Raw genomic sequence first — 101,023 nt, 5'->3', positions numbered from 1 at the left:
GAATTTTCCGAAATGTATCACACGATTAAAGGTGTAGATTATTCTAACTAATTCAATAAAATGAGATGTACCTTTCTGGGTAGCAAACAAGTCACGCAAAGGGCGCTGAACAGGTGTAAAATGTTTAGATATTTCATATTCATTTTTTCATCACCTATCATCGCCTCGTGAATGGTCCCCCAGATCTTGTTCTTGTTCTTTACATCGCTACTTACGAGCTCATGTCGGCCATTACTTATTTTTAGGTTATCCTTGCTATGGGCGATCGGTCTAGATGGGATTTTGTCTCGGTCCTGTTGAAAAAGATCGGCGCCCTCATCAAGTAAACTGTCAGGTCACCTCCCAATCATTCAATATAGTTCACTAGTTGACTATGTACTGTGAAAATATATCACTTCAATATATGGTTTGTACGTAATACATACTCCAATCGAGAACAAAAACCATTGTCGACCGTTGTACGATTGGGGAAATATTCCGACACTTATGGAGAATCCATTGAGTTCATAAAACTGAGCGTTTTTTATGTGCCTAAAGTTTTTAAAAACTTTAATAAAAAAGAGTACTTGCAAAATATTATATTTTGCATTTTAACATATTCAATATTGATCTAATTTGTAAGAAAATAGTAATATAAATTAATTAGAATGTAGCTTTGATCAAAGTATGGACAAATTGAGTTTTTGTTATTGAAATATTCCGAGTTCTGCAAATAGCCGAATGAAAATAATATTTATGCTCCCGTTTTGGGTCATTTCTAGAAGGATAACAAAGTTACAACGTATGTGGATTAAAATTTCGTACCGCTGGGAATTAATGGGTTAATGCTTGGGGAATTTTTATTTTACTTAAAATATTTATTACGTCAGGACCGGTACATATTTCCATTTTGACCAATTGCAATATTAGAACGATTATAATTCTAAACTTGTGCTATTAACAAGAAACAGTGCGTGGTGCAAGGATAATTTATTCAGCCATACGTTTAGCTGTTTTGTCGCTTGGGAATTCCATACCATTTCCCAGCTTAGCCAAGACACGAACCCGCTAACTAAACCGCTACGATATGGAATAACAGTTTTAGGCGTTTCAATAAGTTGGAAGACAGCTGCGAAAATTTGTTGTAATAAAAATTATTGTACTCTGATAAAATATTCCGGCTGTGGATTACGGCTCTCGTACGCAGCAAATGCTTATTAGAAGATCAAACTAGTGGCGGTCCATCCTTTACTTTACCTTTAACACTTTAACTTTTACAACTGACTGTGTTGCTATGCCGCGTTCTAGAAAAATGCGCTCTGTAGGTTTTTTTTTTGATAAATATATTGCGAGGTTCCGGTGGAATTGATATTTCATTAGAATCGCATGGGATCCGGCCGGTACAGTCCTCGTCCACATGGACAGATTTGGTAGGTCCAAAATGAGATGAAGTAGCGGCGTTGATGGGTTGGTCAAAAAGAACGGAATATTAAATAGATGGACGACGTAGCTCAACTGGGAGCGGCCAAGACCATTAGGTCATGCCTACCATAACAGACTTACTGTTTACTTAGTTTTCTCATGAAACAGTATAGTACCACATAATCTAAGTAATTGATCCCCAAATGGCCATTCACATATATTCAGTCATACTAAAAATACCGAATAGTTTGTTGAATAAGCACAACGCACAACTAAATCCTTTTGCACTTAAACACTTAGACATTATTGCAAATGAAATAAAGATAATGCTATCTTTCTCACATCCAATTTTATCGCCATTACTTGCGATATGCAGCTTTTAGATAGTTAGTTATCCGACGCTACAACCGCATCGCGGTCTTGGCTTGCTGCATTAGTCCTCTGTACCACTCACAGTCAAGCGCCGACGTCTGCCATATCCAATATCCCGGCCTTTCACGTGGACTCATCAATACCAACACTCCATCTCAATTAGGGACCTACTACACCTCCTCTGTTCATGAGGACGACCTTAAAGGGACTTTACGGGGTCCTGGATATGGTCCGGTTTCATTCTCATGACGTGACTAACGCGGAACCTTGTGTAATCCACTGTACGCAGTGAGTTCGTCGTATAGCTCGTACACTCGTCATTTTAGCGGTTCCTCCCTTGTCCTTCCACACATACGTGGTCAAAAATCCTTCTGAATATCTTCCTCTCGAACGCACCTACGAAAGTTTCGTCGGTTTTCGACAAAGTCCATGTCTCAGAGGCGTATGTGAGTACTGGTACTAAGTAAGTTCTATGAAGATTTGAGTGATTTTTTCTTGAAATGTTACGTTTTATATGTTTGTATTGCATTGTCAGTTAAATCTTCTTGTTGTTGTTTTGCAATGTCTATGATGAATGCAAGTATGTTTTGTCGTGGTTTACGGTTGCAACATTTCCAACCTTTTTGCTGGTTGCAACCAGCAAATAGTTCACCAACGCAAATCGAAAGATGTACAAACCCAACAACTGGCAACAGGCTATTAAAATACTCTTGTTCAAAAAAACAAATTAAAAAAAAAGACAGCAAAGCTTCGAGCGTTATCTTTCACTACGCCTACACCTGTACGGGTTCCATCCAGGCTGTAATTACCAACATTTTCGCAATGAACGCAATCTTTGCCGTATCTCCAGCACCATCAAAGCCAAACAAACCCATTGCACTGTCGGCACAGGGGGTGAGAGAAAAAAAGTACTGGATATTTTCTTTCATTTCCACCGGTCACTTTTTGCTGCCAGCTTCAGAAGTTCGTGACGATATGTTTTCATCAACCTTTTTGCCTTCGCAGTGAATCGGTTCCGTTGTCGTTCTGTCCTGCAGTGATGGTGGTTTACTTTTCTTTGCAGCACGTAAGACAGCAAGCAGCGAGTGGAATCGGTGAAGCATATGCATCGAGTGAAATCATTAATATTTTATTGAAAGCATATTTGTAGCACTGTTGGTGGGTGAGCTAGTAAGTGCGAAAGAGATGCGAGCCTGCGAACAGATAGCTGTTGGTAAAGTATGCAGCACTTTGGAGATTTATGCTCGTCCGGTGGTCCGTTTTTAGCGAAACCTGCGGCGCACGGCCAGCAAAAGGATAAATACAGCACAGCGCAGTAAGTATTTGCACACCGTCAGCCAAGTAAATACCGCCGATGATTATCTTGTCTGCAAATGGAGAATTAATCCTGCTCGGTGTTGGGATGTTCTGGTTTTCTGCATTTATGTCTGCCGGCAAACAGTCGAGGTGAAATGACTTTCCACCGATTGGACATGAGTATTGCTAAGAAGGGCAACTTTTATGCTTTTGTACGTACCACCAAGGAAATAGGCTGTTGGGACCATTGTCGTAGCGCAGTGGTCAACATAAATGATTCCCTTCCTGTGATGAACGTCAACGCATCACTTACGTGTAAAGTAAACATGTACATATTCCTTTTTAACTATGATTTTTACTCGAATTTTTTTTTTGAACTGTAGACAAATATCCTTTGATCTATGTTATGAGCAAAGTGCATATTTGAATAATGAGGAAAACTCAGGCAACGATTTACTTAAACAAAAGTTTATTTTGCAACGAAAGAATTTTGCTGTTGATTGTATTGTACAATTAACGTATAAATAGTTAGATAATAGATTTAAAAAAACATCAAAGTTGCAGGATTTAGTCCATATGCCTGAAAGTATACAATATAGGAATTTGGAAGCAGGAATGAAGTAGAAAGTTAGGTAACTAACTGAATTATGAATTAACTCCATCAGGCGTTATAAATGCATGGCATATCCAAGGGAAACACCTTAGTAGATCCTTAGAGACGTAATTCGTATAACATTTGGAATTAAGGAAAAGAACAAATTAAAAACAATAAATCTATTGTGTAAAAATAAGATATTTTCTTAATAAGATAATAGATAACACCCAAATTACAGGAACAGAAAAAAGAGAGCTGAAAGAATTGATGACTGTAAGGAGAACTTACATAAAACAATTGAAAACTAGCAAAACAAGCCACAACAATTAGCATAAACACATAAGAAAACCTCCATCATCTATTTTTTATATGCTAGCAGAACGGTCAGACCGCATTGCTTTTAGCTATTGATATCTTAATGTATGGTACAATTTGCATTAGTTTGGAGATAATTTCTTCCTTAAAACATCCCCATCATACATTTATTCTGGGGTAAAACATGCAAATGATTTATAACAAATGTTAATAAACAAATTTTAATAAATTTATTGGTTAAACTTATTGTGGGTTTCAAATAATAAAATTACAGCAAAGTTCCGAAAATTACCGAAGGTATATCATACAATTATTGTGGAAAATTATAAATGTTTTCAATGAATGGAAATAAAACTATTTGTTTTATACTATCATAAATTAAATAAAGTAATTTGTTTAGCAAACATGATGTTATTTACTTGGGTAAAAACCGAACAACAATCTAATTGCGACTTGCTTAACTTCCTTTTCATCAAATGAAAATTATTTTACAAAGGTATTATCGATTCCTAGTAATTACTAGGCCGTTAAACATTAACAAACCCCGTAATGCCAAACCATGTCAAAACATGCATACTATCTGATTCGAAAATGTAGGTTGCTACAGTTGCAGTGAACGGCACAAATAGAGAACAGGAAAAAAAGAAATAAAAACTCATTTCTAACCCGACGCGATTAGACCGTGAAAGTCGCTGTCTATCTTCGTCACCATCAAACGACTTCGAGCGACACTCGAACGGGAGGGACGAAAAAACAACGGACTGAGTGAGGGGAGTTTTTCTTTTCCATTCACAAAGCTCCTCCACCATAGGTATGATCGGTAACGGAGGAGTGTAAAAAGCCTAATTTTCCCATCTCCATCGGATCAAACGTCATTGCTCTTAGCTTGGGGAAAAACCCCCATGCTCATGGCTTGCTTGGGTAGTGGGACCGCGAGGTGGAAAATTCACCCGTCCCGGCATCGCTTTTCAAACAAGTGCCAGGAAAAGGAAAGGGTCAAAGTGAAGTGCAAAACAAAACTACTTCCTTCCCTTCCGGTTCTCTTCGCTTGTTATCGCAAAGCTTCAAACATGACACGGGCAAAGGGTCAGAAAGATGTGTTCCGTGGATATTCATTAGCTAAGCGTGAACAAGCTCACCTTCTCGCTTGTGCTTGATCCCCGCTGGTGCCGTTTGTGCTCCGCCGTATTTTCTATCCACTTTTTGCTGTGCAATCCTTTTGCAGATGTGCGACGATGTGTTTACTTTAGACCACAGTTGAAGCGCCGTAGCTTCAACTCTGTGTTTTATTTACACAAGATGGAGTGAATGATAATTTATTTCCAAGGTGTGCGTAGGGCTGTGAGGTATTTTCTCTTTTTTTCTCTTCCGCTGTTTGAAATCCCGCTCTTTGTCCCTTTTTTTTACCGTGCTCCAGTTCGAAGGAAAACACCAAGAACCGGAACGGTGCAAATGAGTATGTTTGCATACCGGCTTTCCCCGTACCATCCGCTTGGCCGGGGAATTGAGTTTTCCTGCCTGCCTTCTGTTATGCAGCCCTATCGCTGATGCACCGGGATACAACAGAACAGTCGTGTATATTTCTGCTCCTTTTCTCGGTACGTGTCTCGCTGTAGTTCCACTGTGCCTTGGGTTGAAACTGTCACAAACCATCGAGACTTCTTAATCACTCGAATGTGCTTAGATATATCTCGCAGTTGGAGGACTGCACCACGCATTGTTTCCGGCTAGGTGAATGAGCTTTCGTGCAGTTTTTTTTCCTTTCAAATCCTTTCAATAACAAACCGTGTGGATGCGGAACTGTCTCGCCAACGAGTATGGTGGAAATTCTAATCAAAAAGAACTTTTTAATCAAAGTCACCTCAATGGGATCGATTGGGGAATAAGCTGAGGCTGGAACTGGTGGATACAATTCATCAGTTTATGGTGGGATTTGTTGGTTTGAAATCAATTGCCTTGATGGATGCGTCGATTGTTTAGCAGAGAGACGTTAGTTCCTTCTGAAAGATTGCACCTTTATAGGCTGTATAATTCTGGACTAGAGGTACAATCTTCGCAATTGGCTCAATTGAGTGTGTCAATAGGAATAATTAATGATTACATCATTACCGCATGGCATGAATTGTTTATGTATTACAATATTTTATTACTATTATTTAACACCATTTTTTGTGCTTGATACAATTCGTCGTAGTTTTTACTAATTTTATCAGAAATCCTTTCTAGTACTATGCGACCTCTTTGAATATTATACGATAATCATTAATTAAACGCAATGGCACATTAATGGGAATGACGGAATAACATTAACTAAAAAAAAGGAATTTGTTTTGCGTCCAGCTTATACGCTGCATTAACATGAATTTTATAATGGTATCCCAAGAGCCACATTTTGTCCAAACACTTTTTAAGCCTCTCTTCTAGTTATTTTTACTTAATATTTTAATTATCGTTAATAACGTATGTGTTAGTCTTTGCAACAGTGCTCAGGAGTAGCAACTATTTTGCAGTGGAAACTATGTGAAAAGCATTCACCTTGTAAATATTATTGAACCAAATATATGTAGAATATATTGTGCAAAATTGTCTACAGTTTAATATATCATTGGTTTCGGAATAGGCATGCCATTAAAAACGTTACCTTTTTGACAAAAATTTCGACGGGTGTAGAGCAGTACAAGTGACGTTGCTGTGCTGCACGACTCACAACTGAAATAAACGCCTGAAAGTATGCAATTTTTTGTATTTTTCCAATCATGCCTCGAAGTTTGCTCTAGGGGGCATTTAATTCATGGTTGTCTGACGAAACCTTAAAATATTATATAAAAAATAGTCATTAATGGTACATGCACGTACAGGACTATATTAAATAAAAATACTCCATAGCAATACAAAACAGAAACAATTCAATTGATCGTTTTAACATGCCCTTGTTTTTAGTTTTTTACACTCAAAATTTTTCAATATGGTTTAATGAATCAATTATTCTCTTTGATCTAGAAAACATTACCCATAACCTAATATTAATTCACTTTAAATTGATAAAAAGATGAGGATAACTCCTCATTATTGCAATAAAAATCCTGTTTTTAGTAAGGTCAATGCTGTTAACTACTTTTACCCTAATTTAACAATCTCTTTCCATTCGAAAACGGCCTAATTGTACATCAACCAACTAAGATGACAATGCCGCTCCAAACGCTACACAAAAAAAGAACTATGGACGTTGAAACATTTCCGATTTTATAGCACATGAACAAATTCCCTGATGGAGAAAATATTTTCCCTCAAAATGGAGAGAGCATGCGCGATTTTCTTCGAGGAGAAAATGATGCAACATTTCCCCAGAAGAACGTCGTAGCTATAGAATGTTACATGAACAAATTTCTGTTTCACTACAGCAACAGTAATATGCGACAAGTTTGCAATTAACAGAATTGTTGCAGGGGTAGATGAATGGGTTTTGTAACAGTGACAATCCTTCAAAATGTCGCTGGGGAAATTAGTTTCAGCCATCGACGTTGCAGGATAAAGTCATGCAACTTTTTCCCCCAAACTGCTTGACGCGTGATCTATGAAACATGCGAGGGGAAATATGTTGCAGAGATGGAAAAACCATTCAAAAGGAAAAAAGCGACGTTAATGCAGCAATCAAAGGAAATTCATTTCATACAATTCATGAATCAAATTTTTCCACTTTCCCAATTGATTTACAGTTATGAGAAGGTGTTACATCTCATTCACAATTGTTTCAACAGGAAATTCAATGAAAGAGTGTCATAATGCATAGTAAAACACACAATACAAAGAATTAATGTTCTTTCCCTACATCGGTTCCTTAGGTAACATGGAAAATAATTGCACAGGGTGAATCTCAATGGGTAACCAACAAACAGCTGAAAACTAATAAACACTCTTACTTGTTTACTGCACAGCCTTTATCAGTTAAAATCCATTAACGAGTGAAGATATAAGGGCATGCTGATTAATTCAAAAGTGAAAATAGTTTAGCATGTCTATAAACGTTTTTCGATACTACAGTCCCTAACTTAGACAACGGTTTCATTTTTACGCACTGTAGCTGGCTGTGTGTGAAAAATTTCAGTAGTGTTCATTTCCAAGGGGAAATTACTATAATTTGCTATAATATTATGGGAAAAATTTTATATGAATAACATTCAAATACAGGTTTAAAATTATTAACAGCCATTTATACCCATACTTTGTGGAATATAGGCAGCAATTCTAAAGCAACGATAAGAAAATTTTATTAAACAATTAAAAATCACGCAAATCACAATATTACAACACGTACACAACTTCACAATTCGAAGTACGTTCAGGTAGCATCATAAGCCTGCAGCAGGCAGTTACATTAAAGATCCTGTTTCAGTTCCATAAATAACATGCGATACTTGGAAGAATTGATTAATGAGCTGCTCATCAATAGTCACGTGCGCTTCGATGAAGCAAGAAAATTACCCTTCTTTTTTAGGGCTGCTTTAACAACAACACATCAACGAATACTTTGCTAATCGACTGAAAGTAAACAAGTTTCAAAGTGCTTAATGATATTAATTTTTCCTATGGTTCTTAGAAAGTTTGCCACATTAGTGTGCACTGAAGTTGCCAACTTTAAGTCGTGATTGATTTCCCCAACGCAGACTCACGTGGAACATGTTTGGAAATTCAAATAGTTTTATTGCAAGCCGCTAACGCCAGCTGTATGCACTCACGACCGGAGGAATAACGAAGTTTGCAAGACAATATTACCATAAATAATCAAAACTCGATGAAAGGAGCCAGCAAACTGCATCCCTACCCACCTGCTCACCTCAGCGTGAGTCACTTTCAGTTTCATTTGTAGTCATTGTTGATCCGGTGCCAAACCGGTGTCTGTGGTGCTATACCGCAACGAGCGTCCAACCCGGAATATCCCAATGCAACTGGCAGTGATGATTCGTGAGTGAGATGTTTCTATTAGCATGATAATTGCAGTACAGGAACGATTGTTCTAACGCACCAGAAGCTTGTTTGGGTGTGCCTTGATCGCGTATAAAAACAGGAGAACACAGTTGCATCTGCTCAATTTGTGTTTCGGGATTGATACAGTCGGAGTTACACTCCTTCGATAGTTATAAACGGTGTTGAATAAATAAGAAGTATTACAATACTAAACGATCAAAATGAAGTGTTTTTTGGTGAGTTTAGCATCGCAAGAACCACGCAATAAGGCTATGAAAAACAGCAAACGAACATAATTTACAAAACAAAACCTCCTGAGTGCAGTAAGCAGTTAAGCAACGTACAAATTCAAATATTTGTGTCTTAAATTGAATTCTACATGACACCATGATTGGAGTGCATCATTATTGATAATTGAATTGTTTGAATTTGAAGCAAAGTGCAATCGATTTTATCGCTTTTTGACAGTGTCTTCTGCTCTGCGGTAAATATATTTTCCGCGTTCCAAAGAAACCCACATTGAATTGAAGCGTTGCTTGGAAACGCTTCACGTGAGTTTGCGCAGCACAGTGGTCAGTCAAAGAGTCATGAACACGTTGTTGATTTTTGCATTTTATTCAATTCTCTCGTTTGATTCGGTCAAAATGGTTCTCACGATGCTTTATTTTCTTCATTTCATTGCAGCTCGTTACACTTCTTACTTTGTCGCTTGCAAACGCACATTTATTTAAGAAGAAACTCATCCTCAGCTCCGAATCGGATGGTGGCCATAGTGGTGGTGGAGGAGGTAGTTTTTCCATAGGAGGTGGAAGTTTTGGGCTTTCGTTTGGAAGTGGACTGAATGGAGCAGGAGCGGGAGGTGTCAATGGTCATGGAGGCTCTACTGGAGGAGGTTACGGTGGACCAAGCCACTCAAGCGGAGGATATGCTGGAGATTATGGTGGCGGTGCACCAAGCCATTCGGGTGCTGGTGGAGGCGGTGGGCATCAAATAGCTGGAAGCAGTGCTTTTGCAAGTGCAAGTGCAAGTGCAGGAAGTGGATCCTCAGTTCACGCCGGACAAGGTGATCATTCCAGTTACAGTCCAGCCTATGGAGCCTCATCCGGATACGGACACAATGGTGGTAATGGTGGTGGAGCACATGGAGGAACGTCTGGATACGGACACAATGGTGGTAATGTTGGTGGACCTGTTCTACATGCTCCCTCCGATCATCTTACTCCACCGGTAAGCACCGGCGGTTACCACGGATCTGGTGGAGCCTCTCACAGCTATGCAAACAGTTACGCTAGCGCTGGAGCTAGTGCCGGAGGACACGCTACTGTACCTCAGGGACCAGCTGGAGGCTCTTATCATGGTGGATCACCCCAACAGTCGCATGGGGTGGCCGGTCCAGCTCCTTCAGGCGTACATGGTGGACATGGTGGACATGGTTTCACCAAGCAAATCACAATCACCAAACACGTCGATCACAGTCCTCCGCCACGTCCGATCGTCATCGAAAAACCGATACCAGTACCGGTCGATCGACCTTATCCGGTGTACATCGAGAAGGAGGTACCAGTCACGGTGGTGAAGGAGGTCCCAGTTCCCACAGGAGGAAACAGTGGAGGTAGCTACGGAAGTGGTGCGGGACATGCTGCAGCCAGTGCGAGTGCCAGTGCTAGCGCGCATGCTGGAGCCAGTGCCGGTGGATACGGTGGTAGCTACGGTGGTTCTAACGGAGGTGGACACGGAGGTGCTGGTGGCAATATTGGTGGAGGTTACGGAGGCGGACATAGTGGAAATGCTGGCGGGGGTGGATATGGAGGAGGTAGCCATGGTGGAGGTCATGGTGGCGCATCGTTCACCAAGACGATTACGTTCGAGAAAACCTTCAACAAGCATAAACACCATCTTCATCATCATGGATGGTAAAGTGTGGTAGAATTCCTCATGTTTGACTGTGAGTTTATGATGTCGTATTGGATATTATACCCTTTCACGATAACCAGAAAAGCTTTACTTATGTATTATTCTAAATAAACAGCAATCTGATACTCTTTATAAATGAAGATTGAGTGATTTTTATTTTAAAAATAAATCAATATCACACTTTCATAATTCTTATCCCATTATTTTAACCACAAAACGTTTAATAATAATACGTTTAATAAGTTGATCAAAGAAACATTTATTCTGTGAAATGTATTCCAACATAAACTAAACAGAATGCTGTTATAAAACTCGTCTAGAAAATTATCTCATGAAGCAATTGAACTCAAATTGAAAATTTCCGAATCAATACACACTACATGCACGGATCGTTGTGTGATTTTGATGGCTCCGATGATAGACTCGATGAAGCAAAGCACTTTCAGGTGACCCCGGATGCGAAAACCAGTCGCTGCGCCAAACTTATGAATGAATTCGTCGACGGCAACGAATGGCAAGGTGTTTCCGGTACGATTTCAATTCAGTAGCACACCATTTCCTTCGTCGGTTGCAAGCTTACCCACCGGTTACGGGTAAAAAACAAAAAAAACAGCACACGGCACACATTCACGATCAGGTTTGCCCCAGGCGTCCAGACACCGATTGATACCACTTTTTGCCCCGTGTTTTGGAAATAACCCATGGGAAATGGGTTAACGGGCAAAGGACGCGTACTAGCCGGACGCGATCTATACGAGTTGCTCATGGTTATGAAAGTGAAAACATACGACCCGCCGGGGAAAGCCGATGGAGAACAAGGGGGATTGGTAGGATTATTTTTTCTCCACTAGGTGCGATTTAACGATGACCATCGATGACGATGATAGCTGGGAGTGTACGTGATTGCGTTGGCGCGTGATTTGGATCGTGACATGGCGATCGTGCAAAACGTGGATGCGCGAACCGAACGGAGTTGTTTATGTATTACAAGATCGTCATTTTATTATGAGCTCATAAATAACAAAGCTTCAAAGAGATCGTCTTATGAAGGGTTAATTAACTAGTTACATGTCCATCAATATTAACAGTGTTAATTTGACGTATTGTTTCTTAAGCTTTTGCTTAAAATTGACCTTTTTAAATAAACAAAATCAAAAAATCAACAGAAAAACATTATTGAAAAAAGGTAAAATTTTCTAAATAAGTTGTGAAATGTTAAGGTAAAATTATTCCAATAAAAATTGTTACACATTCCTTTTAAGCTTATGTTTGCTCGCCTGTTTTCCGGTAGCTAACATTCTGTTTTATTGTTGATCGTGCGCCACCGAAACCGTTTCATTTATCATACGCTAACAATCGCGAATTAAGACATCAATCTACAACAACGATTAACCTTTTATGGAGTCACTGTAACTGCCAGTCACAACCACACGTCTGTTTATGGACGTCACTGGTCCAAAAATCGCTGCCACCGTACGTTCGAAGCTATTTGCGGCTGATAAAATATTCGTGATCGTACCACGTTTGGGGTTTGCTTGTTTTTTGTTTGTTTGCTTCGTAGTGACTGAGTTTTCGTTTCACCTTTTTGTGTGTAAAGCGAAAAGACGACGACACAAAACCAAATCTGCATGCCTGAGGGTGATGGTCATCCCTTCTTGCGTGAAATACATACTGCAACACCTCCCCTTTCGTTGCCCTCGCGTGAACTTGATCGATTGGCCAAAGTGGGCGATACATCATAATAATAGGTGTGTAAATTAGGTGAAGATCAACTCACCGATCCCCGGCGAATCCAATCGGACCGTCTCAAGCAACGCCGTAAACAAAAAGACTCTTCTTTTCAACTTGCAGCCTCAATGGAGGCCTTGACGAAAACAAAAAACGGAAAATGAAAATGGTTGATTTTTGATTCGGGGTTTGATTATGCTGTAAAGCAAACAAAAAACAAAACCTTTCCCGCATGAAGCGAAAAGGAAAGCCCAACGAAACGGGAAAGGGAAATGAATAAGAAAATGACTACCATGAAAAAACGGTAAGCCATGGGCACTAGGTGAAGGACGTGCTCCTTTTAAACCGACACAATTAATTAGGGGAATCGAACCAAAAGCAACAAGTGACGAACCCGACTAACAGTGACACCCGTCCGGTACAGCATAAAACTTTAGACCCGTTCGCTAGATTATGTAAGCTGCTGAAAGTGGCCCCAAAAGTGGACAGAGAGAAGGAAAAATAAATAAGAGAAAAATAACCTTAAGCCAGGTGATGATTTGATGTGCACGGCCCGGTAGCATGGTTTCGTACGGGAACGGAACAATGCCCATTGTTTGGTTATTGCTACAAAATTTATGAGTTATTTATTGAGGCGAACAGCAACGCTGCTAGATTAGGAGTATTAGACATAAAATAAATAACTTTATCATTTAGCTAAACACGAATTAGATATTGTCCGGAACACTCATGGCACTCTTGACCAACTTTTGCATCGCATTGGTAGCGATGGAAACCACCGGCATGTAAAGCCGAAGAGCAGCCCCATTTTGATGAAGCGCAAAGCAATACACTTTTGGGTCAACGAGCGCGACCGTTTGGTTCTGCCAGCAGTACACACAACCTCCCAAGCCCTTCACCATACACGTGCATAGGTTATTATTTATCTGTGAAAAACGGCGCCGTCAGGAGTTTGTTTGAGTTTTCGCATTAGATAATCATGGCTTTATAGTTGTTACTGTTGTCGTTGTTGTTGTTTGGCCAGCTCCGATACCCTCTCGTTGCCAAATCGCGATTCCACCCAAGCGCCGGCTTATATCGGCGGGGGTTTTCCTATGTTTCTTCACCGACCGTTCGGTAAAGAAATAGGTTGACCGGTTTCTTTTCTTTAAAGACGGAGGTCTTTACAAGAGTCCAGTGTGGCCCAACAAGTTGACGATGGGATTAAACCCTACCCAGATGGGGTAAGCGGCACAATAGAATCTCGCGATGATAATACGGTGTTGGGTGTTGGGATGGTGACGAGTTTGCAAAATCATCGAACATTCGGCTGGAAATATGGGTTTCATATTAACCAAGGTGTAAAGGAGAGTCTACGAAATTTTTATCAAACCACATTTACAACAACTATTCATCGATCAGGTTTCATCAGGCTAGTGGTCGATTTGAAATTATTTACAAAAAATTCTCACCATTAATCATCTTTACCACATGATTTATTCCTGGCACCAAGTCATGTGCCGCCCGCACGGGACGGAAGGATCGCACACCGTCTGGGAGGTGAAGCGGGAAATGGCGCCAGGGCGCCGAACTACTATCCGCCTTCCATACTCCTCCGCGGTTGGTGCGTAGATTGAAGCAATGGTTGCGTGGACACAGTGACAGATACCGGGTGCGATGTGCCTGGAATTGCACACAGCATAAGTGCGCGTTTAACGTTCCCGGTCGGAATTTCTTCGCAACCAGAATACCCACTCCTCTGCCGTCAATCGGTCGCTTCAGTCGGTCAGTGTGTTATGTAAATTAATTATTGCAATTCCTCCAGTTTTACCCGCTCCACCGCTACGCCGAAACACAGCCAGCACAGCATGTTTTGATGCGATTCTCGCGCTGCATACCAAATGTCAGTAGCCTTGCAACCAGTACGACGGTTTGCAATGCGGCAAAGTTCAGCTGGTAGATGACACATTCTCTCCGCTGCTACCGCTGTTGCAATTGCGAGATCCTCCACCTTTCCAACCGATTCCCCGAAGCTTCCTCTTTCGATGCGACCAGAGAAACTGCGCAGTACCGCCATCGATTGATTGCAACGATGCGGACGCGGCGCGGGTAATGAAAATAAAATTATAAATGAACTTTTCTCAACATTGCCACTGCCTGGGTAAGGTATGGTGAGTATTGCAACGCACAGACTTGGACAAAAAACCCCGGACACAGTCATAGCCTTCCAGCGGAATGCCGATAGAGTGAGGGATAAACTTGCCGCAACATGAGCAAAGCTGTGAAGCCTGCGGAAGATCCATCATGCAGATTGAGTGGCTGATTCATCGTCATCATTATTGCCACCTGCCCGTGCTAATGCCTTTGAGGGTGATGAAGCCTTTGTCACGAGCAAAAAGGGTTTAACGAAAACAAAACGGTGCGAAAACTGCGAGTCAAAAAGATACGAATTTACCGGGAAAAGTGCCGAAATAGTAATTATTTTGATTAGATACGTTGCGTTAACTTTGTGGAATAAAAACAACCAGGCGAGAACTACAAAATGAGCTATAAAAGTGAACAATGTTAGAGTAAGCTTTCCTTCTTGTTTGTTAGTATTTTCATTAATCCATTAAAATTATTTTAAACTGCTTTTTTTTGCTACTAATATGTTAATTAACAAATTGTGTTTACATTAAAAAATTCACAAAAAACGTTAATGAACAACAAATAAACACACCCCAAAAACGTATCGCGCAAAACGATCATTATCAGCTCGAAACCGAGTTCGTCGCTTATCGCAACGTTTAACTTTATTTGCGTTCCATTTTGGTGACGCTTCGGTTTTACCTTCCACTTCGGTACACCCCGGGTCCCGGGCGGCTTTAACGTCGTAGTTTCTTTCCAAACCGTCTCATTATCCGCCAGGCTCATCAGCGATCAGCCACGATAATCACCATCAAGTGCTATTGTTCACGATGCGCATTGCGTTAAATTCGCATGCGACGTTTATAGCGCATTCGACAAACGGAGGTAGCACGGAGGACACGATTCGCAACAGAAAACGTTTCGAAACGATTTTCACACCTAAAGCAAGCATGATTAAATCGGTCGTCGGATTAACGCCAGCCCCGATGGTTACTTGATTAAGTGAAAATTAGCTCAAACTATACGTAAACAAAGTATGGCGTCACCTTTTGCATAGTTTGGTCCATTTGCTTCTACAGGACGGCAGATGATTTCGGTAACATTATTGTTAACAGATAATTATTGCAAACATTACATGGGTAAGAAGATTAAATAGTGTTAAATTGTTTCTTTGGCAATTGGCTTTGACCCATACCCATAAGCTAGATCCAATTAGGAGGAATGACATATTCCCATCTGCAGTGGAAAGACGAAACCGTACACAAGCAGATCGAATTGCTACCGGTTTTTGACACGTCTCATTAGGCGAGTGGAAGTGTTGTTGCAATGCCGGTTATAAATTCATTCATGTTTCACAAACAGCGCTTGTACGTTTGCTACGTACGAACATTAGCATTTGCATACTCGAACCTAACGGTGCTCACGTTAATGTTGTTTTTGAAGGTTTGGAGCAGCGTGCCTTAAACTGCACCGTAAACACAGAACACCTCGTGCGGGCTGGTTAATTCACCAGCAGACCTCTCAATAGCGCATTCAATTCATTATCTACAAGACGAAATTAATCGTACCGCTAGCACACTTCATGTCGGTTAAGAGCAATATCTCACTAAACCAATTTAAATAGTGATTATTTGAGATTTTGAATTACAGATCGTATGATGAGTAAGTCCATATTAAATAACAGGTGGGCTGATTTGCAAAAATATTTTCTTTGTATTCAACATAAATCCCTTCAAGAGCGATACACCGATTATAGCGGTCTTTAAAATTTTTCGATACCCGTTTTGTAGTAGAATTTGTCCTCTGTCTCAAAAAAAAGGTCTCAGTTTCGGCGAACACCTCTTTATCCGACGTAAATTTCTTCTCAAAGTACATCCTTTTGAGATCTAAGAAAACTGGGAGCCAGATCTACGAAATACGGTGCATGGTGAAGCAATTCGGAGCCTAATTCTTGAATTTTTGCCATTGTTTTCACTGATTTGTGGCACGGTGCGTTATCTTAATGAAACAATTTTTTTTTTCTTCAAATGTGGCCGTTTTTTGCGATAGTAGTCGCTGTTAATTGTCTTTCCTTTCTCAAGATAGTCGATGAAGATTATTCCTTGCGAATCCCAATAAACTGACGCCGTATCCTTGCTAACTTGATTGTTGCGTTTTCCCCGCTTTGGGGCAGGTTCATCCAGCTCACTCGGATGACTGTCTATTGGACTTTGGAGTGCAGTGCAGTGGATGAGCCAAGACTCATCCATGGTAACATACTGACGCAAAAACTAGGAATTATTTTGCTCAAAAAAGCTCCAAACACTGCTCCGAATCATCAAATCGTTGTTGTTTTCGGTCAAATGTGAGCTCGCGTGGCAGCCATTTTGCACAGAGCTATCTCATATCCAAATACTCGTGAACGATATGTCCAACACATTCCTTACTTATAGTAAAAGTTTAGTAATAGTTAACTAATTACAGTAAAACTCTAAGATACATCTTCTGTGTCTCCTTCAAAATGTTTTTTCAAACCGTTTTTTATTATCGCTACTCTATTATTTTAGCAATTATTATCGACTCATCCGAGCACGGCAAGGTGCAGATGAAACATCTCCACAATGACACCACAGAAATTTAACTCAAGTTTACAACTAAACTCTCATGCACGAACCCCCCTCCCTGTACTCGGCCTACACTATTTAATTCGTAACGTTTTTCTCTGCCACTGCCGGGGCCCAAGTGAGAGGTCAATCTATTTCAGTGCACTGTTTTTTTTTAGCTCGCAGTTTTACGTTTTCCACCTCATCTTCCATCCCCCGTGTAACGTCTAATGATTTCACCCCGCTGCATACTGGCTATCTGGCCGGTCAGCTGCGTTGCTTCCGTCGGATGTAAATTATATGTTTTCCGCCGCCACAACCACCGGGCTGGGATGCGGTGATACTGGTGGCGATGGTAGTGGTCCCAGAAGGCGAAAAAGACGACGAAGAGAAGGTCGGTGTTGAAGTGCTGCGCCAGCGGACCGTCCGAGAGTGGCGCCTCTCGGGACCAACGACCTTGACAGACGGCGACTACATACTGACCTAGAGAAGTTATGTCCAATTATTTCAGCTGCGACTAAGGCGACGCTCTTGGTACGATGGTCCACCATTTTGAGACCGTTCAACCGAAAGGGAAAATACCAGAAAAAATGCCCCTTTGCAAATGTGAAATTATTTAAATAAAACCACCATCAGCTTGCACGGTTTTTTTTTCGGCGATATCTTTTATTACACCATATCGGCACCTCGCACAATTGTCCTTGAGGCTAAATATTCAATTAAACCATTACAATTTAATGGTAATGATGAGAACTTCCAGCATCCGGATGGCCGGAAATGAAACATTCTGCCGGAAACGAACCGAACGCACTAAAAGCATTTTCCACAAGGCCACCCAACACTGGTTCCTACCGATCCGTAAGCTTTTCCGAGTGATTTTAAACCTCAAGAGTGCAACGAAAGAGTGCGGCCGGTGCGCCGGTGGAAACCGCGCAGCAAAGAAGAACCATAAACTCTGGTACGTCACGGTCTGACGATGCCACCACGGTACCGGGCATTTGGAATGCTAAGTATGGTACCAGTTGAGCAAACTGAAGTTCTACCGTCGAGTGCAACGTAAAACAAATGAGTTACATTAACTAGCCGCCAGCTTGGGGGTTCTGCGGTTGCGATCACCGATCACGACCTATCCTTCGTGGAGTAAAAGCTTCTTTGGGGGGAGGAATCTCCAGCGATGATCATTAGATCCGTGATGATGTAAAGCCGCTGCTAATGAAGGTCTGAATGAGATCTTGGACTAAGCGGCAGTCAGTTCTGAATGGAACGGTATGATTGATAGGGAACGGTCGCGTCAGGCCGTCGGTTATTCGAATCCGAAAGCTGTTTAGTTTAGCTCAGTTGCGGTATTTACGCAATGGCATATTAGCTTTCAAACGAAAATTGTGTATCTGTTTATTTGCATACTTTAAAAGCATGCTAAAAGTCCCTACGTGAAGGAACGATCTGATCGATATGTTGGTGTATTATTAAAGTGTTTAATAATTATCATAAGACAACGCGTTTAATTATCCTTCCATTTTGTCTTTTTTTTTTTGTTCTAGTTTAACCCCCCCGATAGCCTCTCAAAATCCATTGTGATGAAATTAAAAAAAACCGTGTGCACGACCTGCAACCGAACACTATCAACTCGATCGATGTGAATGAGCTAACAAAAATGGGGGACCCTCGAAACCTTGCACCCATTTACGAGCACCCATGACCTGCAGCATAAACCGTTCCAACCGGTGCCACACAAAAAGCCATCATCAAAATTAATAAACCATTCACCAAAGCCGCACCGCCCGACGCCCGATCAGGGCAGGGATTTCGCTCGACGATTATTAGATTCCAATTAACGAATGCTTTCGCTGTCGGGCGTTGCAGGGCGGCGGATGTAGCCCATCAACAGCACCGCAGCCTTTGAACGAAAAGCATCTCCCAGCGCACCTTCCCTGTTAGTAATAATAAACCCACAATGGAGCATCGGAGCATTTTTTGAGTGGCTCCATGCCCAATCAATGCCGGCCTCCATTCGGAGTGTCCGTAGCGACGAGTGACGACCCCAGGTGAGCCAAACCGATCACAGGTTCCCAGTTCAATCGCTTTAACCTCCACCCCGCCACTCTCGAACAGCATCTGCTGCAGTGATGCAGTTGTGTGAGAATTGACCACCCCATTCATCCCCAAAAAAACGTTACGAGCCTGAAAGATGCATATAGAATGGCATTTATGGTTAAACCTTAAGGTACGAGACGGCATAAAAACCTCCATTTCATCGGCTGTCGTACAAAATCGATCTCCCGCGGAAAGACGGTTTGCTGATCGGTGCGATGGTGCGACGATCTTAGCTGCTGGACCAGTGAAGCGTAAAAATTACCCAAGTTATCATAAAACCTCGCGTACGTTGCCGATGGTGCAATGGAATCCGGTGCTCAGAAATTAACCCAAACACGATCGTGCCAGGTCGGGGCAGCTGGATGCCGCGTTGGTTAAGCGGTACGAGGGGGAAGCTAGGAGTGCGTACCGGGCAGCCTTCATGCTCGAAAAGATGGCTTGCAGTCGGTGGGTTAGGTAGCGCGCGGTAACTTTGCATATGAAGCGCGCATAAAAAAAAAACTTATATGCCCAACCATTGCGCAAAACAACGCAACAATTTTCCTAAGAACTCCTTCACCCGAGCTTAGGCCACCAGAAGTTGTGCTCTGAGTTGAAGAACTGACTCAGAGACAGCGCAGGATTGGCTATCGCTTTTATCGATAACGTTTTTTTTTTCGATTTTATGCAACACGTGAGAAAGTTATAATAAAATCTTAATTGATCCCAACTGGCAACTGCAATCCCACGATGCACGCTGCCCAAGAACTGGTCCAAGAGCTGTAAAGTAGCTGGTTAGTACAGGGATTATGTAAATCGAAAGGAAAAACAACTGGTAACAACCGGTGAGCAGCACGTATCCAGTTCCAATTAGGGTTTGGTTTTTGGAACTGTTTGGAAATGCAACAAAAGGGAAAGTGAAGCTGGTTTTGGAGTTCCCAGTGATGGACAGTGGCAGTAACACTAGCGGCATAGTAAACAATACCCCGTTCGAGACAGAATACATGAATTACATTGAAGAGTAATTCTTGATGATTTTCTTTCAAAATGCTGCTCAATCAGTGTGTAAATACTCAACAAGGCTAATTATAACTGAAGCACTTTATTTTATCGATTCCGAATGATCTATTCTGAGATGACTCCTTGACGGCCTTGGGAATTTTTTATCGAGCTCCGAATGAAGAAAACATCAGTTGGAGTTCAGTTTGAATTTATTCATAAAAGTTTAACAAAACCATATGTTTAGTATTCTTGTCATTGCTGGCACATTATGCGAGATATCTCATAAAGATCTATTACATTCAAACGAGACATATTTAATTGGTTTCGGGCTTTTAGTCCTTTACGCAATATTTTAGGCTTAATAAATCTCTTATTTCATGACGATATCTAGCTATTTGGCTATTGTACGGCTGGGAAAACTTTACCAAAAAAAAAACCCTGGTCACAGTGACTAAACTTAAGGGGAGAAGGCTATAAAAATTGGTCTAATGCTATTCTATTGAATCTAATTAACAATGTGGTATATTATTTATGCTATAACCTTTTTACCAGTCTTTACTGGCTAGCCGCGCACACTTTTCCTTATATTTTTCTAATAAGTGTTCAGCATACGGTATGATTGTAATCCTATTTCTATTTATGTGTATGTCATTAGTACTTTGCCATAGGGGTAAATTTAAAATTTGTTTAATAAATTTATTTTGGAATACTTGGAGCTTTTTTAGAATAGTTTTAGCTCTTATTGCCCAAACCGTGAAAACACACAGCAACACTGGTCGAAGGATGGATTTGAAAAGTAGGAGCTTATTTTTAAGTTTAATTTCGATTTTAAATCGAGGAGCTCGAGGTATCTCATAAAGATGTGCAGCCAGTTTACAGGAAATCGCAAGGACAACAAACCACAACAACCTCGCCGAGGATGCTGCCCATATTGCCCAACATCTTCCGAAGGCGTAATTGACTGTACCGATGCGTGCAGCTTATACTATCTCGAATGTCATCTCATCGACCTCATCATCACCAACCCTCGACCATGCATTCGTTCGACTTCGCTTAACGACAAGGTCACCGGCGGAGGAAAACTGTTTCGCATTCAAAACCCGAAGCCGCTCTCAAATGTCTTCATTGCCCTTTCCCGTGAGATATTCAACGGTTGCTACCCTTGCTGGTAGTAAGCTCGCGGAACAACTTACACCGCCTCGACGGTTGCTCCACGAACCCATTTCAACCGCAGGAAAGCCCGTGTGACAATAAACGGTATCAATCGGTCCATTTTCCCAGCACGTTGCGCATGGCCGCCCGCTTAAGTCGGTGCGCATTTAATAAAGCCTCGGTGCCAGATTGAAGCGTTATTGTTTCGCAGCAGATTTTGCGGACCGTGCACGACAAACAAAACCAACAATCGGTACGATGTGACACAAGCCATCATTAAAGCAAATGTGCTAAATGTGCTACCCGAACGAGCCGGTTCCGTGGCGCTTGCGGACGGCACGGTTCAAGCATCGTAATTAATTTTGGACGTTAATTTAGATGTTTCGAACGCAATTTACACGCGCCGTCAAGGGTTTGCCCGGTGGAGCAGGATGTTCGCATGCGTGTAACACCAGTTAACAACTCGCAACCGGTACGAATAACTAACCACCTTGTGGAAAACACCGTGAACACACAACGCGCTTCATACCTTTTGTATGTAGAGTGATATTATGGGCCATTCGGTCTGGTCAAAGATCGATCAGAACTCGTTTGTGATGGACGTTCAAGGTGTGCGATGGCCCCAATTAGTTGCAGTTAAAAGTTTTGTTTAAAATGACATTTTATGTAACCTTTCGGGGTGAGTTTCCCTGCTCCAAAAAGCTGTCGAATCTCAAGCATGGATTTAATATGCACCAAGTGGATTTGGTGCAAATCAACTTATCAATCAATGGAAGCCGCGCCCTAAATGAACGTATTACGTAGTAGGCCGGTTTTGCTATTGAACGGAGCGGCTTTAAGAGTTATTAAAGGATTTCTTGCTAAATAAAATAATTTTGCATTATAGCATTAGATTAACAAACAAATTAACAAAAACGACCGATAATGCAATAAGTCACTAGAGGAAATTATTATTAGTACTGATTCCCATTCGCTTCGAACGGTAATAAAACAAATTGTATCACAAAAAAAACTTTAACTTTACATAAAACATAAAACATAAAACGCAAATCGGTAACAGTTCCCAGCACACATAAAAACAAACCACCCAACCTGACAAACCAATCGATTAAGGCACAATTGAATCTCGTGTTGTAATGGCGACGAATTAAAACTCATTACCATGCGCGTACACGAGGACGAGCATAAAACCGTTTATGCAAAAACCCGCAAACCCGCAACACAACCGGTACCGGGACGGAGCTGTTGGCCACGCACTGTTACCCATACGGAAAACTCAGATCAACTGATTCCGCCCGTTGACGATTCGCAACGTTTCGCATCCCGACACCAGAACCAGTTGCATGGAAACGTGAAACTGAAAGCGATCGACCACGGAACGGGCAACGACCGGGAGGGGTCACACTCATGCCACAAAACACGGTCACAAAACAAACGAATTGGCCTAATTTTACCTCCCCCGGGAGGGGGGGAGCCGGGATGTATTTTCGCATACCGAAGTGAGTGTTTTGTTTCGAATGGCGATTGCGGCAAATCACACCCCTCGTGGGCTCCCACCGTACGCAAGGGTTAGAAACATCTTCACCCCTCGAAACCGGATTGCGAGAATTGAAAAGTGAAAACCAGCTTCTCAATCAGCTGTTCCAGCGATGGCCACAGCGAGCGCACACCGCTCAGCAAATGGGGATAATGTGCTGGGCAACTGAGCCACGCTTATACAAAGAGGATACGTTTTTCAGGGGTCCTCTAGCGGACCACTCGATAAAACGGCCGGTGTCCCCCCTCTTCTCAGCCGATGAGGATTTCCAGTGTTGTGGAGTGGCGCCTCATTAAATGTTCACATGCACACAAAATGGGGTTGTTTAGATGTTAGAGGTATCGAATGCGCGCCAAAAACTCGACCGGGACCCACAATCGGTTTGCGCACACACACGCGGGCCACTCGCTCGCGCACACGGTGGAAACGGAGCCTGCCGATGTGTGTTGGAAGAGGGAGATGAATGCGTTCTAGCGAATGCCCCCGAACGAATGTCCCCCAAAACATTGCACGGTGGGGCGAAGTGCAAGTGATCTTTGGTGGAATAATTTGACGACACGCTGCCACAATTCGCCCTCTCCTTTCCACGCTGCCGAGCGCAGATACGGGGTGGGACGGAGCGAGATGGGGCGACCATTGGGGTGAGCATTGTTTTTCCTTTTTTTTTTTTTTGTTCGGTGGCATCGAGGTGTGGGATCTGGCGACCAGGTATGGCAACCGGATCGAACAACGGTGTCTCGGTGCCAGTATAAATATGGCCAGTTAGTTTTGGGAAATCATCATTCGGTCTTCGCACCAGTTCAGACCCCAGTCTACCAGTTTTACGTGATAAAGGCAGCTGAAAATGAAGGTGCGTTGGGTGGGTGTGTGTGTGTGCGTGATTTTTGTTGTTGTTGTTGTCCAGTGCCAGTGACCGATTTCGGGACGATCTGTGATCTCTTTTAGTGCTGATAAACTAACCAATTCTTTGCGTGCCTTCTCATATATTCCATTCCATCCGTAGGGATTCGTAGTGTTTGCGATGGCCATTGCCCTGGTGGCGAGTGCGGCCGTCGAGAAGAAGGAAGCCGAGGCGGTTCCTGCCAAGGACGGTGAAAAGAAGCAGGAAAAGCGTGGTCTGTGGGAACTCGGGTACGGTTATGAGTCGCACGGTTGGGATTCGCCCAAGCACGGCTGGGAGGAGCCGCATGTGACCACCATCACCAAGAAGGTTCACGTCCCGTACCCGGTCGAGGTGGAGAAGCACGTCCCGTACCCGGTGAAGGTGCCGTACCCGGTTACCGTCGAGAAGCACGTCCCGGTTGTGGTGGAGAAGAAGGTCCCGGTGTACGTCGAGAAGCATGTGCCGGTGCACGTTGACCGTCCGGTTCCCTACCCGGTAAAGGTCCCGGTCAAGGTGGTGCACAAGGAGTACGTCGAGGTGCCAAAGCCCTACCCGGTGCACGTGGAGAAACACGTCCCGGTGATCGTGAAGAAGCCCGTGTACGTCGAGAAGCACGTCCCGGTCGTCGTCAAGTCGCACGGATGGGAACCTCATTCCCACTCGTACTCTGAGTTCCATTCGTGGTAAGCTGGAACTAGCGGAGCTATCGCTATCCACCGGGTGAGATGGTTTTGTCAGACGGTGATAGATGTCCTCTAACTCTGCGACGCATCCCGCTGATAAAAACATGCACCACAACGTCACACACAAAGACACATTACACACAGCAACACTCACACCAGTACCGTTTGATTGTGATCCTCGGTTTGGCAACAACGTTCCTCGCTGTGATGACTCTGCACTGCATCCATCCAACATTTTCCCATTCGAAGATCTCCATCGTCGACCATTCTACAGCGCACCGGCTTCTCAAACTCACCAGCCTACTTGATCTCCTTTCCACATCTCAACGATACATCGCATTCTTTCTGCACACCAAAGCAATCAGAGTTGACTTCCCGATGCTCAAACGGAAGAACAACGGAACTGCGTATTCCCCACCATTTTCAGCGTGTTGTCAACTGTACATAAATTATTTTACCCTGTCTTACGCGTTTGTAAGTACACATGTAAAAAAAAATGCAGAAACAGATGAGACATGAAAAAATGTAATAAAAAATATAAAAAATATCAACCAGAGGTTCATTTTGTTGCCGTTGTACCGAAAGAAGTATCTGCTCTAGCCTGCGCTGGTCTTATTATTTAAGTGTGAGCGACTCTACTCACAAGCTGTCAAACGTTAGGGCAAGGTCACGGACTAAGATTGCCAATCATTTTACAGCCAAATAAGAAGAAAATGTCATAAGAACTAATCTTGGCACAAGCTTACAAGAAGCACAAGAAGTTTACCTGTCTGAATTACACCTCATGCCGGCCGACGAATCATTCCTTCTAGACACCTCGCACTACGCTATGTATTATGCTAATTATGCGCTCCGATCAAACAGTTGACCTACTTTAACTTCACCCAACCGCTCATCGGATGACCCCTGGCCATTAGCAAAACCCTCGCTATGATCGAAGCTTAAAAGGTGAAAAACGATGTCAAATCGACAGCACAATGCAAAAACCGACCTTCTCCCACAGAGAACCCATCATCTGGAGCATCTGATGGATGTCTTCCGATGACCATCGGTGTCTTTATGGTCGTATGCGTCGTCGCATACGCTCATGACGCTACCAGCAGCCTCGCTTGCACAATGGCGCACGGGAAACCGATGGGCCAGCGGGCCGAGGTCAAGGTACGCGTCGGATGATGGATTTTGAAAGTGTAAAACGAAGACCTTTGCATCAATTATGGCAGTGCTACCGTTTGTTGGAGTCGTTCGATTCGGTGTGCGTTATGCAATTTATGCTGCTTAGAAGGGCTCTCGAGATCGGTTACAGCACAGCAGGAGCATCCTGATGAGGTGATCTTATACTGTGCGAAGATGATGGGTGTTGTGGGTGCTTGAAGAACAGTAGCTGAAGTAGATATTGTTAAATTTTTTGTCTCAGGATAACTTAAAGCTATTAAATTATAACAGAATTCGATAAATAATTTATGCATCAAACAACTTAAGCAACTAAAGTTATTAAGTATTTTTAGCTTTACTTCAAAATATGAAAATACAACTTCCCATGTTAACCATTATGCTCCTAAGGTTTTATTGTAGTAAGTTGAAAATATCTTAATTTACCTGAACAATATCAACTTAATTGGTTTATTTTTTACAAAGTTTCATAGTTTTACAGTTGCGATCTACGAGTTGAAAAAATTTTACCGCTCTGCTTGTGCCATAAATAATTTATAGCACGGGTGTGCATCTTATTGCATACATTTAGGCGCATATCGGCATTAGTGCGATCAACCGTTGCCGTTGTTTTGCCTGCCGATTCATTTTCCAGCAAATTTAATTACATTTTAATATTAGAAACATTAATTTTGTTGAAAATTTACTTTAATTATCGAAAGAAGCGTAAAAATACCAATTATTAATGAGCTTCGTAACGCAATAAGAAGAAATCGATCCTGCATTTAGTATTATTGAACGATATTATAAAGAATTTACACAGCCAATAAGTCGTCGTAAATCCACAAAATGTCGTTATCAACAGTTTCTTTGCCATCATAAATCCACAATTTGGCGATGCAAACTCAAAAATGGCGTTCAGAACTATGAATCGATCACCGTAACTACCTTATTCGGCCGTATCATTTTCTTTAGATTCTGGCCTATCAAATTGGCATCGAAGAATCCACATGTTTTTCTGAGAAATAATCGTTGTGATTTAGGTTTAATTTAGAAAAGTTTTATTTTTAAAGTTAAAAACTACAAACTACCATTTACTATGCAAAGAATAACTAGCGTATTGTTTTCGTATTTGTTTCGAATTTTGAATTCTCTAGCATACATGAATTTGATAAAGTTTGATGTTTGTTGAAAAACAATTAAAAAAATAATTTTGTAATATTAACAATTAAACATATAATTTTTAATAAAGCATTTCTTCAGGTAGACCAAATAAGTTATTTACAGTTTAATGTTTAATGTTTATTAATTCATTCGTCCACCGAGAACGGTTTAACGAGGATCATTGTTTAGAATTACAATAAACGCAAAGTTACCAAGTTACCGATTTTAAGTTGTCAACGCCATTGTTAGATTGACGATGCCGAATTGTGGGTTTACGGTGACAAAATGACTGTTGATGACGACTTTTACTGAATTTACGATGGCCCCATGGTTGTGTAATTCCTGTAAATTCGAATTCGAGTTACACGAATTTCTCTAGCACGCATAATTCGCATAACTCGGGAAAAGACTTAAGTTTAAATCGTTTGCAAGCTAATCATTTGCAGCACTATTGGTACACTTACCCTCATAGCTGTACTACTCACGAAAAAAACCCTGCAAAGCCATGCATTTTCCAGTTTTTCACAGGCTAACACAGTCCTAACAAAGCAAACGCCCACCAAACGATCAATAAAGGTGTATGATTCATTAAGTGTTTTTTTCTTTGTCTTGGTGCCACAGTAAAAATCCACTCGTTTACACTGGGCACTATCATTAAATGGCATCGACAGATACTAACAACCATAACTAAACGGCGACTTATGGGCTAACACTTACCCCGCCACAGCGCTCTCGCTCGCTGCTCTTTAAAATCAGATAAAAAGTTTTATACATCCTATTAGCCACAGTGATTACCAGCGCCTGACGGTACAGATCTTGACGGATAACTTGTAATTAGTGCGCTCGAATGCTTGTATGATCTATTGCGTCAGTCGTGGATGGAAAAATCGCACCATAACTATCGGAACGATAATAATTAAGCGATTTGTACGTAGTTATCATATCCATTACGGTAAAACATCTTATCATTTTGAAAATCTTTCTGTTGGGAGATGGTCAATAATTCTACTCAACGTATTTTTAAGTTCATGAACCCAAAATATCGGATAGTGATTGAGGTTTTGATTATGGAAAGGAAATTATCACGTACATTATTTAGCATTCTCAGTGATTGATATCGCTGCAAATCGTATCCTGCATACCACTTCCTTAATATCGGTCCAACATTTCTAGGCACCGGCACCAAACACCATGCTTTATCGTGCAATCAAAAATAACTTTGTCACACGATGGATATTGCATAATTGAAAATTATTTCCATCCAACCGGTCGGTTCAAAGCACATCTCGCATCCATCCAAGCACCCTGGCGACAGACATGCGGAAGTACTTTACTGGCAAATAAAACTCTTGCACCGGTCCATCCACCATCCACAGCCGAAACCGAGCAGGAAACCTGACGGGACGAACATCCTTTGATCTTCGACCAGCACTGAACACTTTGTACGTGCGTGAAGCCCACCAATTATTACTCGATCGAAGAAAGGCAGTAGGGAAACGATTAGGGCCCTCCCTATCATATCATATGCATACGGGTGATACACTTTCGAACCGGTTCACACGATGTGAGTGCTGTCTGATGCGAGCATCTTGGGTGCGTACGGGGTGTAATTAAGTTTAAGCGTTGCTGCTCAAGCCTCAAGAGCACCATACCAGTGCACACTTACACTGCGATCGTCCTGACCTCCGAAGGTGGGACCGCCCCGGGTGAAGGAATCGGTAATCGGAAAATCACCCGAGTGTTTCCTCTTTAGGGGTGATATAAGTCGTGCCTCGGCACACTCGAACCATACCGGGACCAAACAGGTAGAAAAGTTTTCCACAACCTCCTCCCCCCCTATAGCACACGCAAGACAGAGTGCGTGCGTTTGTTTGCTGCTCTCGTAACGTTTGCAAGCGGCTAAAGGGCCAAGGGACTCCATCCATAATGCAAAGGAGGAAGTTTTTCCTCACTCACTTTTCTGCATTTCCCTTGCCCGACTAGCCTAACGTGCAAGTGGCCCAGATTTCTTTCATTTCCCACTCTCGCCTTTTCTGCGTGTCTTCGGGATTTATTTAGTGGCAGAAATCAACACCTACGCGCTGAGCCCTTCGCCACCGATAGCTGTTGCCCCGAGTAGCGGCAACAGCGGGGCAAACGGAAGGATGCCTTTTTGGGCATGTGCGTTCGAGTGTGTCGGTTGTCGGTATTGCACGGCATTAGCGTACTGTCTCGTTTCGCATACGCGTGTACGTTGCCGCGAGTAAATGCGATTAATTTGTGGAAAAAATGTTGACTTGCCGATGAAAACGCAATTGCAGCGCAAAGCCATGGCTGACAATGGCAACAATATGGAAGCAGCTTGTTGTGATTAATGTGTGCATTTGTTACAGTTTAAATGGTCGATTTACAGATGATTAGTAAATGGAACATTCTTTTTCCTTGATATGCATTTCTTTTTATTTTACAGTGTGATTTCAAACATTGACGTCGATTTAACGCAAACATAATTAATTAGTGCCCATTAAACCCATTTAGTTTAAGGGATACTCTTTTTTACATTAATCAACATATAAAAACAATCCAGATAAATGAAATAATTTACATAAATAATGAAAAGGTAGTTCAAGTGTTAAACAAACAAATAAAAGAACGAATTTTATAATAAGTTACCCAGTGAATTCTCGCAAAAAAAAAATAATACGAAGATCCAGATGATAATAAACGAGGAACAGCACAATGGAATCATAGAACAAATTGATAATAATCCACAAAAAATAGTAGAAAAAAAATCTAAATAATGAAATTAAATTGACAAAATCGAAAAGAATAGGATTATTTTTTTTATTTACTCAGGAACGGCCAGGCCGTATTGCTAAAAGAATAGGATTATAATAAGGAGAAAATAAATATAATTAACTGGATGAAAAAGTTGGTTACGGAAAGAGACTTAAAAAGGAATTCAAAACTGAAGGATAATACTAGCTTGAATATATGCTGGAAAAGAAATTAACTTGAAGAAGGACGCAATTACAACATACGGTAGGTAGACTTCGATAGTGTGAGAGATACTGGAATTGACCGTTCAGACATTCGCAATATCTTCACCGGAAGGGAACTCTCTCTGGGTATCTCCACAACTCCCTTCACCTTTGTTATGGTTTATGCCTAAACCAATACCTCGGAAAAAAAACTCTTGGGCAGGGTGAGCGAATGCGCAGCAATTTTTCCAAAGATTCAATCAGCTTTTGGAGCCAAATTCTTCATTTTGGAACTCCAGACACCCTGATCGGCTGGAGGCCCGGTGGCATGATGGTAGTTGCATCGGTCTTCACACGAATTCCAACACTGATTATCCAACTACGGGTAAGTGAAGTCACAAAAAGCCAGAAATAGCAGACCTAGACCTCTTGAGGATTTTGTGCCGATTCAGAAGAAGAAGACAGCTTGGGAAGTCCTCGAAGTTCTCAGACTGAAGTCTGTATCCACGATGAGCTTTTCATCCGTTGACCAGTACCTAGGAGGAGGTCTCCTTCCAAAAGCGGCTACATGAGCTGTCTGTACAAAGGTTAATTACCGGAAGCGTTGTAAGTTCAAATATGACTTGACTTATTCGCCGACTTACAGGCTGAACACAAACTTGTCAGATGGTTATCTTCATATAAAAAGCATATTCAACCACAGCACCAACCAGCAACAACCAGTCGGAAAAGAACAATCCCGAAAACCATTTTCCGATTCGATTCGAGCAAATTGCGGTAGAAAATTGGAATTGATAGCCACATAACTCCGACTCCGGCGGCATCGATGTTTGGTCCGTGTTGTTCGCCTCGATTCAGGCTCACCCATCAAAGTCAGGCGCGCGCGCGTGCCTACCATCCACAGGACCACAGTTCCGCGTAAAACTTATCGTTCCATTGCGTAATTCGGACAATTTCCAGCACCCTTCGCCGATTGCACGCCAAAAAGCTGGCGGCTGGCACTTTGTCCGTTGGCCTTTCCTTTCGGTTTTAGCGGTGCAGTGGCCATTGGTGGACGTAGTTCTTCGGCTTTGATGCACTGTTTCGCGGCTAACCCCTGCGCGACGCAGTAGGTGGACGAACGGGTGGCGTGTCTTCACCCCCGGGAGGCTTCCGTTGCATTCTTGCTTCCTTTGCAGCGCGGCAGCGTGGGGCCGCCACCTTAGGGCTTAGCGTGTTTGTTGGGCTATGTGCGAACGCGATGCGCTCTACACGCTTGCGCTTCCTGGCCACTGGTGAGTCGGTAAACAGTTGTTCTGTTTTTTTCGTACGCCAACCGTTGCTACTACCGTTTGCTTGTGACGGAATGGCCCCGGCCCATTGGGGCAATGGAAAATGGGATGCAATGGAAATGGTGGAAAAGCGGTGCATTGTTTGGACCGTTGCGCAAATAGTATAAAAGAAAGTAGCACCAGCCGGCCATTAGACAGTGTGCAGTGCGATATCCGTTCGAGCAGGTCCTATTGTCTCGACCGAGGCTCGTGTGGTGCGTGAAACCGATCCGAAGGCTTGGCTTGGCCAAAGTGACAGCTGCCGTGTAGGTGAAAGTGTGAACAATTCTTCATTGCACTCAGACCTCTAGCGAGAACGCTAGTAGCTCCATGAACTGACCGAAGACGCCAGTCACGCCCAGAACAGCAAGCAGCGAACCCGATCTCCATCTCGGTGACGTGATTTGGACGGGTTTTTGTCGTACAAGCAGTTCCACGTTCAGAACCGCCAAACACAAAATGAATAAGCTTGTAAGTTGTGCTCTAGTGTGATTGTGCTTTCAGTGTGTGTGTGTTTTGTGTGTTGTTTTTTTTTGTGACAATTCTTATCAGTGCCAATTGGTTGACCTTCAGTTTTACTAATTCTTTCTCTCTTTTTCTGCTCTCTGTTCGATTCTAATTGTTGCTAATGCGCGATCGCCTCTACCAACCCACTTCCGGGTGTGCAGGTGTTCGTGGTACTGTGTGCGCTGCTGGTTGGCGGGGCGCTGGGTGAAGCGGCGCTCGGCAACTATTACAAGGATGTCGTGCGGGAGCAGCATAAACTGATCAATGAGATGAATCAAAACTTTACCGAGCTGGAAAAGGCCAGCGAAAAGCTGATCGATCTGGGTGTCTACGTCGGCAAGTACAAGCTGCCACCGAAGACGGTCAAGATCACGAAAACGGTGGCGGTGAAGGTGCCAGTACCGTTCCCGGTGAAGGTACCGGAACCGGTTCCGGTCCCGGTGCCGGTGAGCAAACCTGTCCCGGTACCCGTCCCGACGCTGGTCGCCGTACCGGTCGAGAGTACTGTCGCCACCGTGGCGGCGGTTACTGTGGCCGGTAGCACCAGCGGCCCAAGCCCGTCGCCGGTGCCCGCGGATGCTGACCCAGCGTCGTCACAGGCGCACGCGAGCACGGTGCAGGTCCAAGAGTACGTACAATCGTTTCCAATACACTCTGTATACGACGCTGGCGACGATTACAATCCCATGGAAGGAAACCGTCTCGCACTAGCGGAACACACTGCATCCCCTACTGAGAGCACGTTCAGTAAACCAAGTCCTTCTTCACTTCAACAGTTGGAAGAATATCAGCACCAGTACGCCCAGCACCACCAGCGCCACACCGGGCAGCATTCGCAGCAGCAGAAGCATCGCCAGCATCAAAAGCCAACGCAAACGGGACCGCATCCGGGCGCGGAACACTACTACCACGGGGGACACGGGGGCGGCGGGGTCGGCGGGGGGCAACGACAGTACTATGTCGGTGGTGCTCAAGTTCAAACCGGTGCGCATTCGGCTGCAAAGTTCCGACCTGAGTCTCATGCGCTCCAATCGGCGGCCGAGTCGTATGACTTCGGGGACGGCGCTAACCAATTCCACACGTCCGCGTTCGCCCGTGCCACGGATACGCCCTATTCCACTGCGGCAGGCATCTCCGGAGGCAAATCTGCACCGTCTGCGCCGTCGGCCATCGGTGAAGGCTACCGCTTTGCCAGTGAGCAGCAGCAGTTCCAGCGAGGACAGCACGGAGGAGCTTCCTTCGAGTCTCAGCAATACGGTCGAGGAGGATCAGGATCAGGATCCGGAGGAGGAGGTGCAGGAGCAGGAGGACGAGGAGGAGCGGGAGAATCGAGCGGTGGAAGAAACGTCGGAGCAGATATCGGAGGAATCGGAGGAAGTGACCCGGAAGCCGGTGCGCACTCGTACGCCAAGTTCGGCGAAGCTGCGGCAATCCAAGCGGACAACGAAGCGACCCCGGTACCGCGATTCCAAAGTGAAGGCGAAACGAGACTCCAGGCGGGATTCGAAGCGGGATTCCAAGAAGGGCTACAAACGACACACCAAGCAGGACTCGAAGCGGGACTCGAAGCGGGATTCCAAGCGGGGCTCCAAGCGGACCAAGGTGCCGAAAAAGGCGCGCAACATCATGGAGCCGGTGCCAAAACGAAAGAAGTTAACGATCTCACCCCACGCCCGTTCCAAGTTGTTCGCGAATCGTACCCCCGGTACGAGAAGCCCGATTTCGGTCGCTACCACACCGATGCCAGTGGTCACCACCACCGCGACACCGATCGTCCACAGCAAGGCAGTGTCCGTGGAGGAGGCGGCGGCAGCGTCCTCGCCGAAGGCTACAGTCACCCGGCTTTTGCCAAGTCGAACCGACCTGGTGCAGCAGCCGCCGGAGCTTTACCCACCGCCACAACACACGGTTACCCGGTATCGGGGGATCGGACCGTTTACCCGCAGATATCCACCGCGGGCTACCATCATTCGCATCCATATCCAGCGGACCTTCCAGGGGAAGCGCATAAAGATCTTCGTCATCAAGCCAACACCGCCGGGGACCCCTTCCCTTTCTACCACGCCACCAAACACGATCCCCTTCTTGCTGGGCCAGCCCTCAAACCGTATCACGCAGACGCTGCTGCCGGCGGACCATCCTATCAGCTACAGCAACAGTACGGCGAACACAAGGAGTCCCCGGCGCGCGGTTCATCCGCGCAGACCGTACACGAGTTTCACCACGCCGGTGGCTACCACGCCTTTACCGAGCACCACCACCACCACGGCCAGCACGAGCAGTTTGGCCAGAAGCACAAGGGAGGCTACGGATCCTCCGCCAAGCCCACCGTCTACAGTGTCCCCAGTGACGCACACCTCTACCCTAGCTACAACGACCACGACCACCACCACGGAAGCGGCAACAACGGTGCAGCCCCCAGTCACGACCACGCCGGAACAGGCGGAAAGTTCCACTATCACTTCCACAACATCCACCCGGTCGGAGACGGTGGTGCCGGAAGTGGAAGTAACGACCACCACGAGCCCGCTGCCAGCGAGCACCAGTACGCCGTCCACACCGGGCTCGGCCAGTACGGTGGTGTTGCCGGACCGGACGGAAGTCTCGTAACCTCGTACGATCCACCTGCCAGCGGCAGCACCTTTCACCTTCACGACGACGGTACGGGTGACATGTTTGCCGGTGCTTCCACCGTGCATGAGCAACAACACCGTGCACCGTACGAGGAATCTTCGCCGTACGGTCACGCGCATTGATCTCCGCAACGCGAAGCTTTGGAGCCCGCAACCACGCGGAAACATTGATCGAGGACACTGACGAGGTGTAAAGCCTTCCGGACAGCAGGCAGAGGATTGCTTCAGTTATTTATTTGTTCTCAACCGTGGACCAAACCAGGAAATTCCTTCGAACACTTCAGGTACTGAGGTGTACTAGCCCCTTTTTTGTAATACTAATTCCTACACACCCACAATTCGTGCTCAGTGACGCGCGATTGCGTACAGCATGTTTTGCATTTTCCAATTTCCCCACCATCCCCATGCGCTTTCCCCGTCCTCTGCCCTTCCGGTAAAGCCTTTGCGAATTCCCACCCCGGCTTACAACACAGTGCCGCCATCTATCGGAGAGTATCTTCCTGGCTTGTACAGGAAAAACCGCCATCATCGCCGCCCATTTGGCATGGCTAACATGATTGTAAGCAGTGGAAGAAACCAGAAACCAAACAAGCTTATCAACAGCTGCATTGAGGTGGATCAAATGTTTTTCCGCGTGGCATATGTGTGGAACCAGCAGCTAGTCGACGTTGTATTTCCTTCGTGTTTTGTTTTGTTACCATTTGTGTTTTTCTCATTTTGTTGTGTTATTACTTTCCCTGCCACGAAACCCCGATACCATCCCCGTACCAGTGCGCACGTGTCGTACCGTGTTTTGTGTTGTTGATTAGTGGTTTAAGAATGTAACGTTCGCATAGCTTGTGGGTTGGACTGGCAACGCCTGCGAGCTTCCACTTCACTAGTTCGCGTTTTTTGCGCTACGTTTATTACCTTTTACTAAATATAAGGTAGCACCGCGCCAGGGTTGTTGAAAATCCGGGTGCAGTACCAGCTGAATAAATGTGTAAGTTGAAACTGAAGCTTGTTTGTATGTTTTGTTTGATCGAGTTTTGCTTCCGAAACGGTACATGTTGGGAACCACCCTGTGTTGTAACGCTGTCACTCTCGATGACAGTTACAAACTGTCATTGTAGTAGTAAGAGCGCGGGAAAAACCAGAACGAAACGAAAGCGTCCGCGATCCGACCGATCGGATAAAAACGTTTTTACTGTTGTATTTTAATTTTGTTTTGAGTAAATAAAAGAATAATTGATTAAAAAAAAATAACAAATAAAATAATAAGTCCGTAACAAAGCACTCAAAAATAAGCATAACAAAGATGACACCCTGGATTTAACATCCGGAAAGAGTTCTTTCGTGGAGCTGCAACTCGTTAGACAAGGAAGTGATACTAACACCATGATCAAAATAGGATGTCTGGTAACAAATTACTTTCTTTATTGAACACTGTTCTGCAAATTTAACTGCTGTTAACATTGCGAGTTGTTGAAACGTTCGAAGTCGAAAACTCCTGAGCATTAATCTTAACCTAAGGACAGTAAGCGAAACTATTAACTACTTTGTGCCTATATGCGAGAGCTGGCTGAGGGTACTTTGCTAGTGATCGCACAGGACTCCAGCGCTTAGATGGCCCGAATAGTGGCCAGCGCCGGCTCCATAGTGCGCACCATAATGTCCCACACCGCCGTAGTGTGCGCCGGACGATCCTACACTGCCGTAGAGATGCCCGCCGAAATGGCCGGTGGAACCGTAGTGCTGCCCAACGCCGCTGCCCGCGTAAAGACCGGCTGTGCCGGAAGTGTACGCTTTGTACGCACCACCGCCCGACGCATAATGGCTGTGCGAGTGGTGCGTCTGATGTAAGCCATGATCGCTGACGGAAATGTGTCCCGCACTGGTAACGATCGGTGTGCTGACGATGGGCGTGCTGACGATCGGTGTACTCACGATCGGTGTGCTGACGATGGCGGGGGAGCTTACGAGCGGCGAGTAAGCGACCACGGGCTTGGTTACGACAACCGGGGTCGGTACCTTCACCGGAACGGGATGCGGAACGGACACCGGATAAGGCTGCGGGACTGGGACGGGCACGTGCTTGGTGATTGGTACTGGTACCGGGTGCGATACAACGATCGGTACCGGGACCGTCTTCCTCACTATCACCGGGTATGGGACGGGTTTGTGGATCGGTACCGGCACCGGGACGGTTTTCTTCACAAACACTGGGTACGGTTTGGGAATGGCGATCGGGATGTGCTCCTTGATGGTGGCCGTTACGATCGGTTTCGAGTAGTGTGCATGGAAACCGTGGAACCCATTCGCTCCGTAACCTCCATAACCTCCATAACCGGTACCGTAGCTAGCACCGTAACTACCGTAACCTCCGTAACCGCGGAATCTACCGCCGTAACCGGCACCGTACCCATAGCCTCCGTACCCGCTACCGTATCCATCGTAACCGATACCCGATCCATAGCCCACGCCGAGACCCGACCCATAGCCTACGCCAACGCTCGATCCGTATCCAGCACCGGCAGAAAATCCAACGCCTCCACCGTACCCATGGCCAAACCCGAACGAAAGATGGCGCTTAGCGTTCTTCTTGTCGCCACCCTGTGCCCCAACAGCAACTGCATCCGATGAAACCGACGATGAGCTGGGCTCGACCGATTGCTGACCGACCGACGACGTTACACCCGTACCTTCCGCACCTTGTCCCACGACCGTCTCCTCCCCATCAATCGCGGTAATGCAGCCAATGACGAGCAGGGCCAAAAATATCTGCGATTAGAAAAGAACGCAAATTGTGGTGTCACTTGCCCGTCAAATTTCACTTTCACCCAACGGCACACAACAGAACTCCGGGTTCGCCTCTTTTACCCTCAGGTAGCTCATTCCGACCATGTTGCACAGGCACAAACTTCACACGACGACAAAACTACTGCTGCTACTGCCCACTGCTCTTATCACTGGCTGGAGACAAACTGATGGCCAAACGTTGATAGATCGCTTACTTTATACATTCCCCAGTCTCGATGCCACCCATCATCTCCCGTCCGCATCTGTCGCCACACGATCCGGCATGCTTTACCACTCCGCAACACCCAGGCAAGGCCGCATTTGACGAGTTTTGACAGATTTGCATATAATTGCATGGATTTAATCGACCCAACCATCCAACTCCCGGACGCACGCTTCGGCTTGCACGATGCCGAGCCATGGACGAAAAACGGTGCGTGTCTGTCAAATGGCCGCAAATCCCCTTACAGCGGTACAGGAAGATGGTAGAAGACGGCCGCGTCAACGGGGGGGAATGTCTAGCAAATCTGCAGACAAACGATGCCTCCCCATCGAGGTGATGTCTTTCGCGGTACGTCCGCTGGTTGTAATCTGCCCTTCTCCGACCGCTGATCACTTGCACTTTCAACAAGGGGATATGGCCGGTTGTCCCTTTTCAACCAGTTTATCGCGCGTTCGTGTAGCCTGTTCGCGGGTACGCACTATTTACCTACTAAGCTGCATAAGCAGGTGACATACGCGGTTTCGCGTAGTTGACTGATTGCTTGGGGATTCCTAGTGACAGCCTCGGGGGGTTTGCCTGTCTGCCGTGGTTCAAGTCTCCTGGGCGTGGATGTAATCCAGACTAGGCCATCGGTCTAACCGGTAGGTGAGTAACGCTTTCCTCTATCTTGCATAAATTCCTCTCTATTGACATTAGCACACATCAGGAAGCATATGCAACATTTGATTTTATATTTCAACTATTTTGCTTTACAATATTGCTTTCGCGATTGATGTAGATCCAATACTCCGCGCGAAGTGACGATACATCATGGAACGCTAATTTGTTATGATTTGAACCATTAATCCTGGCAGACATGTCATGTCGCTGTATTACATAAGTGATAAGCGTGACATGACCTGGAACAGGATTCCCGCATGGTGCTGATCGACGGCCCCGCGGCACAGAGACGCAACAATAAACGTGCGCTATAAGTGGCCGTAATAAATTAATTCATCTGGTACAATGCTAATTTTACGTTACGCACGCGTACGGTACGCGCACACGCCTGGTGATAGTTAGATGAAAGTGGTCATACAGTGCCACTACGGGTATTGAAACGGCAAAATGGTAACGCCCGAAAACTATCGCACAGCGAACGCATTACACGTTTGATTATAGAAACGAAATCGCCCCAGGCGGGGGGTAAGTTATGGTCCGTCGTGTTGGAGGGTTGCTTATGATCTGTCGCTATCGAAGATCGCTAGTGTATTGAATGCTTCGCATCTTTATGTTTTTTTTTACTAGCAGACCTGTCCTAGAGAGTAAATCTACGAAATGATTCACCATTTATAATGAAAGGCACCAGGCGTCCAGGCGTTCTAAAATTGACGTTTATTCAGTATCAGAGTGCGAAAATATACCCCCGGGAGCGCTGGTTCATCTATTTTATCAGTCCCTATCCTGCAGATCTTCTATATTTGGGTATGATTCTAAAAGGCTCGATCGTCGGTGATTGATTGATCTGCAGAATTTCGTCTCGTCAACCAAAACTACTGATGGTGAAGCGATCCGCCCGGTGGGGGCGCCCTCTAGCTACCTAATCTCTGACAGGGCTGTTGAACCCGTCTACTAATTGATGGCAAGTGTAATCGTACTTCAGCTCGAGTTTACATGGGCATTAGTTTAATCGTCAATGCTGACGAAGAACTGTAGTCGTTACAGGGTTTGGCAATAGATAGGATACGGCGTGCCCAACTTATGGAATCGCGCAAACGAATAAGATAAAGCGTACCATTGATAGGGAAACGCGAAACAGTTTAAGGTATCGCGTGAAATAAATAGGGAATCGCGTGCACAATTTAGTGAATGCCAAATCGGCCGACCGGTATTGGAGCTGGGTATATATTACCCCGGTTGAAGAGTTGAAATTTAAAAACAAACATTTTAAATTAATGTTGCATGAAATATCGAATTTTGGAGGTAAAAAAAGGGATGTAAAATATTGTTTGATAACATTAGAGCATAAAATAATTGATTTTCACCGACAAACAACAACATTTGATAACATATACAACTAAAGCATTCAAAAATTTGAATTGGATCTTTCAAACATCGTTTGTATACACAGGATTTCAAAACACGGGCATATGCTGTCGTTAGTTATAATTCTCGGGTACTGAAAATATTTAATATTGGTCTAGCAAGCGAAGCGTCTAAAGTTAATCCAAGTGTGTAAAACAAGTACTTGTGTCCTGCGTTAAATTTTCTATTTAACACAAATCGTGCGTTCATTTTTGGTGTCGGTCAACATACTTGTAAAGGTACGTATTTGCGTACAGCGACTAAAAGATGCGAAATTTTAAAACGCTCTTGCATTATTGGTGTTTCAGGCGCTAGGGTACAACAGGTATCATTTCCAACTCGCTTAATTGTTGTGACTAGCAAACAGCAAGCGGATAAAGTAAGTTAAAATACAGCTACGGACCGCAACAACCGAACTCTAACTTACATCGTTCTATTTACATCCTAACAGACATGAGCTCCAATCAAAGCTCTGAGCAAGTGCAAAATGCAGGCAGATCGGTTCAAACGCCCCGTCGACGAAAAACCACGAGCAACGAAGATAGAGAGCGTGTGGTAACGGCGTATGAGAACGGAGCAACGCATGCACATATTAGCCAAATGCTAAACATCAAACTGCAGACCGTTTATGGGATCATCAAAAAGTACCAAACAACATGGCAGATCGAAGCCAAGAAACGTGGTGGCAACAGGCAGAAAGTGTTGTCGCAGCAAGCTATAAGCGATGTTCGGAGTTGGATCGACGACGATTGTACGGTGACGCTGAAAACGCTCGCCGAAAAAGTATTGGAAGAACACGGGATACAAGTTTCGACTACTACCATCGCGAGGGAAATAAAAGGTTTCAATTACTCCTTGAAGATGATTAAGCTGATCCCAGAACGGCGCAACACTCTGCCAACAATAGAAGATCGCAAATTATATGCTACGCAGTTTTACGAAATAGCTCGGGAAATTCCGGACAATGGCCTAATCTACCTGGACGAAGTGGGGTTCAACGTCAGCATGCGCACGCTTAAAGGACGATCAGCGAGAGGAGCGGCGGCCACCATCACCGTCCCACAGCTAAGAACTCGGAACATATCCATCATATGTGCCATGAATCGTTACGGCGTGCTGCATTACACCACACATACGCGGTCCGTGAATAGAGACCTTTTCGTACAGTTCATTGAAGAACTAAAGCACACACTGCGTTCGAAAGGTATCCACAGATCCTATCTTGTGATGGATAACGTGGCTTTCCATAAAACAACTACCGTAAGAACCGCCATCGGAATCGATGAAGACAAACCTCTATATTTACCACCCTACTCACCTTTTCTTAACCCTATCGAAAATCTTTTCAGTCAATGGAAAAACTTTGTGAGACGAAAAAGTCCTGAAAATGAGGAACAATTGATGGAAGCGATCAGGAATGGCTCCAACCTAATAAGCGCACAGGATTGCGATGGCTACATCTCGAACATGTGGCAATACATGTCCCGGTGTTTGAGAGGAGAAGAAATTTTAGATTAAGTTTTAGATAATTGTTTAGGTAGTAAGATGCTAGATTTAATGTGTAAATAATTTAGTTAGTAAACTGACGACTCTTTTAAAGAGACGAAATGTGTTGATTTTATACTTTAGGCTTGTAGTAACATCAGCTCATTCAGCCATGCGCATATCACAGTTGTGATGTTCATGTTGCTCCGCTCTAGAAACAGCTTAACTCTTTTCAAGGAAAAATTGAAACCATTTATTTACCTTTACATTACCTCTTCCTAACTAGTTGGTCATGGCCGTAACCATAATTTTACCTTGCCATTAAATATTATTTTTAAAGAACCAACTTATCAAGAAGAACTGTGATATGCGCATGGCTGAATGAGCTGATGTTACTACAAGCCTAAAGTATAAAATCAACACATTTCGTCTCTTTAAAAGAGTCGTCAGTTTACTAACTAAATTATTTACACATTAAATCTAGCATCTTACTACCTAAACAATTATCTAAAACTTAATCTAAAATTTCTTCTCCTCTCAAACACCGGGACATGTATTGCCACATGTTCGAGATGTAGCCATCGCAATCCTGTGCGCTTATTAGGTTGGAGCCATTCCTGATCGCTTCCATCAATTGTTCCTCATTTTCAGGACTTTTTCGTCTCACAAAGTTTTTCCATTGACTGAAAAGATTTTCGATAGGGTTAAGAAAAGGTGAGTAGGGTGGTAAATATAGAGGTTTGTCTTCATCGATTCCGATGGCGGTTCTTACGGTAGTTGTTTTATGGAAAGCCACGTTATCCATCACAAGATAGGATCTGTGGATACCTTTCGAACGCAGTGTGTGCTTTAGTTCTTCAATGAACTGTACGAAAAGGTCTCTATTCACGGACCGCGTATGTGTGGTGTAATGCAGCACGCCGTAACGATTCATGGCACATATGATGGATATGTTCCGAGTTCTTAGCTGTGGGACGGTGATGGTGGCCGCCGCTCCTCTCGCTGATCGTCCTTTAAGCGTGCGCATGCTGACGTTGAACCCCACTTCGTCCAGGTAGATTAGGCCATTGTCCGGAATTTCCCGAGCTATTTCGTAAAACTGCGTAGCATATAATTTGCGATCTTCTATTGTTGGCAGAGTGTTGCGCCGTTCTGGGATCAGCTTAATCATCTTCAAGGAGTAATTGAAACCTTTTATTTCCCTCGCGATGGTAGTAGTCGAAACTTGTATCCCGTGTTCTTCCAATACTTTTTCGGCGAGCGTTTTCAGCGTCACCGTACAATCGTCGTCGATCCAACTCCGAACATCGCTTATAGCTTGCTGCGACAACACTTTCTGCCTGTTGCCACCACGTTTCTTGGCTTCGATCTGCCATGTTGTTTGGTACTTTTTGATGATCCCATAAACGGTCTGCAGTTTGATGTTTAGCATTTGGCTAATATGTGCATGCGTTGCTCCGTTCTCATACGCCGTTACCACACGCTCTCTATCTTCGTTGCTCGTGGTTTTTCGTCGACGGGGCGTTTGAACCGATCTGCCTGCATTTTGCACTTGCTCAGAGCTTTGATTGGAGCTCATGTCTGTTAGGATGTAAATAGAACGATGTAAGTTAGAGTTCGGTTGTTGCGGTCCGTAGCTGTATTTTAACTTACTTTATCCGCTTGCTGTTTGCTAGTCACAACAATTAAGCGAGTTGGAAATGATACCTGTTGTACCCTAGCGCCTGAAACACCACCTTAAACTTGTTCGCGTTTCCCTATCAATGGTACGCTTTATCTTATTCATTTGCGCGATTCCATAAGTTGGGCACGCCGTATCCTATCTATTGCCAAACCCTGTATTTTCTGTTTCACTAAGTCTCGCCTTGCGGTAGGAGTTCATTGAAACGCTCGTCCGCAATCATCTGCCAATCCATTCTTTCGACATTTCTGGTGGACGCACTGGTGCTTTGTCTATTTGGACGTATTATAACTTCAGAGACTGAGTCGACCTATGCCAATTTATAGAATGACCAGATCAGTGAGGTTTCCATTCAGATATCTTGTTATTGTAGCAGATCCTTCATCCTCAAAATCAATCGTAATTCTAAGCATTTTACTGTAAATTAAGATTAGGTAGCTGTTTCAAAAGGTCAAGAAGATTATTTTGGGGGTGGCCTGGTGGAATGATGGGAGCGGCGCCTGTCTTCTCATGAACGGACCATACCATCCAGACCCATAGCAAGAACTGACTATCCAGCTAAAATAAGTCTAGTGTAGCATATCTGCTATACAGTCTTAAAACATTCCAAAATCTATTTATGTTTCACCCCATGCACCTCTATCGAGATATTAGAACAAGATCTGCAATAAACAAGTAACGCAAATAGCATAAACCTCAGGCGCAATTAAAACAGTTATCAATCACTCACAAGTTGCAAGCACACATTCAATGCACACAAGTTGCAGGTACAAATCCAATATGCAAAACATAAAAAACATACACCATAAATGCACCGAGCGCGTGGAAAGTAACCATCAATCCGATTCCCACGATCACGCAAAGAATCTGCGCAATGCCAAAAGTAAAAACCATAACGCTCTTATTACAAGACAGTACAGGTGCGTATCAACCATTGCAGTTGAGCAATACACCCCACACCCGTGCGCTTGACTTGGTTCAAGTTTGCAACAGGAGACGACCCAACCGTATGTAGCTTAAAGGAAACAGAACTAATCCATCTAACAAGTAAGAACTGAATGCAAGAAAACGTTAAACCAACCAATCAAAATTCAGACAAACAAAAGCATCAGATATCCGAGAGTCCGGTATGTGGACGAATGGAAATTTCCATCAAATTTGTTCTCACGATGTATACCCGTAATTATGTTATAAAATAAAGATTGACAATTGACTAGGCAGTCACTCGGAGTCACTCGCAGCCACTTGCACACGCGGTTACTGTCATAGTTGATCGTTATGCTCAACTAAAGAAGTCTAGTGTTATTTGTGTTATGGGGGACTCTGTCCCGTAGTCCGTCCGAAAGAACAATGGCATAGTGATCAATACGCATCTATATAACGCGTCAGCAAATATACTACATGGCGATACAAGTATATTACATAGCGACCGTGATCGTAGCAAATATATTACATGGCGACCGTGACCATAAGCTGCAATCGTCGGAAAGAAAAACGCAACAGTGATCGACCTAAAGTGAGCGATGAAAGGTGTTGTGTAAAAAAAAAAAAAAAAAATACAGTGCCCAGTGGTACAAGTACAGTGCCCGTGGCATTAGTCTGTGGTCTTCAGAATGTAAAAAAAAAGAGTGAAAATGTAAAGTGTAAGATAAATGTGCAGTGAAATTGACACTCCAAATAAATGAAGAAGATGAACGCCCCGAAAGTGCTCTAAAAACCGGAAAACAAGGTTTTAAAGAAAATTATGAGATAAAAATACGAACCATATTAAATTAACAGAAACAGTGAATTTATTCTGCAATCCATGAAAAAAAACCGTGACCATAAGCTGCAATCGTCGGAAAGAAAAACGCAACAGTGATCGACCTAAAGTGAGCGATGAAAGTGTAAAGTGTATAACTACAATGGTGCACAGAAAATGTGTAAACGACGTATAAAAACTCGTAACGTATAAATCTCGTTTAGTGAAAGATAGTTGCAATACGATACATGCAAGTAGCATGTACACAAAATACGAGTGCGGTTATTCCGAAATGAATAGTAGACAACGAATTAAGATAAATGAAATAGTGGAAGGCGAGACCACGGATCATATTTATTGACCGGCGGGATCCAAAAAGACAGGAGTCTCCAACGTGGAAGAAAACGAAGAGGAGTCCCGTGAATGGTGTTTACAGGAATCCCAACAAAAATGCTTACGAAGAGTAGCCGTTCGAAGATACTATTGGACAGGAGTCCATACGAAGACGTCAGATGACTCCAAAATGAAAACACCACATACAAGAAACATCTTCAAATATCCCTTCGCAGCTAAGTAATACGCTAATATATCCCGTTAATATAAATGAGGAAAAAGAAAGGATTACAAACTTTTCCACCAATATATAAAACAAAGATTAATTCGAAAAATTTAACAGTAAGAAGCAGCAAGAAGTAATATTAGTAAATCATTCAAAGAATGTTGAATTAGATAATAATAGAACAGCACATTATTGAATTATTGTCTAAAATGGCTCAATTTGATATAGAAACAGCTTGTTCATTGGTACCCGTGTATGACGGATCATCAGAAGACTTTGGTGTTTTCGAAGACTCTGCAACATTGTTATATGAAATCAACTCTCCAGACAATGAACAAATGCTAATCAAATTCTTAAGAACAAGATTAATTGGCAAGGCTAGAATCGGACTATCTAACAACCTAACGTCTTTTAAACAATTAATTAGTAACATTAAAGATAGATGTCAAGAAAGGATCAACCCTCAAATAATTTTAGCTAAACTAAAATCTCTTAATATTAAGGATACAATAACATTATGCCAGGAAATTGAAATACTAACAGCAAAACTAAAGGCGATTTACTTAGAACAACAAATTCCAGAATCTATCGCTAATGATATGGTTGTCAAGCTTGGAATAGACACGCTAATAGAAAAAGTTAACAATAGGGAAACAAAAACGATACTGAAAGCAGGTACTTTTGCCACATTAGCTTCAGCAATTCTAAAGGTAATGGAAAATGAAACCTATGACGAGACACATGATCGATCTAACAGACAAAATTACCCCGACCATGACAGTAAACGACACAAAATACCAACATTCAGGAATCAATTTAACTTTTACGAATACGATGACTATTCTGGTTATAACACAGGATATTTTGACAGAAATAAATATTTTAATCAATTTAATAATAGACGTAAATATGCAGCCATCAAATACAGGCATAGTTCTGTATCATTTGCAAATAATTCTGAACGTGATAAATATCAAATTCAGAAACAAAGTAGTCATAAAAATAGGAATATTAATAATCATAATAAAGTAAGTTTATTTGAGCAAAGAAATTATGGAAAATATATATCGAATAATCACATAAGTCATAAAAACAAAACGAAATTCGCAAATAATACAGAAGTAAATAAAATACTTTTTATTAGAAAACATAAATCAGCCACCACAGGTAATACCATAGAAGAAAGAAGCCATGAAAACCATAAGACGTACATGGTAGAACCAGACAAATATTTTTATAACGACATGAGAGCGAACGAATTAAACAATGATTACAGCGAAGAATATGAAATTGAAAGTACTGATCACAGTGATAAGGAAAATTTTCATACATCAATAATGCAGAACGAATTAAATCAAAAATATGGTTACAATTATAATACATGTGAAGGAAATAACGTTGTAAACAAGATAACAGAAGATAATGAAGTATATAAAATGTATGAAATGAATAAGCCATATAATGAACAATTTGAAAAAGACACAAAAGTCTTAGATGATAAAGAAAATATTAATATGCACAGCAAAGCAATCAAAGAAAAGAAGGATGCAATGAGTATTCACAAACGCGCTACGAAAAGAAAAGTGTCATACGAAAAAAGAATGAAAAATAATCGCAATGAAATACCCTACAAGAAAGGCTGAATACGTTGAAAATGATAAATTGAATAGAAAATATTCCATTATAAGTGAGGAATTGCGCAAAGCATCAATAATGAACTAAGTTAAAGAAAAACTCAAAAAGATTCTTCAAAAGAAATTGCATGCATTAATATTTAAAATTAAAGAAACAAACAAAGAATTCAAAGGCAATGAACACAGATTTAGTTGCGAAAATAGCAAAACCTTCATAATCAAAAACAAATGTAAAACAATTATTTACTCATTATCAAACTTTAACTATCTGATTAACAAATCAGTGTATGTAAAATATTACCCTCCTTAAAAATTTTTGATGATATTGCTATAGATTAAAATTTAAATAATAATTTTAAAACCCAAAAAAAAAAACAAAAAAAAAAAGAATAATATTACTCTTTCGTTCATACAATTTCACTCAATCATAACATTATTCTTTCAAACGGAGGAGGTGTAGCATTTCTGCTAAACATCTTATAGAACATTGTGAGGAAGTAAATATACACGAGAATAACTTCAATCATTATCATTCATTACGTTATTCTACTAAAAGAGGGGAGGTGTAGCATATCTGCTATACAGTCTTAAAACATTCCAAAATCTATTTATGTTTCACCCCATGCACCTCTATCGAGATATTAGAACAAGATCTGCAATAAACAAGTAACGCAAATAGCATAAACCTCAGGCGCAATTAAAACAGTTATCAATCACTCACAAGTTGCAAGCACACATTCAATGCACACAAGTTGCAGGTACAAATCCAATATGCAAAACATAAAAAACATACACCATAAATGCACCGAGCGCGTGGAAAGTAACCATCAATCCGATTCCCACGATCACGCAAAGAATCTGCGCAATGCCAAAAGTAAAAACCATAACGCTCTTATTACAAGACAGTACAGGTGCGTATCAACCATTGCAGTTGAGCAATACACCCCACACCCGTGCGCTTGACTTGGTTCAAGTTTGCAACAGGAGACGACCCAACCGTATGTAGCTTAAAGGAAACAGAACTAATCCATCTAACAAGTAAGAACTGAATGCAAGAAAACGTTAAACCAACCAATCAAAATTCAGACAAACAAAAGCATCAGATATCCGAGAGTCCGGTATGTGGACGAATGGAAATTTCCATCAAATTTGTTCTCACGATGTATACCCGTAATTATGTTATAAAATAAAGATTGACAATTGACTAGGCAGTCACTCGGAGTCACTCGCAGCCACTTGCACACGCGGTTACTGTCATAGTTGATCGTTATGCTCAACTAAAGAAGTCTAGTGTTATTTGTGTTATGGGGGACTCTGTCCCGTAGTCCGTCCGAAAGAACAATGGCATAGTGATCAATACGCATCTATATAACGCGTCAGCAAATATACTACATGGCGATACAAGTATATTACATAGCGACCGTGATCGTAGCAAATATATTACACTAGTAAGCCAGAAATGGCAGGCATGATTCTAGTAGGAGGTCGTCTCACCAAGAAGAGAGAGAGAGAGAGAGAGAGAGAGAGAGAGAGAGAGAGAGAGAGAGAGAGAGGTGTAATCTAATATAATCAATGCTTAAAATCTGGTAGAACTAATCTAAAGAACAAAATAATAAAAAAAAATTAAAAAAAACTTGCTGGAAAAACGTTAAGGTTCCATTGAACTCCTAGTACAATGTTAAAGAGCAAAGAAGATCAAACAAACGGTACATGGTTAGTTAGTTGGTTTTGTTGTGAAGATTTCGTGCAGTAAGTTCTTTGTTAACATTCAATACTGAGTTTATTTTCCAGCGATTCTTTCAAAAATAGCTCAACTTTTGGTTAAATAATCAGAATGATTTCCAATATACAATTTTTTATGAGATTAAACTCTCGTTGATAATCTCGCGCAGTGTAAATATACATTCATCTGGCATTTGCAGGTTGGGTCGATAGCTGTCACTGTTGTGTTGACGTTTTATTGGTGCAGGAAAATTTTTGCTTGATTCATCATATTTTGGGTGTGTGAACGGTTTTAATTTGTTTATTTCTTGTAATTTATGTTTAAAAATAATCTCAGCAAGACTTACTCACTATATATAATTGTGCTGTTGCAGGAAAAGGCATTGCCATGGCGAAAAATACTTCCAGCTCTGCATTCCGAAAAATTGATGTGGACCAGTACAATGAGGACAACTTCAAGGAAGATGACGCGGATCAAGCCTCCAGTGGGATGATTGTGCCGGATGAAGCGGAAATCAATTCACTACTGAATCAATATCCTTTTCAAATTGAACCTTAGAACATTAGGCATTTGTTCCTGTGAGGAACAAGTGGCTATAGTTTTGTTATCGCGGAATCATACCAACTGTACCTACATACATCCCAGAACTATTTTCCTTAACCAGCCTTTTTATCTTCCGCACGGGTCGTAACATTGATGCCCTGAAAACAGTCCTCCAGAATGCGCCGCTGATGTGCAAAAACCAGCAAGTAAAGGACAATGCGTTAGGCCTGACGCTGCGTGTGCTACTGTCGATTAAGTCGTCCCAAATCGATGCCGCCATCGAATCACTGGATGATCCGGAATTGTGCGACGTACTTATGAAGTACATCTACCGCGGGTTTGAAATTCCCTCCGAAGGATCGAGTGGCCATCTGCTAACGTGGCACGAGAAGGTATTCGCAAAAGGTGGGGTAGGAAGTATCGTGCGAGTGCTATCGGATAGTGCCCGAGCATAAATCGACTCCAGTCATTCTTGCATCGTACCAGAAAACAAGTCATTTTTCATCTTTTCGAAAATCCTTGCTTCCTTTAGATAGCACAGATTTAGTTATGTTGCTGTCGCTGAATATGCAAACATTTTCAGTACATTCTTTCCTCAATCTGCCGGAGCAGATAAGTGACTGTCGTATGCAGTTGAGGTTTATTTTGAATTTGTTAAATAAATAGGTGATATACTAACGATTGAGAAAAGAGCATATATTAATGATAATGAATGAGAAAAATTATTAAAAGAAATAAATAATGCATAGTCGAATATGCAGTTCATGGAAGTTATTTGCGGCAACTCATCTAGAAATTAGTTATTCTCAATATTTTGTGTATCATGTAAAAAACATAAAGGAACATCTTATCGCTTGAAACGATAGCGTTTTTATGTTGGGATTAATCAACGATTGTTTGTTTTATTTATGCATCAGCTCCATGTTCTTTCCTTATTTAGTTAACAGAAAGATAATGGCTAGAAAATGTACAATAATCTGTTTGTTGTATTATTCGGTTCGGTTTTAGCACTTGGTTTACAGGACAACAGTGTCACCAAACCAACAAACTGTCTTTTGATATTTCTTTCTAATCTCATTCTACGGAGTTGCAAAACGAAAAATGCACAATCACAATGAAAAGGCGACAACTATAAGTAGTGTACCACACGAGTGGTGTGTAGTTCTAACAACACAGGACGAAAAACATACATTATTCATATCAGAAATGCTTTAAAGGGGGTCCTTTTTCCACCGTCAGATATTTTGCTAACTAGAATTTCCATTTTTGTTGACTCCCGCAAAACTTACGAAGTGCATAAACGACTGAGATTTGAGACCCAACAAAAACATTTACCTACGGCGTTCGAGGCGTTTCTAGTGCGAATAACTGTGTAAAATTTCGAGACGAATAATTTAGAGCTTTCTGTCCACAGTTTGAATTTTCCGACGCGAGAGAGCGACATTTTCGGAGGAAACCGTACTAGGAATGGTCCAAAACGTGGGATCGCGACGGGATAGGAATGGAATCTATGTTACTGCACCGGTGTTTCGGTACACGAACACACACTAAACAGCATCCGGGTGGTATGTTTGGACTAGGAAAAGCATTTCCTCCATTCGTTCACAAAGCTGCTGCACATTTTCCGTTACATTCGCTTTCCATACTTCTATACTGCAATACATTAGTTGAGTAATATCAAGACATAGATGAAGAGAGTAACGGGGAGCGAAACTGATAAGGAAATGCGCATGAAATGTGTTTGAGATGATATCTATCGCTCTCGAAATTGTCTACATATTGTTAAATCCTCAAAAATTAATGTATGCTGTTTTATATGCGTATAATATTTCCTCATCTTCTTTCTTTTGGTTCTCTCAAGTTCCCTCTGCTAATTTTGCGGACACGATCGTATTGTTGTATATTATTATTTAGCAAATATTGAATAGTTTAACATTTCATGTGAAGAATGAATTTTCCATCAATTGGTTTCTCTACCGGTCTAACAAAAGCTGTTCCACCATTCGTTCGTGTTCCATCGAACAGAATCGTAATGTTGTCCGTCCGTCATTGTATGGCGTGCGTAAATGGGTATGTTCTAATAGAATTAAAATGATCGACATACTAATGCAATTTTGAGATGCGTGCAAGCGATACGTATTCTGCCGCTGTCGCATCTTTTAAGCTAAACGTTCCCATCCCTTCCCAAAAGCTCACGTGAGCACCGGTACAAGAGCATGGCTTGACGTAATTAACGGTATCACTCCTTTTCCAGCACCGGAAACATCGACCGTTAACCATTTATGGATACTCTGTTATGTATTTGGTGTGCGAGAATAAATAGTTGAAACGACGCTTACCACATGTGGGTCTCTCGGATTTCACTGATGATGTGATTGGCGCGTGTCAGTGCCTGAAAACAACGGAGAAAGAGAACCGGTCAATACATACTGGTCGTGTCGCGTAAGGAATGTGCATGACGGGTTTGTTTACCTTCAACATATCGCTTGCTTCCTTGCGTCGGATGGAGATGTGATCCGATTCGTTCAGCAGCTCGTTGGCCGAGTCGGATTTGTACAGATGCGTCACCAGCTCCGACTGCAAGTTGTCCTTCACAAAGTTGACTAAGAAATGCATAATGGCCTTCGGAACGGAATCTTGGATCGATTTCCGCACAATGTAAAAGTACGATTTGATCAAGCGTTCTGTAATGGAAGGGTTAAAACGATCAGATGCCATAAATGCTGTGTTTATAATGTTTCACTTTGTGGTGGAGATAAGGGGTTTTTATGGTTTGTTTAACATGTGTTAGCAAGCATGACTTCAACAGTAATGTGTGCCTCGTACACTTTCTAAATCCCTCTCAAAACACCCAAACCATACGTCATAAATGGGTAACTTTGAGATCGCTTCTCATGTGTCCGAGCGTGCACTGGACCGTAAAAGAAAAATAACGTGCCTCATGATGATGTTGCCTCATGTTATACCGTGTAATGCAATTCTCTTACTTTTTTACCACTTACCGATAACATCACAATCCTTCTGCTCCTTATCAGTCAGCTTGCGGGACGAATGGTTCATCGGAACGTCGGGCAACAAATTAACCGGTTTGGTAGGACTTAGCACACCGTGGGTAGGTGTGTTGCTGGCCGTGCTGTTGCCACTTTCACTGCCCGGACCGCCACCGATCATGGCTTCCATGTTGGGTGGCAAAATGCTTCCCAGCCATCCACCCGTTTGCTCGGCAACATGGTTTTGTGACTGCTGTTGCTGCTGTGCCATTTGTTGTTGATTTGCATCATGATTTAAGTTCAGCATGCCCGTTTTATCCACCAGCGCCAGCTGTCTATTCGAACCGGGACGCCGGCTTGGTGGATTGCCTGTCTGATGTCCGGCCCACTGATCTTGGGAGTCAGTTTTTATCAGACTCGGTACCAGTGCCGCATCCTTGTGAAAGTCCGGATGCTTGGTGTTAATGTACGCCAGCTCAATCTGCACCAGGTTCTCCACCATGCAGTTGGTCGTTGGCAACCGTCGACGCAACAACTGCGTCACTACATCGACAATTTTTTCGTGCAGCTTCGGGAAACGTAGCATCTCCTGCTGCACTTCCGTACCGCAGTGCTGTATGATGCGTTGCATCTCCTCGTGGATCAACTCCACGCACCGAAGTGATGGATCTTCCAGGCGACGGATTTGCCGCTTTACCAACAGTTCAAAACTTACCTCCGGCACGAACAGAGCCGGCCGCGGACCGGTCGCGTTACGGATGGCGGTCAAAATGTCCATCTTGGTCAACCCCGTCAGCGGATGGATGGAGTCAAGCGTTTTGCCAAACGTTTCGTGGAAAATGTAACAAATCCGTGCACCACCACACAGCTCGGTCGTTTCAATATTACGCGACGTGCCCTCGATCGTGGAACAATAGGCTGACGCAAATTTCGTGATGATCTGCAGCAGACACTGACTCTTGTCAGTCACATCTTCACCGTACGAGTTCAATAGCGACTGGAACTGGGAAGCCATCACGTTAACGCGCGTCTTAAGATCCGGTAGACAGTCACGGATGTGATGCATCAGCAGACGGTTAAGCGTTTTGGCCAGGTAAGGCGTGCCATTACGCGTCGCGAGCGTCGGGTATTTCCGTTGCAGATACGCCGCCTCATCACGCAACTGATCTTCGATCGCTTTCTTATCGAGTATGTCTTGTTGTGAACGATTCATCACGCCGATAATGCCCAACTTCACCGGGATGACACGCCCGCACAGAATATCGATCGCATCCGTACCGGCATCCATTAGGTCAAGCTTCGTCAACACCGCAAGCGTACGACGACCGTCCGGATCGACGTCTTTTGCCATCTTGAGCGCTTCACTCGTTGCCATGTCGGTGTTGGCCGCCGTCACAGCCAAAATGATCGAGTTCGGATTTTCGATGTACTTCAGCACCAAATCCTTAATCTGTGCCTCGATATCTTCCGGCTGATCACCGACCGGCACCTTCGTAATACCGGGCAAATCCACCAACGTCAGATTCACGACCTTGGTTGAGTAAATCTTCAAATTGATCGGCTCCGGACAGATACCCTTGTTCGCTCCCGCCATTCGGTCCGTCTCATTTTCAATCTCTTCGCGGATATCGTTAAAATCGGTAAAAACCTTGTTTTTAATGTGCAGGAAACGACCCCACTCCTCCACGGCCACCGTGCCATGTTCGGCCGAGCGGTGCTCACGGTCATCAAGCGGTGTGTAGACGAGCTGGAGGACCAAAGGACGACGCGTCACAATGCCGGTACCTCGCGGAAGAAATGTTCGACCCACCAGGCTTTCTATGACCGAACTTTTACCCGAGCTCTGTTAAGAAGGAATAAACGGGAAAGATTGTCAGTGAGCTGTGTTTACTTTACATCATCACCATTATTAGTTGTCAGTGCGTGAAACACAACTAGCAAATTTTCCAAATTTCGCGCGTTACATAATTTCTCCAATCAAGCCAATAAAAAAAAAAAGATCGAATGGAAAAATCACGCCAGATAAAAGCATACAAATGTGTCGCACTTCGCTTTCCAGCGATAGCTCGTCTACAAGGCGTCAATGTCTCTTACCTGGCTGCCAAGGACAACAATCTGTGGCAACTGGATGGCATCCGAGCCTACGGTATTGAAAACATCCTGCAGCTTATTGACCACCGGAATGAGAGCTTCCATCGTTTTGTGCGCCGTACCGTTTCGTAGTTTCCTAATACACCACCGATCTCTTCGTTCACACACGGTACAACTGTACGGATGTCTTCGCACCGTTCGGGTTGCACTTTTGCCTTCAAACTGAGAAAAGCTAAAGTTTTTATCACACACTTCGTCACTTTCGCGTCGAGCAGAAAAAGATGATTTTGCGTGCCTTTCCCCTTCTATTTCTACCGTTGCTTTGAATCTTTCCCATTTGACAGATAAACGACCAGTGCCGATAAAGCCGCAGTTACACGTAATCGGGTATGGAGAGAAAATTTGAAGAATTTTATAAAACATTCAACAAAGGGAGTTCAAGATGCATTAATACTTTTCGAAAAGTAAACAACCACATTTATAACTTGGTTCCACCTTTCTTATTTGTAAATTTATTACCAAAACAAATATCCCCTATATTTGGCCAAAATTACATCGTCTAGCCGAGGCTTACGCCCTCACTTTAGTGATCGTTTTTACTGTCAAACGTAAATGCGACCTCATGTCACTCAATTGCACAGAAAATAAACCTCGCTGTTCCATTCAATACAATTTAACTGATAAAGCGGCTAAATCGCATTGTTTAAGATAGTTTGTTAAATTGGTGTTTTGCTTGTGACTGTACGACTTAATTACTTATTGTGCTTGTATTACTCTGTTAAGTGTTGTTGGTGGTGTGCCGAAATTTAGCAAAAGAAGGCTAGCTACATTTGGAGGGAACAGCATTTTGTCACCATAACCTTAATTTTCGTCGGAAGCGTCGTAGACGCCCAAAAAACCAGATACGATGAGAAAACGGTCTCTTTCGGTCGCTTGCGAACGTCCTGCAAAGTTTGAGCAGATATCGAACAATTTCGAAGGAGGTAAAGCATCGTATTCTGCCGCGCAATTTAGCACTTTCTAACTAATCGAAACAATTTGTTTACAGTTCCATCCGAGCACGAGCAGCAAAGTGAAACGGAAGAAGAAAGCGATGAGGAGGTACAAAACGATTCCGATTGGACGGCATCCGAGTACCAAACGCTGTTGGATAGGATGCGGGGGGTCCTGCCGCAAAAGGACACTAAGAAATTCCAAACCACACTGAACAAAATTGATTGGAAACAAGTGGCGTTTGATGGCCGCACCGCAGACGAGGTAAAGACGGTCGCAGAAAGCTTAATACGTAAAATTCGAAAATATCGCACCTTAAGCGAGGTGGTCAATGATATACCATTGGTCACAAAGAAACCCACCTCAATCAAAAAACCTATGTCAGCATACAACTTCTACGTGAAGGAAAAATATCAACAAGTGAAAGAGAAACATGCTGATTTACAAAGCGTAAATATCATTACTACCTTACCAGACACTTGCAAAAGGTTCACTAATCCCATTTTTACTGTTATGGATTGATTTCAGAGAGAAATTTTTAAACTGATTTACCAACAATTCAGCGCTTTGTCAGAGAAAAAGAAGAAAAAGTACGAAGCAATGTCCACAGATGCAAAGGAACTGTATAAGCAGCAGTTGGAGGAATACTAGTTAGTATACGACTTACAGCCAAATTAGGTTTATCGCTAAATTTGTTCTTTTCCTTTTAGCCGAGATTTTCCGGAAGCCTTGAAAAAAACGAAAACAGCTAAAAAAAGTTCAACAAAAGCAAAGTCGATTACGCCTTTCGGTCTGTTCTGCCAAGATATGAGAATTCAAAATTTAAGTACAGCAGAAATGCGCGCTGGGTGGAACCAGCTAGAAGTAAAACAAAAATTGAAATACGTCCAGCAGGCCTTTAAGACCCAAACAAATAAGACAGCATTACCGCTAAGGCTAACCAAAGAGGAGCAGTCCATGATTGAGCATGCAAAGGGCAAGCCTGAATCGATCCCACGATCAACGAGCGAATATTATTTGAAACATTTTGCCGAACATTCGAACAAGCTTTCGTTGATCGAATGGCGAAAACAAAAATTAGCCGAATTCAAAAATCTGCCAAAGGTGCGGAAATTGGAGCTGGAAATAGAGTACCGTCAGGCGAAGCAAGATTACGTTACAAAATATGAAAACTACATTACCAACATAACTGACGAAAAGGTTCAACAAGCAGAAATCGATCTGTTAAAATCGTTCATAGCGAAGAAAATGGATAAAGACGATAGGCAGCAATTGCCAGATGAAAGTCGTCATTTAAGCACAAAGATGCAATCATCACAGCTAGAGAATGAAATGTTGGATCTACCAATAGCCGAATCCACGATTTTATCGACTAAAACAAAAAAGGCCAAGACGTCTGCCCAGAAAAAAGATTCCCCCATTGCTGGCAGCTCGAAACCTTTCAAATCCATCTTAAAAAGTCCTGCTAAAAAAGATGCGCAACCAGCCGCACAGACATTCGTCGAACCAGCGGTACCTCAAAGAAAAAGGATGCATTCGTTGAACGAATATGACTCTGACAGGTGAGTGACGGTCGAGTATAACCGCTGGTGATGAAGTGGGCTTTAATGTAAAGACGTATATTGAACCGATTTCAGTACCTCCGAAAAGAAGAGCAAACGTTCAATAGTCCGCGTACCGATCGTCGCTATGGAATCTAAGGAAAATGGCAATATTTCTACTGCAGCGAATACAGTACAAGAACCTGTGCCTCCACCGGCGTAAGTGTTTGCAATGACAGCTGTGCAATAGTTGCATGTATTGTTTGACTAATGTATATTTACCTCTATTGCAGCAACGTAATTGATTATTACATGCAAAACCACTATCTTGGGAAGAAAAAAAACTGCGCTGAGTCGTTCAAAAACCTGTCAGCTAACCAAAAAGAAGAAATGAGAGAGAAAATGCGTTTGGCACAGAGAAAATATTTCAAAGAATTGCAGAAATTTCTTAAAACCGTACCGCCGAAAGATATAAAAACATATATCAAAAAGGTAAAACAAGCCCAGATTGATTTCGACATAGGAAACAGTTTGATAGATGATTCTGGTTTGCTTGCGGTGAGCATGAATAAGAAATCTCCTAAACAGGAACCTCAAACGACGAGCGACAGTGGCAGCAGCGAAGAGAACAGCGAAGACGAAAACAATAGGAACGGCCAAAACAGTGGAACATCTTCTGAACAAAGCAGCGACGAAGAATAAGATAGCGTAACTGTCGTTTTGCAGTAGTTGATAGTTTTCCTTTTTTCGCGGATTCGTTTGTCGTGAGTTATGATAGAGCCACTATTTTTCCATTTTCTGATATGTACGGATGTCTTCGGAAACATTTTTTGCTACATAATTATACACACAAAAGTGCGTATAAAATATCGTATTTCTGAACGCCTGTTGTTAACGGAATGTTAGTTTGAAAATTGGACTACATTAAAAATTGATTACCTCATAATAAGTATAGTTATGTTTTATTTTCTTAAATATTGCTCAACATCGCTTCCAGTTTCTACGGGATATAGTAGCTAGGTCTCCCGGCTGTAAGAGCGGCTCATAGGAGTTGTGTGAATTATATAGAGTGAAAATGAAGTTGCAATCGGTACAGCTTTTATATAAATAAAGTAATTAGTGTACATCAATTAATGTTTGGCTATTTTGAAGATACGCTTTGAAATATTCATCCGAGCGGTGGTGATATAAATTGCATCTACCTGTTGCAGTGCACTTCAGCAAGCATCTGTCAAAAACGTCAAAGTCATCATTGCGTGCGTATTCCTCCATTGTGCTGTTGTATCGGAACGGCGTTAGAAGGTCATTTCGTTGTTTAAAAGACTGCCCAAAAGTGTACCGCAAAATGCAATCCCTTCGCAAAACTACTGTATGGATGATTCCCAGTGGAATGAGGTAACTACTATTTGTGCTCCGCTCCGTTATTTGGACAGCGCTTAAGGGCTACTTTGTTTCTATCGTGAGAAAAAATGAAAGTGATCATTTCTGTGGGTCTGAAACCTAACGCTCTGGTTGCCCTGGCCCTGTGATCCAAAGCGCTTATCGGCTTTCAACTTCCAACAGTACTGAGGCGGCTTATCACGTTGGAGTGAATGTCGATAAAGCTGTTCGATTTTTTCAAATGCATTACGTTATTCCCTTCCAGAATCGCTCGCATGAGCGCCGGTGAGATGGGTAGCGGCGCCGGTAAGGGTGGCGGTGGTGGCGGATCGATCCGTGATGCCGGAGGTTCTTTCGGTAAAATGGAGGTCGCTCATGAGGAAGAATATTTCTACAAACAGGTATAACAATATAGCATCTGAATGTGAATTGCGTGATGGATCGATTATTAACTTTCAACGTTCATGTGTTGCTTTTTCAGCGCCAGGAACAACTCGCGAAGCTTAAAAAGCAAGCCATTAATCAGGAAGATTTCCATTCGGAATCAATCAAACATCATGAGGAAGCCATCGCCCGCCATAAGAATGCTATTGAGCAGCTGAAGAAAAAGTAAAACGCGCGTGCCTTTAGCGATCGTTCGATCGAGAGCATCTGTTACATGTGCATCACGAATCCAGGCGCGGGTACTTAATGGTGTTATGTGCATTTGCGTGATTGATGAGGGTTTGTAATGTTAAAGTATTATCCCCGTGTCCGTTGTTTCTGATGGTGGTGGGTTGAAGTGTTTTCGGGCATGTTAGAATAAATTAGAGATTTCAATTCATACGCTAACCTTGTTGGTCGGTCCTAAACGAGATACAGTTGCATCGTTTTCTGCAACATTGCACTGCAAAAATGTATCGTGAAAGAAAACTCAAAAACAGGGCTCAAAAGCTATTTTTGTCCGTTTCTTGCTATCATGCTGAATTATTGAAATTGTCAATCAACAGAGTCTACGTTGTATTGAGATTAACAGCTGCTTGTTTTAGTGCGGAGACATGCAACAAAAAAAAGATGCATATGTCTAACGACATTTGTGTACACACACGCGAGAGTTCTATAAATAGTAAACATTATTACAATCTAATTGCTTCGTTAAACTTACGATTCGATTTACTCGTGAAAATTACAATTTTCTAACATCTGCCTTAGTTGCGCGCTGAATGCTAATCTTTTCTATTAATCGAACGTATTATTTGCATAGAAAAACAAATGAGATTAAAATTGAAAAAACGGCATAAAACAAATTGTTGTTCACGTACCGCGAAAAGTTCTCCCTGGCACAATACCCAACACATTGACGATAGTTTAGGCAGATTACACCTTCTAGCACCACCGTGCGCATTAATTATCATGTATTTCACAGCCAGATCACGCAAAAAACTACCGAAGTTCACGGTTGAATTAATTACTGCCAAAAAATACGACAACTTCCGCCCCCATGGGAGTTTCTAACGACGAGCCCCGTACGAAGAACATCGGTGAATTCGATACATTCGCTCTGCCCGTCATTATGATGAGGTAATTGTCCCATTTCTAAATGACCGAATGTCATGGAATAAATTAAAGCCCTAGCAAAATAACCCTCCCGCTGTTTTTAAGTCCCACCTGCAACGTTCAGCTGTTATCCAACATCCAACATGTTTCAGCGAATTGTTTGAAATGTTTGATAATGGTTTTGCTTTAAATTGGATTTCCTATATGGTATAACTCTACCATTTCTTCATTAGCATGACTGTCGCTTTGCCGTATGCGATGTTAAAGTACGATGGGGATATTATTTGCTTCCTCCATAAGACCTCGAAACCATTTTATGATATGCATTTACGCAGCAATCTTCTTATTGGAACGCGTTTCCATCCATTGAAATGCACCCTCCGTACCAAACGCATCTAAAAACATGGAAGAAAAAATAATACATAATGCCAGGAAAAACCTCCTTTCTCAGTGGGACAAAGTACGGACACCGTCTTCAGCACAAGGACACAATAGGAGGGAAAAGGTTGCCTTTCTGTTAGATGGACTCGCATGCTGTCCTTAGAACTACTTTTCCCGTTCTTATCCTTCGACAGCGGCATTTGAGCATGTGGGGAAATTATGTCAAGTATGTGATGGTATTTAAATAATGCCAGCTTACTATGGCCGGGGGGTATTATCTTGGTGTCCATCCATACTTTGCCAACCAGCAGTTGGAATATTCCGATCGATGCTTTCGTGCGGATGCGGAGTAGGTTAACACGTTCGCAGGAAACAGGAAACAGTTTGTGCACGATCGTCTCTGCTTTCAGATGTGCAAAACTTTCACACACGGTCCTAGGATTATTGCAATAAACCAAATGGCTTAATCATTCGCCTCTCAGATGCCCTAATGGAGTGCTTATTATTTAGCTATTCCGAGCTGGCCTGCTTATTGAATAGCTCGATGCTGATTAATCCTAAATCTCTGCCACACCAGCACACTTAGGGATAAATCGTATCCACGAAATGGCCCGTTTTCATCAACTTTGTCGATGTAATACAAATTAAGTAATCGACCAACCGAGTATCACGTTATGCGCTTCTACGCGAGGGTTCGACCCTCACTTTTTTTTCCTGAAGGTTCAGATACGTCCATTGCATGCACGCAGCCTACGTGCCCTTGTTATTGCACAAACACACACGGTTTTCAGCTCATAAGGGTGATTATTTGTTCCTCGGTTGCTCATAATTTTATTCCTTTCGCTCACACGCTTTGCAATAACGCTTGATGGAAATACGAGAAAAATCCTCCTCGTTTTTTTTTTGCTGTATGCACCTTCTGTTGGTATATCCCGTTGCCGGTACTCGACGACACTCTCGGCACGTGCAAGAGTTCATTCAACAATGTACAAATAGAGCCATCAGCTTTATTGGTGACTAAACGTGACCGGGAATTCATGGCTGCGTGATGTAGTCGAGGTCTTCGGAACCCAAATTTGCTTGTCCGCTTGTACACACAGCCATTCGGAGTCGGATTACTTTCTATGGTACAATCAATTGATTAACGGAAGGACGATTGGAATGGATGGGTAAATAACTGCAATTATGGCTACAGTTCCTTCCTTCCGTCGACGTTCACTTGGCCACTTGGCGAAAAAAATGGAAATTAAATCGCTTACTTGCGCTTTTTAACGGAATGTTAAAATATTAACCACCATTCATTCAACGATGCCTTCCCATCACGTTATCTAACGTCCCCATACTTCCTGCCTAATGCAACACGTCATTGCATGTCTGTCTGGCCATCGTTTTGGTCTGCCCCGTAATTTAATAACGTGGTGTGTAAAAAATGGCCCAAAACTCGAATATGATTAAATTGACGGATGGCACCTCCCTTGGAAATGTAAATTTCCCAGACAAGAGCATAAAATGTCCCCGTGCAGCCCCGGGTAGGGCGCACCCGTTCGGTAGGGCGGGTGCAATAAACACACACACACACACATGCTCTCTCCTTCGGAATTACGTCATAATTGTCCTAAATGTGATGTGGTGACCCTTATTATGTTTGCCTACGCACAAACACGAAGGATGCCTCCGTCGGTGGTCTTTTTTACACTGTCGTTTTTTTTTCTTCTAGTTCTGTGATTTAAGACTGATACGCGCCTTATCGTTATCGGTTCGTTTGTTTCGTTTTTCTTTCTGTTGCTTTCCTAATTTTCCACCGTGATAATTCTGTATTGCTGGATTGTATTATTTTCTGTGTATCTTTTCTTTCTTCCTCAATGTGATAAGAAGCTCCTCTAACTGCTCTAACATTTTCTCAGCGTCTACCTGCACTTTGGATCCATTGGACCTGCAGGTTGGATGAATGTCTGTCTCGTAACACGCTTTTCCAAGCATCCCATAAAGAGACACACACAAAAAACGGGCGTGGAAAAACCACTATATGGTGAGTAAATCTGACACTATTTCGACGCGTGACCTAATTCGGTGGAACACGAGACGGGACAAATGATAGAAAATAAAAGGACATTTCCTACAGCTAGTGCCCCCAACGGAACGGCGCTGGAAAAGCGTGATGTAGGAATGTTTTCCCGCAGCTGGGAGAGATTTTTTTTTCCGCTACCCATCCCTACAGGTTTGTGCGGTCACACATTCGCACGAGACCATCAATTTGACACACGGGGACGAAACACGAAACATCCGTGTGCAAAGTTTCGACCGCATTGTTTGCGTTTTATTATCCTTCCCTTTGTATTCGGACAAACCCGTCCTAATCAAATCGACGAACCCTTGCCCGGGATGATTGATCGGTTTTATGGGGGAGCCCCGTAAAATAAACCCCGTTTTTCCCAGTAATTCGATCTCGATTGTAATTTAATCGTAAATTTATTACAAACGACAGGGAATTGCTCAGGTTTCGCGCCTCCTGTGCCAATTGTCTGCCGTTGCGGGGTGGCACTTTTAACAAACCAAAGAACCACTCCACCCGCTCCGGCGCAGAATAATAGGCAAGCATTTATTAAAAAGCCACCCTCCCCGGGCTTTCGTATATATCGCACCATAGGCTAGCCATTGGTGTTGGGTTTAATTTTATTATGTCTTCTTTTTTCCCGCAATTAAGTCCACGCCTTCGAGAACCCTAACGGACCCGAGTCCCAAAAGGATAAGCGAGCTATTTCTTCCCTAACCACGTGCGATCGTACCGGTACTGAGGAACTTGCTCGTCTCAGCGGCTAGACTGGCTGATGAATGGCTAAATCGGGACGCACGCTCGACCAGGTCGGGTTCGTTGACCGCTTTCGTGTGCCGGCAGTCCGTCCTGGCAGTCGCAAGGATCTGGATTACCACGGGGTCGTAGCAGTGCGATACATTATAAGAACTGGTCGCCCATTTAAGCGGTGTTTGCCGCCCATTGCCTCATGCGATTTTGTACGTCTGGCCGGTGGAGCTTGTGCCCGGTTTCCGTACCCGATGTGAACACCGGATGTGACCGGTTGAACGCGGACGGGAAGGCCCTGGCTCAGGACATCATCTTGAGCGGGAAGTGGCAATTCATGGTAAGGAAAATGGCATCGAGGTGCCAAGGGATGACCGCGAACTACATTGACACTGCCGTCGATGATGGATGATGCACCAGCGGACGTAATTTCTGTGCAGTTCCTTTCTGACGGCAGTTCTTAGACCCATAGTGTGCGCTTTTCCTAATGCATTCAACGAGGTCTACTCACTACAATAGGGATAGTGGGATATTTCGTAGAGAATAAAGGTTATTAGGGACCACAAGTCGTGGAAGAGCGAAGGTTTCAATGAGGATTATTTACATTCTACACCACTAACGATCGGTTGAGATAAAAAAAAAGTTCAGTGAAATTTTATAATCTACACTATACATTCTCTATTTGCTTTTTTAGCTTTTAAAACTCGCCCATTGTGGTGGCTCGCGCCCGTACCAAACCACGGTACATAAGCAGGTCTTATGTATTATTTTGTCGTTCGTGTTAATAATAAGCAACGTTTCACATTGGTTGGTTTGACACCACTTATAGTTTGACACACCTCTGTGTGGTACGAGTTAGGTTTGGCAACACTGTATATAACTATATAATGCGCTGCGCTATTTGAACTTGTAGTAGTATTTGGACAACAGTAGAAATAAACGTTTGTGAACTTAAAACCATTCGTGTTCTTTCGTGTCCGTTTTAACAGGTTATGGGCCCAGTATCCCATGTGATCTAACAGTAGCAGTTAATCTGCTGAAATAAAGTGTCTTTATTCGTTAGATGTGTTCCTGTTGTACTGCTGACATTAGTGTTGTTTCCGTGATCGTGAAACGTTAAAAAATGGCTTCTGATAGTTTGAAGGTGGTATTCACCAAGCTGAATGCCACAAACTATGCAGCGTGGAAATTTCGAATTATGACGCTGCTGGAAAAAGAAGAAGCTTGGGAAGCAATCGAAGACGATTATCCAGTGCAAGGGAGTGAACAATTCGAGGCTTGGAAGAAGAAAGATCGTAAGGCGAGAAATACCATCGCCATGCTTGTCGAAGATAATCAGCTACGGTTGATTAAAAAGGCTGAGACCGCAAAAGAGATGTGGGAAAATCTCCGGGTCTACCATGAAAAAGCAACAATTAGTAATCAGGCGATGTTACTACATCTCCTGTGTTCGACAATGCTCGATGAAGATGGTGATCTAGAACAACACATCGAAAGTATGGAGGATCTTTATGAGAGACTAGACAATTCCGGAGTTGAATTGAGCGAAATCCTTCGAATGATTATGCTGTTACGTTCGTTGCCACCTTCGTACAGCAGCTTCGCTACTTCTCTTGAAAATCGGCCATACGAAAGCCTCAATATGGATGTCGTGCTAAGTAGCTTGCGGGATGAACATTTGAAGCGTAAAAATCAACTTCAAATTCACAGCAAAGAAGAAAAAGCTTTAAAAGCAGAGGAAAAGCAACCGGGTGGGCAGAAGATGAAGTGTTTCTTTTGTCACCAAATGGGTCATTTTCGCAGAAATTGTCGGAAGTTTCTTGAATCGAAAAAGAAGGGCAAAGCAGGACAAAAGGCTGTTGCCAATTTTTCGTCAGTTAAGTGCGAAAAAGGATGGGTTGTTGATAGTGGTGCCAGTAGGCATATGTGCGGTAATCCCAAGCTGATACAAGGTGTTGTGAAACATCAGACGAACAATGAAGTTTCTATAACTTTGGCAGATGGAAACGTAATAAAATCTGCTGGAATTGGAAATGGAGTGATCCACGGTATCGATGACAATGGAAAAACTGGTGAAATTGTGGTTAAAGACATTTTATATGTTCCCAGTTTGAAAAGCAATCTATTGTCAGTGTCTCGTTTGTGTGCTGATGGCTACGATGTAATGTTCAAAAAGGGGCTTTGCAACATTATCAAAAATGATCGGGTTGTGATACAAGGCTTTTTGAACGGCAGCACATACGTGCAAAACATGGAGTCTGCGTATGTAGTGCGAACGGGACAACATAGTGATCACTGTTGCCACTTGTGGCATGAGCGCTTTGGACATAGGGAGTTTTCCGCGATCAAGTTACTATTTGAAAATAATCTAGTGATTGGTGCAAAAGTACATTCGTGTGCAGAAAACTTAACGTGCGAAACGTGTTTGGAAGGGAAAATGTCTCGTACAAAGTTCCCCAAGGCTTCAGAGCGCCAAACAAAAGAAACGTTAGAACTAGTACACAGTGATGTTTGTGGTCCAATGCCGGTTGTAACGCCGAGCGGAAATAGATATTTCGTTACCCTGATAGATGATTTTAGCAGATATACAATAGTTTATCTGGTTAAAACGAAGGCCGAAGTTCCAGACAAGATCGTCGATTTTGTTAATCTTATGCGTAACCAGTTTGGAAAAATCCCGAAAATAATACGGTCAGATGGAGGTGGCGAGTATTGTAACGGTAAATTAAGAGACTTTTATCGAAAACAAGGTATCTCAATGCAAACAACCACTCCATATACGCCGCAACAAAACGGTGTCGCGGAAAGGAAAAATCGGTACTTGGAAGAAATGGTAACGGCAATGTTATTGGGTGCGAAATTGGACACAAAATACTGGGGTGAAGCAGTTCTTTGTGCTAACTATTTGCAGAATAGATTATTTTCGAGTGCGGTGAAAAGCACACCCTATGAAAAGTGGTTCGGTAGAAAACCGAAGGTTGATCATCTTCGTGTGTTTGGTTGTGGTGCCTGGGTGCACGTTCCAAAAACAAAAAGAGACAAGTTTGCTAGCAAAGCCCAAAAGTTGACATTCGTCGGATATTCCGATCAACAAAAGGGGTACCGTTTTGTGGACTTAGCAAACGAGCGAATCACAATAAGCCGTGATGTGAAGTTTTTGGAAAAGGACATACAAAACAACCGACCAGTTTGTGACAGTGAGTGTCAAACGCCCAATACTGTAGTTGTTGACGAGCGAGTTACTGAGAAGGAAAATGCAGACGAGTATGCCGTGTCCAACAATGAAGATCTTTCAATACGTTCTGAAGATCTATTGTCCCTTGAGTCGAATACCGTTTTCTCGGGACAAAAGGAAGACGACGGCAGTGAAGGCGAAGCATTGTTACCAGTACGTCGCAATCGGGGTAAACAGCCTGGATATTTGAACGACTACTTCGTTGGTATGGCGAAAATAATCGAGGACGAACCAACATCGTGGCGCGTGGCGATGGACTTGACAGAGGCCAGTTCGTGGAAAGCTGCAATGGATGACGAGCTCAAATCACATCAAAAGAATGGTACGTGGGATTTGGAGGAACTGCCAATAGGTAAGAAAGTCATCGGAAGCCGCTGGGTTTTTAAAAAGAAAAGAAACGAAAAAGGGGAAGTAATTCGTTTCAAAGCGCGCATGATTATGATGAAACGTTTGCTCCTGTGACACGGTACAATACGGTACGTACGCTGTTAGCAATTGCAGGAAGAGACAGATTGTTTTCAAAACATCTAGATGTAGCTACAGCATATCTTCATGGTAATGTTGAAGAAGAAATATATATGCGTCAACCTCCGGGTTATGAAACAGTCGGCCAAGAAGGAAAAGTTTGCCGTTTGAGGAGGAGCATATATGGATTGAAACAGTCAGCAAGATGCTGGAATAAGACTTTATGCAATGTAATCGAGAAGTTAGGTTTTGTTGCGAGCGATGCAGACCCTTGTTTATTCACACGCGTATTTAAGAATATGTTAACATATTTGGTAGTGTATGTAGATGATTTGTTAGTTGTTTGTAAAGACGAGAATGAAATAACAAATGTTTATAAACAATTGAAGAATCATTTTGATATAAATATGTTAGGTGAAGTTAAAAATTTTCTAGGACTGCAGGTCTCAAGAAATAAGGAAGGTGTCTTCTGTCTTAGCGCTCAGAATCATATTAACGGATTAATTGTGAAACTCGGATTACAAAATGCAAAAGAGGCAAAGACTCCAATGGATCAGGGTTTCTTACGCGATGAAAAACCAAGTGCGATCTTGGAGGATGGTACACAATATAGAAGTATTGTAGGAAGTCTACTGTACATTGCGAATTGTGCTAGACCTGATATTGCTGCATGTGTTGGGATACTAGGTAGAAAATTTTGTAAACCAACTGAAAAAGACTATGTAGCGGCAAAACGTGTGGTAAGGTATTTAAAGGGAACGAAAAATTGGATGATACATCTCGGAGGAAAGACACATCAAGGTCTTGAAGCGTTTTGCGATGCAGATTGGGCAGGAGATGTTAGTAATCGGAAATCCACCACAGGGTTCATGATTCGTTACGCAGGAGGAGTTATATCCTGGGTCAGTAGACGGCAGAATTGCATTAGCTTATCATCCATGGAGGCTGAATACTGTGCTCACACTGAAGCCTGTCAAGAAATAGCATGGCAAAGGCGGCTCCTAAAGGATATGCGAGAAAATACGAGTGGACCAATAATAATATTCGAAGATAACCAATCATGTATTAGCTTTGCAGGATCAGGAAAGGCAACTAGAAGATCGAAACATATTGAAACGAAACAGTGCTATGTAAGAGATATGATAGATAAGAAAGTTGTGACCCTGCGGTATTGTCCCACTGAAGATATGACAGCTGACATATTTACAAAACCTTTAGGAGCGGTGAAACATTATAAGTTTTGCAAGGAACTCAATCTAATGATGAATGTGTAAACGTTGAGGAGGAGTGTTAATAATAAGCAACGTTTCACATTGGTTGGTTTGACACCACTTATAGTTTGACACACCTCTGTGTGGTACGAGTTAGGTTTGGCAACACTGTATATAACTATATAATGCGCTGCGCTATTTGAACTTGTAGTAGTATTTGGACAACAGTAGAAATAAACGTTTGTGAACTTAAAACCATTCGTGTTCTTTCGTGTCCGTTTTAACAGTTCGCACCATAGACAATCGCTTTCCCCGGATGGGGAGTTCTTTTTTTGTTGTTTGTTGGTTTCTCGCCACTTACCACGAGTCCCGTCCCATCTTACACTAGCCTTTTAATCTCATTCCACCGGCAATAACGCGGTGCAATTATAAACTGGTGGGCAACGCCGGCACATGCTCCATGCTCCGATGTGCTCCCGACGGCAAGAGTCCTGTAGCAGCTCGTCCACGTGCTGTTCGCTGCTAAATGCACTCCATCAAAAGAGTAGATTCCATTCCGAGCGGAGGAAGGACATCCGCGCGCGCGTTCACAATTGTGCCACAGCACGGTTCTTCTTCAGATCGCCTGCTCCGACAGTGATGCCCGATACCATCATTCCATTTGCACCGTCATTTTCAGTCCCCCTTTTTTTGTTGTTTTTTCCCATTTCCCAACGTTCTCTTCTTGAGTTGTTTTGTCCATCCACCACAGTTGGATTGGAAATTGTTGGCATATTGGTTTTCGTGCCGAGGTCATTTAGATTCGCGCCGCGTACCTGGCCGGCATTGTTTGTGCGCACCTGCGGATAAAATGATGTCCGCTTGGATGTGATATCCTGTCACGGGTTTTTTGCGACCACATCCCGGTCCGGTCCATTGTTTATGAAGCTCACTGCTAACATATTACCATCAATCCCGGGCGAGGAAGTTCACTTAACCGTCCCATCGCTTTCTAGTCCACATCAATATCCAATTTTTTCCGCCGTGGCCGCCACAAAAGGATAACGGGAGACGGTTCTCGTTCACCAGGACAATACTAATGTCGCACACTTCCTTTCAAACACCTTGCGCAACACGATTGAGGATGCTGTTGGGTGGCCTTTTGCCGCAAGAAAGAGCAAGCAACAGCAGACCTCCACAAGTGCGCCCGTGTCCGTACAGTGGGATAAAAGGATGATAATATCCGGTGGCAAGTTCTAACCGCACGGAACGTACCGTGCATAATTATATGGGGGTATGAATATTAAATATGAGAATTGTTGGCATTTCTCGAAGTATTCTTCTCGGCGCTTTGCTGTGAGGCACGCGTCGATGGAAATGCCAATTCGTACACTTGTGGTACAAAGCGCACAGGAATTTCGCCACTAGAAATACCCACCGGAGCTGGGCTTGCGTGCTAAGAAAAGGGATAAGAAAATATCACCAAAGTGAGCCCCATCATCGAACCGTTGGTGCTTCCACTTTAAACAATCGGCTAACCCAAAGAGATGATTTGGAGCAGAAGGATGGTATGAAAATATCGAAATAACTGCACCGGAGGAATTCCGATCGGTGTACGCTATTCGAATGATGGATGACAGGATGACCGACCTTTTATGTGGTTTTACCTCGTATATGCCATTTGCATAATCTTCCTGCGCAATGTCTTTCGCAGGACAAAGTGTCTCTGCATCGTTATGAAGGTAATCGTTAGCTCAGTTTATTACTTTACCGATTTAGCACAGTTAGTGGAGTTATCGATTGGTTTGACTGTCTTACTGGGAGTGCTCTCATCGTGAAGCTGTGCTTGCTTGGATACGTTGGTAATTCGATACGTTATGACATCTTTAGTATAACTGTATATTTACTGATTACCTCATCTATACAGAGCATCACTTGAAGGTCATTTCGGATGTTGTATACATGATTATTTATTGCACATTCAATGGAGTGAGTCCACTACATTCGGACCTATACACCGGATCAACTGCCATCTGTTAAGAACCGGATCGTAATAATAGGGGTGTATTTAACATCAGCAGAATTATGCTGTAAACTTTTGTTGTCTAGTTCGAACAAAACTATTTGTTCTTCAATTTAAAGGTTCTCCGATACTCCGATTTGAACAATAAAGTAGAACGTTCCTTCAAAACTATTAGGACAAACCCTCCATTAAAGTGGCTGTTTATAGTTCTCCTGCGGGAAAGTAGGGTTATGCTAGAGAAGACCCAAGATAGAAACCTTCCCTAAAAGGAAAAAGGGAATATATTTTCTTACCGTGACACAAACAGAACTCTACAGCTTACCACTCTGAGCAATTTGATGACCATTCTATTGCATCATAAAGTGTGAGTATGTGTTTCTTCCTATCGTCCAATTGTTACTCCAAGATACTTCAAGAGGCTTTACTACTTCCGGTTGCAATTCCATCGAATACGCTTGCTTCCGGAATACGCTTTTGGAACGAATGACGAAGAACAAACGTAAATCTTGTCGCTTTTTCCTTCCTCGATGGGCTGGACACTACTTCAAAGCATTATTGAATGTCACTAGGACAACACAGGTCAATGGAAAAAAACGATTCTGGAAGGCCAAGCTATGCACATCAAAGACGACGGTTGGATGACGTATTTTCTTTCCAATTCAACAGAAAAAGAAATTTTCTCCTGGTTGGGGAGAATTGCGCCTTGGTTGATATGCTTAATGGTTCGATGGTAATTATTTACAACAAACGATCGGGTTTTGCGTTATGGCGTGTAGTCCTGTTGCCTTACAGCACATACGGGTAGTACGAGGCGTAGTTCGCAGCGGTGTACGCAGCCGCGAAGGGAGCACTGTACGCAGCGGCCACTGGTGCCGTAGTGTAGGCGGCAGCAACTGGTGAGCTGTAGGCGGTGTAAGCGGCGGCCACTGGTGCGGTATAGGCAGCGGCAACTGGAGCGGTATAGGCAGCGGCCACTGGAGCAGTATAAGCGGCCGAGACCACAGTCGGTGCGGTGTATGCAGCGGCCACTCCGTTGTAGTTTCTGGCAAAGACCTGCGAGCTTTGGGCAGTCACGACACCCGGCGCAGCAACGACAGCTGCCGTCAGGGGCTTACCGGCGGCGCAAGCAACGGCGATGGCCACGAAGATGATCACTTTGGCGAACATATTGAGATGGTTTTGTTTGGTAAGTTTGGTAAAGAAACTTAATGCTGATCGTTTGCTGGATGTGTGAACTGTGTCGTTTGTTGGCGACGGTAGCCACATTTATACTCGATTAATTGAAGCTGACGGTGTAAAATAAAGCACCCGCAGACAAGAAATATTGTACCCAGCCCAGTGGTGAGGGAATCGAACGTATGTATCGCGGTCATCGAACGTCATTGAAGGTCCTCCCCTTGGGTACTATCGGTGCGTAGTGTGTTTAATTAAGCATTCCAACCTGATCACGTCGCGTCAACACTGTGGTCGCTGTTGGACGTGCTGCGATGGCGGCCAGACCACAGCACGCCAAGAGGACATTGAGCCATCACTTGGCCGGCGTGTAACCGTGATGTTCTTCTTGTCGTGACGCATTCGATGCCGGTATTACACAATGTGTGGGGGAGTCTGGGGTCGGTAATATTGGTCGAGGAATTGGGTAATGTCACTGTCATCCGTATAAACTAGGTCTTTCTGTAGTAAAATTATTTTACTGGCCTTTGAAGGTAAATCGGATCAGATCAGAGGGAACCAACTATCCTAATCTCATGTCCACAATTAGTCTTGTAGATTCCATGGGAGGTGTATAAAAGACTCGGTTAGTTTATTGATATTTGTACGTTCGTGCTTCATCGTTCAGTTTATAAGGATCTTGTATGTAAAGGATCCTTCCTAATTCTAGACATTCAACGAATGAAATAAGAATTCATCAGTTTTAGAAAAGGGTCAACCACTCAAGGGTGCTTAACCCAGGTTTAGACTTAGAAGATGTCTGATTCTTAAAGTAGACTTAAGTAGACTAGAGTAACATATAAATAACACGATGTCCTCCAAACATACTTAAGTTCCCAAGCATAATATTAGGATCGGTATATGGAATAGTTATGAAACCTGAAATTGAAATTAGTTTCCAGACTGATCTGAAATAAAATAAGATTTCCAAATAAATAAAAAAATTTAATACATCCCATCGTTGTAAAATGTGTCATTTTCACTACTACGTCTATATGCTCCGTTTTCCCCTATGCGAATTTAACCGGCATCGATTCAATACACACAACGATGAGCATCGTTTTGTGTTCTGTTGTGATCGCATTTTCTCTTCTACCCTCTCGCTCCATCCTTCTTTCCACGTGAAAGCAAACCAATGCCAAAACACGCTCACACACACATACATACCTCTTATTTTGCTGCTTTCATTACCTGCCGAGAGAATCGCCAGCTTGCTTGCTAGCAACCAAACGAGAGCGCACCAGTGCGAAAGAGAAAACACTACTAGGGCGAGAGAGTCCATTTCTTCAGCGGCGACAACGCGTCGACGGCGAACGTTAGCTTCACAGTACACGCATACAGCAGAATCGGAGCACAATAGTTTTATCAGTGATAGCGCACGGATGTCTGTTTTTGAACGTTGTTTTCCAGGATTCGCGCGCGAGGCCAGATCGAGCTGTTTTTTTTTCTAAATGGTTGAACATTGCTATCTAAGCCCCAGCAGTCTTACGAGTGCGTATTACGAGTGGCAAAGCGCACAGTAGCTAAAGTGACCGCGTAGAATATTTACGATATAAAACTCGTTTCCGAATTAGCGGAATGTATACTGGGTACTTCGATTGTGTGTAGTGTTGTTGATGTTTAAAACGATGTAATTTGTTCCCAACAAGTTTTCTAGTGTGCAGGATTGTTTTGTGGTAAAAATATTTCCGTAAAGTTGATGCAAATTTGAAAATCTTAAAACGCAACCGTCAAGATATAGGAGCAGTGTTTATCTAGTGAAAAAAGCCAACGAATCCGTTTTGTGGTCTCACTCCCATGGTGTGTGGAAACTTCGCGTTCCTGTGGTAAAGTTTAATTTAGTGTATTATATTTCGTAGAACGTGGAGTGCAAAGTGTTGATGAGTTTGTAACTAGTAGGATAAAATGTTGATGCTGAAACCCCGGTTCCCCTGCGAATCCTTGCTTTTTTGACAGTTGGAATAACAGGGAAAAAACAACGCCAAAGGAGAACAATCGGTGGAAGCGTTCCAGTGCTGCGCTGTGTGTGTGTGTGTTTTTTTGGATACCACGTACCGTTAAAGGCGTAGAATCCACTGTTCAAACGCTGTTGACATGATGTGTTGGAATATGGTACGGTGCCTGGTTACGGATATCCTTTCTAGACGCGTCTACGCGTCAGTATGAGTGGAGTATATTTTTGAATGAATGTAAAAGGAAAGTGTGGAACGTGGAGTGTTGCGCAGCAGCCAGGTTTGCGGTAATTTCATTGAGTGATTTAGCAGAACAGTTGGCGTAAAAAGAGGCATCTGTGCGCTGGTAAGTGCAGCGAGGTTGTTAACGCAAATTGGTTCAATATTCTTACACTGCCAAAGCCACTTTGTTAGAGTTTCTACATCAAATTCACTAGAACCAATTTACCTGAGCTGTTCTTTTTGGCAGTTGGGGCTACTTCGATTGGAACTTCGGAAAACACTTGCAGTTTTATTAAACATAAGAAGGAGTCTTCCTGTCACCCGCACCTAAAGAAATGATACGCGTAGTGATAATGCTTGAAATCTCTGCCTACGCCATCGGGTGGTATTGTCGTGATAAGCGCGTATTTCTCACCCTAGAAAATTGATACGGTGCTACTTTCGTCACGTTTTGCATTCGCTTGTGGTACCGGTTCGGGCAAAGGTCAATACCACCTGATTTTTGCTACCAAACCTACTTAACCGCGTTGTTAGCCTTATCATCTACTCGAAGGGTTCCCTTTCGTTTGTGTTTGCGAAATGAATGGGTGCGATAAGGGACCGGGAAGAAAGAGAACGACGCAATGTTTTAAGAATAGATGATAAGTCTTCACGCTTTTTGGATTGGTTTTGTTTTCGGCAGACGTCACTGACGTCATAAATTAATCGGCTGGTCGAGCCCATGGCACACTGGATATCCCTTCACTTATCACCTCACCTGTGGTTCTACACGCGTCCTTGTCTTGTCGGTGCTTTTGGTACTTCATTGTAAATGTTTTTTTTTGTTTTGTTTGTTTCTTGTTGCTTATCTTACCTCCTATCGGCAAGTTTTACCCATCTTACCAAGGGGGACGGCCCATTAACCGGGTGAATTGTTGCTGCCGAGTGCGAAGATCACTTAAATCCGTAAGCAAGACAGTACGATAACAGGTCGAGGCAAGTGCGAATTTCGCCTTGAGAAATGTCTGTTATGCTTTATGTGAGTCATTGTGGGTCAGTAAATCGTTTGATAATAATTTCTAAAATAAAATCTAAATCTAATATTATTCTGACAGAAATGTGGTGAGTCAAAACTGGTTCTTGTTTCTTGCAATAGTACATGAATAAACATCCCTAAAGTTTAAAATGCGCAATACAAAATAGAGGCAAAAAATCGGCTCTGTTTTGCACTTAATTAATTGTTCATCTCAATTTGCTTGAATAAACAGTCATGGCGTAAATGTATCGCTAACGTGGAAAATCTCGACAAAGTACGGAAATCACTGACGCACCTGCTGAGAGGCCAGATCTATCCAATTTCAATTATTACCTTTTAATTATGTTGAAAATTTAAGCCATCATTCGAACCGTTGCACGTTACAGTGTGCTGACGACATAAAATCAATGCTCCTCTTCCTGACCAATCCCAAGTTCAAGAGCCGAGAAATCATAAATTGATAGGAAAGTTACGACATTGATGAGGAGATGGTCTTGAAATTGAAGCGACTGCAAATGCCATTCAATCTTCACGTTCACTCCTTGTAACTGTGTGCGTTGGTTTGTGTGCTTTAAATTGCCTGAGTCGGTCCTTTTCGTTCCGTACCGAATAGTCGAAGAAGACATCACCGACTATCATCGGTCATCTTCCGCACTGTGCAAATAGCTTCGAACAAATTTAACAAACAACCAAATCTCCGCTTATCATTACAGGTCCCACCATTCCCAGCATCATCAACATCATCATCATCATCGTCCAACGATACGAACGACGATCCGCCGGGAGAAAGCACCCAATGTGAGGCGCCAGTTGGATGAATTATCTCTCCCACCAGCACGGTCAGCAAAGACGCTAAGACAAACACGGCAAGAACCGGACGCGCAACAGGCGGAAGAACTGTTGTCATTGAAAACTTCGAAGCAACTCTTCGGACCAGCTTGGAACTCGGAGGGTCAAGATCTGTCAGTTTGAATGGTTTTTAAATTGGACAGAATCGTACCGTCCAATGCGAAAGAAGCAAGAGGGCAAAGGAAACATTAGTCCCCCCAGCATCAACGTAGCACTAACCAAAAAGTCATCACCGCGATTTAATCGCATCTGCTCATTCGATATTTGTACGATGTTGCAAGTAATCGATTTGAGTTGCATTTGAAATCGAAGAATGAAGTCCTTCGTTCCTAGCCTTTCGTTCTATTTGTTTGAAAGGAGTTAGTGTTCGGAAAAAAACACGGAACAGCAAATACCAGTACGGTATCCTTTCTGTGTGAGTCAGATAAGGGTTGCAGGAAGGAGATATCACGCCGCGGGTGAGCAGCAATTCATACCAGTTCGGATGCATCGTAAAAGTATGACGTGTGCGACCATAATTGTTTGATGATTTCCCGTCCCGAAGCGAACATCCGGAATGAGACATTCTTACCACACCGATGTCATGGTGCTGCAGTACAACCATTATTCGCCTTGGCACTGTGCTGGAGGCTGGAAGTGAAACTTGAAGGAGCATCATCATCTTCCAGAACATATAAACATACCAAACTCGGTGTTAAATTATATAGACTACGTCGTGCCATCTTGAGCAAGCGGGAGAAGAGCACAAGACTCGAATAAACGATATCCCTGTCGAGAGAGTGGTATCAGTGGTGTTAGTACATGGTGGTGATGTGGTGGTCTTGAATCGGTCTCGACCCTCGCATGAACAATTCTACCGGTGGAAGACAATACGCATCATAACACATCCCGGCTATCATCGCCATGCTGCCGTTACTAAGACATTTCATCCTTGCCGAAGCTCGCGAGCAGGATAGCGGATTCCTCCTTCGTCGGAAACAATTGCCGACAGCTCAGGGGTCTTTCCGAAGACAACGCCAGGTGGTGGGAAATTCTTGGACAAAGATGCTGCTGGCAGTTCTTTGCGGTATCGTGTGCTTACTTCCAACGGCACTCGGTGAGTAATGACAAATATTTCATACTTTATTTGCACTACCCTAAATGGATTCTTTTGAATAGAGGGCCACCTTCATGGATTTTCAATAGCAAATTGGGCGTAGAATTTGTATAGTCTTACGGAGTTCGTTGAAGTTTCTTTGAAGAAAAAATCTTCTCTGAACATTAAAACATTGCAATTAATGGTAATTTTGTATATCAAAATTAGCTTCGGTTTTGGGTTGGTATATTTGTGATTTTTTCATGCAATTAATTGGATCGGAAGGTGTAATAAATGTTTCACATAAAATAAACGGTGAACTCTGTAACATCAACTCCACGACAATATTTTTACGATGATTCAGCAGCAGCAGCTCCCTTGGCTACGCAACTGATTTGATTATGGCCGGAACGTTGGAATTGGATGACGATGATCCTGATTCAATAAATTGAATGTAGCCCCATAAACCAAACTCGGCAAACTGTTTACCATCACTAGTTTATGGGTCTGATTCTGTGGTTGGCTGGAAAAAGGCACATTTGGTTACACCAAACCAAGCATGGCAAAAACAGAAAAGAAAACCGGACAGTGATGGTTCGGGATGCAGTAGGGGTAATTCTTTTAACTACTTTCCATCGTATCGCGTTGCACAAGAAAAGATTAGAAACGCGTTTTAACGGACAAAGTTTTTCGCCCCGTAAGTAGCATCACATTGTCCTGATTTCTTTCGCTCGGCTAGCAGCATCTTTCAATAGAAGTGTCTTGCTTGTCTTGTTTAAGAAGCGAGTAAAAAATGTGAACTTTAGCCGCCAGGAAATCACGTGTGGCAATGGTGGGAACGGAGGACTGGGGATTGTGCGGAAGGGTAGTGGGGAAGGAATTCCGGATCAAATTCGTATCGAAACGAATCGAAAAGTGGAATTAAAGCTAAAACTTTCTCTCGCCCAAACCATGTCCAGCGTGATATCCTGATGTCCCCTGGCAACAGAGTGGTTTGTACCATTCAACACAATTTACCACATTGTGAAATGGATGCCCTTTTCGCCTACAAGCTCCTTCCACGAGTTGAATTGAGTTGCTGCGTTTGCTGGGCAGTATTTGCTTGCTTTTCTTTTCGGTTTAAGGAATTTCGATAATGGCGGCAAAGCGTGAGAGAATGTGGCACACTAGCAAACGGCTACGACTTTTTCACCCCGTTTTCACCCTACAGATAATGGATTATCGTGGTTGTACTGATGAAATTGAAACTGGACAACTGTTTGCTGCACCCTTCCGAACGATCAAATCGGGAATGATCAAATTGTGGTGAAAAGGATTTGAGAAAACGGGTTTTTATTTTTATTACATGTATTTAATGGATAAAATTATGTTGAAAAGGATGTGGGTCATCGCTTCCGATGGAGTAGTCCTAGGGGGACAATGATGCTCGATAATTGTAAATACATAAAACTTCTCAAGCAATAGACCCAACACTTTGTGGTATTCTTACAACAAAGACTTACAAACACATTTTTCTAACATTATTGCTCCTTGCTTGACCGATCTTCTGTGTGAGTAACTTAATGGTAAACTTATATCCGACCATGTTATGATTTAAACCCATATCGGGGTTCCCAGTTGGCACGGAGGGGTTTACCCATTCGGAATGGGATTTTTTTTGGCTTAAAAATATTTAACATGTTTATCTGCGATTACCGGAAACAACTGGTTTTGTATAAAAGCGCAACACAAACAGAGTTTTTTTTTGTGAATTATCAAAACAGTATCTGAATTGTTGTTCTACAATGCGAATTAAATTAATACATCTTGCCGAATAAGATTTAGATAAAAAATTGGAGGTAATTTCAACAAGAACTTGTAACTTAAGTATGCAATACTTCATGTTAACAAAGCAATGTAAGCAGTTTGAGTCAAGAGGTTTTATGAAATATTGATTTTATTTTTCATCTTTGAACCCCGCTGTGCACAATGTCATCCTTTTTTGATCGCACTTCAGTGTGTATTTAGAACACTGGTTGCTTTCCGACAAAGGTGCATAAATTACTTTTCCGAGTTGATTGAACCTGATCCCAGTTCCTTTTTTCTCTTCTACCCGTGCTGCATCCGGCGATGAGTCAGATTTTGTCAGTTCTGTCGCAATGAGCTCGCTAAGGGGAAATACGCTTAGCCGTTTTGGCTCACGTCCAGAATTGTTTGCATCCTGCCCAGTAGAAGGCTGCCACGTTGCACGGAAGATGACGCAGCCAGCTTTTGGCGATTTTTGTAGCAAATTTTTTTGTTGCTCCTGCTTTATGCAAGAAAAGGGTTTGTATCTTGCCGTTGTTTGGCCTTTTTAAGCAAAGAAATGCTTTTGATTAAATGCGTCTTTGCGCTAGTCCAGTCTGGTCCGACGGCGTCACTTACATACGCTAAAGCATTCCCATTTGTGTGTGTGTGTGTGTCTCGATTCGATTAATGTAAAGAAAAATCACCGCCAAACATGATGTGACGCTGCTACTCCATACTTGGGTGCACTCTGGTGGGGCCGATTTTCCCTCCACCATCATCATGACCCTTGTCAAAGAATGTCGGAAAATTCCGTCGATAGTCGGGACGATAACGCGGATGTCAGATGGGAAAAGCAGCCGGAAATTTCTCGATATCTGCATTCCTGGAATCAAGGCGGGCACACCGTTGTTTGGGAGAGATGTTTTGCGACAAAAAAAAACCTCTGCTCCAGTCTGCCCAATTGATGGTAAGGAGAGAAGGGGGGATTCATTCAACAAACCCTCATCCGCGCCCAACTGTACAGCAAGGTTGTTTCCACGGTTTGATTATTTTCTCGGTTGTCGATGTTTGGCGCTGTTCTCGAGAAAAAATAAATCCCTAGCGTATTGTAAGTTCTTTTCTTTTTTGTATTATTTATTGATTCATGAGCGGTCGGGATATTCGAGGTTGACCTTCTAGGAACACGGAAGTATTTTTACAATCATCAGAGCATCATCAATCTTCCGGAAGCAACAACGAATCATCGCAACTTTTTGGATGATTTTTATAGGCAAATGTTAAACTTTCGGATGATTAACCATATCTTTCGAAATTGGTTATGCAAAAGTAAATTGTGCTAGTTTTGGTATAAAGTAAATTCAAGTCAAAACAGTTACTTCTTTAGAGGTAGAACTCCGTCTAAAAATAATTTATTTCTATAGCACAAAGGAAAGAATATTGAGATTGCTTCACTAATTCCCTAAACTTCATTAATTGCCCTCGATGTGTCTTATACTATCGTCTATATCAGGGGTCTCCAAACTGCGTCCATTTGGAAAAGCAGTATTTGGGGACGCCTGGTCTAGATCATCACAATTCAAATTACAATAAAATATTACCATATCAGATCTAAAGCGAACGCCTGATGAAGTGAGATTTCCTCTTCCGGTTGTTCGAAACGATTAGGACAGATTAGCGAAACCTTTCCCGCAAGCAAGTGTGCAACAAAAAATAACCAATACAAATGAAAAGCATCCTTTTCCTCAGCGCACCATTCCAGTAGCAATCAGTCACACCGAGCTTAAGTGGTGTTTCAACCGCACTTAGCTCGTTGAATATGCGCTTTTAATCGGTTTTGCATGAACCAGCACCCCTTCGCCCCGTTTGTTGCAAAAAGGGCGCTCGGTGAAAGTTAGCAAAAAAAAAGTGACGAAAACAATTACCACGCCTTGAGAGCAAAATCAATTCCACGAAATCCATCATCATCACACGGCTTGCTCCGGTTGATGAGTGCGCGATAAACGCGGCTGAATGATGAGTAGAAGTTCGATGAGTAAACAAAAATCTGGGATGGGAGATGATGGTACCCCAACCCGGGGGTGGGTGGGTACCCGTAGCATGGCAATATAAATCACAGCAATTTTGCCCACCCAAATCCATCGCCACGAGCGCGTGTTGTGGACAGTATCGTTTCGCGAAGGACACACACTTTAGTTCGCTGCAGACGAACCAAACTTACAACCATCCTTTGCCGCCGGGACACACACATAGCGCTCGAACGCGGTACGGTTTGCTCCCCAAGAGGAAATTCCCTGTTGAAAGTGAAGTCAGTTTTCCCTTCCGTAATACATGGCGAGGCCTAGGGAGCAGCCGGGGGTTTGAGGTACCGAAGCGAAGCGAACACGGGGGATGCTGTCAAGTGCTTCCCGTTTCTCCTTCAACCTTCCAAGCCGTAATCGTCGTAGGGTAAATGCTATTGACGACGTGGGTGGTGGTTCCGTCTGGTTGCTGTCGGAACCTCTCAAAAGCTTTCGTTCTCGGCAACGTTTCCTCGTTTCGTTTGCCCTTAAGGGGGTCCCCCTCATCCCACCCTCCCACTCATGACGCGCTGTGGCTCTGTGTTTACACGAGGCAGTTACTAACCAATCATCATCCAACGACCACTTCAGCGTTTTCAACGTGCGATCATCCTGTTGTGCGATTACATACTGGCTCCCCAAGGACGTAAGGGAAGGGAGCAAACGAATAAACGGGGATATCGGGTATAGATCTCAGGCGGACACGGCTGAGATTGTGATTATTAACATCGACAACGATTTCGTCTCAATTTCACGCGCCAAGTGACAAAATCAAACAAAAATATGTGGTTTTCGGTCGTGTCGTAAATCGAGTGTTGGGAGTTTACTGTTGCAAACATAAGCATACAGCGCACATGCAACACTGCGGCGAGAGACGGCGTCGAAGCTTATAATCGTGTGGAACTCAGCTCGCGTACCACTTACACCTCCCCGTGCTATCGCTCTCGGTGGTGGTGGCGGTGGCGTTTGTTTAACTAATTAATGGAAATAAATTTTAATCTTTTCGTAAATGTGTGTGTGTGTGAAATGGTTTTGTCGACGGGGTGGAGATGGGGTGTAGAATTTGGTCTTTCCTTTTCTGGATCGGCCTGCAAAAATAATATAATCATCAATTTGCAGCCGTACGCACATTGGCCCCGCGAATCAATTTGTGTGTGCGGAACGACCCTGAAATTCATTACGATCGAAGGGTTTTAGCAATCGTTGGCAATTTTTGACGATTTATGTATGTGCTTTTCCTTCTTTGCTGCTGCTGCTGCGGTGGTGTTGGCGGTTTTGAAGGTTTGCTTTTAGCTGGGTCGTCGTTCCGACTGCGCCGTCTTGATTGTTTGGTATCGTTGATGAATGTTTACCCTGATTTTAACGTGATGCATACGTTGACAAACGTTTGGGAGTGAGAGAACGAAAAAAACGACGAATAAAGAGTGTGCATAAGACGATTGTATTTTAAACAAGGCACACAAAGTGCTTCTATTATTGATCGACTAATCCGAATTCGGCATACATTTTCTTTGGAGTGTTTGATGCAATATTGCGTCTTTAGTGAATTAATATTCTTTTAAAATGTTGGGGTTAGTAGAGGGTACTGACGTTGCTTTAGTCGATGAAATTTAAAGATCTTTACCGAACCGATAACCGAAATCGGTCTAACTGATGGAATTGACAATTTGCTTTATTTTATCGCAATACAAAACTGGAGTCCTGGAGTTTAGTTTAAATCAGTTTAACTTCGCTTGTTACCATCTTACTACAACGATCTTACGTCTCTGCGTTCTCCACGGGGCTTGCCGTCTTCGTCCCTTTTTGCTAATCGTGCTAAGGCTTCTACCACCGTCATCTGAGTTCAATGACACGCAGAAGATTCTCCATGATTTCCTTTCAACAAATGAAACTGCTGAGTAGATCTTGCTCGAGCTTCTTTAGAGTCGATCAGCGTCTTAATACAAGAGAATTGGAGCTCCAGTCAACACGATCGACTCTCCGGAACTATTGACTAGATTCAATTTCAATGTACCTGTTCGTACTCTAATGTGCTATAGTCCTTTAAAGGAATGACCAAAACAATTTGTCTTTGCCCGCTATGGCTTCTTGGTTTAATTAAAAATGACTGACTAATTCGATTAGTGTTTAATTAAGTAATTTGTGCTGCGATATACATGAATCTGTCCTGTATTTACTAGCCTTTTCAGTTACTTCTTTAAGTGACGAGGCCTCCTGCTAGCCATTCCCTACGTGTTTTTTTAAATATACAAATATAAAAACACCTGACTGAGATAGAAGTTGACTTGATCGTACTTTCTGTCGAACAACGGTTCGAATCTCTTAGAGATACGTTGAGTTCAACACAGATATCCACTGACTGTAGACTCTCATACTGTTCTTATACGTTCTTCCCGATAACGTGGCTCCTCAGGTGGTCTAAAAATATGTTCTTTTTCGATCTGCAGTCTTCTTCCAGACAAGACAGCTTTCCGCTAAGATTTAATTAAGAATTGTTTGTTCCTACTCCTTGCGAGACACTTGTCTTGTGGATACTACTTGTGGAGAAAGTTTTGCCTTACGCCTTCGATCGTTTCTTTCCGTCCAACTTACGAAGAAATCAGATTGTTTTGGAACGGAAAGTGATCCCCACCACCGAGCGAAGAACATTACATTTTTCACAAAATTGACGGAACGATGCGTAAAGAAACAACAAATTGGAATAAATATTCATATCCCATCTGTGGATTTGGGATGTTGTTGCGCTTCTTCCGCTTCCCGATGCTTATCGGAACGCCAGATAAACCACAAAACAAATGGGAAATGGGAAACGATGAAAGCTTCGAGAATTATCCCTAAGGAAAACAGAATATCCAGTTTGCGTGGTGATCATATTTCCTGGTTTTTTGTTTTTCTTTTGCATCATCTCCCGCATTACATTTGGAACATTTGGGAACCGAATTTATACGCTTACGTTTGATGTTTAAATCAATCAAAACAAAAATTACGAAACTTCATTCGTACACACCTGCGCGATGAAGGACGCGAACAGACTTTTCCATTTGCCTTTGCCGTTGTGTGAAACTTTATTTAGGCGCGTGAAACTGATGGATTGGATTTTATGCACAAATTGACGCTTTTGATAGGCAAAAGTTTTGAGATTAAATTATGCCATCGGTCATTTGGCCGAAATGAAAAAAAAAAAAGGAACATGTGCCAAATACCTTGTCCAATTACGGAGCGGTAATTCGTGAGCTCGTAAAAAGTGAGCTCGTTTGTGTTAACTAATGTTGACTGACAACATTCTTTGCGCAAAACAATGAAATAATACCGTTTATTTTGCGCATGATGATGATGGTATATTACACTACCACCCACAAATGTTCCACGCTTTCACTCGCGCGAGACACGAATGATGTGATGACAAAACAATTTTCATTAAAAACAAAATACATTGTAACTAATCCGCAGCCTTTAGGCGTGTTTCGCTCAATTTTTCATCTTATGTTTGGGTTGGCGTTAAAGTTGAGCTCTGAGAGGGGCCTAGCTTAAAGATGTTCCGTGAATTCGTGAAAAAACCAATTGCTCCTCCAACAAGAGTATAACGTCTCTGATGGCTGCCCATGAATGAATTATGTGTTCCGTTTGACTTTGTGTACGTTTCTGGCATAGTGTAGGCCAAGTACCGTATGGTGTTTTGTTTCTCATTTTTTAAACGAGCAGTTAGACTTACTGGCGAAAGCAAATGCTCTGCTGCCAAATGGAGTTCATAAGCTTGTTTGTTTGTTACGCTTGTATTTGTAAAACCAAACAAAGTTGGGGCGTTTATAGTCAAATATCCATGGGGAAAATTTAATGAACTTTTCCGATTCTCTAATGCATTTTGCAAGGGAATTAACTAGGTATTAAAAGTGCCCAAAAAAAGGTTGCTTTGAACGTAAGATGCTTATTAAAAAGGAAAAACCTTTTTTGATTCCTTTCAAGAAACCCAAATCAAGAACTTCCGCGCGTGTAAACATCGTTGTTCGAGTGAACAAAAGTTTGTAAGACCAATTTTCCAGGAAAATGTGCGCCTGCATTATTCGGCGGCCCCAAAAATGGTTGTGCGATTTTTATAATGCTCATGTTTGCTTTTCCCAGCGAACACGACGGGCCCGATTCTTTCTCCCGGACAATCATCTCGGTCCAAAGGCCCATTGCGTGCGGGTCCTACGGTCTGTGTGCCCACCACCTGATGCGCTGCCACTGAAAGCAGTGACGCAAACGCAAACTAAAAAATGAAACTCGCACGAAATGATAAATCGTGTGACAAGCGGCAGCGGGGCAAAACAGCTCCCTCCAACAACGTGCACGACGACGGTAAAGTGTAGAACCGTGTCAACAATGAAAAAGAGTGTAAGGAATTACAAAAAAAACCAAAACGGAGATATGCAGCTTCATCAACATCAACCGCACCCGAGGTGTGTGTGTTGCTCTTATTATGCTATCTACGTCAGCATTTTGGTTACTTAAACCGCGAATCGCGCGCGTACCCAGCGATAAGACAATTATCGTTATCATCAATAAATATATTATCGAATTACCATACGCGTCGCGTTGCCTGTCCGGACGCGTGTCCAAAACAAACAAGCAGCCTCGGTGGATAGTAGTGTGATTGATGGGCCATATATTATCATCCCCTTCCTATCATTGCTCATCATACCCATAACGATAATCGATCGATGGCTGGATCGATGCTGCACTTGATGTGCAATCCGGGGTACGGTAATGTACGGTTGTTTCGGCTTAAGAAGGTTTTACCGGGAAAATCGTCGACGATGATGTGCCTCGGTACTGCTGCTTCCCTGTGTCAGTTTTGGGCTACCCTTTGCACACTGTCGTGTGGGAAGATTGATGTCACATGCACTATTTATAGTGCGTGGGTAATTACCATGGCAAGCTTGCAGTGGAGAGCTTATGTTTTCCACGCAGTAGCAGAAACTTTGATAATCTTTTACTGATAAAATATATTATATTCCTGTCATTTAGATAATTCTAAACATGAACAATAAACGAAAATGTCTGAACAACTTAAACGTGCTCTAGCTGAATTTATTTTTTCGTTAAAAGATTCATGCCATCGCTTTCTTTGACTTGACATTTCCGGACAAAAGACTGTTATAATTGATTGCAGAATGTTCGAGAAGCTCACAATACACATTACCTGGAATTGATCCCACCAGACTGATACTTGGACTGTTGCAACAGATCCATATGTCGATCACCTGAAACAATGCGATATTACAACCTTATTCTGCAAAGTAGCACCTCATTATTTGCCGCTGGATGGGTATCATTTACCAGAACATCAATCTGAAGTGATTGTGTGAAGCTTCCGATATCACACTACCGTTCACAAAGCAATTACTGTCAGGACGTCTTCGTCTTGGGTATTAAATTTCTTTACTATTTGTCTTATAGCTTGTACTTTATACTTTATAAAAAAAAACACTTTCTGATCGAATAGCAATAATGTGAATAATTATTCCATAAAATGTTGCACCAGCGTAGCTGAATTAAAATGTAATGAATGGAATCTAGTTTAAAAATATCACAACAACATTTTCCATCTCCTCACGTCGTCGTGTCCTTTTGCCGTTTGCCAACACAATTTTTCCGAGAGAAGAGGGAAACTCCTACACAGATGAAATTAAAATTTTGCTCAATGAGTGGCTTCAATTGGGTTTGTTTTATTTCATCACACGCTTTTCATCGTGGATATGTGTGGCTGAATAAAGGCAAAGAAAAAAGCTGTTGAAACACGATACGAAAAGCGGGTTCGATTTGCCCTCCTACATGCCACACACACAGGCGCGGAATATTCAATCAGGCGCTTATTATGTGATTGATTCATATCATATCATATCAAAATGGCAACGCGTGGAAAAACCCAGGGAAAACTCTTTCCATCCGTTGTGGCCGCTCTGGAATTTTCGCAGCAAAAATGGCATTGGACACACGTGTGTATTAACATTTAGCTGAGTTTGTTAGTGTTGGCGCTTTTTTAATCACCTAAAACACAAAACAAAAATTTGCACCACAGCAGAGCTGCTACCACCCTGGCGCTGTGAAGAGAGGAGTGTTTTATATGCGTCAGGGCACTCCGGCACAAACACGTAAGCCCCGCGGGAGAGCAACAAAAAAAAAACGGAAAAGCTGTAGGTGCGAAAGGATATTCTGTCTATGCTTGCTCGGTTCCAGTCTAACTCCCAAATTACGTACTAACTTTTCACGCGAACTGAAACCGCAAGGACACACAAAAAGCTGCTGTCATCGGGGGGGGGGTTGGGTTGGGAAATTTCACTCGAATCCCATAAATGGATGCGCGAAGTTGCGTTCCCGGAATGCAACATACGATATTTGTTTCGATTAGTTGTTTTCCGGAAAAAATGGTTCCAAAGTGAGGTGTTTTTTTGTGCACCTTTCACCTTTTTGTTTTGTCCGCCATTTGGTGCCATGTTAGATGCCATGTGGATGCCATGAGAAATCTTATACGATAGCTCCAGCTAGCATCCACCACCCACCCGGGTGGTCTCCGCGTCAATGACGGTACATTAACGTGTCTGTCTTATTGTTTGCCAACGGAGGGAAAATGCAGGACGGAAGCGAAGCGAAGGGGTAAAAATGGCGTGTAACTAGAGGGGTAACAAAACGCTAATTGATATTTCCATCAAACTCCTCACCCAGCGTTTGAGAAAAATGTAATCCATTCTTAGTGCGCGCGCCTTCTGCCTTGATGATGGCAGTAAAGCGTTGGTGCTTACCCTTCTCGAATGGTTCATTTGTGGCACGAGCTTTTTGCCATGCTTGTTGCTACCTTCTTCGCGTTTATACGCGCCTTTCGGTAAACTCTCGTTACCGGACCTCGTAAATGGCTAATCTAATGTGATGAGTTTCTAATCAGGTCGTAACGTACACAAGGGAAGTAAGTGAATGGTGGTGATGAACCTTTCGTGGGCGTCCGTCAGCTTCCCGGTCATTAGCGTGACGCGCTGGAAAACATAATTTCTAACCCTCTCCCCTCCCGCCCCAGTGTGCGATCGATGTTGATGAAGGTGTTGATGAAGATTAGAGCAAGTTTTCCATCATCTTTACCAACTGCACACACCGGCGCGGCATGGTTCTGGTCGTGCTTTCTCTTATCATCCCCTATCGGATACATCCCTTCGCCTGGAAACTACAGCGAACATGAGGAGTTACCCGTTAAAGAAGGTACTCTAATTGATGAGTGAAGCTTCGAGCTGCTATTGCCGGTTCTGGATGATCAGATTTCAAAGTCCCTTTGAGAGAAGGGATGGTAAACGTTCATCCAAAGCAATTAAATACATTTCAAATGCTAGAAATTAAGTAAATAATGTGAAAATAGACTTTGCTTTGAAAGGTTAATTGCTTGCTATACACACTCCACTCCTCGCATTCGCTATTGATTGTATGTTTTTGTAAGGATACATCGTGGGGTTGATGTGGGCGGAAGGACCTTTAAATGCTTGTTGTTAAGAATTTGCTTGATGTGTTGCCGAACAGGGCCTAGGCAAACATCTCTTTAAAAGACGCTGTTTAACGTAACCATTGAAATTCCTTACGTCTGTTTGCGAAATTCGTGTGCAGCTAAACTGGGGCAAATCAATAACTGAAGCCTCTCATCCTTCGCGTTGAAGTAATCATCGAACTTAAAACGAAACACAGTCTAAACAAACTTGGACCCAAATTGCGTGAATTCTTTTGACAGTAAATGATGTGCTTCATCCTCGCCCTATCGTTGGCCCTATTGAATATTTAATCGAACCCATCTAACTGCGATGAATTAAGTTTGAGAATCGCTTCATTCAAGTTCTTTTTTACGGTTTCTTTTTCCACAGCATCATCCACCTCCGGTGTTTACTTTTCGATTTCGAAGCTTCGCGTGACACTACCGATCTCGAAGGAATCCTACATCATCCTACGCAATGAACCGATCGTCAACCTGCAGCTACTGTCCACCGGTAGCGAACTGCGTACAAACGCCATCGACCAGTCGGACGGTTTTAGCTATGCGATTGAAAGTCCACCCGATACCGAGTACCTGAAGGTGGACCTTCGCACGGGCGCGTTGTGGATAACGTCACAGATTTACACCCTGTCGAACGTCACCGAGTTCGTCATCGTAGCAGTGAATTCAAGCGTTAACTCACCGTTTGCCCACGGTGTTGTACCAGCTGCCCGGCTTACGCTCACCATCGAACCTGTACCGGTAGCGGAAGATTCGCTCGATAGCTTCTGCGAACATCATCCGGAGCGTGCCTGCTTCTGGGACACGGCCCAGTACCGGGTGGCAGAAAATGGACCACGGGGATGGACGATCGGTACTGTGGGGCCCACGTTTTACCGTCGACTGTGCCCGCAGCATCGACCCAAGTACGAATTGTTAGTATCAACGTCCGGCCAAAGAAACGGTAGCAACGAATATCTTCTGCTAGATCCCAACGAGGGAACACTACGGACGAAGGTATCGTTTGATCATGATACATACGCACCAGGACCAACGCTACAAGCTAGCCTACGGTGCACGCTGCAACAGGTGCCACCCTCGGACACCACCGATGGGCAATCATTTAAAGCTGAATCTCAAACAGTTGATCGAACGATCACGGTGAATGTGCTGGATCGGAACGATAATTTGCCTCGTTTGGAGCAATTGAATGAAACGGATAGTTCAATGCATCACGCAGAACAGGATGATGTGCCCAGTTATCAAGTGTATGTGGATGATCCACATGTGAATCAGGTGAGTGATCGGAATATTTAATAAGAGCAAATATGTGCAGGCTTTTTGTATCAAGACAGAGATTGCCAGTTAGAATGTTCTTTGGCTGGGACATGCATAAATAATATCCTGAACGTCAACTAGTCTGTTGTCTCCATTGGTTCAGGATTTTCTCAGCGACTAAAACTATGCGCACCGGTTATGGAATCTGGTACGCGTTCTTCCATTTGCGTAATTGAATCGTATCGCCGGAAGATTGTGTTCCTCTCCCCCCCCATGTTGTGCCACGCAGCGGTGTATAACAATGATGCGATTTAGCTTATTATATTTGCTTGGACGACAGTAAAATTTAATTCTGCCGAGAAAACAAGCGTCACAGCCACAGCTCCATAAAATCCATTCTCTCTATAATCTCAATCTTGTTAGAGGATGATTATACAGCAGGCAACAAGCTGCCATTACTCTTTATACGGATTTAAGACTCAACGTGCGGCTAAGATTAAAACGGTATTCATCCCTTGTACGGACAAAAGTCGGTCGATAGTCCGAACCCGGAACGCCTGCAGGCTAATATAATTAAGAATGTATCGAATTCTTGTCATTTGCTGCTCCCCCAAAAAGGAAGCATAACACCAAGGACGTCGGAACGACCATAAAAACTAGTGGGGCGGATTGGAATGGACATCCCTACGGTTTCCGCTTACGTTTCGCGGTAATGAGCGATGCTCTCCCCTTCAGGCCGGTAGTTCAGCCGATGACCAACAGCAACGTAATACCAACCCCGCTGTGGAACACCGTATTCAATTAGTTGAGTTGACCCCAAACAAGGGGGCTCCCTTTATACGTGATATATGCGTCGGTAAGGCGGTAGACATTCGGCGTAAAAGAGAGCAATCGGGCCTGTCGAGCGTTAAAATGGGGAAAAAGATTGCTCACAGCCACGGGGGGAAGGTGATTAGCGCTCGTGGAACGATGAAAATTTAATGACTTCATCAAACACCACAACTGACGGGGTGAAGCGATGGATGTCATCCTCGGCAAGGGAACAAATGAAAACCCGATCTTAAATAGCTCTGGTCCTCTATTGGGGTCGAAGGAGCATTTATGATGCACGTGGAGGCCGGTTGGTGGGTATCATCCGGTGAAGTTGTTGATATGTTGACGAAGCTTGGCTACGTGGAAAGTGTCATCCCTCCCCCTGAACAAACAGCGGCCAAATGCCACATCATGAAAAAAGCGTCAAAGATGCCATCGGTATCAATGTAAACATTACGCTTTTGCTGGTTTATTGAAGGTGGGGGTGGCTACAGCTAATTGACCGCACCTGTTGTGAACCTTTTCCACGGTTCTTTCTAGTTTATAAATTCTACAACTGATGTTTCGTTAACTTGTTTTACGATGTGTAACATAAGAATTTAAAGTTCAAAATTGTCATTTGAAGCAAATAATAAACTGTAATTGGAAATATAAATGGATTTCTCTCCAGTTACACGTTTACGCTGTATGACTACTAAAAAAATGTGTTCATAATGGCTATTTCCAAGCTGCTAACAAGCAATAGACAATTCTTGAAACCCTCAATACCAACTAATTCGGTTGCATTGGCATAATATTTATCACCTTCACACTTTGGGTAGGGTTCGATTCCTTCCACTGACAATCTGACATTGCTTTTAAAAGGCCATTTTCTTCAGTTTCGTTAGCAGGATTTGAACCTCCCCATGCGTAATTCGATACAAATTTTTACTGACGTGAGTATCGAAAAAGCTTCCTGCAAACGCTGCACCACCGGTGTCATACCCGTCATGTGAAACATGGGGAGACAAAGGATATACGGATTGAATTTCTCGCTGGCATGCCGTTTGACAATTGTTGACAAATGGGCATGGAAAATGATCGTGCAGGAAGTGTGGGGGTGTGTTTGTGTGAAGAGGGTTTATTTTTGGTCGGGGTTTATATGAAAAATGGTATCGAAGAATGAACTGATGCTTTTCCTGCTTCGACTATACACACACAGAGTTGCGGTGGGAAAGATTTTTTTGTGAATTAAAGCTTGGTATTGGTTGTATCAATATTGGCACAAAAAGGAGCGTTACCAAATGGCATGAAATTGACCGTTGAGTGTGGAAGCATTTAAAAAATGGTATCGTTAAGCATTCAAAGGATCGTACATCATCTGAAGCTGTATTTTTATTGCTATTTCGATACTTTGAAATTGATATTTGACACGATAATTTGCATTACTAAACAAGAGTGCACAATTAATTCAAAAAACGAAAGCATAAATGAACGAACTATCGATTGTAAAAGAGAGTCCACATAAACATAGTCCCCTCAACCCCTCGTTCTGCATGCCTTCAGCTCCTGCAATTAGGTTGACTTTGACCGTGAAACTCGTGAAACACTAATCACTCATCTACACCCTTTTAGGCCAGCTTATGTCTGCTGACCATCATCATCCGTTGTCATCATCAGTCAGAAAAGAACATCACACGTACAGCACAAAAAAACGCACAACAGGCCGATCATTTGCTCCGAGATTTACCCATTACACGTTGATCCTTTTTCCGAGTGGTTACAAGCATCGGAAAAGAAGAAACACACCCCACTCAAGTGCTACAAGTCGGCCCCCGAGCCTTAGGCGTGTTTGGGTACGCAGAATGTGAGGAAAACAATCACCGGAACCTAGCACCTACCGAGTGGGGGTGGATGACGATGGGTTTGAGGCCGACCGATGGCTTTGATGGGCGCAACAACTACTACTGGCATGAGGGCAGAATGGGCATAAGCCGTCGCCCCCTTGATGTGTTGTCTCCGCGGCACGACTTTCTCGTCTCATTCGTTCGGCCAGACATTGCGTTTCACTGTTGTTTACCCATCACGCTGATTAATGTAAGCTAATCACGCTACGGTCAAAGATATCGGGGAAAGCGTGCAAAGGAAGACCGATAGAGCCTCGGCCCATTTGCTACATTGGATAAACGAACAATCCGGCAATGAACCCTAGGAAAAAGAAGATCCCTTTACACAGGCGGACAACGTACTGTGTCCTTGCACAGTCCGGCCACATTTCAACAGACACATGGAGGATCATATGTAGCCATGGTTTGAGTTTGGATTGAATCCGAAAAATCATCCACAAATCCTTTTCGTTAGAGTTATTTCCGTTCGGTGTGTGGAACCTTGTGTTCGTAGGTTGCCTGTGCTGTGCGGTTGATTAATTCCCGGGAAACTGACCACGAACACTTCAGCGGGTCGTTGAGTTCGATGACTCTGAACATCATGTGTCGTTTTGTCACGCAGGCAGGATGGGAGTTCCACAGACCATCCACACATGCACATGCTCTAAACGGTCATGCAAAATATTCCCGTCTCGACCGAATCCCGGTGCAATAAAGCACATCTTTAGTGCAATGGAACTTGATATGGTTAACTGTTTTCATGAATTCCTATTCGGTAGGTGAAGCACCAGAAGCAAATGGGTACTTCCGTCGGAGGAACAACTCATTCTCGTTCCGTCCAATACTGTCTGCTGCCATGGAAATTACCGCGCACCATCTTCATGGGATGAGTATGAGTGCTGGAACGATGGCGCATAGAACCGGACGTTCGACATGTTTGGATTGGGCGAATGAATTTGCATATTTCCCGCACAAACAAACACACACATACACACATGCGGACCGGCGGTGGCGGGATTTGGATAATTCGGGAGGGAACACAGTTGCGTTTTGTCGCAAGACGGCAGAACAAAGAACTCATAAAAACTAACATCTTCGAACTTCCCTTAACAGAAAGAGGGATGGTTTAGTGGGTTATAAAGTGAACTCATTTGTTATACGAGTAATAAATGGGATTTGTTTGCTTTCTTGTCCCCCGATGATATTGTTGATGTCAAGTTTTCCTCCTCCAAAAAAACGAAGCTTGTTAGGAATTGTTTTCCATATCTCAATTCTAGAGCAAGAAAACTAATTTCATGCACATAAAAACTGAAATATTTTTTCGTTTAAAAGCTTCCTTTAGGGTTGCTGCTTTGGGACAAATATTCCTGTAGAAAGGTTGAAAGTTCACTCGTCCAAAAAGACTCGAATATGTGAGCAGAAGAAATGATGAAAAGCTCCATATTGTAAATCATCCGTCGATAATAAACCGCTAGTCACTCAGCTGAATAATGGAAGATTTCATGCGGATTTTATTGTTTGTGTCTTTTTCAAATGAAATTTGTGCACTTCATTGTTGCAACAAAAGGCGTGAACCTGTAACGCTTGTGAAGAGATGCCAAAAAAGCCATTACTGTTCCATTATTAAATTTTGTCTGGATAGATCGAACGGTAGCGCACACACGAACGCATTGTGTATTGAATCATGTGTACCAGTTGATCGACGGGGTTAAATTTGAAAAAAATAATTCTGGTAGGGGAGAGACGTGTTATGTCGAGGTGGTGGTGGTACGCGGTAACGAAACCTTTCTAGTGACATTGTTATAAAAGCATTGGCAAAATTAATTTATTTCCCCAGTGTGAAGATACACCAACGCCACTACCAACACTGAATGTGCTTGGGCACCGCGATGATGTTGCAAATTCTCCACCAAGTTCTGTCGAATGTCGAATTTGGAGCTTAATTTTACAACCTCATGCATCAATCATTATCTTTCACACTAATATGCCCCTTCAGCACCGCACAATTTAACATTATACTAAGCGTGACCTTATCGGATTGTTGGTGGTTGAATACCATTAAAATAAAATGAAGAATTTTGGAGTTGTGGAGTTCCCTTTGCCCCCCGTAATGACCGCTCTCGTCAAATGAGTGCTAATTAGGAAAAAAGTTTCCGAATTCCGAAAACAATACTTCGACCGACCGTTTATCGTTACGGCAGCGGACACGTTTCAGTAGAACAATGAAAATAAATTTTCAATTCATTGTTTCATATTTTCCATTTTAATTGATCCTATCATAATGAAAATATCGGCATAAACTTCCGTGGGGCTTATGCTTATTGGTGATTAAAAAAAAAGTTTTAGACCGAAGAATCGTGCCCATGAAATGTTTTTTTGATATTTTATGAAAATTTGATGGCATCAAATTGAAAAGCAGTGGTAAAATGTATGAATAATAAAATAATTCGTAGTAGTATCTTCCATCAAAAAATGCTCTGGCGGGTGAATCGCTCATGGATATATATTATTCATTCGTTTGGCACTGTAAATAGATTAATTCTGCGTATTGCAAGGTGTTCTGCTGCTGTACACCTGTATTTGTTTTAATTGGTAGCTTTTTTCCTTCCTTTTTTTTCAGGGTGATACTGTTGGTTATTTCCGGATCATATTTACCGACGACGACTCCATTCCGGTGAACATGCGTGTCCATTACAAGCTGCACGGTGACATTATGGAACTGTTCCATCCTGATTGTGCAATGTACGAAAATGAGCACGATGGAGGCCTTAAGCAGACGGTCTTCGGATGCAGTAAGTAATGCTTGTCCCTTTTAGGGCAACCGAACGTAGCTAATTTCTTCCCACTGGATCTTTGTTTTCGTTTCGGCAGAGCTAATTTTTGCCCGTTCTGGAATTCTGCGTAAAAGCCCCTACTGTGTCACGCTGCAGGCGGTGGACCAAACGGTGGAATTGTCTCCGTACGATACTGTCCGGGCCGCAGCACTGTTCGCCAATGCGTCCATATGTCTCACAACGAACCTGAACCGCATCCATGAGTACGATATGCCCCGTCCGGAGGCACTAACGAGCAGCGGCATCGTGCATGCGCCACCCTACGGCGAAGGTAGTGGCTTCCGTGGAGAGCCAAAGGCGGGCAGAAAGAAAAGCAAAAAGGAAGCTAACCCAGCGAAGATTGTGTACCCGAAGGAAGCGATAGTGTATGATACTTCGCGCAAGTACGCCCGAATTGCGGAACCCAAATCGTTAAAGCAGCTAATCCAGGAGAACAGTGCCGATCTGAACTTCCGCCTAACGAGCAATCCACTAAATGCGTTCGGAATTACGAATATTGCGGGAATTATCTACCTAAAGAACGAGACCGCCTTCCAGAACAAACTGGAAAGCCGGCACGAAATAACCGTAGCGTGGAAGAACTACAGCGCGAACATTTTGGTACGAATGCAAAAGAATCCCGACGTGCACTGTTCACCGGTACCGATTGAGCATGCAGCGGAAGACTTTTGTGCGGCCCATCCAAACCGTACCACGTGTACAAGTGCTTGCGGGTTGGGTAGTCTGATGGGACCGTGTGAATATCGTGCCCCCAGTACGTCAGTGTTTGACGAACCGAGGCCTGTCGCATGGACCGAGGATTATCCGACCTGTACGTCTGGTTTGTCGCACTGTCCGGATGGTATTTGTGATCCACTGGAGGACATGGGTGACCGGGAAAAGATACACATCTGTCCGCAAGATTGCGTTATCAAGAAGAACATCCTCGGTTTGCATAATTCGGATAAACCACGTGGAATTCAAACCGCATCCGGGCATTGCAGTTGCCGTGCGTCTGGTCACTGTAGTTGCACCGACACGTTGCGCGTTTCATCCTTGTACAAACGGAATAAAACTGCCACCACGACATCGAGTTCGACTTCAACCACCACTACGACACCGGCCAGCATTGTCGAGGTTTCTGGAAGCGACGTCGAACTAGTACCGATCGTTGGGAAAAACCACAGCGAAGGAAAGTCGTCCGAAAGTGGAGGACCACGCCGGGATTCGAGTGATCGCGCAGAAGATGCACCGCCGGCTGCGGTACGCGATGGTAGCTTTTATGAATCGGGGCTGATAAAGGGTCCGCATGCTTCGATCTACCTAATCGCGATCGTCCTGATACCGATGGTGGTGGCAGTGATGATAGTACTGTACTGCTTTAGCCGCAAATTGTCGATAAAGAACAAGCTGTTAAATGGGAGTGGTGGTAATGGCACTAGCGGTGGAATGAACAGTATCAGCATGAACCTCGTCAGCAATGACACTGAAATTTTCAACGTTGAGTTACCGCTGACATCGCGATTAAATGAGTTCAACTTTAAAATTGATGTAAGTAAAGTGTTTTATTTTTTTGACTTTTTCAGTAGCCAGTAGTTTGTTGTTGTTTTTTGTTTTGTATGTTGCTAAACAAACCTCGGTGGCTCTAGACTTGTCAAAGATCAGGCGCCTCCATTGCGGTGTTTGTGTATCGTATCAATTCACATGAATAGTGTTTTATTTGATTAACTACGTTTGAAGAGCTTCTATGCATCCAATCTGTAAACGATACCTTCGTTCCTTTCCAGTACGATTCCAAGTGGGAATTTCCACGCTCCAGCCTCATACTCGATGCGACACTTGGCGAGGGAGAATTTGGAAAAGTGCTGAAGGGCTTTGCAACGGACCTGCCGGAAAAACCGGGCATCACAACCGTTGCGGTGAAGATGCTCAAAACCGGTGCAAATTCAGTTGAATTGCTTGCCCTATTGTCCGAGTATCAGCTGCTACAGGAAGTGAACCATCCCAACGTGATTCGGCTTTTGGGAGCGTGTACGAAGGGAGACACACCACTGCTGATCATTGAATACTGTCAGTACGGATCGTTGAAGTAAGTTTGGCTGTGGTTTAGGCCAAAATTGCGCACCAAATTAAACAATTCCCATTCTTTCCTTTCTGTGTAGAAACTATCTTCGTTTAAGCCGCAAGCTGGAAGTGCTAAATGCAGACTACGAGAATGCTGTCGAACCGATCACGGTAAAGGACATACTTTCGTTCGCATGGCAGATCAGCAAAGGCATGGCTTATCTAACCGACATAAAGCTGGTACATCGAGATTTGGCCGCACGCAATGTACTGCTGGCCGAGGGCAAAGTTTGCAAAATCTCAGACTTTGGGCTGACACGAGACGTGTACGAAGATGATGCGTATCTGAAGAAGAGCAAGGATCGTGTACCAGTCAAGTGGATGGCACCAGAATCGCTAGCAGATCACATCTACACCACCAAGAGTGATGTTTGGGCCTTCGGTGTTTTGTGCTGGGAGTTGATAACGCTCGGTGCATCACCTTACCCCGGTATCCCGCCTCAGAATCTTTACAATCTGCTAAAGCAAGGATACCGAATGGAGTGTCCGAAGAATTGTTCTGAAGAAATGTAAGTTGAATGGAAGTTGTTTAGATTTTTTGGAATCAAAGAGTTATGTTTTTTTTTCAGATACAGCATCGTTCGCTCGTGTTGGGCCGACGATCCCAAGCAGCGACCCAGCTTTAAGCATCTTGCTGGTCAGTTTGAGCTTCTGCTGGGCCGCAGTGCAAAGTACATCGATATGGAACAAAATTCTATTTCGAATCCGGTGTACTGTGTTAATGTCGATGGTAAGTTGTGTTATAATTGTGGTATGAACATAAGAAAACTAACCCTTGGCCTATTTCAATTATTTCTTCCCTCACGCAGAAGTCGACTGTGCAAAAATGGCTATTTGCAAGGAAGAGCAGGACCGACTGGAAAGTCTTTGGACGCCACCGCAATACGAAACGGTGGACACGATGAGTGCTGAGCATACTGGACGTTATCAAACACCCTCGGCAATGGCAGTAACTGCAGTGATATCGGAGCTGTCCGAGGACAAGAAACTATTACTGTTACAGAGCTATGACACTCCTCGTCCACTGATCGAAACGGCCACGATTGAGCAGAAGCTTCGTTACGAAAACGATGTACGTTTGAGGCCGAAAAAGCTTAGCAATGCTAGTGGTTCGTCTATGAGTTCCAACGAGGATCACCATCACCATCACGCGCACCATTCCGGTGCCGTACGATCTTCCTCCATAAGTCCACCCCGCTGTTTACGAAATCATTTTGAGGAAACCTCCTTTATCACGAGCACTCCAATCAAAGCGGACCGAGACACAGCCAGTAGCAGCAGTGGCAGCAACGGTAACAGCGAGTACGATTCACCCAGCCGGCAGCCACGGCGGGTCGTTTCGTACGTCGATATGAACAAAAACAATCGTCATCTGAACGCGAACCTAGAGATCAATAATATGGTCGACAAGAAACAGTCCAAAGATATTGCCTTACGATTTTCGAACGTTGATAATGAACTGCAGATGGTGCTGGTAGATCCTATCTCGGGTCTAACGTCCATCCAAGGCTGTCCAAAGAGTGTATCGATGGAATCGCAACTAGCCATGCCGAATCAAATGCTGGTGCAGGAACATAAAATAGCGAACAACAGTAACGCTGAAGTTCCCGTCGAGTACGCAAAGGTAATGAAAAAGCATGCTACAAATGAAAAGGATCCGGTAGGGCTTACCCTAACATCAACGGTTTAATCGATTCCTGGAGTAGCGCGGGAATCGAATGTTGTTGTTTTGAGAAGAATCATATTTTTTTACAATTTTACAAACGTGGAAATAGGAGCGCATTTTGCCACACAGATTTTCTCTTCATTAGTTAGCGCAAATGGAATGCATTTGATTACCTTTGTCGAACATCGCCTTTAGCATAGATGCTATCTACGACCAAGAATATGCTATTCCACGTACAACTTCCATGTTACTATTTATTTGAGGTTAGTAAAACATACTAATGAAACTTAGTTACTAGCGGGATAGAAAACTTTACATTGAAATCAGTTGAACTATAAGACATTGAACTTTCATTCGTTATTGATATTCGTTTTTTCTTTTGTTTTACTTGTGCCCTTTATGTATAATTACGTTTTGAATTATACTTTATTTGTCCTTGACAAATTTGTCAGATCGAAAAGGTATAAATTTATTCCAAGAATGAATTACTAATTCCATTACGATTAATATTTGCCTTTCGGATGAAATTCGGTCTTCGACATTATAGTAGCATTTAAGAAATAAATCGACAAACCAATCCAACACAGAAGGGGGAATTGGGTTTTGGGCTCGTGTTAGTCAAGCACCGGCTCTGGTGAATTAATTTATTATCATTTCTTGCATTAATCAGCATTATCATTCCAAAGTTTTAGTGAACAAGCTAAACATTATTGCGCCAAAGGAAATCAGGTCACTAATGACGATAAGATTGAGTGCCATTTGAGGATGCAACTTTACTCTCTCGTCAGTATGACACGCGAGGCTGTCCTAAAGGAAGGAAAAGCATCAATAACTAATAATATATATATTATGAACGGATAATGTGCTATTAAATATTCATAAATTATTCTAGCGACAAATATATGGACACGACCAAAGGAAGACATAAAAACGATTTGTTAGTTCGTACTAGATTACCCGAAATAATGATCAAATGTAAGCGATTAAAGTTGTGTTAAAATTTATTCTCAGCTCTTTGCCCTTCCAGTGGTAGGGCGGTCTGATATAAACGGTTTGTGTCTTGGCTAAATGTGTAGAACACCATTTTCACAGTGGGCTCGATTCACACATGATCGAGGTCACAATTAGCGACATTGGTTTTTGGCGCTCTGAAGATGCAACACATTATTTAGTTTACCTATTTAAACCAAAAAAAATGGTTTAACAAGTATTTCATAAGAAAATCATTCCAATCACACTTTGATTAAAATGAATCTTAAGTTGTAGCAAATTAAGCAGTATCTTCAACGAATAATATTCATCAAACCTGCAGCTTACAAAATATGATAGGAAAACTTCCCTTATTTAACCTGAGAAAGGTTTAATTCTTAAAGTTTGGGAGTGTGTGTGTGTGTTTTTTTTTACTTTATCGATCGTTTCTTCGATATTGATCCGTCTTGGTCCTGAAGCTGAACAAAACACGGAATTATTACTTTCACTGCGATAATGGGTTGCAGTTAGGTTCTATTTTTCAATCACCTATTTTGCCAACTTCCACTTCTACAGCTGCAATCATAAAACATACGCCTACGACGCGGCACACAACATTCGGCAGGGATCGAGAAGGGAAGAGCAACATTTACGCTGCCATCAGGTTCAATTATGACAAAGCAAGTTAAGCCGGTGCGCACAGGAAGCGATAAACGGGTCGGCTCAGAACAATTTCTACGAGACGCATGCAAATTGTGCCTTATCCTCCATCGTTCCAACGTGTCATTTGCTCATCAACAGATCGATGGAATGCAAGTCAACGCGTGTTGTTTGCATACAGACTGCTATCATTTCGTGCATCGAGCAAAGTAAACATATCACCGGTAACGGTGAGTTATGTTTCTTCCGCTATACAGGTACCGTAACCTGTGCCACCCCGTAACAGCTGATCTTACGCACTCATTCGGTACTGGTGGTGAGCCTCCCTATCTGCGCGTACACCGTTGCGAACGTGCCGCCGAATGACATGACGCCGTTGCAAATTTGTTGTTAATTATACATGGGTCATAGTCTACACCGTATGTGCACTCCCGGCCGCAACTCCCGCAATGAATGGAATCAGCCTAATCAAAACTACATAAAGACGGATCAAACGGAACAACACACTTAACATGAACCGGTTGGCGGGAACCGGTTCGAGTAACCGAAAGTGTTTTTCTCCGGCACACGGAAGGTCAACTGGCCGGCTGTCGCGTAAATTGTTCACTAGATCTAGCGGCAAACGCACTTCCGAAATAACAATCAATACAACCATCGACGGTACTTCCCTTTCCATGGTTGGAGCTGTCGGTAGAGGAAAACAAAACATGTCCAGAATAACCAATCAGTGTCTCTGGTGGCCCTCCCAATCCACTCAAACGCGTTATCAAGATACTGTTCATTGTTTATATGAATACCATTTTCGAACCAATTCCGGAAGAATCGTCCGCTCAGCTCTGCTCTGCGTGCTTAGAGACGGCATGGTGTTAGCGGTCGGTGGTTGCATCGGTCTTGCAAGGTCGCAATACGCCCGAGGTGCACTCATACCGCGCGCTGCAAAAGGCCCGCCGGTACTCAATACGTCACACTTTTTATAGCACATTGCGAACGGTAACGTTGATTAAATTCCACGCAACGCGCACCGCCAATTCGTGCCATTCTTTGCGTGCGCAATTACCAACGCGGGAAGGATATCACCGTTTTACGTCCAATTCTTGGCAACAAAAACCAGCGTTAGATATAAAGGAACGACGCGATAACGGACGGCAACGGCAATCTTTTTCTTTTCAATGGCTCAATCAAATGCCACACAATGCCAGCCAATTTAGGGGACAATCCTTCGAAGGACTTAGAAAATGTGCCGGTGCGATGTGGTTTCAGCTGGAAATGTTTCAGTGTCTCGGTCAACCGATGCCACCACTGCCACGAAGGGTAGCTTAGGTTTCGATTAGCAAAGCGGCTAATTACAGGTTTGCTCCGAGGCCCTTTCGGTAATAAGGTGCGTACAATTGTTCAGAAGGAGTCCCTTTAGACCCCGACCCGCCCTACTAACCTGTTTATGGATGATATCTATCGGAATTGCCTACTAAGCGCTGGTAGCTTCAGTGCGAAATCGGCAAACAGTAATTGGCAATTAGAAGCAACAGAACAAACAATTACATTCCCAGATAGGTGTTAAATTACAACTGTGCTCCGATTTGCACCGTACTCCATGATCCACTTTGGTGGTGCAGTTTAGAAGATCTCGATTAAGGTTCAAAAAGCAATTCCTTTCTAGCTACCGGCTAGAAGCTGAATAACACTTGGAATGTTTAGGTAAAATTTTGAAAAAGAACATCCAAAAACTCACAGCCTCGCCAGATGCTTGATCGTAGACGTCACTATTGAAGCCAACAAATATTCACTCATTAAAATTAATAATGTGTCCCCTCTGTGCG

General features: G+C 43.1%; 9 protein-coding genes across 10 annotated transcripts; 6 read left to right on the top strand and 3 right to left on the bottom strand.

Annotated features, from left to right (window-relative positions):
* Nucleotides 1–9,165: 9,165 nt before the first annotated feature.
* LOC128302661 (uncharacterized) lies at nt 9,166–24,608 on the top strand. Its single transcript, XM_053039528.1, has 5 exons — nt 9,166–9,180; nt 9,629–10,857; nt 11,710–11,753; nt 15,473–15,681; nt 24,042–24,608. The coding sequence occupies exons 1-5, from the start codon at nt 9,166–9,168 to the stop codon at nt 24,606–24,608; spliced, it is 2,064 nt and encodes a 687-aa protein (XP_052895488.1).
* A 7,038-nt stretch (nt 24,609–31,646) lies between these two features.
* LOC128302660 (hornerin-like) lies at nt 31,647–34,450 on the top strand. The gene is made up of 2 exons (XM_053039527.1): nt 31,647–31,658; nt 31,856–34,450. The coding sequence occupies exons 1-2, from the start codon at nt 31,647–31,649 to the stop codon at nt 34,448–34,450; spliced, it is 2,607 nt and encodes an 868-aa protein (XP_052895487.1).
* A 1,452-nt stretch (nt 34,451–35,902) lies between these two features.
* On the bottom strand, nt 35,903–37,213 carry LOC128304733 (uncharacterized). Its single transcript, XM_053041949.1, has 2 exons — nt 37,187–37,213; nt 35,903–37,087 (listed from the first exon to the last, which is right to left on the bottom strand). Exons 1-2 carry the CDS (start codon nt 37,208–37,210, stop codon nt 35,903–35,905), a joined length of 1,209 nt encoding a protein of 402 aa, XP_052897909.1. The 5' UTR covers nt 37,211–37,213.
* Nucleotides 37,214–48,452: 11,239 nt separating this feature from the next.
* On the top strand, nt 48,453–49,439 carry LOC128303776 (actin-related protein 2/3 complex subunit 5-C). 2 transcript variants are annotated; one of them, XM_053040838.1, is made up of 3 exons: nt 48,453–48,492; nt 48,589–48,748; nt 48,898–49,439. In XM_053040838.1, exons 2-3 carry the CDS (start codon nt 48,603–48,605, stop codon nt 49,211–49,213), a joined length of 462 nt encoding a protein of 153 aa, XP_052896798.1. In that variant the 5' UTR covers nt 48,453–48,492; nt 48,589–48,602; the 3' UTR covers nt 49,214–49,439. The 2 variants fall into 2 exon arrangements, with proteins under 2 accessions (XP_052896798.1, XP_052896799.1); XM_053040839.1 differs by lacking the exon at nt 48,453–48,492 and adding an exon at nt 48,507–48,524.
* Nucleotides 49,440–49,643: 204 nt separating this feature from the next.
* LOC128300590 (dynamin-1-like protein) lies at nt 49,644–53,993 on the bottom strand. Its single transcript, XM_053036707.1, has 4 exons — nt 53,843–53,993; nt 51,761–53,591; nt 51,231–51,442; nt 49,644–51,150 (listed from the first exon to the last, which is right to left on the bottom strand). The coding sequence occupies exons 1-4, from the start codon at nt 53,942–53,944 to the stop codon at nt 51,094–51,096; spliced, it is 2,202 nt and encodes a 733-aa protein (XP_052892667.1). The 5' UTR covers nt 53,945–53,993; the 3' UTR covers nt 49,644–51,093.
* Nucleotides 53,994–54,472: 479 nt separating this feature from the next.
* Nucleotides 54,473–57,497, top strand: LOC128302041 (nucleolar transcription factor 1-like). The gene is made up of 6 exons (XM_053038756.1): nt 54,473–54,822; nt 54,888–55,282; nt 55,361–55,482; nt 55,543–56,394; nt 56,470–56,592; nt 56,667–57,497. The coding sequence occupies exons 1-6, from the start codon at nt 54,747–54,749 to the stop codon at nt 57,073–57,075; spliced, it is 1,977 nt and encodes a 658-aa protein (XP_052894716.1). The 5' UTR covers nt 54,473–54,746; the 3' UTR covers nt 57,076–57,497.
* Nucleotides 57,498–57,622: 125 nt separating this feature from the next.
* LOC128303852 (ATPase inhibitor mai-2, mitochondrial-like) lies at nt 57,623–58,578 on the top strand. The gene is made up of 3 exons (XM_053040929.1): nt 57,623–57,768; nt 58,019–58,154; nt 58,235–58,578. The coding sequence occupies exons 1-3, from the start codon at nt 57,719–57,721 to the stop codon at nt 58,364–58,366; spliced, it is 318 nt and encodes a 105-aa protein (XP_052896889.1). The 5' UTR covers nt 57,623–57,718; the 3' UTR covers nt 58,367–58,578.
* Nucleotides 58,579–70,169: 11,591 nt separating this feature from the next.
* On the bottom strand, nt 70,170–70,550 carry LOC128304520 (vitelline membrane protein Vm26Ab-like). Its single transcript, XM_053041713.1, has one exon. The coding sequence runs from the start codon at nt 70,548–70,550 to the stop codon at nt 70,170–70,172; it is 381 nt and encodes a 126-aa protein (XP_052897673.1).
* A 4,986-nt stretch (nt 70,551–75,536) lies between these two features.
* LOC128301626 (uncharacterized) lies at nt 75,537–98,465 on the top strand. Its single transcript, XM_053038201.1, has 8 exons — nt 75,537–75,729; nt 87,410–88,314; nt 93,595–93,766; nt 93,846–95,338; nt 95,575–95,876; nt 95,950–96,420; nt 96,481–96,641; nt 96,721–98,465. The coding sequence occupies exons 1-8, from the start codon at nt 75,537–75,539 to the stop codon at nt 97,599–97,601; spliced, it is 4,578 nt and encodes a 1,525-aa protein (XP_052894161.1). The 3' UTR covers nt 97,602–98,465.
* Nucleotides 98,466–101,023: the final 2,558 nt, after the last annotated feature.

Source organism: Anopheles moucheti, chromosome 3, assembly GCF_943734755.1.
Source record: "Anopheles moucheti chromosome 3, idAnoMoucSN_F20_07, whole genome shotgun sequence".
NCBI classification, from domain to species: Eukaryota; Metazoa; Arthropoda; class Insecta; order Diptera; family Culicidae; genus Anopheles; species Anopheles moucheti.
This window is presented reverse-complemented; position numbering and strand designations above follow the sequence as displayed.

Bases quoted from the DNA above. Each gene is read 5' to 3' on its own strand.
- LOC128304733 (XM_053041949.1), bottom strand. From the start codon at position 37,210: ATGGTCGGAATGAGCTACCTGAGG. The intron at 37,088-37,186 runs GTAAAAGAGGCG...TTCTAATCGCAG, and splicing joins TCGGAATGAGCTACCTGAGG to ATATTTTTGGCCCTGCTCGT.
- LOC128301626 (XM_053038201.1), top strand. From the start codon at position 75,537: ATGCTGCCGTTACTAAGACATTTCATCCTTGCCGAAGCTCGCGAGCAG. The intron at 75,730-87,409 runs GTGAGTAATGAC...CTTTTTCCACAG, and splicing joins CTTACTTCCAACGGCACTCG to CATCATCCACCTCCGGTGTT. The intron at 95,877-95,949 runs GTAAGTTTGGCT...CTTTCTGTGTAG, and splicing joins TGTCAGTACGGATCGTTGAA to AAACTATCTTCGTTTAAGCC.
- LOC128300590 (XM_053036707.1), bottom strand. From the start codon at position 53,944: ATGGAAGCTCTCATTCCGGTGGTCAATAAGCTGCAGGATGTTTTCAAT. The intron at 51,443-51,760 runs GTAAGTGGTAAA...CTTCCATTACAG, and splicing joins GAAGGATTGTGATGTTATCG to AACGCTTGATCAAATCGTAC. The intron at 51,151-51,230 runs GTAAACAAACCC...CGTTGTTTTCAG, and splicing joins AAGCAAGCGATATGTTGAAG to GCACTGACACGCGCCAATCA.
- LOC128304520 (XM_053041713.1), bottom strand. From the start codon at position 70,550: ATGTTCGCCAAAGTGATCATCTTCGTGGCCATCGCCGTTGCTTGCGCC.
- LOC128302041 (XM_053038756.1), top strand. From the start codon at position 54,747: ATGAGAAAACGGTCTCTTTCGGTCGCTTGCGAACGTCCTGCAAAGTTT. The intron at 56,395-56,469 runs GTGAGTGACGGT...AACCGATTTCAG, and splicing joins AACGAATATGACTCTGACAG to TACCTCCGAAAAGAAGAGCA. The intron at 56,593-56,666 runs GTAAGTGTTTGC...CCTCTATTGCAG, and splicing joins GAACCTGTGCCTCCACCGGC to CAACGTAATTGATTATTACA.
- LOC128302661 (XM_053039528.1), top strand. The intron at 10,858-11,709 runs GTAAAGTGTGGT...TTTCTCCACTAG, and splicing joins CATCTTCATCATCATGGATG to GTGCGATTTAACGATGACCA. The intron at 15,682-24,041 runs GTTACTTGATTA...TTCCATCCGTAG, and splicing joins GATTAACGCCAGCCCCGATG to GGATTCGTAGTGTTTGCGAT.
- LOC128303776 (XM_053040838.1), top strand. From the start codon at position 48,603: ATGGCGAAAAATACTTCCAGCTCTGCATTCCGAAAAATTGATGTGGAC. The intron at 48,749-48,897 runs ATATCCTTTTCA...TATCTTCCGCAC, and splicing joins ATCAATTCACTACTGAATCA to GGGTCGTAACATTGATGCCC.
- LOC128303852 (XM_053040929.1), top strand. From the start codon at position 57,719: ATGCAATCCCTTCGCAAAACTACTGTATGGATGATTCCCAGTGGAATG. The intron at 57,769-58,018 runs GTAACTACTATT...ATTCCCTTCCAG, and splicing joins ATGATTCCCAGTGGAATGAG to AATCGCTCGCATGAGCGCCG. The intron at 58,155-58,234 runs GTATAACAATAT...TTGCTTTTTCAG, and splicing joins AAGAATATTTCTACAAACAG to CGCCAGGAACAACTCGCGAA.